The 144179-nt window shown below is 39.6% G+C and overlaps 3 protein-coding genes and 1 long non-coding RNA gene across 5 annotated transcripts in view; 1 reads left to right on the top strand and 3 right to left on the bottom strand.

Moving 5' to 3' along the window:
* Positions 1 to 44437, bottom strand: part of PKIB (cAMP-dependent protein kinase inhibitor beta) — a 55087-nt gene extending 10650 nt beyond the window's left edge. Inside the window, exon 1 of the mRNA XM_032185032.1 lies at positions 44357 to 44437. The gene's annotated coding sequence lies outside the window, so the exon portion shown is untranslated. The remainder of the gene's footprint in view (positions 1 to 44356) is intronic.
* A 22946-nt stretch (positions 44438 to 67383) lies between these two features.
* SERINC1 (serine incorporator 1) lies at positions 67384 to 83804 on the top strand. The gene is made up of 10 exons (XM_032184181.1): positions 67384 to 67530; positions 72539 to 72700; positions 73488 to 73681; positions 76536 to 76615; positions 76793 to 76930; positions 78748 to 78917; positions 79045 to 79135; positions 80152 to 80293; positions 80430 to 80660; positions 82203 to 83804. Exons 1-10 carry the CDS (start codon positions 67492 to 67494, stop codon positions 82339 to 82341), a joined length of 1386 nt encoding a protein of 461 aa, XP_032040072.1. The 5' UTR covers positions 67384 to 67491; the 3' UTR covers positions 82342 to 83804.
* A 1307-nt stretch (positions 83805 to 85111) lies between these two features.
* HSF2 (heat shock transcription factor 2) lies at positions 85112 to 99539 on the bottom strand. 2 transcript variants are annotated; one of them, XM_032183941.1, is made up of 13 exons: positions 99378 to 99539; positions 96521 to 96629; positions 96175 to 96302; positions 95301 to 95425; positions 92951 to 93026; positions 91731 to 91792; positions 91537 to 91621; positions 90560 to 90726; positions 89170 to 89439; positions 88502 to 88607; positions 86934 to 86987; positions 86234 to 86318; positions 85112 to 85835 (listed from the first exon to the last, which is right to left on the bottom strand). In XM_032183941.1, exons 1-13 carry the CDS (start codon positions 99522 to 99524, stop codon positions 85546 to 85548), a joined length of 1704 nt encoding a protein of 567 aa, XP_032039832.1. In that variant the 5' UTR covers positions 99525 to 99539; the 3' UTR covers positions 85112 to 85545. The 2 variants fall into 2 exon arrangements, with proteins under 2 accessions (XP_032039832.1, XP_032039833.1); XM_032183942.1 differs by lacking the exon at positions 86934 to 86987.
* Positions 99540 to 102510: 2971 nt separating this feature from the next.
* LOC116487240 lies at positions 102511 to 123490 on the bottom strand. The gene is made up of 6 exons (XR_004253059.1): positions 123305 to 123490; positions 120043 to 121130; positions 119518 to 119617; positions 113056 to 113184; positions 104061 to 104132; positions 102511 to 103034 (listed from the first exon to the last, which is right to left on the bottom strand). It is a non-coding gene; the product is annotated as an uncharacterized LOC116487240 (long non-coding RNA).
* Between the last annotated feature and the right edge of the window lie 20689 nt (positions 123491 to 144179).

The raw sequence follows: 144179 nt of genomic DNA, 5'->3' as shown, positions 1-144179 counted from the left end.
ATCCAGATGTTATTTTCAAAACTTGTTATCACTTAGTCTCAAAACAGTCAGGTTGAGATAGCAGGATCACACCATCCCTTCATTTCCTGCATTGGTCCTCTCAGAAGAAGCACTGAGTCAAAATCCAAGATCTTGCTTGCTATCTTGCTCCTGCTGTTCAGGTGCTCATCAGTTTGGGGTGCAGAATCTGAAAGGCTGGCCAAAACTGTAAGATAATGACAGGAGCTGACAATTTTTGCCCCTTGGTGACGTACAATTTCTAGATATATCTTGTCTGTGCTTTCATTAGAAATGGTTCAAGATGGGCAATTAACTTTGTTAAATATTAAGGACTACCACAATGATCTTCTGTCCAAATACAAAATATATTTTTTCTTAACTTCTGCTTTCTCTTGTACACAGTACCTGGATTTTCTGATCACTTCCACATAGCTTATGTTATAGGAAAGAGCAGAGAAAAAAGCTATGTAATGTATTAGTCATAATGCTTTTGTACTTATGGAGAACGTGCAGATGCTATGGTGAAGTTCACCTTCTGCAAACCTACACAGGGTAGAACAGGTTTATTGTGAGCTTTTAGACACTGAGTACACAGTGCTCTGATGTACAGAAAAACACATTACAAGAATAATAATAGCACTAAGTAATGGTACAAATTTCCCGTTGTGAAAGAAAATAAGGAAGAGGAGAAAGGGTCATGATACCGACAACCTAATCAGAAGTTATTTGCAGTAAGTAATAAATGAAGTGACATTAGCTGAAGGCAGTCAATACCAGGCAAGAGAGCAAGTCACTTTCCAAATGTCTCTGAGTGACCAAAAGCAATGACAGACACAAGTTATAGTCAAAAATACAGTTCAACAAGGAAAAAAGGCTGATGCATCAGCTATGCTGGGGAAAAAAAAAAAAAAAAGAAAAAAAAAAAAAAAGAAAAAAGAAAAGTCAAATGCATCCCCTACTATGAAATAAGAAATGAAGCTTGAAGCTCAGTGTGGGGAAGGGGAACAACCTTATTCCTCCTCTTATATTTTGGCCATTCATCCTCACAGTCTTCATTACCCATTGCAAAATGTATACATATCCCCTGTCATACACATATACTTTCTGATCTCTGCCACAGAGCCTCATATCCTTCCTGAAGATTTACACCTGGCCTGAAATCCTAGAGAAGTTTGTCCACCCACAGGCACATACTTTAGAAGTAAGTTAGGAATTACTTAGACATCAGATTTAACTACCTAAGTTTCCAGAGGCCCTGGTAACTAAGATTGCAGTTATGTTGTATTTTTCATGATTTTTCATATTGCCACAGGAACACAAGGAAGTGAGTATCTTTACTGTACCTCCTAGTCTTGTTACTATGGTCACATGTGCACCACACCTTTCCTCTGTCCTCTCCCATCAGCTTGTTCCTCAGACTTTGAACTACGAATTCTTTGAGGGAGAACCAAAGGAGCTTTTCCCTCTGCCTCCATAGCCATTACCCCAGAATCCCAGGAACATTTCCTGAAGCACACACAAATGAATAGCTGTGGAAGCCAGCATATGCATACATCAGTACTGCATTCTTTATGTGAATCAGGGAGTGATTTGGTCTCCGCTTGCTCTCTCTGTGGAAGAAAATTACTCCGACAAATCCACTTGAAGAGGCTCAGGCAGCAAACGACTTATGGTATGCTGTGGTCTGCCCGCATAATGCCCTCTGGTAAGGCAAGTAGTGCAGTGCAATATAAAAAGAACAGAGAGAAGATGAATTTATAATTCAGCAGATTATAGGATATATGGGAACAGGACAATCTTATGCACTAAACCAACACACATATATACCCAAATTTGGTTACTGAAGAAGGCCCAAGTCCCCTTCTGATCTTACAGGCACGAATGAGGAACGTTTCCAACTAGACCAGAGTGAATCAAGGGTAGTGATATTCACAGGGAGGTTGGTAGCAACACAGATCCTTGTGCAAGTGCTTACAAAAAGGAATAGTAAGGAATAGTCTCTTTCCTTGTGAAGAAAGAGAAGTTGACTTGTAGGAACATGTGGGCACAAATTGCTGAAAGACAGGAGCACAAGCATGGCAGAGAAGTAAGAGACTATAGGTGTGCTTGTACATCAGGAGAAAGAATGACTAACTGAGGTCTATCTGAGGTAAAGAAATTACCTGGCAAAAAGAGACAAGAAAGGGTAATTCTGAAAAATGACTGAGGAAGAGGGATGAAATCATGTAATGAGGAGTTTATTTGGATGGCAGGTAGGATGTAGGCAGGGAGGAAGAGAGGCATGGTAAAGCCTGGGGAGAAACCAGCCTTATTGGAGGATATATACATCCAGCAGAGACTATGGATTAGCAGCAAATTAGGTAGCAGTAAAACAGGCATGTATGTGCTTAAAAGTTTGTGTGTACAATTACCACAATAGGCCCACATACAGAAAACCTGAAGAGTCTGCACATGAGAGTTTAACACACTACTTTAACATGCCATAAGCTATGTCTTCTTAACTGAAGATTCAGTATTTGCAATGACCCCTGATGTTGTGGGGACTCCTCAAAACAAGTAGCTACAATGCGAGCTTCTGCACACCAGCTCCCTACCAGGGCAAAAAGTCCCTGTCTGCTTCACATTCAGACTTCCCCAGGACTCTCGGAGGCAGAAGTGGGTTTGGTGAAAGAGCTACCTTGCTGTCATGAAACTCAGTGCTTCTCTCCAGCTAGGTAGTAGGTGGTAACAGCCTACAGCAAGACACCTGGTTAAAAGGCTTTGAAGTCCCTAAGCATTCAAAACATGGGTCTATTTCACTGAAAAAGCAAGGAAAGCTCTCAGAAGCATTTTACTGTTTCGTTTATGCCAATGACAGATGACTTTTGTTTTATTATCTTTGTCATGGCTAGGTAACATTCCATAATTATACTGAAAAACATAATCATATCTTATTTGTATGATTCTTCCTCCTTCAAACTTACAAGCTATATCTTTTAGCTTTTTGATAAACAACAAAGATTTGAAGTACTGATTTGATTGGTTTATGAGCACTTTTAAAAGATCAGTGTAAGGCTACATTTTGTCCTTGTTTACTGTCATGAAACTCAGGCAAATTCCAATAAACAGATAGGTATACATTGTGTAAAAGATGTAGGCAGTGCTCATATGGGCAATGCTAGACCCAACCTCAGATGGGTCTGAATCACACCTGGAGAACTCTGTGTCCTACATGTGGGCTTCTTCCCTGTTCAGGTTCAGTAGCACCTCACTGACATGGAAATTCTTGTGTTTAGCCAGTTTTGCACCGCACACCTTCATACTTCCTTGCCTGAACACAGGAGAGCATCATTTTCTTGTGATGCTGTGGTTCTGTTGGACACTTTGAAAGAGCTGAAGTGTAACCAAATCCAAGCACCCACTCTTCTCTGACTGAAGTAAAACTTGCCTATTTCAATTTTTCATTTCTGTATTCTGGCTTCATTGTGCCAAGCACACAGAAAGAGAAGTCACTATTTCGATACCAAGAATTACTCACAGCAGTCTGTTTAAGGAAGGAAAAAATAAAATATATACATATATATATATATATAAAGGAAAGAAAATAAAAATAAATAAATAAATAAAAAAGAAAATCCTGAAGAGAAATTAACCATTTCATTGCTAATTACTCATACGGGTCTGAATACTACATTTAAAGCAAAGTCAGCTTAACCTTCAGCTCTTAATTGGGCAATCAAAGTACTGCTAAAGTACCAGAAGCTAATTTTATTTTCTTTACAGCTGCAACAAAGCCTGCTTGTCGTTGTCATTAGGGTATTTCTAAATCTAGCATTTTTCAAGTTTTTATTATTTGTCTAGTTTCTTTAAGAACCAAATCAAAGGCAAAGCTGTTGACAACTTCAAATAATTCACTAGTGCTTATTGTTGGTGCTAGCACCTATTCCACTGTGTTCACAAAGAGCAAATATCAGTCTGATAGCTGCTCAGATGTTTGAGTGAAGTGTTGGGGTGATGGCTACAAGACTAGGTTCTCAGGGTTTCTACTGACTCAAGTTCTTTGCTTTCACCATGAAGCTCCGCATAACTATTTTCCCCCATAATTTATTCTTACTCTCGCTTCAGTTACTTCTTCTACCCACAAATGGCCTGGGTTACCTGAAATATTCTATTTCACTCACAAATGCTGCTGGAAATCCAAACCAGAATAATTCTTTTAGCTTTCTTTAGTGGACAGGATTTTGGAAAGCAAAATGTTTTTGCTCAACTTCATAAATGTTTATTTAGGTAGTGAAATATTTTTTTATTAACTCAGTTCAAGGGTAGTAAAAGGTCCTTGATGTTGCAAATATAAGTGAGCTATTGTAGGATAATTCTATAAAGCCATCCTAGCTTGAAGGAGAGCTGTTATATCCAAAAGATTTTGCAAAGACATTTTCCTAATTAATAAAATATATTTTCTGTCCCTGTAAACTTTTTCGCAACCACATCCTTAGGCCAACACAGGTGCTGGAAAGCTCTACCAAATCACTTTGGTTCAGCCTGCCTTCGGAGGAAGATCACAGAATCACCTCCAAGATCACCAAGTCCAACCTGTGACCTAACACTAACAAGTCCTCCACTAAACCATATCACAAAGCTCTACATCTAAATGTCTTTTAAAGACCTCCAGGGATGGTGACTCAATCACTTCCCCGGGCAGCCCATTCCAATGCCTAACAACCCTTTCAGTAAAGAAGTTCTTCCTAATATCCAACCTAAACCTACTCTGGCGCAACTTTAGCCCCTTCCCCCTTGTCCTGTCACCAGGCACATGGGAGAATAGACCTCGTTACAGCTTCCTTTAAGGTACCTATAGAGAGCAACGAGCTCTCGCCTGAGCCTCCTTTTCTCCAGACTAAACAAGCCCAGCTCCCTCAGCTGCTCCTCATAAGACTTGTTCTCCAGACCCCTCACCAGCTTCGTTGCCCTCCTCTGGACTCACTTGAGCACCTCGATGTCCTTCTTGTAGTGAGGGGCCCAAAACTGAACACAGTACTTGAGGTGCAGCCTCACCAGAGCTGAGTACAGGGGGACAATCACTTCCCTAGCCCTGCTGGCCACACTGTTTCTTATGCAAGCCAGGATGCTGTTGGCCTTCTTGGCTACCTGAGCACACTGCTGGCTCATATTCAGCTGACTATCCACCAATACTCCCAGGCCCTTCTCCGCCAGGCAGCTCTCCAATCACTCATCTCCCAACCTGTAGTGTTGCTTGGGGTTGTTGTGCCACAGGTGCAGGACCTGGCACTTGGCCTTGTTGAACTTCATACAGCTGGCCTCAGCCCATCGGTCCAGCCTATGCAGATCCTCCTGCAGAGCCTTCCTACCCTCAAGCAGATCGACACACGCACCTAACTTGGTGTCATCTGCAAACTTACTGAGGCTGCACTCGATGCCCTCATCCAGATCATCGATAAAGATATTAAAGAGGACCGGCCCCAGTACCAAGCCCTGGGGAACGCCACTAGTGACCGGCGTCCAACTGGATTTGACTCCATTCACCACAACTCTTTGGGCCTGGCTATCCAGCCAGTTTTTAACCCATGAACCAATACATGTTGCTGTGCTTTTCACAGGAATCTGATGACTTCTAAGGAAGCCCCAGAAGAAAGAAACTGCTTGATATGTGAATTCTAATACAGAGAGAACAGAGCTCACCCTGGGCTGCAAGTGACCCTGGTGCACTGAAGCACCCCTTAATGAGTTATTGAAGTCTCTTACTGCTGTGCTTGACATCTCAGTGACTTTAACATTCACCAAAAAAAAAAAAAAAAAAAAAAAAAAATCAATAGGACATAAGTTTGCAGTTTGAGAGTTTGTGTTGAACTGCTTTTCTTCACCCTCTTCTAAAATTGTATTTTAAATCTGGATCATCAGTTCCACTTCTTTCCCCTGCTCTGTATGTTGCATTCAATCTCTATTTATGACTTAGCACATATTTTACTTCATATATAATATTTCTTCAATATCAAATGAATAATTTATCATTTTAATTTCACTTTTTGACACACATCATGTTTATTCTAATATAATTCTAATCAGTCATGTATCCTCTACAGCATACCTGTTCAGTCTTGGTAGCAATCCTGTTTACTTATTTTAGTGAAATTTCTGATAGAAAAAATCTGCCTCATTCTATGGTAACTCACCAAGAAAATAGACTGAGATTTGAGAAATGTGTCTGCCTTTAGCCTTATAATTAAGTTAAACAATGACCCTGATTCATGAGACTTCCTAATTTTATTTACAGAATATTTTAATGTGCTGATAAAAAAAAAAAAAATCAATTATAATTCACTGAAATATATACCCTGATAGTATAAATTTACATTTTGATCCTGCAGTTAGTTATGCACGTGCTTAACTTTATCTAACTGGAAGTCTTCTGCTCTTTTCATTCAAATTTGACAGTACAAAAAGGGGAATGAACTAGGAATATGCTCCGTAACCTTCAGGAATGGATCACAGGGTCGGATTTGTCCATCTCAGACTGGGAGACAGCAGTCTTCTCCAGTGGATCAGACACCTAAACATTATCTAAACCTCCACAGAAAGGCTAGTATGGTGGCACAGATAATTGAGAACATCTTGTCCCTAAATTTTCTGGGAACGAGCCAGGTACAGCCTGCTCCCATTGAACAACACTGCTGAAATTGAATTTCAAATAAATGAAGAAAATACCCCTGAACCAACAATCTCTTGAGGACTAAAGGTGGAAACAAGTAAGGTATACGATTAGCCACAGTACACACTAAAACATTTTTCTTTGCAATTTATTTGAGATTAATTTTTTGCTCAGGTGAAGGGTTTTATCTGCAGCACTCTACTTGCTCCTACCTCCCTATATTTAGATGACTCTTTTTTTTTTTTTTTTTTTTTCCTTTGCATTTTTCCTGAAAGGATATGACTGATCACAGCGATTTATAAACTCCCTGACTTTCATGCTATTTCAGAGTGTCTCTTTTCCATTAGAGAATAGGCCTAATAGGTGAAATTCATACTAGTTATAAGGCTAAACAAGTCAGTGGAATTACACCTGGGATTCATTTGGTTTAATTTCTTTAGCCTTTCAATATACTTCCATTTTATGAAAGCATGAATCATCTCTATTACCCTCCAATGCCCTTGCTCTAGGACATTAAACAGCCTTACTATCTTAGAGCTTCGCAGTCATAGAGTAGCTCAAGAAAATAGACATATTTCAATCAAACTTCCAGTAAAATATACTAAGGAGAAGGTTTTATGGTCTGCCTGAGCTTATTCAGTAATTGAGGAGAATTATTGTCCCTTAAAAAAAAAAAAAAAAAAAAAAAAAAAAAAAAAAAAAAAGTAAACTCTTAAAACCAGATCTCTACCTCCAAAGATTATTGCCTGTTGTTCAGGAACAAACACCAAACAGCCATTTCTACGGTATGTACTGAGCCAGTCAGATAATTTCCACATGGTTGAATTAATGTGTTTTAAATTAATTCAATTAAAATTACCTATAATTAAGACAGGTGGCTTTCAAAGAGTCATTTCCATTTTGGTAAATGATCCTTCAGTAAACATGCCCTTCCACCAAAACACCTGGATAAAATGCTTTAAATAAGAACCAAGAAAAACAAAACAAAACAAAACCCACCTATTTTTATATCCCAAATGATAACAAGGCTATGCAAACAACCAGTACAAATGGGACGTCTTAAAAGATGAGAGGGGAGAAAGTAAAAAAAAAAAAAAAAAAAGTGCTTTTATAAATGACATGAATCAAACGTGGCTAGATCCTTCAGCTATTTTTAGCTGGAACATAACCGAGAACAGAACTTTTGTTTAACTTTCTTAATGTACGTGGGCCACTGATGCATAAGGGAAAGTCTTGCTCTTATCTGTCATACAAATAACTTTAGTTTGCAGGCCTGCATACCTATTTATCTGGATCTTTTGGTTATAAAAATTTAACAGTCAGCTTTTTCCCTTGTTTTTATTGTTATCAATTTAACATTTTTTGTCTGCTGTATTCTGAGTGAGAGATGGGCTTAATTTTGACATATCGGACCAGAGCTTTTCTCCCACAAGCCATAGCAAAATTAACAAGCAAGGCCAGTCTGAGCAAGTGTTTCACTCTTCAGAGCAGAATTGGGTGGGATTTCCTACTGAGATGGAGGCAGCTCACCACAGACACTGCGCTTGCCGTTTGACTCGCTAGCTGAAGGTGCTCTGATGCTACAGAATGACTGCCTGAAAGAAACACTTTCAAGGTGGCTACAGATTGCTTGTCTGTGCTGACATTTAGTAGCCTTAACATTTTATGTTAAACTGGAATTACCACCCTTGTGAGCTACTTGGAAGCTTTTGCATCCTCCACACAGCTGGCTGAAGTGCATACCTGTGTAACGTGTTGTGTGAGATCGGGAACTGCTGAATGCTCTCAAACAAAATTTTCCCATCTGCTAAGCTAATGACATCTTCTAAAATTTCTATGAGCTCTGAACATTTCCTTTTTTAGCTTTGCAAGCATGATCATATTACAGCCTGACACCCAACAGTATAAACTAATCTTTTTTTTTCTTTTTTTTTTTTTCTTTTTTTTTTTTTTAATGCAAATCCCTCAGAAGAGGATTGTTCCCCATTTTGTCTTATTAAGCAGACAGGGAAAGAGGAAAACAGATAGGCACAATCACCAAGCAAAACTTCTGTTTCTAGACAGATTGAAACCAACACAAAGGCACTTTTGGAAGACACGTTCTACAAAGATGCATCTTTCCCAGAAACACACAGACCTAATTGCATTGCCTCACAGGAACTCCAAGGGAGTTTTGTTTGCAGAAGTATGGAGTTGAGCTTTTCAAAACAACCCCCTAGAAATTATAACTGTGTTAGTATAACTGGTGTTCTGTTTAACGTTGTTCTAGCACTCCAAACATTTACTTCTTGTTTTACATACTTCTGCATTTACTTTGTGTTAAGACCTTATCTGAGAAGTCAAAAATATGAAGGATGCTTGCCTTGTTTTCCCATTGAACATACATCCTTAGAGATGGTGGATTTTGTTTTTCTAGATTCCAGTCAGCACTGGAGATGAGTAGAAACCTACACTTCCCTCCTGGAGTCCTATGTGAATCTGGGTAGAGAACTGTAGATGGTGGCATTTCAGGCAACTGGCTTTTCCCCACTTGTTCTTGAAGAGGCTACAAAAGGCTACAGGGGCCATGGGAGACATTTTTCTCTGAGCTTCTTTGCCACATTTTATGTCTCAGTTTAGAATAAGCAGTTGCAAAGTTTATTTTATTCATGAGTTTGAGTTTTTCCTCAAACCTTCCCCCTGTCCCCTTTTAAGAAATAATTCTGTATTTTATTGGATGCAGACAAAGAGTCATGACCCTTCCACAGATCTGCATGCTGCACTTATTCTGAAATCACAGGTCACATTCTGTTCCTTATAGCGTCGACCAAACCAGTACAGATTTGTTCAACACAACAAAGGTTTAGGAGAGAGTTGATAGAAATCTCTTCAAATATCCCTCCAAGAAGTCTTGTTCATTCATTCATACTGAGGAAAAAAATAAAATAAAATGGATTTGTTGTAACACCCATCCCAAACTGTAAAGAGTCCATCAAATTCATGAAGACTGTGTGGAGACCCAATAGGCCAGGTCCAAGCCCACACATTGCTTTGTGTTCAGAGCTGTTCATGGCCAGTGCTCCCTCTGTCACAGAGAGCTCCAAAAGCCTTGCAGTGATACAAGTGTCTCTACAGGACAGGCCTGACAGCCTCCATCTGGAGGGCCACATGGGCAGTGGCTCTCCCCCATTTCACTTCATGAAACACTCTTCCTCTCTGAAGGAGGAAGAACTGCTTCCACAGAAAAATTGTGGGTACCGTACTTCTGTACTGCTCAGCCAAGAACTCTGTAAGGCACTGACAGGCATGGCCAAAGAACAAAATCTGAATATAAATCTAGAAGTGATTTATTTATTTTATTTTATTTATTTATTTATTTATTTTTAATCTAACCACATTCATATACTAAAGAAGATTCTTACTCTGCTGTTTCAATGGAGGGGATAGAAAGACTAAAAAGACCTTCTTGATCACATGTATGTAAAACCCAGCAAACAGAAGAACATCAGAAAGGCTAGGAAATTTTAAATAAAAGGGTTCTTTTCTGCTTGTTTATTTTGTTCAAAGTGATAAGGAGACAAGCACAACTCATTAGGAATGCTAGACACTTATGAAACCTCATAAAATATTATTAAAAAAAAAAAAAAGCTTACAAGAGGTAGAGAACACAATGGTAGAATACAGCAGATGAGAGCATAACTACTCACAGGACAGCAAGAAGGGATATTGAGTATCAGAGAAACAACTAGAACATTATCTCAATTTCTGACTTTCAACTGACTGCAGCAGAATGCCAAGGGAAAGCTGAATTATGGCCAAGAGGGAAAGAAAACTTGAACACCATTCAAATATATAACAACACATCCACATACAGGAATGTGTGCCTTACAGGTAGACTTCTGGGCTTCAGCATTTCCATTTAGGTCACTTCTGGTACAAAAATAAGCTTTCTACACTCAGTCCTTAATAACAGGGTCTTAGAATGAATTCTCCATCCTCCATTAAAAGAGGCAAACTCTCCTCACTTGCTGTGCTGCTACATTCACTTCAAAGGTAGTAATTACTGCCTAGATGCTAGTTAAGGAAACAAGCTGTGTCTATTCAACAGCATTCTGCTATCAGAAGTGATAACTCAGAAGCTGTCAATAGGCAGTCACGACAACACTGTAGCATAAAAATTGCTTTCACATTTATGAGATAAATAATACTTTCCCACCCAATTGGCATCAAATGTCTACAACAACAGATATTCCAGCATCTACACATTGAGTTTCACAGCAGCCAAGAAAGCTACCTGGAAATAACCACATTGCTTAAGTTTGTATTAGCTGTCAGCTGATTTGCATGGTCAAATGGTCAGCATGGAAGAGGGTTACCTCAAGATCAGTCTGTTGGCTGATCTTGCCCAATTGTGTTCTCCAAAATGCAAAGTACCTTAAAGTTCATGGTTCATGTATGCCTTCAGTCCCACGGCACGGTCCTTCTGGAACAGGGAGTAGGTATGAGCTAAAAAGAGGAGAGAGCCATCGGTAGAGCTGTATGCAGTCACTGCGAGGGACATTCAGGAAGGCAACAGTAGCTCTGGCTCCCACCACCCCTTTGAAAATAACCTGCCATCTCACAGCTACCGGAGAAGCAAATTGCCAATGGAAAAAACTCGCTGCTTTTAAAACTCAGGAGGGCTGAAACAACTTGATGTTGTACAAATAAAAAAGCTCTTGTGTGCAGAGTGTGTCAGCAGGGAAAAACAAGAAAAGGAACACTGAGGAAAAACAAACTTCTCAATCAAGGAAATGACTCAACCATTTGTACAACGGCAAGAGAGTCTCCACCTGACATTTTTCAAGGGTCAAATACACACAAGTGGAAGGGGTGATGGGATTTTATTAACCACTGGATAGGTTTCTTCTGACACAGAGGACCCAAGCTGAGTAAAACTCTACTGCTGTAAATCCAGAGCAATGCCACAGGAGTTAAGCTCCTCTGGATGTACACCAGGGCAACTGAGATCAGGATCATCCCACAAACTGTGCATATCAGCCAATTATTTAGTTAATAAAGTGAAAAGAGCTTGTTTATAATGGGATATTTTAGTGGATATCTGTGGTACCATAATCAGTTAGCAGAAATAGAAATAAATTTGCATAGATATATACTCCTTTTGTGCACTGTCATCTCTATTTTGAATGTTTAATCTAGACATAAAAAGAAGAGAAAAAATGAAACTATATGTTTAAACAGTTATTTTAAATTAGCCTTCAAATCACTTATGTATTTATTTTAGCATACCATAAAACCACATTAAGTCTACATTGATCTACCCAAGAATTCAGCACTTCCCAATATAATGTTCTCTTCCTTATGTTCTCTCTGAGATGACCATTCTTCCCTCTGGACTTTCAGATTAAGTGGCATTACTTCATGGAACTCTGCACAAACCCAGCACAAAACCCTGACTGCAGGTACTAGTCATAAAAAATTACTCTCCAGGAAGTTACTAGAATAGTAATTCAAAGATCAGCATTTTGAAGTAGATAGGAGTTTGTTATGGAGAGAATATTGTATTTCAAAATGCTGCAAAATCAATTGTACCACTTCTCCACCACCACCTCAATGTCTTTGCAAGAGGAATTGATACAATAAAAAAGAATACATTTACAAGACAAATTGCAGTCTTCCCTGTAGCTTTTAGCACTCTGTTAAATTAGTTTTCTTCTTGTGCTTGTCAATTATGCCTACGTTATTGGTTTTGCTTAATTAACATAATCCAGAAAACTTCAGCAACATAACTATTCTTGGACACTGGTTATGAGATATGCTTCATTTATTTTACTAGTATAGTTGTAAAACAGCAGGAATGGGGGTCTACCTAAGATCCAGAATCTGAAAGGACTAGCATCAGTCAAGGGAAACAGTAAATGGCATGTATGACAGTCACACCTACCTGTGCTGCAGGAGCAGAAAAGTACATGGTTGCCATCATGCTGATACACATACATAGCCCAGCTCTGGAAATGTAATAGCTAGAGCTCTGTTAGTCCCCCTTTCAACCTATTTTCTTTCCTTATACCTTCCCTTACCACCTCCTTCAGTAAATCGTGCCTGGTGTCATTAGGGAACCACAGAACTGCAAATGTTTTCTCAGGGTAAAACATTCTCCCATTCCAAATTTGTTGTTTACCTAAAGCCTGAAAATCATGTTTTTAACTCAGTTGCTATATTACTGGACAAACAGTTGGTACAGTCAGTGTTCTGAACCACATCCTCAGCCTGAAACACTTTCTTTGCACACATGCCCTTTCAAATTTGACATTTCATGTGTTGATTTTAGCTGCTTTATAGTTACCTAAGTGCTGAGGAGAGGAAGAAAACAACATGCACACATAAAAGGTCTGTTGATGGCTTCTCTCTTTTCTATTTTAAAGTTCAAAAGCATACATATAATACATCTTTTCAGCTCTACAGGGTTTTCACTAGCTAAAGGATAAATTTTTTCTGAGCTGTTACTGCAGTTGCTGAAACTGTGACTCAGCAACCAGTCTCACACTTAGAAGTTTGGCAAATGGCTTGATGCCAGATAAACTATTATCCATCTAACAGCTTCCTCATAAATAGCAGGATGCTCTAATGCAAGCTTGCATTCTACCTGTATAAGGACAGATTTTATTTGCTGTAAATCCAGGTAAACTTCACTGGTCTTGCAATGCTGAAAGCATTCAGAATCTCCCAAGCAACATGATGTTTGGGCTGTGGAAAGTCTATTCTGACATACCATCACTAATTAAGGAAGAATTTTACAATTCTTGTTTCAAGAAACTTATTTTCCAAATAATACTGCTGAGACTTTTCCTTGCTGGCTTTTTCCATAGTAAGAAGTTGTACTTAGTCATTTTTTAAACAGATGAAGAAAGTTCTCAACTTAAGTTGCTCAAGCTCAGTTAAGTCTGTACTACTATATGCCAACCAAGCTATCTTGTACAAAGTCTGTAAAGAAATTAAAATTAGACTATGAGATACATAATTGATGTCCAGAATGCTCCTATTTTTATAGATGAAATGCTTACCAATGCATATAAAGACCTTTTTCAGGTTATCTGTAATTAGCATTTATTTTGTATTATTAGGTATGGATACTGCTGTTGATGTACAGCTCCTACACCAGTGTCTGAAGACAGAATCACAGAAATCACAGAATTTTCTAGGTTGGAAGAGACCTCAAGGTCATCGAGTCCAACCTCCAACCTAACGCTAACAGCCCTCCACTAAACCATATCCCTAAGCTCTACATCTAAGCGTCTTTTGAAGACTTCCAGGGATGGTGACTCCACCACTTCCCTGGGCAGCCTGTTCCAATGCCTCACAACCCTTTCGGTAAAGAAGTTCTTCCTAACATCTAACCTAAAACTCCCCTGGCTCAACTTAAGCCCATTCCCCCTCGTCCTGTCACCAGGCACGTGGGAGAACAGGCCAACCCCCACCTCGCTACAGCCTCCCTTGAGGTACCTAAAAAGAGCGATAAGGTCGCCCCTGAGCCTCCTCTTCTCCAGGCTGAACAAGCCCAGCTCCCTCAGCCGCTCCTCGTAGGACTTGTTCTCCAGGCCCCTCACCAGCTTTGTCGCCCTTCTCTGCACCCGCTCAAGCACCTCGATGTCCTTCTTGTAGCGAGGGGCCCAAAACTGAACACAGTACTCAAGGTGCGGCCTCACCAGAGCTGAGTACAGGGGGACGATCACCTCCCTAGCCCTGCTGGTCACGCTGTTCCTGATACAAGCCAGGATGCCGTTGGCCTTCTTGGCCACCTGAGCACACTGCTGGCTCATATCCAGCCGACAATCCACCATCACTCCCAGGTCCTTCTCTGCCTGGCAGCTTTCCAACCATTCCTCTCCCAGCCTGTAGCTCTGCTTGGGGTTATTGCGCCCCTGGTGTCATCTGCGAACTTACTGAGGGTGCACTCAATGCCCTCGTCCAGATCATCGATGAAGATATTAAAGAGGAATATATTAAAGATATTATATAAATAATATTAAAGATAAAGATATTATATAAAGATATTATATAAAGATATTAAAGACATGTCATCCAAATTCTTTTTCCTCCAAATGCCATTCCAATGGCTATTAAGGTAAGGTGACTAAAGATGAAAATAAATCCCTCTAAATTTGTCTGGATATGGAACTGTTCAGGCTCATACTACAGCTGATGAAAAAAAATCCAGCCAAACAAAAGAAACAGCTTTTCTCTAAAGTGAATAAAGATGGGTGTAAAGCTCACTGTTAGCCATAAGCAAAAGCTTTTTGTGGACTGTCACTATGAAGGTCCAGTACTGTCCCTGGCCCATCTTGCCTCATTTCTTGTTCCACAGACCACAATTCTTTGCAACATCTGGGACTGGATTCTTCCTCCTTCTTCAGCAAAGAGCATGTGTACACATTAGATGGGTGCCACAATACTTGAGGTACCCGTCCTGCAAGGTAGAAAGAAACCAAACCATGTAAGTAGATGCTGAAGCATCTACAAAGACTTGATGCTTCAGAAAACCACTTCAATCTACAAAGCTCATACATGAAAGGAAAGGCACCTGGAACTAAACAACTGATAATAGCTGGGAGAAGGGCATGCCTAGGGATTCTACCCATTGCAAGGAAGTTGGGTTGCCAGGAAATACCTCCATCTACTCACCAGCAACTTCATCAGATGAAGAAATAATCACCTCTGCAATGACTCCTTCAAATCACCAAGCAGAGCTCTGTCCTGTTGAAAAGGTGCCCAGACGAGGAGACCTAGGGTTCTGAAGGAAAACTGGCTTCATCTTCTGTTTCCTAGGTGAATGCTTTGCTCACTAGGGAAAAAAATAAGCTGAGCAACAGCACTTTCCACTGTGCAGAAGATAATGGAGGTATTCTACATTAAATTATGTCTTTTTGAAGTCAACTAAGTTTTGCCGCCATCTTCACACTTTAACATCTAATGCAATGCTTCTTTTAAGGGAAAAAAATAAATATGTCACAGAACCTGGGGTCAGGGCTCTCATTAGTCAGGCTACCACTTGAAACACAGAGGGAAAATATTATGCTTGAAGCCTAAAGACTGCTTCTGTAATTTATGCAGTGACTGATTCTTATACAAGAAGAGCAAGCCCTTGGTGTCAGTGCAAGGTTCACAATCCCCAAATTTCCAACAGAGTCCTTTAATGACTGTGCTCATTTTGTCCCCACAAATCATGGATTCTTACATGTCTTCTTTTCCAATTATCTCTCAAATGGATGGGGAAAAAAGCGTTCACAGAAATGAGCTGTTAGTAAAACCAAAACAAAATTAAAGTAAAACCACTGTGTGTTTATTTAAGTAAGACTTGACACTAAAAGCATTGACCATGCTCCAAGGAACTGCTGAGTATTTCTCTGAAAGAGTATTTGCTTTGCATTGCCAATATTATATTGGCAAAGTAGGAAAAAGAAAAAAGTATTAAAAAAGTATATAAACAGAAAGCACTAAGAGGACCACGTCCTCTCAGTCACATCCCAAGTTAATCACTGAATTTGAACTCAGCAACTGCTAGGAAAACAGTGGTGACAAGATGTCAAGGCACGTATAACTAGATGATACAAAGCAACTTTCAATAGACAAACTCATGAACCTACCTCCCTGTCTACTTGAGGCCCTATGTTTTCTGGGAGAGACTCTTTGCTCTCCTTACTGTCAGCCAGTCTAGCAAATTTCAGTTTCAGAAGTAACATTTGGGGGGAAAAGATGCATTATCAAAGATTCAAGAATGTCCCAAAGTGTCTATTATATACTTCATCATAATTTTAGAAGCACTGCGTGTCATTTATCAACATTAGAAATCTGACTTTTGAGTCCTTTCATTTTAGGAAAGAAAATAAATTCTGCAATTTTCTTAACTATATTTCACATTTATTATCAAGTCATTATTTCAGGCTATTCCTGGGTACATTTTAGATGATGTCTTCATCTCTTCCCATTCTGTATGGATTCTAACTTTGCTGCTGAAAAAAAACCATGAGCTTTCTGAGCTTTTCCCAAAGTCTGCTGACGGGAGGAAAGAATTAACATAATTAGGAAAAACACAAGCTAGTTCAACTTCATCCTGTCTAGTCTTATAAACTAATTCTGCATATGAAAATGAATTATGGTCACCACTTCCGGGACAACTCAAAAGCCTAATTAAAGAAAAGCAAGGTATCCTACATGACTTTGCTGAACATTTTACAGGTAGATGGAGTGAACAAGACAAGAAGAAAGGGCAGGGGTCAGGGGGAAGGTGGAAGAAAATTCTGGTAGTTTCTCAGACATCATGGTCTGCTTATGCTTGTTTCTGAATATCAAACAAACAAATTTTGGGATATCCTAAAATGTCAGTCTCCTGGGGAAGAAAAAGGAGCAATCATTTCAAACCAAAGAGTTTCCTGTTTGGTCAACCACTTACATGTCCTGGTTAAACACCTCTTTTATGGAGACAAGGTAGGGTTTTTCTCAAAGAAAAAGTCTGTCAACATCTCAAAAACAGCACAACTTTTATCATGCCTAGGCTCAGCTGGAGGAGATCAGCAATGATATTTTGCATTAGTGGTAGACCTCTAAGAGTGGCATAGGACATGCAGCCAGGAGGAGATATCTGGGACAGAGCCAGAAGCATAGGATAAAGCATGGCTGAAAACTTGGTGATATATAGTAACAGAAAAACTGTTGAGGTTGGAAGAGACCTCAGGTCATCTGCTTCAATCTTCTGCTCAGAGCAGGGTCAACTATTCAGAGCAGTTTGTTCAGGGATTTGTACAGTCATGTTTTGAATATGTCCCAGAATGGAGACACCTTTCCAAGGATGGAGACTCCACAACCTTTCCGGGCTATCTGTGCCAGGGCTTAACTGCCCACATGGTGAAAAGTTTTTCCTTACCTCCAGTCAGAATCTGCCCAGTTCTAGTTTATAACTGTGGTTTCTTATCCTCCCTGCTGTGCAACTCTGTAAAGAGCCTGGTTCCATCTTCTCAGTAATCGTTTGTACGTATAGGAAGGCCAGTCTGAGATCCCCCTAAAGTCTTCTACAGGTTGTTCCTGCCCCAGACTTTCAGCTTCTCTCCATAGGGTAAATGTTCCTCAACTTGATGGTCTCCTGCTCCAGTTTATCAACATCCTGCTTGTAAAGTAAGGACAAAGCTGGACACATTCTTTCCAGACATAGTCTAACAAGTGCAGCCTGGTATTTCATTACACCTTCCTTGCCACCAGCATGCTCTGCTGAGTATGTTTATCTCCTTGTAGCCAACACACAAAGCAGGATTAGGATGTTCACAGTCACAAAGAGTTTTCAGGTTGAACTGCTCACCGCCACAGGTGTGCAAAAGCCAGGGAGCTATCAACTGAAGCAGCGTGACTTTGCATTCTAAGAGGCTCTGTCTTCCCAAAACTGGGCATAGCACCAGATTTTCTGTTAGGCAGAGCATTTGATACTCCAAATCAGGCATCAAAAATCAGCTTTGTTCTTCTGAATGGGGCTGGCACCGAGACTAGTTTCCAGATGGTTTTCTGTTTTGTGTTTCTATTGCATAGAGGAACACAGCAAAATCAGAGGAAAAAGCCTTTTCCAGAGAGAAGCAAGAAATCAGGGAAACTGAAGTAAAAATGTGAGGGCTAAGGCAATAATTAGTAAATTAAGTCACTTCCTGTGTCGCTTTTTTCTCAAGTAAGGAAACAGCTGTGGAAGCTCTCACTTCATGCCAAACAAATCAGTGCTTGACTCTCCGATCTGTAGTAGCCTTGGCTGGCATTTTCCAGTCTCATTTATACAGTTATATGCAAACCAGCCAATTACCATGCTTATTATATCTTTATTGACAAAAATGGTCTTTGAAAGGACAGATGCTCTTGTTTACCATCCCCTTAGATTTCAGACTCCATACCAGTGTTTGTACTCTATGCTACACCAAGTCTGCCTTCTTTTGCTCTTTATCTGCTTTTGATATTTAATTTTTCAAACAGCTTGATGCCTGTATTAGGGACTGGTTTGAGTGTTTCCATCTTTGAATGTGTTTCTTACAGCTCACTGATCTCAAATTCATTGATGAATATCATTAAAACTCAATGGGAGAGATCAGTTTAAGAATTTGACCCCTGTACTAATTCTGGCTTCTAACAGAAGCTGAGTATGGCTGAAGGGCACACACCTAATAATACAGTAGCGACAGAACAAAGCTGAGTTAAAGGACTGCTGACATCACTCACCTTTAGCTATTTAACTATATTCCATCTATTTATTGTATTAGAGACCACTTTCTACTTGGCAAAAGACAACTCAAACACAATAAGGGATAATGTCAAATCAATGAACTGAACTGCAGTGCAATATCAAATCAAATGCCATTTTTACTCCAAAGTTGTAGCACTATTCTTCACTGTACCACATAGCTCCAATCCACCAAGGCACTCAGTGAAATGATTAATTCTTGTAGTTGGATGCTTAAAACCACATACTTAAGCCGTACAGCTGGGGCCATAATTGCTTATTTGATCATGTTTTCTAATTTTATCTTTCAAAATAGCAATCACAGGCTTAAGAGAGACCACTAGAGACAAGAGGTCCAAATATTCACCTTTCTACTCTTTTCTCTAAAAAATCCTGACTACTTTTGACTTCTACAGACATTGGAGAGAGATGAAGTTACTTAACAACAGTAGCAGTTAAGTTATTAAAAGCAAGGATCGAGCCTTACTAAAACTGCAGGAATTTTCAAGCTTTCATCAGAAAAGTTTCTGGCATTATTAAACTCTAGGAAAATGTTTTCTATCAGTGGACCTTTCCCTGACATCTGAACTCCTGTACCAAGCTGGTACGCTGACAGACATGCAGTCATGGCTTACAGCCCAAACCCTCTGAGGAGACCACAAGGGCAATGAAATCCCAAGTCATGAAAAACAGGATTCACCTTGCAGCTCATCCCATCCTGCCTATGGGCAACCACGGGAGACCGAGCCCAGAGCTCCTTGCAGCTACCGAGAAGCAGAGTGGGGTAGAGGAATTGGGGCAGAAAGGCATGGTACTGTCTGATGCCACGGCTTCTTCACCCTATGCCTCTTGACCACAAAGCCATGTCATGGTTTCCTCACTTCTTACCATCCTGCCTCTTTTCCTTCCATCTTACTGATGCAGAATTCAAGCTAATAAGCTATTATTCTTCAAGTGAACTATAAATGGCTTGAAGCAGAAGTCCAGGATCTACAGGCTGTGGAATCCAAAAGATCAAGCCAGAAGACAAGCACTGTGCAGGCAGAAGGCCAATTGCAGGGTTAGGGGCACAAATTAAAAGTTTATGAACAAGAGTAACATTACTGCTGGCTGAACTGTGAAAAGGCAAATCTGTGGCTGCAGTGCTAGCGCCTATGAAATACAAAGTGTTAGCAAGAAACATTTTGAAGAGCAAGGTAATTTAATTTTAATCACCGGTCAGAGATTTGGGGAAGGCTTGAGAAGGGGGAGTTTTGGGCTTTCCATGTCCGCAGTGCAACCATGGAGATGCTAACATGGAAGTAAACACTTTTATTGACAGGACCTAGCACAGGGTGGACATAAGTAGAGCCACATAGATGTCACCAGAGCACCTCTGGGGCAGATCTGGTAGCCTGAGACACAGAGAAAGACACAGACTCAAAAGGGGCTGGAGGAATGTCAGTCGAAATGAAAGTCTTGTCTTTCCTCTTAGGCTGGTGGAGCTGATCCTGCCTGTCTGTCACACAGAAAGGGAGAGGGGACAGCAATCTCCTCCAGACACCGGTATGTAATCTTGGTGACTCACAGTCAGCAAAGTCACACAGACAGACCTCAGTCTGAGTGAGGCTGTAGACTATTTCCGCACAGGTTATCATACTGTGCACAGGATTTTTTTAAGTGCAATTATAGTCTCTGACATCCTATCTAAAAAGAGTTATCACCATAGTAACACCGAAATCAGACGGCTTGGCACACCTGATACCAATCAATCTTGAAAACATCTTTTTAAAGAAACAGGCTCCTGGAAAACTGCAGATAGAGGGTTCTTTTCTCTACCAAGAAGATGCCCTCTTATAACAAAAATGGAAACTGTACATTATAATCTTCTCATTCCTTCATTCAATCCTAATACTTATTTATCAGTTTAAAAAATGAGTATAATATAAAAAGGGCAGAAGGGCAGTGGTTCTGTACTGAAAAGAGTGACAAACAATGAAGTACAGCTGGCATGTAAATGGTATGTTGCACTTTGTCCCTTGAACATTAACTGTGACTTCTGAGAATATAATTTTTGCTGAAATAAAACATGAACATTCCCACTGTAATGCCTCTTCAGCTTTCCAGGATTCCAGCTTTCCCCTCAAGTGTTAAAAAAGCAGAAATTTTGTCAGCTCTTCCTTTTTTCTTTCACAGCTTGCAATTTACTTCGGTTGATTGGAGTTGCATTCCTCTGCATGGGTAAAAAATCCTGAAGCAAAGCATGTTTAAGGAAATGATTTTTGCAGTCAGTTTGCAGAGCAGGCTGCTGGGCACCACAGCTTCCTGAAGTGCCTTTTGCCATGGGCCCTCCGGACACATCCAGCATCCAATGCACCGATGAAGCTGCTGATGTTTGTGTGGTTTTGTTTGTTATTGGTTTGTTTTTATCTCTGCCCTAGCAGCCTGCTGCTGTGCCTGTTTCCACAGCCTGCTGCCTTTCATTATTCTAGCAAAGCCACTGCTAAAGGCAGATGGAAATAATTCCAGCATATAACCCATGCACAAAGTTCAACCAGCCTCAGCAAGTTAGCCCTGCTATTTCTTATTTGATCCTATCCCAATTATCACTGCATTTTGAAAGCCTACCACTTCTTAATTTTCCTTCAAAAAGACTTTCTGTTCAGATGGTTTCCATCTTTGTCACCTTCCATTCATCTATATTTTATTTTTCAAGTAAGTCACTGCTGTAATCACTTGCTGTGACAGTGCCTCTCTTTTATTAGGCATGATTTCAGAACAGAAGAGCCATTGAATTTGCCAATGCCATTGATTGACAATAGCTGGATATCTATCTACCGTAATGCTAGTAACAAATTTGCTTAGAAATTCTTCCTCCTACATTCATCCTGGAGATGAGTGTAAGAACATCATGAGTAGACAACGTATCAGCCTAAGGAGGTAAGGAGACATCCTTTACTAAGCCTGCTGAAGCCTGTCCCCCCTTTGCCATTCTCTCAGTGCTGACCCACCAGAACAGATAATGTGCACACGAAGTATTTGAGCTCCTCTGGGTGACTGTGCACTGAAATAGATTTGAAAAATGCTTCCACAACTCATTCCCAGAGAGACAATCGTATCCAGGACTGATTAACTTCCTAAATCATTAGATGACCACTTAGAAAAAAAAATTGCTCTTTTCACTTTTAAGAATGTTATCAAGATTTTTATAATAAATAAAGTAGCTTAGTACTTAGGACAAATATATATAAGGCAGATATTAAGATAAGCACCTCTTTATATCACTTTGCACATATCACAACTGAAATGTGAAACCATAAAAAGGTATTTGTTTTGCCTAGATAGGAAAAAATTTCAGTTGCCTCCAGTTTTAGCACACTGTTGGCCTCTTTCCTACAGGTGTGCTCCAAATCCAAAACAAGGAACAGAGATAGAACTAAGCTGCTGGCTGTTTTGAAGCTAGAAAAATAAAGGGAATTACTGATATGTAAACATTTGCAGCAGAATGTTAACACACATCATTAAAGTTAAAGTGCCAATTTGGTGAAAAGCAATCATCTTTGTAGTTCACTTGTACAAATGAAGTTCTGCAGTAATTCCCCCAAGATGTTGCCATGCAATACCTGAAAGCTGTATGAGGTATTTGTGCTATCTGCAGCACTTCAGAAACCAGCATAGGTGGTCATGAAGCTCTATTATGCAGAAGGAAGCTGGGCTACACATCTGCTCTCATAGAGCATGGATGTTAAATTTATTCAGCTGCACTTCTGACTCGTCTTGTGGCATGATGCATTATTCTTCATCAGAACAATGGATCCCAACAGGTAGAAACGTTTGTTCTGAAATCAAAATTAAGAAGCCACTAACAGTTAACTGAGTTTCAAGCTATGGCATGGCCCGAATACAGTTTTCAAACTGCACTGGAATCAACTGCAGAAGAGAAGCGCTGATTTTGGTGAGGATCAAAGACCATAATTTGATTAGATCAGTTACCTTTTGTAAAGATAAGTGGCAAGGGAAATTCAGGAAAGTGCAAATGAGTTGTTACAGCAAGTGATAAAGCTGCATATAGCCTCCTGGGCTTTATCAGCTTATTGGAAAAAACTAAAACCCCATCCTTCCCAAATCCTTAGTTTAAAGGCAACAATGTAATCTATACAGTGAAACACAAAGAAAAAGTCTACCCTCGACCTTAAAGAGTTTAGCTGTAAATAACCATTTACCATGCATTTCAGCCTGGGAGGACTTCCTGCTCCAGCACCAAGGAAAAAAACAGTTAGGGAACAGGATACCACATTATATGTTGATTCATTTGTTTCCCATATTCACTTATAAATCAGGGATCACCACAAAGAAAGGTGAAGGTCAAAACACCTCATGAATATTTCCATGACCTTCTCTAGCAGATCATTTTATGTTTTTGCTGACTTCAAGATCACAAACTCCACTCCTATGCAGCTGACTCAGGAACACTGTAGAAGTCAACAGTACTGTAGTTTTGCAATGCATGCTAAACTGATACTTTCTGATAAGGCTGTCTTTCTTTAATACTGTCCTTATGCATATGAGCTTCAAATATCAAATATCACACTGTGGACATGACTTGCACCTTTTATTTATTTATTTATTATTTTTTCCCAGTGCTGTCTTAGAAATACAATCTTTATGTAAGTACTTCTACTCTGTGACTTTTTTATCCCCTGATGTTCTGAAGAATAAATAACTATAATAAATTGCTTGCTAAAGATTCATTTGTACAAGAACAGACATCAAACTACTATCTGATAGCATATTTTCCTTTTGTACTAGTGTAAAACTGCAGTGAAATGATATTGGCTTGATAAACATTTGGCCCATAAAAAGCAAACAAAACTAGAACTGTGGAACAAACAAAGTCAGTCAGTTCCCCTTTCATTTTCAGAATTGCCTCCCTGGCACCTATGTCAAAGACTCTATTCTCCTAGCCCAGTTTTAATTTCTGAGCCTCAGTACTATCCCCTAGAAGCAGTTGCTCACTTTTTTCCCCTCCGCTTTCTGTGCCTCAGAGAAGAGCAAAAAGCAAAGACAGAGCTTGGCTTCTCTGACAGGATTTGCCTTCATCCTGTGATAGATGATGCTGATGTTGTACTGGGATTTGGTTGCTGTTTGGTTTTTTTTGTTTGTTTTTTTTTTCCTTGACTTAAACTTGAAAAACATCAAAAACAACAACATCCCTCTAAAGCATTGAGGAAGAAGGGCACCAGCTCAGCCCACTGCTGTAACTCAGCCTGAAGCTGTCTGAATAGCCTCAAGAACATTTGAGGACAGAGACATGCCTCCTAACAGAGGATTTATGGTTTTCATTTACCCGGGATTTAGAAGGAGCAACCACTACTTACTTACCAACTGTGAAATGTCAGAGGAATTGCTGCTACCAGCCAGAGCCCACATTCCTCTTCTCCAGCCATACCACTGAAGGGCTGCAGCAATATTAGAGTGTGACAGCCACCAGTCCCTGACAAAAGGAGCAGACAACCAGGAGCAGCACAGATGTGACCTGCCAGCCCATGCAAGGCTCCCTCTGGCAGCTGGGACTTGCATCTTGGGCACATGTGTGTGCCCCCCACTCGCATTCCCAGGACAGCTAAAAGCAGCACTGTGCAGAGCTCTGGAGCCAGCTGGCAGGTGTAACGAGAGGTATGTCCAGGCCACCTGGTTAGCCCTCCCCAAAGTACGGGGGCATCCCTTTTTTTTGTATCGTTCTTTAGATCTTTGGTGTGCATGGTTTAGGACTCCTTCTCCACTCCCACCCCCTTCACTTCTGTCTTTTCACAAATAATTTGACCTGTTCAGAGTAAAATGGAACTTTCGGGGGATTTGAATGTGCTAAATGACAAATACTTGGAGCGTAGCTTTGAGGACCCAGATGTCTGATTCACGCATCATGGAAAGTCATGACAAATGTCACTGCACTCTCCAGACACTAACCTGCCACTGTTTTCCTGAGATAGCCTGGCCTTTCACAGTCATTCTCAAGATAAAATGTAAAAGGTTACTGACATGGCAACAAAAGAAGACATGTCATATTATAGCTGCTCTTATGATTTTAGAGCATGCTCTGTTTTCAGAATGAATCAGAACCAAACTAGGCCAGCGAAAGCATCTCCACTCCTAACTCCGGCTTCTTTTGGAACCAGGGGTGAAAGAAACTCCGAACACTTACCTCTCACATGCATCCACTCCTTGTCCAGACTGTAGACTGGAGAAAAGTAACCCAGAGGAGACATGTCTGTCCCATCATACATGAAAAGAGCTAGCTGATAGACAACAGGTTAATGAAGTGCTTGTTAGAGAGGCCCCCACAGTTCAGCCCTCGACATAACTACCATTTGGCTCATTATGCCTTCGGGTTAGTTTGCATCCTTATTAGGAGCCAGCCTCCAAAGTGCTGGTCTCTGCCAAAAGGCATTTTATGCCAGCTAAGGAAGGCCACAGGCTTGCTGGCCAGGTAAAGCCCTGCAGCAGGCGAGGGACCAACACTTCAGCCTAGGGACAGAGCTTTCGCAGGCTTCCTGCCTGCTCACATGACAGCAAGCGCAGCATCTCTTCAGCCGCAAGAGAGGACAACTTGTTCTTTCCTCTAAAATATGTAAATATGGTGTGGATTCAGTCTGTGCATTGCTTTTACAGAGCATCTTTAACATGCAGGCAGAGCAGTTTTAGAGATTCCACCATCCTTTTTGTGAGAAGTTGCTACATGGTCTCTCCAATGCAAAAAAATCCTTTATCACAGTTCCCACCTGACCCAGTATAGTTATGCTGATCTGGATGTCAGTGTTGCAAGCTTCAGTGGTGTACCTACATAGTCCCTGGAGGCTTTGAAGAAAAAAAAAAAAAAAAAAAAGAGGCTTCTATATTAAAGAAATAAAGATATGAAGTTAACATGGGTTGAGTACCAGATCCAACTTACACTGAAGTCTGAAGGCAGAGACTTTCCAGGATCTCAGAGTCAGGACAGGACTCAAAGAGAGGGCTGTTGTATAGGCTTGTACCAGCATCAGAGAGTTCTGCCTTTAGGACATCTCTGAATCTTAAGAAGAAGCACAACTACTTATTTCTCCTCATTCAGCCTATGCTGAACATGAAGGATATTGGCAGGCCTGATTTGCACACTGTAAACCCACATTTTAGAAGTTTATCTTTCAAAAACGTATGCAGCTTATCAATTTCCACATTTTTACCATTTCCAGACAGAAATATGCAGGCTTTACATCAGAACAGATAAAAGAGGTTAATTCAATTTCTGATCTCATGTTGCAAACTATTAAGCTACACAATTTGTGTCATGAGCATTATCTACAGTGAAATAAGGGGAAAAAATATATTTCATGAGTTCTGCTTTTATCAAGTCTTAACAAAGATGTCTACAGCTGATAGGTAGGTTAATCTTATGCTTAAGCCACATCCACTTACAGTTGTGGCTCCTTCCTCTACCAGTTACTTGCGTAACCAAAGAGCACTCTACTGCTTCAAAGCAAATTTCACAGCTGCCGAGAGAAAAAAACCTTTTTAATACCTTGTGTTACTACTACTTACTCATAAGTATTTCAGACTCTTGAGATATTTAAAATCTGTTTGCAGTATTCAGGAATGAGCACTCTGAAAAAGGTTGTTTTCAGAAACAGAAAACTAATTTTCAAAAACAAGTCACTCTACAGCAAGAGGCCTCAGTAAGCATCCTTCCTTTAAAAACTCCGACTGTAAGCACTTACTGAATTACTGACTGCAGACCTGCTGAGTTATCTGCACTTCTCATGTGGGGGCTCTACAAACATAGTCTGAATGACACAATGTAAAAATCATCTACTCTAGTCAGGCTTGATTTTAATGATGTAAGTTTAGAATATTTTGTTAAACATACATTTTCTTCTCGTCTTCAAATGCAACATTAAGGAGCTATACGCTCCTGCTCAATAAGATCTTAGGAATCATCAGGATCATTTTGGTTTCTTCCAGAGCTGTGATGAATTCCTATGTTACTTAACTCCTTTGGGATGTCTGAATGCACACCTTCTGAAATCAAAAGAGCAGCTAGATGATCTGAAGGGTGGTCGCTGTGCATAACAGCCCACCTCACCTCAGTACTTCTTTGTGTGCTGAGAGGCAATGCTCCTGCCTCCAAAACTGCTTACCCTGTTAAGTACCAGCCATGTACCTGCATACCTGGAGTAGATAAGAAAGCAGTGGTGATAGCTGGGCGAGTGACAAGGAAATAATTATAACAGCTGGCAGATGGCATCGAGGAGGTAGCAGTGCCATGAAAAGGAATATGAATCTGGCAGCAGTGAGGCTTGGCTTTGAAAAGACAGGCTATCGTTCTCAATCTCTTGATCCTTGGCCAGGATCTGTCAGAAACCAACACTGCAAATTCCCACACCTCCACAGATGCATGGTTTGGTTTCCATTGCACATGATCTTAGCATTTCAGATATCCACAGGAACGATAAGCAACAAATCTTGATTGTTTCCAGGACCAAACATGCTTGATGTCATGCAGGTGTCACTATGGAGCCACGTCTGGATGTCTGAGGCAAATCTATCCTGGACCTGAAAACCGGATTCAATCTAAAGAGATGATTGAGGGGTCCAGGAGGTAATTAATAATGTTGAGAAGGTCAAGAGAAAGAGAGCAAAAATCTATCAACAGCTACTAAACACAAAGATACTGCATCTGGCTCAAGTAAGCATGAGCTGCTGAGCACTGGACAAATGGAGAATATACAGAGGGAAGTACTGTTGTGTGCTGATAATCTTTTTCCAATCCATTTGTTTTTGACGTCTGTCAGAGGCAAGACACTGTACACTACATAGCCTTTTAATCTGATCCAGTACAACTGTTCTCATACTCTGCAGGAAAACATGAAAATTAAAAAACAAACAAACAAAAACAACTTACAAATGAAATCCCCATTGTGTCACTTCAAATAGAAAACTTCCCTCCCCTTCCACACCGGAGACATCCAAATTATTCAGTCAACATTAATTTAGGTAAATCCATTTCTTTCTGGACACCCAAGTACTGGCATGGCACAGCACAGCACACAGAGGTTTCTAGTTTGGTGTTGGCAAGGCTGGTGCTGTGGCAAGGCAAAACATCACATTTTTAATGAAGAAAAGATCACCAAAAATATTTTCAATTTTGATTTCCACCCCCAGAAGCTGGTATACAAGACCTTCCCCAACCAGCCTTACAGCAGTCCCCTCCAGATGGGAAGTCCTTTCTGTGGCAAGGAAAAGTCAAATGGGTCTGCTGATTTTGGAGAGGCATAAAGGAGAATCTGGAAGTGGAAAATTACAAGGGTATTTTTGGCTAATAAGGCATTTTGTTTTCAAATGAAAATGGGAAAAGACCCCAATAACTGTTCATTCAGTTTAGTTTCAGATTTCAAAGAAACTGAGAGAATGAGAAAGAGCTCTAAAGACTGAAAAAGCTCAATAAGAAAAGGACATTAAGATTATCAATTTTGTCTTCCTACTGAAGTTGTGTGACCCCTCCACTTGTGCTGAACTCTACTCAAATGTTAAAATGGAAGTTTTGCAGCATACAGAGAGATGAACACACAGATTTTTCCATTTTGATCATCCCTGAAACCCTGCCACTCTCCGCTGGTGGCTGCAGAGGCAGCCCTGCAGTGCTGCAGATTGCCCTTCTGAAAGGGCAGCAACTGGAGAAATCAATTCCTAAAGCAGTGCTCTTTCAAGCAAGGTGATACTGAGGAAATTTAAAAGTCAAATGCCTCAAAGAAATAACACCTGCTCTCCTGTCTACAGAGACATCCCTGACACTGGGCAGTCAGGACACGACAATTTATGTGCTGCATCTGCATAAATAAAGCTATCAGCATAGATGTGAGTGCCGAAGTCAGCAGTTCCAAAACTAAATCCCGCTTTAAAAAAACATGATTAGAAGGAAAAGGATGACAGAAGCCCAGAGCCACCTTAGCCACAGCTTGTGTGGTTGCTTATCAACGTTCAGCTGAAGCAACCTGCTGCCCCACTAGGGCTTGCCAAAGGCTGAATGAATGGCTTTTAGAGGTGAGGTGCAAGGAGCCCCAGGGAAATACCATAAATCACATCCAATCCCTAAGGAGGCAGAGAAGAACAACAGAAGAAGGTTTTCTTCATGTTTTGTTCTTGCAATATGCAGACCACACAAAGCTGCAGCTCAAGGTGTTCCCTGAGGGTTAGGGCTGTGCTTCTTAGCTCTCCTCTGAACAACAGCATCTCTGCAAAGAGCACAAGAAATAAAGCAGAAATCATTAAATCCCAGTCCTACCTTCTGCATACCCCATCCACAGAACAGATTGCTTTGCAATCCCCCAGCAAGAACTCTTGCTGCTGTCAGTAGGAGAATTCAATTTTACCCATCATGAAAACACAGTATTTGTATTTTCAAGTAGCGATAACAACAACAACAAAAGCATAGCTGATGTTAGCAGCAGGAGATGACAAGCCTAAAGAGAAGCAAGTGTGTTTGAAAGCTACCATTCTGTGTCCAGAATGACCACTGCATGCACCATACTGCCTCACCTCAGACAGGCAGATTTTCCCTCCCCAGTTTCATGCCACTTTACCAGTGCTCATCCTCCTCCCTTTCTCCCACCAATGCTGGTCTGCACAAAACTTGACTATGTTTATTAGCATGAGGGTCTCTGTCATGCTGGCTCTAGGACCATGTCTGCCAGCATTTCTTTTATCGGAGCAGGCTGACTGACAGCACATTATTCTGCATCAGGTATCACCAAGATCAAACCTCAGATAAAACAAGGGAAGGAAGCCTTGGCACAATGTATATCAAAGGATATCACATTGATTATAACTAAAGGTCACCTCTGGATTCAGTGTGCTATGAAACCAAACCTCAGGCATCTTAATGGTATTCTTGCTTTTCCATCCTCTGTGTATATGGTTTATGTATGACAGGAGACTAGTTATTCAGCTTTTAGCAGCCTGTAAGTGAACATAATTCTGACTTTAATTCACTAGCTTATTATTCCTGGTCCATCTCTCAACTATGCACAACAACAGAAAGAATATATTCAATATATTCATAATATATTCATATATTCATGTTTATGCACAGTCCACTTTGCCCTTAATAGGGCACTTATAGCACACATGATTTAAGAAGACATCTCATAAGTCAGCACTAGTGAGGCATCCAGCTGCAGCCCCAGCACCACCACACTGCAGAAGAGAGGGGCCTGCTGGGAGGCCACGGAGTGATTTAAGGAGCTGCAGCACACAGTGTGTGATGGGAGGCTGGGGGAAGTAGCACCATTCAGCCTGGAGATGACAAGACCAAGGTGGGATTGCCATGGCAGCTCTCCACCACCTCCATGGGCCTACTAAAAAGAGATCCAGGCTCTTCTCAGAGTTGGTCAGTCACAACAAGGAAACTTGCTTTGGGCAGAGGAAGAAAAGATTTATAGTGAGAGTGGCCAAGTCCTGGAGATGGAGCTCAAATCTTCTGTGGAAGATCTGTCCTTAGGAGATTTTCAGGGCTCAAACAGGAATCCCTGAGGAACCTGTCCTCACTTTAATGCTAGCTGCAATGGGTAGGATAGATCTCACAGAAATGATGGAGCATGGCCCAGTCCTCAAGAGTCTGTGTATTCAGCCAACTTCATTTTGGGGTTATTTGAGGTGAAAAATATTCATGCATAGCAATGCAGGCATACCCATAAACTTTTTCACAAATAACGATTTTCCATTATCATCTGCTTGGCACAACTGAATCCCGAGGACATAACTCATTTGCCTCATTAAAGAAAACAAACTTCTTTGCCTTTCAAGAAACTTTCCTGGTGACACTGCTGTCTACTCTGCATTTTGAAGGCTTTGTCTTACAACTCAAAGTAATGTTTATTATCAGGATTATTATACATTAGAGGACAACTTGAAATTTTGCAGTGAGCATGCACGTCTTCCTGTATTCTGCTTTACACAATCTCAGGCCTGCACAAGCATTGCCAATGTTCTTCCTTGAGACTAAACACATACTGATGGCCTCTCTTTTCCTTCTCCGTCATTTAAAAACAGAAAAAAAAAATTGTTTTGAGGCAAACAGGTAAATGCAAAAGATCTGGCTGTGCCGTCCTCCAGGTATAGTGGTGGAGCCAGTGAGGATAAGCTGGAGATCTATGAGGAAATGTAGTCCTACTTCACAGCTCCCCCAGCTGAATGTTGACCTCCAGGTGGGAGGGCTGCTTCCTATGCAGTATGCCTCATAACCACCAGAGGGGCCCCACTGCCAAACCACAGCGTGGGGCCATCTGTGAGGTGCTACAGCCTAAATCCTGAGAAGCTCTTTTCATCTGTTTTGTTGCTAGTGGTTTGTGGTGGTGGTTTTTTAAAGCCTGAGCTACCCATGAATATAAAGTCCTGTACAATTCCTCCATGATCTGAAAAGGCATTGCTGGTTCAAGGCAAAGACTCATAACAAATCTCTGACTCCCCAGATCCAGTAAAACAACAAGTTAGCAGATGGGAAAAGGCAGGTACATCTTTTAACTAAAAATCACCTTTCCTACAGATTTCCATGTTTGATTATGGATTTATTTCCTGCTCATGCAGACCCAGTCTTCAATACATATTTCATTACATTTCCTGTCCAAAAAAAAAAGGTACATTTTAACACCAGAGTTTTTCTTGAGCTATGGAGAAGAAAATAAGGTAATGTTTGCTACCAAAACTGAAGCCTACTTCAGAAGTACAATTACAGTGCAAGAAAAAGAAAATCAGTACAATTTCAGCCAGCCTTCTTTAATAAACCTTGTTAAACTCAAGCTTCAGCACCAGACCCGGCATGAAGTTGTTAAAGATGGAGCGATCTTTCTGTGGGAAATTTATAACCAGAGGAAACATCCTAGCCTCGGCATTTTTATAGCACCAATCCATTTTTAAATGGAGGACAAAGAGATCCAAGATATCAAAAGTGTCTTCTACCTTGAAGGAGGAAAATAATCTGAATCAGGACACCTGCCACCTACATGTTTACAACTGGGTGCAACTGCTGTTGCCACCACACCTTCGTTTTGTCAGTCAGTGGAGGAGGAAAGCATTTACAAGGTCTTGCTGGATTCAACCTACCCACCCTGGCTATAAAACAAGCAGTTACTGCTGCTCCTGTTTCAGTGCTCGTTTTTGCTGTTTGTCCTTCTCAGAGGAGTGTGTTGACAGAATAAACACGAGGAAAACAAACCATCTACAAGAGTGATGCGGACAGTACACATAACTCTCCTCAGAGGGGGCAACATTCTACACTCGGGGCAGCTGAAGGCCTTGGCCTGCTCTGACCCTGCACCTGCACCAGGCCACGGTGCCCCCAGCAGCCAGTGGCAGAGGTGTCCCCAGGGCTCCCCAGACAGGAACGGTGCCAGGACCTTGTGCAAAGCCACCACAGCACTAAAGCAGGCATCCACCCACGCTTCACTGTGACGAGCAGTCAGCTTCATAGGCCTCAGAGAACCAGCCAAGGTTTCGGGGGAGTTTGGTTCCTGCAAAACGCTCCCACCACATTACACAAGGCCAACATTTCCTCACTTCTCTGCTCTACATAATTGATGGCTGTTGTCACTGTACACAGAAAGCCACAAGGCCACACAGCATAAAGCAAATGTTCCTCACGCCTTTTCTGTGCTTTGCACACCTCGTTTTCCAAGTCACCAGCTGGCCAGTCGCCCCAGCTCTGCATCCTACTCCTACGTGCTCTGCCCCCAGCTGCTTTCCTTTAAGTGAATGTCCCACAGACTCAGTGCCCCAAATGAGAAGTGCAGGAAAATTATGTGCTATTTTCATGCAATTTATGACCAAATATTTTTGTTCCTCTAATTTAAAAAATGAGGGAACAATTTCCTCTAGAAAGTAACTGTGACAGAATTCATTCCCCCAACAACCTGCTATTTTGTTTAGTTTAAACATTAAAATAGAAACCTCAATAAGTGTTTCGTGGCCATTTAGCACAGTTAAGCTCTACTTTTGTATAGAGCAGTACCATTTCAGATGCCACAGTTCACCGACAAATACTAAGCACCATGTTCATGCAGGCTGGAGCTCCAGTTCCAGAGTTGTTACTGGAAATGCCTCTTTCTCCTGAGTCTCAGCTTTTCCACTGAAACATAATTAACAATATAACACATCACTGCAGCTCTTCTGCACTTCCATTTGCAAACAAACTGGTGCTAATCTCCATCAGAACCCAACATTGCTTGTCTCCTCAGCTTCCCTCCCTCCCTAAATTCAGAGACATAAATATACAAGAAAATGTGTGAAGACACTTTCTGAAGAAATGGAAAATGGAAAAGGGTTGTCTGCTATGTTCCTCACTCAAAAAAGCCTATGTGCCTTTTAGACATTGCAGTCCATATGCTTATTTTCTTAACAAGTTTTGAAACTCACACACACTGACACCAGACGTAGCCATGCCTTAATATTCCTTACTCAGCTTAAGGGTTTTTGTTTCTTTGTTTGTTTTGTTTTTGTTTTTTTCCCTCCCTACAGAATTTGCTTCTCTGAACAATCCCAGAACAACTCCAACTGATCACAACTTAGGTGCTTGCTGTGCTATCTGCTGGAACTGTGCAAGTGCAGATCCCAAAACATCGAGCTGTTTTTAGCTCCCACACCACTACCTTAGGCTTAGCATCTGCCCCCTCATCACATCCCATTTAGTGATCATCCATCTATCCTCATGTTTCTGAACATGAGGATACATGCCCTACACTCTCTATTGCAAGATCAAACCTTAAAAAGGTCTCCAACAAAGAGCATGTGTCTCCATCTGCTCCTATCAAGGCCTCTGACGAAAAATATAGGACAGGACAACACGAATACCAGAAAAATCAGCACTAGGTCTTACTCTGCACATTTATTATTTTTTTCAGCTGTCTAGATTGGCCCATTTTCTGATGGAGCAGCTCAGAATGGCATGGAGAGGAGCAGAGCCAGATGCACCTGCCAGCTCAGCTTCTGTGTGGTTTGGAATTGTTGCCTTGGAATTTGAACCCCTCTTCTACACTGTGAAATGTGGTTCAAATACAAAGTCACGGCCTTATCAACCTGCTTACAAGCTTCTCATCAAGAGATTGGGTGTCTTGCACCTCGGCAACACAATTCTTCCTCTCACAAGGACAATGTGATTAAATATCTTTCCCCTGTGTTCATCCCTCTTTTAACAACACTTGTACCTTCTAATTCAGCATCAGACCTATTACATTGAACACTTGCCTGAGCTTTCCACAAGCTCTGGAAAGCACCAAGTATATTGGCATTTATTTGCTATTAGGCAAGAGTTTTTTTGACCTCACAGCTCCTGGTAAGACACCTGAACAAATAAGATAAGTTTAATTTCAAATGGTAATTACACTTTATCTTTACTGGGCTCTCCTTGTCTTCTAAGCCTAAATTGCTGGGCTGCCTCACTCATCACAGACACAACAGATCAGCTGCCATTTATACATACACTTTGACTCACATCAGATGGTAGCTAAACCTGTCAGCCCCACTTTCCTTCTTTTAAGAAATACTGCCACTGGAAAGCCTTAACAAGAAAACTGAGATTGCAGGAAATGTCCTTCACTACAGAGACTACAGTACCAGCTGTTAGCTCTGTTCTCCAGTTTTCAACCAGGTGTAGTGCAGGAAAAAATGCATTCATTCCTACCCTGACAGAGGCAGGTCTGCAGAAAAGCCTGGACTCAAAGTTCTGTCTTTTTGGTGGCTTTAATCAAATACAACCAAAACCAAATCAGAGGATGGAGAGGGGGTGGGGAGAGTACCTGCATGGTCCAAAATCAGAATTTACTTTTTCTAATATATATATATGCTTTGATTCAGCTCTAATCTTACATACTTTCTAAGTTCTAGGCAAGAAAATTATATATATATTTTTAAAGTACTGAAATAAGGAAGAGATACAAAATTAAAGAATGACCATTTCATAATGAGTGCTTAGGAAACTTTCACAGCAAAATACTTAAAGCAAGAGCTGAGTAAACAATTATGTTTTGGAAGTTCCCTTTTTTTTTTAAAAAAAAAAAAAAGTACATCTCTGCATCACATCTTTCACTTTTTTTTTTCCAGAATATAAACTTGCATTTAATTTTAAGCAATAGAACTTAAAAGTTATATGTTTTTATACAAGTTTAAAGAACAAGCAACTTTCCATATCATTATGGTGCAAAGTTTTAATTTATATTGTTTGGATGTGAAAAGAGGTAAATATCACTTCATGTGAAGTTGCAAAATAGGTCAGCTGGGTACATTCATTCAGCTTCCTTCTACACTCTGTAGATGCTTTACCAATTACTAATTCTTTCTAAAGAAGTCTCCAAATGAGTTTGTTCCTTCTTTGCATGACATAATTTAACTCTCTACAAAGGCCGGCTTATTAACCAGTCACTTAATTAACACAGTGACTATACAGCTGAAGGTTGTATTATTTCCATTAAAATAGATGAGTTTCTATAATAGCATTCAATTTCCATGGCAAGATGCATGAATTGTTACAGTTCAATCAAAACAAGCAATTGTCTCTACTTAAATATGATTACAGCAAGTAAGCTTCCATTTGGCATTATTTTTTTATAACCAGTAAAGCTTAATTAATTAGTATTTATTTATTTTTCTTTCAAAACTTGGTAGAACAGAAACAATACACTGGCTCTATTGGTAAATCTGTTTAAGAAAAACATCATCTCGTTTATTCTATTTTAAGTGCTACTTCCAGCTAGCTTTAAGTAATGACAGTCCGGAAGGAGCAAAGGTACACAAAAGTGAGATAATCCATTAATAAAAAGAACTGCATGGAGAGCAAGTATACTCTCTTCAAGCTATCACAGATAAAACTACCAAATTCAGAACAGCAAAAGCTACTGTCATCCTCTCATCATCCTCTTCCTCATAAAGGCATCAAACCCTGGCTCTGTGCTATGAGACTTCCATATTCAAGTGGAGAGTTTACAACTACATCAATAAAAGGACTATCCATTAATAATCAGGAGAGATTTTTCTTCAATTCAATTCCTTTCACAATTCTAGCTGTTCCAGCAAACAAATGAAAGTTCAAGGGGAAAGAAAAAAAAAATATTGCTCATGCACTCATCTTCTTAAGCTTTTTTTAAGCTCTCCACTGTAAACAGCAAGCACCATTAGTGACAATTTCTGAGTAATGATGGGGAAAAGTGAGGAGGTGGTTGAAAGCACCGCTGGCTTGTTAATGCAAACAACCTTATACTACTCAGGGAACATATGTGCAATCACTGTTTATGAAGCAACTTTGACAACACTGAAAGGAGCTTTTTGCTTTATGTTTGTTTAAGTGAGACTATGTCTGTTTTAGAAACAATTGCTTTTATTTTGCCATGTGCACACGTGCATGTGTTAAACAGAAGCAAGACACAGTCTTAATAACAGCCTAGCGAGTGGCTGTCTTCTCTGGAGACTTCATTATCATGAGATTTCACTGCACTCCAGCTCCTCTGAGAAGACACTTAAAGAGAACACAAGGATGGTGGTGTAGAATTTCTAATATTTGAGGTTTCCAAGAAGAAAAACAGGAAATATATTTCAAAGGACCTAACCCCACTGAGGGACCTTTTTCTTCAAAGCCTCAAAATCACGCCATTACAAGTGATGCCGTCTTCTAAGAAAGCAATAGGATTAGTGTTTCATTTCTGATTGCAGACCATAAGTATCACATGCTAACACTTAAGCAAAACATGTTTACAGAAATTCCTGCCTATTCATAATACCACATTGTGCCTTGGAGAAAGCTTCTCTTAGGTCAACAAAGGCAGCAGCTAACTGAATTAGACTTGAAGCCTGAAACAGAGCACGTGCAGCACACTTACAAATGATTTTACATAAATGAATTTAGCCATATTAAATATATTGATAATGTAATCTCTTAAAGACAGGGACTGTGAAACTCTATGCTGTTTAAGTGCCTATTTGTTATTTATTATTAAAGGTACTTGTCACTGGCTTTCTTCTAGTCTGGGAAATTAGGGTTCCTGTTCCCCATTACATTATTTTTCATGCACAGATGGTAATATAAACTTAACAGCAACTTCTCAAAGGCTCAGCTTTGAACTTCAGATGATGGGATACCTGACAGCTGTGCCTGGCTGGGCACTTGGTATGTCCCCGTCCCAACAGGCAGCAGGCTCAGTGCTGAAGCCAGGCAGGGGCTACTCTGGGCTGTGTGGGACTGGGGGTAGAAACCCTGAGAACTGTGCCAGTGGCCTTCCCTGGCAGCCTGTCCCATGGGGAGAAAGTTTCTCCCTGAATCCGCTCTGAGTCTCCCTGGGTTCAGCCAAGGCCCTTTGTCTCCCCAGCTACTTCTTATACACCACCTCTCCCAGGCTGGGCCAGTCCCTGTCCCTCAGCATCTCCTCACAGGGCAGCTGCTACGGCCCTAACCCATCATGCTCTTGATGTCCTATGAGCTCTAGGTACTCTTGTTTCTCCCCCAGGGGGAAGTGCATCCTTTTTAATCACATTGACAGCCCTGGTGAACTGGGCTACAGAACCATGATTCCTTGCTTCAGGGGTGGAGCTGTGTTCCTGCATGCAAGCAAGGCTCTGCTACAGGCAGGACTGCAGGCAAATCACTGTGCCTGTCCTGTCATCTCATCATCCAACTACAGTTTTTCTCTGTAAGAGCATCCCATTTGCTCTGGAAAAGTGGCAACAGAAACACAGAGCTCTATTCTGCTCCTCAATGCCAGAACGCTTTCCCTTTTTTCCAAGGACAGTATATAAAGCCAATCCTCCAGATTTTTATTCATTCAGCAGCGGAAAAGCTCCAGCACTCCCACTATACCCTAGATTTAAATTTAAATGAAGTGCCATATGATTGCCCAACATCTTGTCACACCATCTGCCAAATCTAACAGTGCTATTCAAAACTGCCTAAGCCCTGAGAAATATAGATATACTTCAGGTATTGGGCATCTCTTTGTATGGTACCATGGGGGAAACTCTAGTTACATTTCAAATACTGTCTTCAGAACTGCTTGTCCACTCAGAGACAGAACTTCTAGACACCATCTTCCCAACTTCTGTTCCCTTTATCATTCATATCTAACCAAACCATGTCCACAACAGACAGAAGAGATCAAGTTCTCCACATAAAAATACATGTACCTACACAGCAAATCTTGCCAACACTATTTAATGGACACTCTCTTAATTAAAGACTCTAACATCTAACTTTATAGTTAGTAATTACATATGAACAAAGCATACCACATATTGCCCAAGAATTATAGCTATTTTTGGTGAGGAAGAAGGAGGACATATATACTCACCTTAACAATAATCTCCTTAGCATCACACAGTGGTATGTGACAGAGCACTTTCATTAATCTGTACGAAATATGTACCAGCTGCCAATACTTCTGATTCTGTCTAAGAAAATACCTTGTAATGAAGACTTCGTACTTATCAATGGGTGAGGTTTTTAGCTAGAGAATACAAATAGCACAGGACTCAAAGCTAGGCAAAACAGAATTGAAAGGAGATGTCAAGTCTGAGTAGAAAGGAATATATTACCCAGACAGAATACAGAGTTGCATGAGGTTTATTAATGCTTGTCTAGTATCTCAGTCACCAAATGATGGTATAGACATCATGAAATACACTTTAGGTATTTTCTATAGCATATATGAAAATACTGATATCAACAGAGCTTCTAAGACAACACCAAGAGGTTTCAGGATATGTTATGTCATGGTGAAGATTTACAAGCTTTAATGCAATAAAGTCCTGAAACTATAAATAATCAGTACTACTAGGGTTCTGGACATACACACTGGAATTTCCTCCTTCCTTTTCCTTATTTTAAGTTTTTGTGTTTTCTTTGTCTTTTAAGACTTATCACACAAGTACTGCTAAATGTTTTGTATTTAGAACTGCCTCAAAGTAATGGGGAAGGTATCCTCCAAGTTGTCTTGCTCCATTAAGAATTATAATGATAAAGACCAAACACAGAGATCTGAAGGCATTTGTTTTTGTCTTATAAAAATGGTTTGCGTGCTACAGTGACATTCACTTCTATACTTATTTCTGTTGACCTACTAGCCTCTTTTCACAGAAACAGAGGTGCCTAATGGCAATCCCATCCAATACCAACAGTAGGGATCTGGGGTTCAAATGGAGGAAGCTGCCTCTACCTAAGAGGTGCTGAATTTAACGTGTCTTCCAAGGACATTTCAACAACTCTGTAGTGGCGTTACTGAACACAGTTTCAGGTTGCTCAGGGGCCAAGCTTGTGATTTCTCAATGTTGTAAACCAGTTCTAAAGGTTCATAAAAAGGCTCATAAAAGGTGGCCTATTTGCCCACTAAGGCTAGAAATTAGCTGATGTTATTCATTCCCCTGTCCTACATCAGTGTGTTTAGATCTGCAGACATAAACATGGGCTACAAACCCACTTCACCTTCCTCTTTCGGATGCATTACGTGGACAGGAAGGGAAAAGCAAAGAGAGAGGAAGACAGCATGTTGCTAATTTTACATACACAGCAAATACTGCTTAATCTGGATTACAGAAGGAAAAAATAAAAAAGAAAAAAATGCTTTCTGATCAGTTATTGCTTCCCTGGGATCCTCCTAAGGAGAGCACAGCAAAATTGTAGATTTTTAATTAAGAGCTGCATCCTTGCAGCACAGTCTAGTACAGGATTGCCATTATCTTTCAAATCAGCAAGGAAAGATTTCTGCTATGTATCAAAGAAAGCACATGCAGGAGAGCTTCTACTGCAGATATTCAGCAATAATGGTGTTGTGGCAAGTTAGCTGCAACACCTCCTGTCCAAACACCCTAGCCTGGGTACATCTGACACAGCTCCACATTCAAAGATTGCTCAAGGTACACATCTTCCCACATGCAACAGAAATACAACCAATTTAGCAGAACCATCACCTCCCCTCACTGACACGGGGGGATTTTTTTTAGGCTGAAGTCAGCTGAGCTGCTTTGGCTGCAGCTGACCAAGCTAAAAGGCTGCTCTGAGCCCAGCTGCTGGCTTTCACACCACAACCCACTTTCCTGGCCTCCAAACCCAGGCCAATGCCCTCAGGATGTTTCCCTTTCTCTGCAGGATGTCACTGCCCTTCCTTCCTAGACCTGCCAACATAACCCCAGGTGTTTCCACACCCCAACAGATCTGCCAAAGAGATTCAGGTTAAGCACTTTCACTGGCAAGGTTTTTTAAGATCCTCCAGATCCAGTTTAACTGAAACAGACCGGGTAACACCTACATATGCTGCTACATCCTGTGCTTCTGAGAGAGCAGCAACTTCTGGTGATGGGTGGGTGTGAGAAGCAGCTGTGGGAGAAGCCTCTTCAACCAAATGGGACAAGACCAGAATAGAGTGGTTGTGCCTGGCCTTGCCTCAGGAGGTGAGCAGGCTGTGCCATGTGGCTTGGCCAGGCAAGAGCCAGGAGATCCTGATCCTTGAAAAGGGTTTAGATAAGGCTATTTGTCTCTGTGCAAGTATGAGAAGATGGGGTAGGGCAAGATGTTGCACCAGCATACGTTCTTGCTCCCATAGAAAAAGGTATTTTTATGTGCCTCCTTCCTCCTAAGCTGGTAGAATAGAGTTAAATTTAATCACTATATGAACATGATGCTCTGTACCAAGTGTGGAATGCAGATTTTAATAATATTTAAATGATTTCTGAAATATGTAAAGGAGAGCTTGGTGCACCTGCATTGAATGCAGATGAATATTTGACAAAAAATTAACACCACTAAGTTCTCTACACAGTTGATTTACTTTATGTATGTTCATGCACAGGCAGTAAGTCCAGGTGATATGATTTTTACAATAGGAGAAGACTAACAAATCAACTATATCAAAACTTTCTAAAAAAGCACCCAAAAGAATTTTCTAGAGAGGTAACAAAAGAGAGACAAAAGGCAAGTATTGTGATGGTATTGATGTTGGAAAGGCAATAAAGGAGAAAATGGACAATTGTGCAGAAATATAGCTCTTAACTATAGTTATATATCAGAACATAAGTCCCTGCTAGATAAACTTATGATGCATTTTAATAATTATCCTGTTATCCTTCTCTTGTCATGACACACACATTGTTATGACACCATGCTATGAAGAGAAAGCAGAACAGAAAGTTTGGGTTCAGCTGTAAGCAGAAGAAACAGCAGTGACGGAAGGAAACAAATTACAACCTAATCAAAAACTTGTAAGCAATTCAGAGAAACTGACTGGAAGAAAGTACATTTTATTGTGACCACAGCAATCAAGTGTTTGCACTGGGGCAAGATAAGAAAAGAAAATTACTGCACAGTCAGCTATCGACCTGCATTGAGAAGTATTAAATTATGGGTTAGGAAAGCAACAGGTCAGTTTATAAAGTCAAGGAACAACAGCAGCACTTACATATATCTCATTACCAGAAACATCTCAGGATAAGAGTTTATTTTGAACCAACTATGGAGGAGAAAAGGCATGATCAAAACCTCCTAGAGACTGTGCACTCCCAAGGAGCAGAGAAATTGAAAACTATAATCACCAACCTTGTGAGTAGCAAAAGCTAGGATGTTCAGCATCCTATGGAGTACCCACATGAATTTTCTAATGTCTAATAAGCTGAATGCTTGCTACTGCTCTCCCCTCAGTAGGGGCATCAACATCATCTCTCTTATCTCCCTGGTCACCAGCAGTCTTGAGGTTTGTAAGAATGTCATCACTTTGAAATCTCTACTCCTCTATTTATATTGGTTGAAATTTATCCCCAGGGGTAAAAAAAAGTTTCTGGTGGACAATGAGAGGAGCTATCAGTTGGACAGCATTATTATTTCAGCTTCATCTCTGTAGGAAACCAGGTCAAAAAATATACTCAAGACAGAAGGGAAGAAATAACATAGAGAAACCTCAAATTGAGAAAACTCTAGAATTATCAAGTCTAGTATACAATATATTATTTTATGTATGAAAAGCCAGATTTTATAGTTTTTCACAAATAGATCAGTATTCCTGACTTCTGAGAATTTCTGCTAAGCAATACTCTTAAGTTGCAATGAAAATCTGAATGATCTCCATATCCATAAAAAAAAATAATGCCAGAATATTCATTCATTCTAAAGCAGATATTTGACTATTCAAATACTTCTATCAGAAAAGATCACTTTCACTTATTTTTGTAATTTTCTCCTTTCAGTGCTGGTAGTTAGTCTTGGAGCAAAACAAACCCATGGGTCTGAGAGGCCAGCCTGGATGTCAAACAGTGGAATAAATCAGGCCATCAGCAAGCTTTGAGAATCCCAGACTTCTGAATGACAAATTCAGCTTTGGGATATGGCTAGACTTGTTGTCTTCCTGGCACGTTTGATACTCACGTGTGCTGCCTTGTTCTCCAGAAGGCGATGACTTCATTACATATCTTCTGAAGAAAATTCACTGCCTGAGATTACTCAAATATGAGTTGAATCAACATGACACAGTAGCAAGTGTCAAATCAAAAACACTACATCAATAATTCATGCTGCTGTAAGCTATTGCTCAATTCTAAATCCTCAATTGTTTAACTGCTCACAAAACTGTTTGAGAACAAGGAAGATGCTAGGAAGACATTGCAGTGAATGAAGGCTCTTTGGTGCTCAAGATATGGAGAGAGCACAGAAATTTCCCTCACTGCTCCCCCAAAGACTCACTTTTCCCCAAAAGAGAGGTCAGCAAGGTCCTGGAGCATCTTCACCAGAAGGAGAAATCAATAAAGTCCAGGAAAAGGCCTGGCAGGAGTTTAGAGAGTGTACAGTTACCCAGGAGAACTATCTTTAGCTTATGAAGTAAAGTACACATATGATTCCTCACAGACTGATCCCAGGTTTTAGAAACAAAAGAACAGAGGTACATTCTGAATGATGCACTAAAAACATTCATCGTTATACTATCAATAAACCTTATTTGAACAGAATAGATCAATAAATGGACACAAAGCAACAATTTTGCTCTTCCAGACATTAACAATATACTAAGAGATTTTCTACTTCATGATTTGCATTAATATTTTTACATTTGTCATGATTTTTAACTCCATGGATATTTTCATAGCATTCCCAAGCATGTTTTGTTGCTTTGCTTAAATTTGTTACTGTCTTGACATAGTCTGACAGGTCTCTATTCCAACAGGACTTATTTCAAAACACCTATGGAACCAAACTTTCTAATGGTGAAGTGATTGCTTTTAGAAGTTATTTGGATATCCCTAGTGACATTCCAATTTATTTTACCTCCATATAAGCATTTTTTATCAACCACAATGTAACATTTCACAAACATCGTAACAGAGACATTTATCATTTCAAAGGGAATATTGGCAATTGAAGCTAAAAACAAAAACAAAACCCAAAACACCGGATCATCATCATCCTTATGACTTCTTCAGTGAGGAAAGGTAAACAAAGAGTCATGGCCTTTATTTCAGATGTTTTCAGGTCTCTGTTCTGATGTGTTTTTTTGTTGTTTTTTTTTTTTTTTGCTAGGCACAAAAGGTGGTTAAGTTACAATGGGTAAGTCAACTCACCCTATATATTTTCACATTCACAATTCCTCCCTATGCTGCCAAAAAAGTCAGCTCAGATTTTCTTGTAAAAGTTTCACTACTTTCAAAAACTCAACCATTTAAGAATCTGGTATACCTGTACCAACCAAACAGCATGTAGGGTACATCAGCACTTTGGGTATTGCTGCAGGAATATATTTCTACTTCTTCCTTCCCTAAAAGCCCTTGCCTGCTCTTCAGAGCCCACAAAAGACTTTTTAATAGATGGAGAAGAGCATCCACAGGAACTGAATTAAGAAAAATTGCCTTACTGGCAACACTGTTGCAAACAGAAAGAAAAACTCTTGTCTTGTGAGTGGTCAAAATCCTGTCCCTGTAAGGACTTTGTTACAATTACAGAAAGATGAAAGTCAAGGATGTATTTTAACTAATTTTCCAGGACTGTCTTTTGCATCAACAAATTAAAAGCCACGTTACTTCGTTCTCTTGCCCGTGCGACTTTGAGCATGAAGCACAGACCTGACTTGTCAGAAATGTACTTTAACATCAGTGAGCAGTGCGGCTATGTGAATAACGCCGCTTATTCCCACTCGCTACTTTCCCGTGGCCTTAGCGCTGCTTAACTCTGCCGCCCGAACAGAGTACGAGAGAGGAGGAAGAAGAAAAGCGGCCGGAGCACCCCTGCTTGCCTGCCTGCCCCGGGAGCCCCTCAACTCAGCTCCCCCCCGACGAGACGCAGCCCAGCGATGCCTCCTCTTCACAGCCTCTCCAGGCGCTCCCGGAGCATTACCACTCCAATAAACACCACTAAACACCAAAAAGCCGGCCCCCAGCATCCCCCAGTAACCTCCAGCGTCCCCCAGTAGTCCCCAGTAGCCCCCGGTCTCCCCGCGCTGCCCCTGATGGCGGCGGGAGGGGACGGCACCTACCTGGAGCCGGCCGCCGTCTGTCTGCCGTTCTGTCGTTCCTCTGCCTTCCTCCTCCCTTTTCCCTTTTCTTTCTTTCCCTTTTTTTTTTTTTTTTTTTTTTTTTTTTTTTTTTTTTGGCTTCGCCAGCAGAGGAGCTTGGGCCGCCCTCCCGCTCTTGCCCGAGGCGAGCAGCCGGCGGCTGCCAACTTGAGCTACTGCTGCTGCCGCCGCCGAGAAGTTGGTGGCGACCGCGGGCGGCCCTCGGTGGCCGCGGTAAAGTGACGGGGCTCGTGGTGGCCGCGGTCCCCCCGCGCCCGGCCCCACCGCTCCTGTCCCGGGCCGGTCCCGGGCCCCGCCGTGGCGCGGCGCTGGAAACACTCGGGTTAAGGGGAGGCTCCGCCGCAGCCGAGGCCACCGGGAAAATGTTTCGTGCACACAGGCTCTGAAGGCTTTTAAAATAACCTCGACATCTTAGGAACTGATTTTGACATAGTTTGTACATTGTACCAAAGGGCTCTGGACTATTCGTCTGAAAATCCTTTTTTCATTTTTTATTTTGAAATCTCATTACAGCCGATACAGATTTATCTGAGCCTTAATCCTGTCATCTACCTAGATCCAGTCATAGCAAAATGATGAGGGAACCCCAGTAGTCCCAAAGTCCCAAGTGGACAACACCCCAGAGTTATTTTCCATTCATACCCATTTCTCAGAACTGCACAGATTCAGCTAAGAATGGGTATCACACCTGTTTGTTTTTTCTTTTTCGGTGGATACCCTACAAAGTAGGTCAAGCTTTTCATCATAATTATCTACAATAATAAATAAAGACAGCAGAAAGTTTAGAATTCTATTTATCTCAAAACTAAAATTGGCATTCCTGAACCTAATTCTTGCAACTTCCCTACTTGTATTTTTCTGGTGTGAGTTAGCACACTTGGGGTCCATTGTCACAACTCTTTACGCCTTATTATTATAGTAATTCAATTTACAGAGGAAACTTTAAACACCTAATAACTCAGTGCATGGCTTAGAATTGGTTGTTCATCTTGCATTTTTGTTAGACCTTTCTAAATCCCTCTTAAAGAGCTCTAGTTTAGAGTCATGCCTCTACACTCCAAAATATTTTTCCTTATAACATACTACACATAATCTTTAATGATTAGTCCCTTTGTCATTTATTTTATTATTTGGGCATTTGGTTTGATTTCTCAAAACAAAACAAAACAAAAATCACCCTCATGACTACTATTTTTAGTTAAATGACTAAACTAAATGTCAGATATTTTTAATTTTCTGGATTATAGGAAAGATTTATTCAGATAAGGGGAAACTGCAGTTACTTGCCCATGAGGGCAGTATTTATATGATCGATTTGCACTCAGGAGCTCAATTTTTTGCTGCAGGAACTGGAATTCAGGGTGCTGTTAACCTGTGGTACATCATTTACTTGAGGATGCATGAGGAAAGAAGAATACATCCAACTGTTGTACACACCCCCGTTACAGATATTAGTGCCAAAATGCTGTACTAATGGATTTAGCTTGCTAATATTAATGTGAACCTGTGTACTGCTTCAGACTGATGCAGTGGTAGAACTTACTTCTGAGGTAGTCCAAGATGCTGCTCACCTTTCCCTTTGCAGCCAGTGTCTGCTGCATACAGGCTGGATTTGGCATGTGTTGTTTGGCCTAGGGCCCTTCAGACACCTGATCAGGCCCAGACTCACTACAGATGCAAGTTAAGTGCGATGGTTACTATAGGTAAGAAGTTCTTCTTAAGGGATGTGCATGTTCCTACTGCAGTACTGAGAGAAGAAACCTTTCTGCAAAGGAGCAAATCAGTTGCCTCAGTGATATTCAGTCGTGGAAAGCTGTTTTCAAGGCAGCTGAGATTGACTGCTGTGGGCATGCCTTGACATGGAGCAGTCCACTTAGAGCCACAACAGGGATTCTTTTCCCTTTCTTCATTATAAACTGCTATTTCTTTCATTTAGTTTCATTTTCTTCCTCTTTATAGCAAAATCAATGTCACTTGAAAAACAGATTTTATATCTGAAAGCCTTGCTAAGAGACTTGTGATGTAACTCTGTGCAGTCTCTATATTTTTAGACATCTGGAAGATTAGGAAAAAATCCTAGTGTACTTTAATAATATTCATTCCAAGCCTTTCTTTATAATGTTGGATATTTTTGATAGAATGCAATAAAAAATTAAATCTCAATGAAGCTTCTAATGAAATTGTGAGGATCCAGTGAAGAAAATATTGTAGATTAATATTTTTGAATTCTAGTTGAGAAATTTATGAAGATTATGTTTTACTGTAGTGCCTAGAAGCAGGGGAATTAATTCAGTGTTCCACATCCTTGCTTGTCCTGTGATCCTAATGTTTTCCACCTGACAGCTACAATTTCTGAAATGAACAGGATATCAATAAAGTCAAAATGAGACAAAAGCAAAACACAGGACTGTTACAGCCTCGGGGCTGCGTATCACTCTGACCGCCTTAATTTTAGTGCAAAAATTACTAAGGATACATCTATCTGAGGAAGCAAGGGAGGGTACGGTTTTACAGCATGGTTGTAAAAAAGGGCTGTCTCCCTTCACCCATCTTCAGTGAGCCAGCACAGGAGTTTGAACTGGTGGATGAATATGCCCATCACCTGCAGGCAGACCCTAAAACTCCCTTGTTCCAGGCACAGTGTCTCTGCTACAGTGGACATAGGCAGGAGAGGACAGGTACAGCAGCAGGAGAGCAGAGGGGCTGCGGGACCACTGTCCTGCTCCTCAGCTTTCTCATGAAGCAAACCTCTTGCAAAGTGCCCTTCCTGGAGCTGTGGGTAGAGCTGCGCTCAGCTGGGATTTCACGGGAGCTGAGCAGCCATGGTTGTGGTTGCATCAATATATCAGAGGCTCAGGAGGTCTTTTAAGCTGCAGGCAGAGTCTTGCTTCAGTAAAGGCTTCTGAAATCTCTTTTTTTTCTAGAGATTTGGTTTTAGAAAACTGACATTTTGCCCTTATATGAAGCATCATCTTAAGAGATTCAGAATAAATGAATATTCATTGTAAAAAAAAAATAGAAAAAATATTCTTGGAGGACTATAAATAAACTGGCAGGGTTAGAAGGAGTAAAAGGCATTATGTGAAGCTAAAAATCATTTTTCAAAAAGTGGAAGTTGTGTGCAAACAAGGGAGCTTAAACCCAGACAGATTAGGCTTAAAACTATAAACAAAGATTTTGAAGAACATCTAGCTAAAGACAGGTATTAAAATTACTAATAAAACCTTTTCTCAGGCCATAAGAACTTTGAGGCTGTAAGAGCTTTGTACAGGTGGTAGATAATCAAGGAACAGAAAGATCACAAAGGTCATGGCAGAAGTGCTAACTAAAATCTTAGTTGCAGTGTTCACTACCAAGGAGTTTGTAGAGGTCCACACACACTCTTTCTTTACAAAAATCAGGACTGAGGAATTATCTCGCATCGAATTGTTGGAAGAAAATAAATAAATAAAATAAATAATGAAATTAACTGGCCTAAGTTCTGCCCACCCAGAAGATCCTATAGAGGTCAGATATTGAATAGCTTGTCAACTAACCAAAGTGTAAACTTACCATTCAAACAGTTTTAGCAGTCAGACAACTAGAAGGTACCATATCTTGAAAAGGGCTCCAAGAGGGTATTTGTAGTTGAGGTGATCCATTTAAAAATATTATATTGGATATCTTAGATTTGTTGGCATGCAAGTAAATCTGAATTAGTGGAGAAGCATTGACCTGCCTTTTGTGGAGGGAAGCCTCACAATCTGCAAATGCTTCACGTTTCTTCTTATGTAAACAATCCAGTGATCTTGGTGTCTTTTAAATATTATTAATACTTACGTCAAGGTCTTTTACGTAAGACCTATGAAAACCTTTATAAAGAAACTCAAGTATCTTGAGATTTAAAAGAATTAATAACTACGTAAAAATATATTAAAAAAATATTAAAGGATGTCAAGGGGTATTAAAGAAAATGCTCCAGATGCAACTTCTGCCCCAACACAGGAAAAGAGGCAGTAAATGAAATCCTCAAAAAGTGTGTTTGAAACAAGTAAAAGGAAGAACTCTTTCCACATAGCACATTATTAAATGACATTTTACCACATAGTCAGAGAATGATGTAGAGGGGAAAAAAACAAAAACAAAAACAAACAAACAAAAAACAGGTAATAAAGTGTAAATTATGGAAGAAATAGCCATAAGGTACAAATAAACATACACACACATACACAAAATATATGTTTTCCATTCTTTATAAGTATGAGGCCTCTAATAAAAGTCCAAAAGCAACAAGTCTTATGATAGGCTTCAGAAAAAGAAAAGAAAGTTCAAGAGCATCATCAGTGTCACAGCTTTATGGCCTAAAATTTGCTTGCTTGCCTGGGGAAAGCACAGACTCTGAGCACATTCAGGAATATTCTTGGGGAGGATGTTATTTTGAAAAGACGTTTCAGTATGAATACTGAATTTTTATTTATTATGTACCAACATTTTCATTACAATACTGACAGAATGAGCACCGTGTGGAGCCCCTTCTAGTTTGCATAGCACAATTATTCAAAGTGGTAACATTTTCTTCTTGTAACCATCGTATACCCATGTTGATCAAAAAGAGGGCACTGCCTCCAACATATTTGCCTTCAGCAACTGGCCTCTGTTCAGTACAAATCAAGAGTTAACTCCACATAAGTTTAAAGGAGGTGAAGCAAAAATCAGGCTTCTGATTCCTGATGTTACATGTATGTATCCATATACATGCAAACTTCCAAACACACACGTTCTGTCTTCTGTGATATAACATCAGGCTTTACATCTTGCAATGACTTAAAGCAGGACTGACAACTATATATGTGCTTTGAATTAAAGCATCCTGAGAGGAAGGGAGGAGACTACATTGCCTGTATTCAGAAATGTCTGCTCAGAGAATCTGCAGCCGAAATGTGTGTATCAAAATGACAAAGCCAGGGTTTGAACAGAGATGCTGCTTTTTCAGCCTGAAGTTGGCCCTGACAAGTTGCATGTGAGACGTGCCCCGCAGATACCCAGCTCTTGCCTACCCTTCCTCATCTCCAGGCTCCCACATGCATGCATAAAAGGATTAGATCATTTAAATAGCCTGGTTACAAAATTGTATCGAAACATAGATACTGATGCAAACTGTACAGCCTGTTGGCACTTTATGAATCATGCCAGGCCTAGAATGAGTCCACATTAATTCCAAATGTGCTGCATTTCCATTTCCAAACTAGTCCTCTTTTGATATTCATATTGCAAGTTGACTTCATTGAGATTATTTTCTTTCTTCTTGTAATTTTCCTTTGCATCTATTAATGCTCTTGCCAAGTCTCTATATACATTGCTAATTTCCAAAGCTTCTCTCCCCCTGTTCTGTGTTTGATCTTCAGTTCTTCCAAAGGCATGTAAACAATAGCAATCGGAAGTCAAGACAAAGAAAGGGGCATTTCATAAACCAGACATCAAAGCCAAATTCTTATTAGAAACAGAACAAAAAGAATTGGGAAAGGGTCTGTTTGCAGTGTAAAGTTGCTTTTCTGAGTCCCAAATATACTTACAGTTGTCTTGTGTCATACTATTTTGATCATCCTCACTTCTTTCCCGGGAAAAGCACCCACAAACCCTTGATGCCTGTTCCTGCTTTCTAATGGAACATGAGCTGTTCCCATGTGTTACCTTCATGGAGAACACAGACTCGTGTGTAGCCTCACCAGCAGCACATGCACAAGGCAGCCGTCTTCTCTCAAATAAACCTAGAAGAAGGAAGAGGAGTCAACCTGGTGATATTGCCTCTGAGGCGTGCACCCGCTGTAATGGCTGCTGTGGTGAATAACTGTACTCAGATGATACATTTGGGAGTGGTTATAAAACACTTGTCATTAAGAGTTTGCATTTATTGAGTCAGAGATGATGCTGATGAATTTGGTACCCATGGGGATCAACTGGCAAAATATGTACAACCCTGCAAGCTTCCTTTTGATCCTTGCTACCAAAAATCACAAAAAACACTTTGAACAAACATAGTGGTTCATAAATCCCTGGCATAGCCTGATGGGTGAAAAGTTCATTAAAAGTCACATTCAATTAACAAATGACTGTCATCACCAGATGTGTATGTCCTGAGGTACAGTGTAATATATGTCAGCCACAGCCAAAATGACAAGATAAATGGTGATTAATGCTTAGCTGACTGTTTTACAAAGCATCACTCTAAGCAAAGGAATAACTCTGAAATAAAGAGCCTAACCCTCAGAACTTAAGCTAACTGGGGTGAAAATATGAAATATGGGAAAAAAAGATGAGGTCTATTAAAATACAGAGAATTGGAATATGTTTACAGTCATTCTCCAGGCTACATTTCCATGTTTCACACAGCTGGGGAGAAAGCATCTCCTTTTCAGATCATTAAATAGAAAAACTTTCCGTTCAGATAATCCACAGCAACAGAGCTCCAAATCCATCCCCAAAAGACAATGAAAGCAAGCTAGAGACTCAAAAAGGACTTTTTGGGCTTCTGAAAAGAAGCAACACTGTAATGTACAGCTCAGAAAAGCCTAACTGCTGCTGTTCATGAGCCTTTCTAGAGTTTTGTGGGATGTCTTGCAAGTCTAATGCAATATTACCACAATGCATAATTTTATCTGCTCTACTCAGAGAACCTAGGGCTTTTGTTGATATAAAACATTTAGCAAGTTAGCTCAGTTGAAAGATTTACACAGTTCCTGATTTCTGGGTTATCAGATTTTGGACCAAACACTCCTTCAATACACCAACTCCTTTTAAATTTATCTTTCTATTTGTTTTTCCTCACTCTGTTGGAAAGGTACAAGGCGGCTGGAAGACATCTACTTGTATGGCTGTCTGCAAGGTGTTTCTTTGTGACTGCTTGGTTCACTTCCAGATTTGCTAACACTGGATGCTACAGTAATGTCACGCGATGCATGAATTCTTGGGCTGAGCATTTTCACTTTTTCTAAGCTAGCTGTCCTCCACACTATAGCAGTTAGACAATATGATTGTGTGGGATGAGGATATCAAGAACGTATATTTCCAGTCACAGTTAGAAATGTTGGGAAATTGTCCTACCAGGAACAATCTTCTCAGATGTTGAGGGTAGACTGTAATTACTGAGGAAAGGTGCTGAAAAGAAAAAGAAATTAGAGAAGGAAAAAAAAAAAAAAAAAGTTTAAACACATAGAATCCAGTTTTCTCACTTCAAAAGGGACAGGTTCACAACATCCTGCTAGTCCCCTTTCAGGTTTCCCTCTTCCAAGGGTGTTTAACCTGTCTCTCAAACCTGGCCATGCAACATGACTGTCACAAAGCACATGTTGCTCAGCTTGCAGAAATGCAAGTAGCAGTGAGACATCCCTTCTGCCTACACTTATGTGAACACAAGGTGCAACATATGCAATCTGACAGCAAGTACAGTCAACCAAAGCTCCTGACATCAGGTTAACTTCGTCAGCACTAAGGACCACTTCTGTAACAGTATGTGGTGAGTTGGTTGCCATAAATAAGGCTAAAAGAGCTACAGCGCCTGATTCTCTTCTGTATGCGTAAGATAACACATTCATTCATTCCCTGATAAATAAAATGACGCATATGGGCTGCAGTGATGTCTCTGTCAGGTTTTACTTCTCATGTGATTTATAAAGTATGACACTTCTGTAACCATTTCACAACATGGTTCTCCGCTCTTTTATTTTTTAATTTTTTAAGCAAAGCAAGTAATACATGCAAAGCAAGTAATATGTTATCTTTCAACTACAAATTCCCAGTGCTATGGAACACAGATTTTTTTCAAAGTGCCAATCCCATCTAAATAACCAGCCACATTAAGGCATCCAGCTTCCCTTTGCTAGGTTCATCCTCTAATTTTTGTTAACTAAGGAGCACTTTTCAGCAAGTATTTCATGAAGGAGCTGAGATTACAAAAACGTATAAAACAGCTCCTAAATGGCTACAACAGCTGGAAGAGCAAAAAAAGCCCCAAGACACGTTAATGAGGAATGAAGCAGAAGTCAGCAGAGACAAAAGATAAGAGAAACAGCATCATTGTACAGAATTATCTGCATGTCATCACAAGGTGATCAGAGAACTAAAATCAGAACAAGCATGCAAGCACATGACTATCTATTAATTTGGCATTAGTTGTTTTAATTTGGAATCTGAGTAATCTGGACTAAAATGTTTCAAATAAAGATGACATGATGCAACTGATTTGGAGTCAAAATTTCAGAGAATAGAATGGGCTTGAATTTGAGTTCCCATCTGAGATGTAGAGGTCATTAAGTCAGGGGTGATGTAAGCAGTACAGCTGTGTCTTTCTTGGGGGTACCCATTTCATGGCTGGCTCAGAGAATTCTCCAGGGAGAGGGCAAATGAAAAGCAGCAAAAAACTGTTCTGAAGAGGGGTGAAAGGATATTTTGTCTTAAAAAAAGGCAGAGAGAAGACATTTTATGAAAGACCTTCTCAGAATGAATCAGTTGTTTGGAGTGTGTCAAGTTAGTTTTACAAAACAGGCTGTTCCTGTGTACTCACCATTCAGAAACCTACAGTGAATCAGTGAACTAATTTCTTTCGGGAAGTTTCTCAATAGTGACTTGCCAACATTACTGGAGAATTAATCTTTATAATTCAGCTGTCAAGCAGTGTGACCGATCACCTATAGTCTTATTCTTGCTGCTTCATTACATGGTTTCAGCTTTAAGCAGACTTTTTCCCCTGAAAAAAAAAAAAATCCTTACCCAATCGTAAAATTAATCTCAAATTTAAGCAGCCTCAAAGATCAAAGATCTTAACTTTGTGTTTTTTAGTTTCAGTCACATAATTATAGTTATCTGAAAAAACTAGGAAAGCAAATGTTTTGTTCTCTGGGAAACTTGGGAGGAAGGATCATAATTAGGGCACAGATGATGAATTAGAAGATACAGGGTGACCCTCTTATGTAACCTTGTGCAAGACTCTCTGGGCTTCTGTAGAAAGGGAATATTAATAATTCAGCAAATCATTAAGAGAAAGGATAATCACTGTGGACTGGAGGTCCAAAACATTGTACCAGGTAATGAGACAATAGAAGAAGAGAATAAGAATGGACATAACAGTTTTGTTATCTTCTGAGGCAAGCAGTTTGAACAAAAATTTAGCTGCCAGAAAGATTGTCAGTGAAAGAACAGGAAAAGAGATAAGCTTTTAGGAAGCAGAACTGAAATACTTTTCCCCTGATGGTAATTAAAATATGGAATGTCCTACCAAAGCTACCAAGACAATTCCAATAAAAATCACATTCAAATAAAAGTTGGATGTGGTCACATGGTACCAATTAGAAAGCATATCTTCATACAGAACCAATGGATGGGTCTATCTCCAATTTACTCATACATCATGTGGCATCAGGATGTCACAGCAGCACCTTTGTTTGAAGTCTTCCCATTATCATGAGACCAGTTACAACGACTCACACAAAAGTCTGATGACTACAGAAATGGTACATGTGGTCTTTCCATAAATCAAACTTAATATGAAGTTCCTGCCATGACAGTCTAGCATTATAGAGCTTGCATACATTTCAAATCATCACTAAGACACAGACTGAGGCTTTTTTCCACTTTCATAATCCCTGAAATATGTTTCCCCTAATCGTCCAGTAGAAAATGGGACAGTTCACAATATGCAAACAGATGGTCTTCTAAATCAATAAAAATATTTGAAATAAAAATATATTTATATAAAAATATAGTCGGTCAGTGTGTACCAACTGAATATAAAACTAGAGTGCAACTGCTTGGGTGGGCAAGTCTGGGTTCATCCTGCTGCTCTCCCCTTTCATTCTCCATCATTGGGATTATGATATATATACAGCAAGGAGCTCATCTACCTCCTGAAACACATCTCAGTGCTATCCTGAAGCTTTTAGTCCTATTGACAAGATATCAAAGTTTAAGGCCCTTTCTCCTGAGACTGTCGAGTGAGAAAAATAGCAGTGGGTTAACTATCATCCTCTCACTGACTACGCAGGGAAGCTCAGGGAACCAGAAGTTAATGAGGCACATCATTTAAGAAAGTATTAAGAAAGCTTTTGTGTGGCCTTCACTTTGCCACATTGCAAGAGATAGATGAGGGTACTTCTTGGCCTCTGATTTAGCCCAGATAATGGGCACCGGACAGTGACCTTTAACAGACCCCCAGCACCATTCAGTCCAGCACCACATTGATTTCTCTCAGTTACCATCCACATTGCCCTGAAACTGCCCTGAAACCACCCAGCTCTTTCACTTGCCCTTTCAACTTCCAGCACTTGACATGTTGTCAGAGATGTTACAACCTGGGAAAAAAATAAAATTTCATTTTATTATTTTTCTTGAAACACCAGATCTGGAACCTGCCTCTGTTGTTGTATAGCCTGGAGCTGTCTTTTCTTATCTGTGTACCAGTTGGGTGGGCAAGAATGACATCTCTGTCTCCAAGCTCTGATTCGTTACTAAGTGCTGGCAGGAAATCTCATCGCCTTTTTTATGAGACATGTCATGTCCACCTAAAACAGCTTTGCTACATGGACATAGGCAAATGCTATTTGCAACTTGGTCACTTTTTGCCAAATCACTTTGCTCCAAAACAAAGCAGGTTGGGGGGTATTCTAGAAGTGGTGGGAGGCTACTGAAAAGCATAGTGCCAATCCCTCCAGCAGACAACACAACACAGTTCTGACTGTCCTAGCTTCAAGCCCTAGAGTTGAAATAGGGGTTATCCTTGTTCAGCATTGAAAGGTTTCTATCAGAGTAGGTGTGAAACACTGGCTGCTCAAGACAAACTGTGCAAAAAGTAAGATGAGAGTGCAAGGAAGAGCTGGCAAAGGCCATCCTGACCGTGCTGCTGACTAAGACAGGTTCTGGACAGCCAGAGGAGCTCACTTGCCCCAGGCCAGGGCTCTGATGGATGAGAGATGGAGGGAGGTCAGGAAGTATTTCCTTTAGATGAACACTTTTCCTGTACAGTTGCCACACATTGCCAATGGCACATATTGTCATTGAAGACACGTTTTGTAGGATGAATTTGAGTTACCATGACATACAAGATACAAAATACAAGATATAAAATATAAGATAAATACTTTTTAGTCATAAAGGATATCCATAGTAAATAATTGTATTTACACAAAATATAGGAGCAGATCAAGCAAATTTGTCGTAATAACATTCTGCAAAAGCCTGAGAAAACTAAGAAAAAAAAGCTAGACTGGACAATATTTACTCGAGATGAAACAGCAAAAATCCATTTGCACTAGTACTAAACAAGGACAAAAAAGTTTGTGTCAGAAGACTAATAAAAATTACCACAATTCTTCTTCCTGCCTTAGGTTACAATAAACCTATCTGCAACAAGAAGAAATCGGGGAGCTACTAGTAATGAATAAGCAGGACTGCCACATTATTCTTAGTAGCAGACTAGATAGACACACTCTAAACTCTTGCATAGTTAAACAAATATCCCTCTTCTTCAGATGTCAGAGTTTTTAAGTACAGGAATTGGATCCTCTAGGGGACATGTTGAATACACAGCAGACTATGTAAACTTTTCCTGACACCATTGTCATTGTATGATATTTGACCAGTGTTCCTCTTTTAACCTAAACACCTCAAGGAGAAAAAGAATCATATGAGAAATAAATATAGACAAAATGACAGTCCAAAGTCAAAACTTAAAACAGTTAAAAAAAAAAAAAAAAAAAAAGAGTAAAAAAGTGGGGGGAAAGAAAGGTGTTAGCACTCCAAAAGAACAGAGTCTTTGTTGCTAAAATAATAAGCTGTATCTCTGAGGCCATGTAGATTAGCCAGAATATTATCCAATAGACCTCTGCAACTCAGGAGTCAACAATTACAGCTTATTTGTATTGAAGAAAATACCTGAAATGCAGTTGCATTTAATATCTCAAACTCTTATCTTTCTTGATAATGTCTTCTGGGTCAATGCTTGAACATCAGAGATAGTTATAGGTCACAATTTAGTACCTGCAGCATTCTTATGTGCCCTTGTGAGCTTGCCAGTTGGAGCAGTGAAAGAGGGACATGCCATGGAGATCCAGATTTTGCAGCAGCTGTCACATTATCTGCCAGCTCCACCCTATGATCATCTGGTCTTTGGCAGTCTCCAAACCAAAAAAGTTCTGCTCTGGTCCCTCGACAGTGCTTAAACATCTTGAAATAAGTTGTAAGGCTGTTGAAAGAGAGTCTCTGTTAAACGAAGATTAGGAAATATAAACAAATAAGGAAAAATACTAAGATTCCTTTATTTTTCGTGATAACAAATTTCCCCATGCAGTATAGCGAACCAGATGTATGAAAGAAAACCTTGCTATGCTTGGTTAATTTCATATGCATAAAGAGGAAATAAATGGTGAAAATATTCCAAAGCAGTCTTAGAAATAGTAATGCTTCTGAATGTTGCCTCCAGCCTGTGGCTTTTCCACCATTATTAGAAAGCAACTATTCTAATACCATTATGCCAGTGTGAACAGCATGAATGATGAGACTCAGACTTAGCAGTGAAAAAGCACTGTCTTTCAAACCAGCCTGTTAAGCCAAAGAAGAAAAATCACAGAAGGATGTAAATTTTTTTTTTCTTCTCACTATATTAAATCAGTTTAACTTTTGATTCTACAAGATAAGTTGTCCATGAAAACGGAAGGGAAGGGAAGGGAAGGGAAGGGAAGGGAAGGGAAGGGAAGGGAAGGGAAGGGAAGGGAAGGGAAGGGAAGGGAAGGGAAGGGAAGGGAAGGGAAGGGAAGGGAAGGGAAAGGAAGGGAAGGGAAGAAAAAGACACTGACTCTAGTCTTTCTCTCAAGATTTTTTTGAAAAAAGGGACCTAAAACTAGGCATGATTTCTGGGTGGAGCCACGTGGTCTGCTAGCTGGAGGTCCAGAAAGTCAGGAAGTTCAGATGGGATTGCAGAGGATTTATGTACATATAAATTTAGGCTTTTATCTCTGGAAATTATTTTTTTTCTCTCTCTGTAAAAATGAGTTCCATATGAAGTCAAAGGATTATGAAAATAAACACCAGTTTGCTTTCTTGAATGCGTTGATCAGTATACATGGTGCCTTTTACTGTTGGGTTATATTTACACATAGGCAATTTGTACAACTCCAAAAAATAGCAGCAAACCATTATGGCTTTCCAGGAGATCATTCTGAGAGCTCAACAGACTGAGAGAGCAGTTCTGTTTAGAACACAGACAGAAATCTTTCCTACTAACAGTTTTGTTTAGGGGATAGGTCTACTTGCATCTAGGGGAGAATGCTTACATGCACAAAAGTTGACTGGAAGAGTTCTGCTGTCTCTTATACTCTCACACTCTCTTATACAAGTTGTTACCGATGCAGAGCCCATGTTGTCATCCAACCTTTCCTCGTATTCAGTACTTCAGGACTTTATCCAAGCCTAGCCCTGCCAAGCACACAAGTGCTTCTGGCTGGCCCCTGTTCCCAGCAGCCTCCCAGAGCTCTGCAGTGGAGGCCTCTCACCATAACTCATCACACTGCAGAAATTATGTTCCTTCCTCAAAAATCTTCTATAACCTAAACAAATTATGTATTTCTGCATTGCCCCCTACATTGTACCGAGACAATTTAAAAAAAAAAAAAAGGGGGGGAGGGAGGAGGGGCAATAAGGGTTAATTTTGGACAGAAAAGGACAATTTTGTAAGTTTGATTTTCTTCATAAAAGGAGCTATTGATGTGGAAATTGTTATTCTATTTTTATATAAAATTATTATGTTTCACGAGGAAGATATCTTTTATCATTAAAAAGAGAAAAATGTAGATACTTTTTATCCCTTAGTGTATAATTCTATACTTAGCTAAGAATATCAGAAAGGCTGCTTTAGGTCAGAGTAAGTCTCCTTGCCTAGCATTATGTGCCTGACAGACAGGAGCAAATACTTCAGGAAAGAGTGTAAGTGAAGGACGAGCAGGTGGTGATGGCTTTGCCATCCTAGTTGTAGCAATTACCATTTTAAGGATTTCCTGAATACAGGCTGCAACTGGACAATTATGTTTAATAGCCCTTGATGGATCTTGCTAGCAGCTATTAATCGAAAAGGGAGCCTCTTTTGTCATTTCATGACTGATTAGTTTCTTTGAAAGCTCTTCCTGAGAACCTTGTGTAAGGCTTTTTAAAAATCCAGGTACACTGTACAAGCCAAATCACCCTTATTCATATGCTCACTAACTTTTCTAAAGAGTACTATTAGGTTTGTGAAGCATGTGTTCCCCATAGGCTGAGCTGTGCAGGTGTCCCTGGAGCCTTTGGAAAAATTGGTATCACATTGGTTGTCCTCTGTCTTCTGGGAGAATTGCCAGAACCACTTAAATAATACTTAGGGGTTCAGCAAATTCGTCATTTAATTTGTTTAAAATAGCCAGTGAACAACATCTGATCCCAAAAATGTTATTAATTTATTCGAAATTAGCCATACTGCTTGAGATATTAGTCCTAAAAGCAAAACGATCCTCAGCTGTTCCTTTCTTGTTACTGCAACAGGTAAGTGTTTCTATGGAGCAAATATTAAAATCCTACAGTTTCATCTCATAATTATATTTTCAGGTTAGAGTATTGCCACTCATGACTGGCAAACTTTATGTTTAGCAAGAACACATAATTGAGGGAAATATCTCTTCATTGCCTTTGAAAATGAAGAGAAGGTCAATGATAGACAACTAGTAACAACTGGTGTATATCAGCATAGCTCCAGTAAAATCCCTGCAGATACAGAACAACCATTGATGATGATGATGATGATAATAATAATAATAATAACCACAGAATCACAGATTTGTCTAGGTTGAAAGAGACCTCAAGATCATCGAGTCCAACCTCTGACCTAACACTAACCAGTCCTCCGCTAAACCATAGCATTAAGTTCAACATCTAAACATCTTTTAAATACCTCCAGGGATGGTGACTCCACCACTATCCTGGGCAGCCCATTCCAATGCCTAACAACCCTCTCAGTAAAGAATTTCTTCCTAATATCCAACCTAAAACACCCCTGGTGCAACTTTAGCCCGTTCCCCCTCGTCCTGTCACCAGGCACGTGGGAGAATAGACCAACCCCCACCTCCCTATAGCATCCTTTAATGTACTTATGAAGAGCGATAAGGTGGCCCCTGAGCCTCCTTTTCTCCAGCCTGAACAAACCCAGCTCCCTCAGCCTCTCCTCGTAGGACTTGTTCTCCAGACCCCTCACCAGCTTCGTCGCCCTTCTCTGGACTCTTTCAAGCACCTCGGTGTCCTTCTTGTAGTGAGGGGCCCAAAACTGAACACAGTACTCAAGGTGCAGCCTCACCAGAGCCTAGTACAGGGGGACAATCACTTCCCTAGCCCTGCTGGCCACACTGTTTCTTATGCAAGCCAGGATGCTGTTGGCCTTCTTGGCCACCTGGGCACACTGCTGACTCATATTCAGCTGACTATCCACCAATACTCCCAGGTCCTTCTCTGCCAGGCAGCTCTCTAACCACTCATCTCCCAGCCCATAGTTCTGCTTGGGGTTATTGCGCCCCAGGTGCAGGACCTGGCACTTGGCCTTGTTGAACTTCATGCAGTTGACCTCAGCCCATCGGTGCAGCCTGTCCAGATCCTCCTGCAGAGCCTTCCTACCCTCAAGCATCGACACACGCACCTAACTTGGTGTCATCTAATAATGTGAGAAACACTCTGTAGCCAATAACTCAGGCTCAGGCGAGGATCTCAGTGAAGTAGTAATTTATTTGCAATTGCAATGGCAGGCATCCCACAAGCAGGAGTGCACCTACTAGTCACACAGTACTGTTTATATACTTTATTTCTCGATGACAGGGACCCTCCCCTGTTTCCCCATTGACTGGGAAATCCAGGTTCACAACCTATCTGATGCTTCACAGACAATACATGACCTTCAGTTGCTGGCCTGTTAAATTTCTAATTTCTTTTGACTTTTTTACAGTTTCAAGTGGTAATGTTTCTTCACTTATCTGACTTGACTTGACACCATGATTTTCACCTGATTGTTCTAAGGAGTTTGGTTGTCTGCATTTTACAAGGTCTCCTGCTAAGTTTTCTTATCACTTCAAGCATATCTCAATACCACATTCCTTACCTTTAAACAATGTAACTCTGCAAAAACAACATTTTTATTCTCATAATAATAATAATAATAATATCTGAAAAAGTTTCAGCTTTCTGTAACAGTTTGGCTTTTTATATTTAAGTATGTATTTTATGGGTTACTGAAAAAAAATTACTGAAATAATTGACTGCTCCAGATACTGCTGTCCAGAAAAGAGATTAAGCAGATGTTGCCTAGACCACTATCCTCCTCTAGCCTAGGCCTTAACTATGAGGTATAAAAGTCTGAGGCCATTTAGAATTAAATTGTCTCATTTAAGTCTTGCCTATTAATCCTGAGCTAAAAATATCCAAATTTCTTGACTTATTTTTAGATGAGACAGTAGTTACTTGTATTTTTCAAAAGAGATGCAATTAACAAATGTTACTGCTTGAATAATTATATGTGCTGCTTACTATATATAGAAAAATAATCACCTTTTTAATTAAGATTGGGACACATATGTCCATTAAATTCAATGGAGACAGGTGACCCTGTGCCAGTTAAGGTTTTGGCCCAGATGTAGATTTCACTCACAATTTGAGAGGTATTTATAAAAAAAAAAAGGAAAAGAATTTGCCTCCAAATTAGCCATTACTAACAGAAGTAAGTAAAAACCAAATGGATGTGTGCATATAATGTGGAAATAAAAAGTGAGGTGCCAAGAAATTCATCTGAAGTGCTGGTATGGCAGATCATTTCAAGTAATATCTTAATGCAAAAAGGTACATATGTGTACGTGTATTTGTGTATGTGTATATGTACATCAATGTGCAACATGCAGATATGTAAATGAACACATACATATATATATGCACATCTACATGGAAAATGAAAAACAACAAAAACTGCATGTATCCACACCTATTAGGATAATTTATACACACACACATAGGTGGTGACAGCACAGCTTTAAGATCTTTGCTAAGATCATTTTATTAAATCTGCTCAGAGTAAAAGCTGAGGAAACTTTCTAAAGAAAAAAAAAAAGTTTCTCAGTGAAATCTCAGTGAAGAGAAGCATGTTACCATCCACTCCCAAGTTACTCCTCAGTTACTCAAGTATCCTGGAGACATCTACTGTTCTCCCAGTTGGCTGTAAGGTGTTTGAAGAGAACCATCAATTCTGGTACTTCACACACAGCTGCACAACAGAGGATGTACCAGTTCCTCAGCACTGTCACTACGGCTGGTGGTTGCTCACTTTCACTAAAAATCATAGACACTCAGTGTTATGGAGCATGGAGGAGCTGGTTTGGTTCCTAACTGAAAGGTCATATTTACTTTCCTGAGCGTAGGGGAAGGAGGAGGACTTGGGCAGAGTACCACTCACTGGCTGAGCACTTCCCAGCAGGGAGAGTGGACAGCATTATGGGGCAGATACAACCTGATGCTGGGGATTTGATGGGGGCAGAACAGTCTGATGCTCCACCAAAGGAGAAGCCATTGTTGCTACTCTGTGAGATATATTTCAAATAAAGCTTCCTGCTGACAGCATCTATTTGCCAAAAACAGCATCTCTTGTGATACATGAAAGATGTGTGTGGGAGCTTTCAGAGCATTTGCTCTCTCTGTTCCTGTTACGATGTTGATTAGTGTTTGTTCATAGGCAGGGAGCAGGGTACCAGAGAAACTGCAGCCTGCCAGCGTGGATTCAGGCAAGCCTAGATCCACTTCGTGCTGCAAGCTGCCTCCAGTGGATTCAGTGAGACCATGTCTCCAGTCACAGAGGCTTGAGAGCAGGGCCAGCCAAGTGTGATGCCCCTTATGTGTCCTTACATCCTCTCAGATAGTTGTTGGAGTTCTCTAGTAGACATGATAGGGTGATTTTGGACAACAGAAATGGATCCTGGTCTTCTAAAATCTCACTGACTGACAAAAAAATAATGGGAAAAAAATCATTGATGAATTCCAGAGATTTCTTTAAAATTTTCCCCGAGATGAATAATACAAACACAAAGCTTCCCACCTTTGGACCACCAAGAAAGATGGGAATAGACTAAGTTGTCAATATTGGGTTTTAAGGAAATTGTTGTCGTCACACAAAGGCACAATGCTAGCAGCAGTGTACAAGATGCCCATTATTTAAAAACATTGGATCGTATAAATTGAAGGTGTTTTATTACAAATGTTTCTGTCTTTTCCTGTTAAGAAGATAAAGCATTATGTCGAGATGTGGAACTGTCTTGTTATTTTACTTTTGGAGATATTTTTTTCCAAGCAGACAATAGCAGTGACAGAGGTAGAAATTAGCTTTATTCCCTCACTTACAATGCCTGTGATGAGGCTTAGCAGGAATGTTAATAACAGCCCTGACCCAACCTTCATTTTACCTTCTGTTGCCAAGAATGGAATGACAGCAGTTGTCACAATCTGATGATTTTTTGCTCTGTTCTTTGCTTCATGGCAGTTAAAAGTCTTTTTTTAATATATTTTTTTATTTTTATTTTTTACAGTACTGTAAAAAACATTTCAAATTATTCAATGTTTTCTAAAGATTGATTAAATCAATACATATTTATTTAAAAATTATGTTGCTTATCTGCTCAGCACTATATTTTTGAAGATGACAATGTAATTTTATAAAAATATATAGTAATGCTCCACCATTTGAATCCACTACATCATTTAATTTTACCAAAATAAAAGGGGCTTGTTAGAACAACAACAACAAAAGTCATAAGAAGGAAACCAAGAGAAATATTTATTTTGTAGTCCTAGCTGTTTCTTGGAATTAGAATTAGATTTACATCTATTCAAATCCTTAAAAATCATGGCCTCTGAACTCCATTTCACTTCAGATCTCTTTCATATCAGTCTCTGTACAGTCCACCAGAAACAAGAGTTTTATGTTTTTGGATTATGTAAATTCTTTTGTGCTCGAAGTGTCTCTGACAACAGAGATATAAGCCTTTATATCATAATCTGTTATCACAGAAATTATTGTGATATTAAATTTGATTTAAAGGATTGAGGGAAGAAAAAAAAAAAAAAGGATTTTTATAGATTTCACTTAAATATAGCTTAAAAAGAATGGCACGTAGCGGTGTACACAGATTTATTGTAGGAATAGATGCCTGTAGACTATTTTTCTGTTAACTGTTGAGACAAAAACACCCCCCACCCTTCCATTGCCGATTGCCGTGCACAGCCGTGAGCCGTTTCCACTCTTGTGTTACGCTGCCCTCTAGGGGATGCTCGCCGCACGGGTGTTGCCGTGCCGTAGAACAAAAGGCTGCCCCGTTTTCCTCCTTCAGTTGTGGTCAGAAGGCTTTTTTTTTTTTTTTTTTTCCTTCTGGAGGTCTTGTTCTCTATACTCCCTTGGCAAAGAACAGGGGAGCAGAGGGGCAGATGCTGTCTGGATGCTGGATGCACTCACCACGTTCAGCATCACAAAGCTGTCTGACCTGTCCTAGATTACACTTGTGCTATTATGCACCCGGGGTCCCTAGATCTCCAGCGCCTTTAACATAAAATTATGTATTTGGGAAAGTCTTGCCTAAAATACGCCTCTTTAGTGTATCTTCTGTATAGCCTGCCCTTCCTGTCAGCAGTCTGAGGACAAGAACTAAGCAGACAAAATGGTAACCAACACTTTCCTCCACAGGTTAAAGTGTGTGTCGTCATGGTTGTGATCCCCTCCATAAAGAAGCTCTGAACCCTTTACATAGCTGGTGCTCGCTGAAAGGGTAGATGGAAGTTACTTATCCAGACCATGGGATAGATTGGTGGTCTCTAGTTTGGAAAAGACAAACTCATTTTCCAATATGCATCTGATAGAAACACAGTTTCTAGCAATAAGCTCCCTAACAGAAATGAGAAAAGAGAAAAAAAGTGAAAAGCTACCTTGGTCCTGTTATTTTCTAAACATTTTCAGACAACTACTCAAATAATGGACATCTATGGTTCTCATATGTATACAAGCTCAAGAAGTTCACAGGGAAACAGCAGATCACTTTTGGAAAGCAATCTGAGGCAGATTTCTGTGTGTGAAGGGGTTCTATCCCTCTTCAAACTGAATAAAACTCAAGCACTGCAATGAGTTTTATAAAGTAACTCAATAAAGTGGCTCAAATCTAGCAAAGCTACAAGAGGGTTTTCTAGTGGCAGGTGGACTGACAACAACTAGTTAAAAGAAACTCCAGTACAAAGGAAAGCATTTACCACCATTGCTGAAGGTAAACAAAGTCCTAAGTATTTCCATAGCAGAATATGAACAGCCAAAGCGGAACTTCAAATTCCTGAAGAATAATTTTGAGAAACTGTATCGACACAACCAACATCTCAGAGTATAATTAATAGATGGCAGGCAAGCTGTATTTCACTTGAAAGTGAAATAAAATTTCAGCAGATAAATTCCTGTAGCAGATCTTCTCTCACGTAATTTCTTGGAAAATATGTGATGGAGGAGGAGGACTTGGTTCAGTGAAGTGTACGTAATGCTTCAGTATCTTTCCACAGCAGATACTACAAATAAGACAGCAGAAATTATTACCTAATCAGAGAACAATGATGCGATTTAATGTGTTGAAATAAAAGAGATCAGGTTGCTCTGGGTAGAAACAGTCTGTCTTGGCTATCAGAGGTTTTTGTAATGAGAAAGAGTAGACTATGAAGATCACAAGAATACTGAAGCAGTAAATAAAACACATTAATTATTGATTCTGTGTTAGGCTTACATGGCAAGGACTTGGTAGCAGAGGTTCTGCAGGGGTGGCCTCTATGAACAGAGTCCAGAAGCTGCCCCATATCAGATCACAGCCGTCTCCAAAGGGACCTGCTGCTGGCCAGAGCTGAGCCAATAAGTGATGTTATTTGTCCCACTGTGAAAGCAGATTTAAGAAAGGGGGGGAAAAAAAATAAACAACTGCTGCGCAACAGCAGGTGGGAGTGAGGAGTGAGAACCAGCCCTGCAGACCCCAAGATCAGTGCAGCAGGAGGTGCTCCAGGTACCAGAGCAGAAGTTCCCCTGCGGCCTGTGGAGAGGCCCCTGGTGGAGCAGGCTGTCCGACTGCAGCCCATGAGGGAGGATATAGAAGAGGGTGGATGGCAGGAGGTTGATTTTAGCTTGCTTTTAGTTTCTCACTGCTCTAGTCTGCTAGTGATAGGCAATAAATTATAGTCATCTCCCTTTGCTGAGACTGGTTCATGACAGTAACTGATGAGTGATCTTCCTGTCCTTATCTCAACCCTTGAGCCTTTTTTCATTGTATTTTCTCCCCCTGTTCTGTTAAGGAAAGAAAGTAAATGAGCAATTGCGGAGCTGAGCTGCCCATTGTTGTGAAACCGTTATAGACACACATTTGGAGACTCCAGAAAAAAAAAAAAATTAAACCTTCCTGAAGGAAAGGGAGGAAAGTACTACCATTCTGAGAGGTTAAAAAGGAACTCAATTCATTAGATGAAGCTAGCCACAGTGTTGTCTGTAAGGTGATGTTGGGCCTGCAGGATCTTCTGTCTACTGCGGTAGTACTATGTAGAAGATGAACAAAGCACACTTTACTGGCTCAAAATTGCACACAAACAAAAGTGATCATTAAGGATTACTGTTGTGGCTTTACAGGCCTAGCTGAACAGGCTTTATTTTTATTCCCCATCCCTACCCTTCCGCTGCCCCCCTAGGAGCAGATGTACGGAGGGTATAGCACCTACCTCACCTATAGGACCCAGGCTTGGGCTCTAGTACGAGAAAAAGCAGTGCTTACTGCCTTTGTCTCCCCGTATCTTTTCTCTTCCTTGTTGCACACTACAATTTCACTTCCATTACGCTACTTATTTCAGATAAAGGTCCCATTATATAACAATATATCAATTATATAACAATATATCATCCCATCTAGAAAGATTGTAGGGAAGATGGTTCAGGCCTCACATACACATCAGAGATTATCTGCACCCAAATTCTTGTGTTTGTGCAGGACTAAGAGATATTTAATTGTAATAGGCTAAAGAGAGCCTGGTGGCCACTGGCAAGTAGTCTTCAGTGAAGGAGCAGATGTATCCTAGCTAACAGTCCATTCTGTCCCCCACCATCGAGCGTCTCAATTTAGCAAAATTTTACTCTAGATAAATTTCAAAACCTCTTTTAACTGATTGCTTAGGACAGGAAGGTTGGATTTTATTTCAGTTCAGCATTCAGTGTCCACTAATTCTATGTGCTTACCTTTCAAATTAATAGGTATAACCACTATGTTAATTATTCCCATTCCTTTTTTTTTTATTGCTGGACAACAATCACAATTACCATCAGATCACAAAAGTTCCTTTGCAGTTTTTTCTTTTCACGTTTTATTTTGAAAATACAGCTATCTTTAAAATCAATTATAGATGATAGATTCAGCAATATTCATAAATAACATCAGGCTCAGCATGAAAGACCAGGCTGAGCAGTAGCTCAGCATGAAGCACCTGCCTTGAAGGTAAACGTGTGAGCAGCACAAAAACATTCCTCATAAATCCTTTTCCTTAATCTGTAAGATGAAGCCATGTGTTGTCTACTGCCATAGTATGAGATGAACTGCCATACTGCTTAATTTTAAAATTATTTTTGTTACTTATTAAATAACAGCTTTTCAATATCAAAACACATGGGACAAAGGAGGTGGTCATGTTTTTTTTTTTTTTTTTTTTTTTCAGGCCAAAACATATCTTTCATGTTGCCTAATTATTGAAGCGTGCATTTTCTATTCCTTGATCATCCCATTACTGTATAAACCCTTTTTGTTTTGGGGCTGTGAAGCATTATTGTAGGAAACCACTTTTGGTTTTGGGACTGCACCAGCAGCGGGCGGCGAAGACGCCACCACCGCCGGCCCCGCCCCGCCCCCGGACGTGACGCCGCCGCCGCCATCCCAGGAGCCGGAAGCTTCGGGCGAGCCGTAAACAGCCCCCGCCGGATCGCGCGGCGGCGCCGCGTCCATCTTGTGCAGCCCCTCCCGGCGCGGCGCGGCGCGGCCATGGGCAGCGTGCTGGGGCTCTGCTCCGTCGCCAGCTGGGTAAGGCGGCCCCCGGGCGCTCCCCTCCCCTCCCCTCGCAGGGCGTCGCCCCGCCGGGCGCCTCCGAGGCTGCGTTAGCGGGTGGGAGGCGTCCAGCCCCCCCCTCCCCCGGTCCCTAACGGCCGTACCGGCTGTCTGCACGGGTCGGGTCGGTGCTGGGCTCGGGGGAGCAGCGCGGCCGCGGCGCCCCGCTGCCGGTTCAGGGCCGCTCCTGCCTTGCGGCTTTGTCCGGGCAGCTCCGCCCTCTGTGGCAGCTTTGTCTCGCCGGTGTCTTTCTAAAGCTAGGCCTTGTGTGAATAACTCACAGTCACGCGGGTGGTGAATCCTCAGATATTTGGGATGAAAATGTCAGCGGGACTGTGGAAGCCTGCATTTCCATGCCTAAAATATCGCGTTCGTCGTGCTTAGATAAAATGAAGTTATATCCATTTAAACAGGAGCTCATACAGCCTTTTATAAGGCTGTATAGCCTTTTAGTAGGCAATTATAGTCTACTAAAGCTAGATTCAAGCTCCTATCTCAACAGTATAATACACCAATAGATAAAACTTCATTTTTTCCTAGTAGAATGATATTATTGAGAGTGATGATAACATAACTCCTTAATCTGCTGTGCAAAATTAATAGAAGGACCATAGAGACACTGAGTATGAAGTAAGCTTCCAGGCTGATAGGCGTGTAAATAAGCTACCAGAGTGCTGATGATATCCTGCTAAAGAGATCCTGTCAGTGTTCGTTTTGCTTTAATCAACGTTTTAAACACCACTTAATGGATTAAGCTACTTAGGGTTTAATTGCTAGCTGAATATAGATACCTTAACATCTTTAATTGTTGTCAAATACTGGGTGACAGTATAGCTAGTTGTAATGAAAATACTCGAGTTAATGCATGCTGCATTTTCAGGTGCATAAACAGCCTTTCTGGTGACTGACTGGTGTTTGCAGCGCATGATGAATCCCTGTGTACTTGCTTCTGCTTTTGAGTGTTGTTTTCTCTAGAGACAACTAACTGCTTTCAAGTGCTGCTAATGGTCTTTTAAGTAAAATGACTTCTGTAGTCATGTAATCTCGGCTAAATCTGATTTTCTGTGGGTAACTCCCATCCCTTCCTTTAAAGTGTCTAGGCAAAACATTTTTTTTTCTGATGGCTTTGAAGTGTTGACTTTCATTCCACAGTTAAAACCACAGCTAATCAGCACTTAGAGCCTATGCAGCATAGGAGTCGAAAGTGGATGTGGCCCCTAAGGATGTGTCTGTGTAAATAACTCATGGCTCTGAAAGAGGAACCAGCTGTGAGGGGGGAGTGTGTGGGGGAGCCAGATGTGGGGTTTGTGCTGGGGCAGGCTGTGCCATGGCCGGGATCACTGCTCCTCGTCTCTCTAGGAAGGTGGTGCTGCTGGCATTGCTTTGTGGGGCTGTGCTTTGTGTCACACAGAGCTGTGCTGAGTAACCTCGGCATCCAACCTCGTGCCTTTATTTCTTCTCGATTTTTTTTTTTATTTTTGTGTGTGTGGTGGTACTTCTGGTTATGACTGCACTCTGCTGGACTGTGCTGATCTGGCAGTCTTTAAGAGCAAAGAAGAGCCTGTGAGAGACAGGGGATGGGGCGAAGCCTTAAAGAGCATTGTCATCTCTCCGAAAGGTTTCTGATTCCAGTGGCCTGGATCAGTCAGTCAGTCCTGATGGTTTTACTGGGGCTTGCTTGTATTGCAGTGCTCTCTGAAACAGCTTGTCTGCTGCTTCTAGTGCTTTAATACTCTCTGTCAAAACAAACATCTTGATTGAATTGGTTGCTTTAAGCATATGGGTAGGGATGATGTAGCTAAGACCTAACTAGGCCCAGTAGGGGCTTAGTGTTTGTGCAGACATTGAATGCAGTGCATAATCATTTAGACTTTATCCCAGTAAGAAGATTACATTTGATATCAAAAGCTTATTTGGTGCACATCAGTAGTAGTAACGATTGACTTTCAGTAGACTTATGGGGTTTTCTTTCTCCTGTGTCCTGCAACATTATCTTGTGTGATCCTCCTGTAATTTCCTAGAAAAGGAAGTGATGAGTTTGGCAAGCATGAATTAGCTTGTCTGTCCGGCTGGCTGCTCCTGGAATAGGTGTGTTCTTATTGTGCATCCGTGAACACCACTGAACTGCTTCTTTTCTAAAAAATGTGCAGGAACATATGTTGCTCAGTAGGTTCAAGAGTTGCTGGATGGCAATGGATTTTTGTTATTGTTGCCCTAGCTTCCTTATGAAAATGAGCTAAAAGCTAATTGCAGAGTAGCTCTTTGTCTGCATCTGTGACTAAGCTGAATTTCACCTGAAGTTGAACCTGAGTTGATTTTAAGCTTTGATGTGTGTAATAGTAGCTTGCTGTTTGTGCTGTGGAGTTTTCTGTAGGACCAGAGCTCTGATTTTGGGAGGAAAGAAATTGACGGAGACTGTCCTTATCTCCTATGAACTGCATTCCATGGGCAGGTTCCTTTTTGTTCCCCCTTCTATTTGAAGGCTACTACTCATTAGCAGTGGTTTTGATGATAGTATAATAATATTATTTGATAGTATAATATTGTTTTATAGGAGTGGTGTATATTTATCTTGCTGGAAGAAAGGGACTGTAATGTGGCTTCCCATAGGAGCCAGCTTGTATGAATAGTATCAGTAGGTATCTCTTGCTCAGAGATGTGCATGGTCACAGCCTGTAAGAATGAGCTGTCTGGGGCCACGTGTTTTAAGAGCTGATGTTGCTCAGACTTGTAAAATCAAGCGAGGCACGTTGCTTCAGTTAGGGCACGTGTTTCCCAAAGATCACGCAGTGATCTTTCTTTCAGCTCCTGTGACCCTCTAGAAACATCCAGGTTAGGTGCAATCATCTGTGTTCCTTTTGATACACTCGGAAGGAAGCTGCCTCGATTACCTGGGCACTTAACAAGCAATTAAACACTGGGATAACCCAGAGGAGTTATTTTTATGCCCAAGAGTCCTTGCTCCAACTTCTCCGCAGCAGATAAACCTAGGCTCTGAACCTAGGCTTGTATCCTGCTCTGCTGAATTCAACCTTTTTTCAGCAATATCTTTAAAAATATGAATACCAACAGAATTAGTTCTATAAATTAATGTTTTGAGCAGAAAATAGGAATATCCTTCAGTAGAGAGGTTATTTATTCAGAAGAAGGAAATACCATAAATACATTAGCACTCTAAAAAGTCCTGATGCAGGACTGGGTCATATTTGCCACACATTTCCTGCTTACTAAGCACAAACACCCCTAATGTAGCTGCTGGTAATCAGCATCTTCCTACACTTTGTGTTGCAATGTTATTGAATAGAGGAGGAGGAGGAGGTCAAAAAGAGTGCACTGGAATAGTTACACTGAAAATCTGCTTAAATTCGCTTATTTTTTTAGCAAAGTGATTTTAATTGTGATGTTTGTTAATTTAAAAATGATTGTGTACCATAGTGGAGTGAAAATTCCCGGCTCTTGTGTCCTTAAGAAAGAGCACAGGGAGGAATATAAGGCCATCATTTAAAAGCCCCGGGCTGTGGGTGCAGCATGCGGGTCTGGTTGAACCTGTCAGAAGAGAAGATGGGTCCCTTTTCCCCAGGGCCTCTCAGGAGCATCCTGACAGTCTTCCTGCTGGCCCCGGGGCCTTGCTGGTGGTGCCAGGCTGCCGGTGCCCTGTTTGCCGAGTGACTCAACTTGTAGGAACTCTGGCAGATGCCTGCACCCTGGATGGTTGACTCGCACTGGTCATGAGGCCCTGTTGCTATTCCTGTTCTCCCGTGTTTGGGTGGCTTTTATTGCCAGACAGAGGTGTACCTGAGCTTGTGCTGGGAGAGCAGCGAGGTTTGCAGCAGTGTGGGGGCTGTGTGGGTTGCAGGTTCTCTTGTAGTTCATTCACATGGAGCAGCAGTCCCTTAATAGACCTGGTGGCAACTGTAGCAGGGGATGCATTTGATTCTCACATTGGTAGATTTTACTGAAACTGGATAATACGTGGTCTCCAAAACCTTAGCTATTAACCAGTCAATGGAATTTCCCATTTTTTTTCCTAAAATTTATTTGTAAACAATAAAAAAATGCATTTTGATTGAATCTTCCCTCTTCTGGCTTATGTGTAGTTGTGGGCACTTGCATTTCTTTTGCTCCCTCAGTTGTCATGCAGCAAGTGACAGAGAATTGGGAAGGGGTGAGGTACAGGTGCTTTCAGTGAATCTGCTCCCTTCTTCCCACAGCTTTCTGATAAAGAAAAGATTTCACTGAATGCAAGTTACTTTTGTCCTCAGTTGACCCTCCTAGTACCTACAACTGTAGAACATTCCTATCCAGATCTTGCTGTTGATAATTGGTTGAGCTGATAATGCATGCTTTGCTTTATTTGTGCTCTTTGTAACTGTACCGTTGCCAGCTAACAGAGATTTACATGATACCTAAGTGTGAGTGGCTGTTAAAAACACAATAAATTACAGCCTTGGCTTTAGGCTGTTTTACCTGCTGTCTGTGATGCATGACTCTGCCCCAGCAGGGACTGCAGCCCAGCTCCAGTAGGTGCTGAAGGCACACCTAGTCTTGCACTCAGACTCTTTTTTTCTGTGGGATATGTTTCATCTCTGCAGCTGTGGATGGGAGGATGTAGTCGATAAACAAAAGTAATCCTTGAATCTTAATTAGATGAAATAAAATATAAAAACCAGAACAAACAAGCCAGAAACAAGTCTTCCATTCCTTTGAATGGATAAGTGATTACTTTTGATGAGGCAGTAACTGTACTGTACAGTGGTACATTAGGAACCACTGCCAAGGCTGTTAGGAGGCTCTGTAACGTGTTGCAGCCACTCAGTCTACGCTGGAGATGAGATGCATAGCATGAGTCATTTTCCATCTAACTTCTGGGGATCCACACAGCCTGACTGTGACCAAGGAATGCAAAGTTTTCTTAAAAAAAAAAAAAACAAAACAAAACAAAAAAAAACAAAAAACATGTTTTTACCTTCTGTGTCTCTGTCAGATACCATGTTTGTGTGGAAGTGCCCCGTGTCTGCTGTGCCGATGCTGCCCCAGTGGAAACAACTCCACCATCACAAGGCTGATTTATGCGTTCTTCTTACTCATCGGCGTGAGCGTTGCCTGCGTGATGTTAATACCAGGAATGGAAGAGCAGCTGAAAAAGGTCGGGTTACTTCTTTGCTAATGTGTTTGGTAGAACAAATGTCACAGATAATTGTAAATGATATCCTGAAAGCATGGGTTTAATTTGGGAATACCACATTTTGCTGCCACCTGTGCTTCACAATCATTATTACTTTGATTATAGATCATGTAAATGATGAACTCTTGGGAGCGTCACTGCATAGATGAAAAGCACTATTTAGAAATAAAATTGTATCTTTTCTTTAATAACTTGAATAAGAAAGAAAAGTCTTTCCTCAAACAGGAAATTGTAATTAATATTTGTAGAGGTTTAAATTGTTGATTATTGAGATGCTTGTGTTTTTGGCACTTAATTGATTTTCTTTGATGTTAATAAGAGTATAAAAGAGTAAAAGAACCACAGACTAACATTGTCTTCTAGTTTTCATTGTGCTGTAATAGTAAAAATTTTAAGTCTGCAAATGTGTAGCAAATATATTTTTCACTAAGGACAGTAGGATATTTTTCACACAGGGAAGTTGGAAGTGCTTAGACGATTTTTACAGTTTTAGTTATACAAAGTTATATCTACTTTTGATAGCAACTTCTGTTAGGCAAGCTTTTGTTCTTCCTTTTAGTTCTTAATTCAGTGCATTTAATATTCTGGTTTAGACTTTAACTATACAACCCTGCAATATCACTTTCTGCAAAGTTTGTAGTTGTGTGAAGTTACAATATTAATGAAATGTATATTAACAAAATGATAATGTATATTTACTCACAGGATACCTTTTACAGATCACTGATGTATCTTGTGTTTATCACAGATTCCTGGATTTTGTGATGGAGGAATTGGAACAGCCATTCCTGGTGTGCACGGCCATGTGAATTGTGATGTGTTAGTTGGTTACAAAGCAGTGTACCGTGTGTGCTTTGGTATGGCCATGTTCTTTCTTCTCTTCTCCTTACTGATGATCAAAGTGAAGAGCAGCAATGACCCAAGAGCAGCTGTGCACAATGGGTAAGATACAGAAATGAGAAGTGAGGTTGGTGGTTGTGTGTGTGATGCAGCTACTGTGAAAACTAAGTCTGCAGTAAAGCATGCTGTTCCACAAACAAAGAATTCTGGAAAGTGAGAGGAGTATTGTTGCAGTAGAGGGCAATCAAAGTTAGAGTTCTTAGAACAGGTTAATTTTTGTAAAAGAAAATGATACACATGGTGTTGAGGCTCTGAAAACTAACTATGACAGGTGGTAATCTGTCCAGATGTTTCCCAAAATTAGTTTCTGCTTTTCTTTTGTCAAAGAAAACAAAATTTAAAAATGAAAAATGGCAACAGGTTTCATTCTACTGAGGTTTTTTTTTTTTCATAAGTAGTAAGTTTAAAAATCCTCATTTGTCCTCTAGGAGTTGCATTCTGTCGAACTTTGATGTTTATTGAGCTTCTCGATATATGTAGATATGTAACATCTCGTATGAAGATAATAGTGGAATTTCAGCTTGCAGGTTGACTCAAGTGATACTCTTTTTCCAAGGTCAACTACTGTAGTGTAACTTCTTAAATCTGTAGAGGGAAAGAAAATAATTAGGACTGAACATAATATTGCTTTAGTTCTTTTCTTTGTTTAGATCTGAAGAAAAAAATCTGGATATGGTATTGTTAATATGCATTAGCAATAGGGACTCAGTTCAGCTTCTTTTTTTCTCCGCTTACTTTGTTCATGAGAGTATCCTCTAAATATTTCCAGTACTACCATAGGTAACTGTCTGAAAACGTACTTGTTAAAAGCAAAAAGGAAATGGATCAAGTATGTTCTGTTATAAACGCTTTAAGTTGTTGAGTGTGTGAGGTGTTTTTTAACAATAAAAACATTTTACGTGGTATGAAATCTTCTTACCAAAGACCACTTCTCAAGTGTTTGGGATCTTCTTGTAACACTTACCTGGAGCTTCAGTGCAAATTTCAGTACTTGGTATACAACCTACAGCAATTTACTCTTAGCCAATCTAGTGTCAAGAGTAGGATAAAAGGAAAAATGATACTCTTTGACAGCTACCAGTAAAATATTTAATGATGTTAACTTCTAATACCTCTGTAACAGGTAGTTGCTTCAATAATATGCTTTACAGGTAGCCTTATGAAACAGTGGGTTTTGATTTTGAAATCGTACGTATCTTCAGTAATAGTTTGTAACGTAATCTTTGTGTCAGTCATTTGAAATATTCAGAATATTAAGGTTTCCCATGCATTACATACTTCTTCACACTTGTAAGTCAAACGCGGTTGATTTGATCCAGTGTCAGTGTTCACTTCCTTTGTATTTGTAACAGCAGGCTTCTTATCTCAGGGTAGCAAAAATAATAGGGGGGAAAAAAACAGTTAAAATAGTTATAATGTATTCAGAGGATTATTGCTAACTTGTACAGAATACATGGCAGCTGTAGGTGTTATTTCAGAGAAGTTGTCTTTTCAGCTGTCATGCAAGCTGTATGTGGATAAAGCATTAAAATCCTTTTAAAAGATCTGGAATTAGAGAATAATTACACAAAATTGAAACGGTTCTTATTTCTATACCTGATAATGACATTTGCTTAAAAAACCACATGTGGTTTCAATAACTAGTTTTTGTGGGTAGTGGTTTGGGGTTAGGGTTTTGGTGGTGTTTTTTTTGGTGGGTTTTGGGGGTAATTTTTTAAATTTATTATACAATATTTTTCCAATGTTAATTCAACTTTAATATTGGGTTTGATCAGTTTATATCACAGTGAATTCATTTTTCCCATATTCCGTACTTCTTTCATCTTACATAGTTCTTTTCCACGCAATTGAAATTCTCTCAAGAGATCTTATCCGAAGATGTCTAATCTCATCTTTGGGCTGTTCTGATCGGGGATGGTGACTGAAGTATGGAAAAAGATGGGAAGGGTTAGAAAACTTGAAGACCATGCAGCTGTTTGACATTGTGAGGGTGTGGTACATGTCTTTGTGCTATATTGAGTTTTGAAGTACATGTAGTTGGTATTGTGCCCATATTAGGAGCTGTGTCATTCTGATCAGGAAGTCTTTACCATCTTATAGTTATGTTGGGGGTAATTTTTCAATTTGAAGTTCCCTATGCAGGGTATTTGAACAGTCTTCATTTGGTATGTGTATGGCGAATCATTGGAAAATACTAAAAGACTTCCCTGTCTCATATGAAAGAGACAACTGAACTGTTTATCCAGGAGCACATGTGTTTTATTGGAAAAAGTGCAATGCTGCTGGTTTTGAACAAGGGCTTTCAATTTACTTGTTTGCTTTCTGTCAAGGATAAATCCTTTGTTTTTGTTGCTGTGATAAATCCTTATCAGGTGTCAGCCTAAAGTCTAAAGTTATATGGGAAAAATCAAGGTTTTTATACATCTGTGTAAGAATCGATTTGAGACTGGTAGGGAATTCGAGCATAAGCTTTTTCTCATTGTAGGCACCAACCAAATCCATCTCCCTTTTTAGTTTTAATATTAACAAGTAAAGGCTTTTCTATTTTTTTCTTTTGTGCCTATGACTTAGGTATACATGGAGTTCAATAACCTCATTACTCTAGCTAAAAAACTTTGGGGATAAAAAAAAAAAGCTCACAACTATGTACCATCCTGGCTTTGTACATCAGGGAGATATTTATGGGAAATAAGTATTGAACACTATGAGTCTAGCATGGTTTAAGCATCGTTTTCTGGAGGGGGGAAAAAGATTTTTATCTTGAAATATCTGAGTTAAGGAATGAATTAAAAAAACAAGCCTGCTATGAATACATTTTGTGTTGTCTGAGTCTTTGTGAAGCAAATCATATTTCAGTAGTTGCCTGACTTCCTTTTTTTTTTTTTTTTCCTTTTAGATTCTGGTTCTTTAAATTTGCAACAGCACTTGCTATTAGTGTTGGAGCCTTCTTCATCCCAGAGGGACCTTTTACTACTGGTAAGAGAATATTGCCTTCTACTGGATCACGGTGGATCGTGCTGGTTTTAAAAGTAAATTAAGTGTGTGCTGATAGCTTTTTTTTTCCAGTAGCTGCATAACTATAGACCTTTTCTGTGTTTGAGACAGGGCAGTAAATTATAAATGGCTCTAAACTGGTTTTATTTCTCTTTATAGTGTGGTTTTATGTAGGTATGGCTGGAGCATTCTGCTTTATTCTTATTCAGCTGGTATTGCTTATTGACTTTGCCCACTCCTGGAATGAATCTTGGGTTGAAAAAATGGAGGAAGGAAACTCAAGATGCTGGTATGCAGGTATTGTATTACAACTGAAAAATAAATTAATTTCACTGTAAACTATGTTGAATACATCATTCACCACAATAGCGTATTTTACAAGAGTGTGGAAGGTCTACTTTGAGCATAAATACCATTTTTTCAGAAGGTATAGTTCAGCTCAGTTGTCAAGCTGTCCTTTTGGTACCAAGTTAAAAATGGAGAGAGAGGGTGGAGGGTAGGGAGTGGGAGAAGAGCATCTATGGCTGACTAATAAGATCTAATCTCTAGACACGTGGCATCAATTTATGATAGCAGAGAAGTGGCTATTGCTGTGTGTGTGTTTCTTCCACCCAGTCATAGGCTTTGTTACCCCTTAGCACCAATTAAAAATAAACTAGTCTACTACTGTTCATATTAGGCGTAAGTTCAGTATGTTTGTCTGTCATTCCTCTAAGATACTGTGGTGGTTTCAACTTGATGGCCAGCTAAACTCCACCACAACCACTTTTTCATTCAATTTCCTCAAAGGAACGGGGAGATCATTTGCCAATTACTGTCATGGACAAAACAGACTCAGCTTGGGGAGATGAATAGAATTTCTTGCCTATCACTGCCTATCACAGACAAGAGCAGTGAGAACTAAAAGCACCTTTGCCTCTTCTGTGTCCTCCTCCCAAGCAGCGCAGGAGAATGAGGGCTGCAGTCAGTCCCTAACACTTTGTCTCTGCCGCTCCTTCATGGTCACTCTCTGCCCCTGCTGCCCATGGGGTCCCTCCGACAGGATGCTGTCCTTCCCCACCTGCGCCTGCTGGAGCTTTCCACAGGCAGCAGCTCTTCGAGAACTGCTCCAACACTGCTCAGTACCATGGGGTCCATCTCCCACGAGCAAACTGCTCCAGCGTGGGTCCCCCACGGGTGGGTGGCAGCTCCCCCCAGATGCCCTGCTCCTGCGTGGGCTCCTCTCCATGGGCTGCAGCTCTGGCCTGGGGCCTGCTCCTGTGGGGGCTCTCTATGGGCTGCAGCCTCCTCCAGGCCACATCCACCTGCTCCACGTGGGCTCCTTCATGGGCTGCAGGGGGACAGCCTGCTCCACCAGGGGCCTCTCCTGCAGTTGTGCAGCAGTTTTTTTTTTCCCCCCTTTTCTTCAATCTCCTCTCCCAGAGGCCCACCCAGTGTTGCTCCATGGCTCAGCTGTGGCCAGCAGCAGGTCTCTTTTGAAGCTGTCTCTGCTCTGACATAGGGCAATTTCTGGACTGCGCACAGAGGCCACCCCTGCAGCCCCCCCGATACCAAAATCTTACTATGTAAACCCAGTGTGGGCATACACTGAGTGAACAATTGAGATAGTGAAGGAAAGTACAAGTCATTTCACTGGAGAAGTATGTTAATTTTTAATAAAGCAGTTTCAGGTGTGATGATTTAGTCCTTTCCAAAGAAAGCTCAACCTGTCCTTGTGCAGTGGCTGCTTTGGTTTATTCTTTCTTATTCTTAATAAGATGGAATTTGGAAATAGGTTTTGTATTTCTTTCTATTTGAGTAGTAGTTCTTCATTTTGTTTTTTTAAAGCCTTTATCCAAAGTATATGTAGTAGAACTATATTCCTTCATTCTTTGTGGTCTTGTTTGCTCTTAGAGCACTGGGAAATGAAATACGGCTTTGGGCCTCACTTTTTTTTTTTTTTTTTAACATCTATTTCATTTCAGGAATCTTATATCATTTACATTTCAGAGCCCAGAGCTGCTCTCCAATTCTGTCTTTGTATAAAATACTCAAAACATGATCATCATTCAATATTATTTCAGTTTTACTAGTTTATTATTAATCATTTCAACTCTTTTTGTTTCTCTTCACAGCTCTGCTGTCAGCTACGGCTGTCAATTATCTGCTGTCACTAGTAGCTATTGTCTTGTTTTATGTTTATTACACTCATCCAGAAGGCTGTTCTGAAAACAAGACATTCATCAGTGTTAATATGTTGCTGTGTATCGGTGCTTCTGTAATGTCAATTCTGCCAAAGATTCAGGTATGGCTTTAATTCTGTTCTCTCTTATTTTTCTGTATTATTTTTTCAGTATTAGAAACCTATTATGCAATCATGTGTGAGACCTTTTAATTGCTTAACTTTGCTGTTTCGTGACTACTTCATACAGGAATCTCAGCCAAGGTCTGGTTTGCTGCAGTCTTCTGTGATCACAATTTATACCATGTATTTGACTTGGTCAGCCATGACCAATGAACCAGGTAAGTGTAGCAGCAGTACATGGCTTTTCGGGTGCCAGGTTAGCAGTAAACTGTATTTTCACCTATTTGCGAAGCAGTATTGGAATGAGGTGTTATAATGTATGCAAGTTAGAGGCAGGCATAGTTTGTGGTTTCTCCCACAGCCCCAACTTTCTGTAATAAAACTGAAAAAACAGTTCTTCCAAAGATCATGTTTTTGACTTGCTCTTATGTTTATTGTATAGAAGAATTTCTGCATGCTTTTGGCAAGGTTGCAGTAGGCTAAATTGGGTACAAGGCTCATCTCAGTACTAAGTTTGAAACTTCTTGCCTGGTGACAGAGATTCTACTGATTGTATTTTTTCCTAATGGAAGATTTCTTATCTTGTCTGAAAACAACTGAACATCTCTGTAAAAATAAATAAATCAGTAATTCTATTGATGTATATAAACCCCCAAATACTGATTTTGGGGCTTTTAATTGCCTCTGGCATTGAAATGGCCCTTTAATCTTAATTGCGGACAATATCTTACGCTGTGTAACAACGTTGGCGTGAGTCAGTGTAACTCCTGAAGTATTACAGGGAAATAAGATCATCTGATACTTTCTGCTGTTTCTTCCATATTATCTGTGGATGCTGAGAGCTGTAGCATTCTCTTCTAACTCTTTGAGATGATTCTGATACCCAATCTATAGACTATGTAGTTGTCAAACTTGGTTTCTAGCAGTGGAATTTCTTACATTTAATATGCAGAGCACCTTTACTTTGTTGAATCTAATTATGAGATGCAACAGTAAAGCACTTGATACATAGAGCAGATAAAAGATTTAAAACTTGTACAAGAGTTTTATGTAACATACTGTTATTTGTCTGCTTTAGAGATTCTATAGGCTACAATTACATGTGGAGCTTTTATCATCCAGGACTTTGGTCACAAAGTTTCTTTGTATTACTCTGCATTCACTGTAGAAATAAAACAAGAACAGAACAAATATTTAAACGTGTATGTAAGTTCTGAAGTAATTTCCTTCACAGATAGGCGCTGTAACCCAAGTTTGCTGAGCATCATTGGTTACAATACCACCACCATTCCAACCCAAGGTCAAGTAGTGCAGTGGTGGGATGCACAAGGAATTGTAGGACTGATTTTGTTTTTGCTGTGTGTCCTCTATTCAAGGTAAGTTTGCTTTAAAAAAAAAAAAAAAAATCCTATTAGCTTGTATTACTACTTTAGCTTGTATAATTTCTGTTTATTAGATACTAAATTGTATTCACTTGGGTAACAGTATTGCATCCTTTCCTGTCAAATACAGCATCCGAACATCCAATAACAGCCAAGTTAACAAGCTGATGCTGACCAGCGATGAATCAACTCTGATTGAGGATGGAATGCCCAGGAATGATGGCTCCCTTGATGATGGAGAGGATGTGCACCGAGCCATAGATAATGAAAGGGATGGAGTTACTTACAGTTACTCCTTCTTTCATTTCATGCTTTTCCTCGCTTCACTGTATATCATGATGACACTTACCAACTGGTACAGGTATCTACACTTGATAATACAGTATGCTAATACTCTGCATACAAGAAGCTACATTTAGCTGATCAGTGGCTCACAACTGGTGTGCTGTGAGGAATGTGGGCTCTGACTGGGACTTCTTGAGAGAAGTTTGCTGTTTGATCCATATTAAATTAATTGTATTTAAAAATTGCAGTAGTCAACCTCTCTCACAAGCACCAATTGTCTTTTCTAAAGCAATTCTCATGATTCACTGGACTGCTGAAATATGTCCTGTTGAAGTGAACAGGATTAAGTCTTATAACAGCTAAAAATAACAAGGACAGACCAGGCGTTTACTGGCAGAGCTAGAAAAAAGAGGTAGGACATGGTAATTGCCAGCAGGTTGAGGGAGGTGTTCCTTCCCACCTAGTCAGCACTGGTGAAACCATGCTTGGAATGTTGGGTCCATCTCTGGTCTCCCCAGTACAAGAGAGACCTGGATGTAACGGATAGAGTCCTACAAAGATGATGAAGGTACTGGAGCATCTCCTGTGAGGAGAGGCTGAGAGAGTTGGGACTGTTCATCTTGGAGAACAGACTCAGGTGGAACTTCATCTATGTGTATAAATACCTCAAGGGAGGGTGCAAAGAGGACAGTCAGACTCTTCCACTGGTGTCTGGTGACAGGACAAAAGGCAATGGACACAAACTGGAACACAAGAGCCTGTCTGAACATCAGTAATGCTTTTTTCGCTGTGAGGGTTACCAGGGACACTAGCACAGACTGCCCAAGAAAGGTTGTGAAGTGTCCCTCCTTGGTGATATACAAAAGCCACCTTGATATGGTACTGAGCAACCTGCTCTAGATGTCTCTGCTTGAGGAGGGAGGTTGGAGCATATGACCTCCAGAGGTCCTTTCTAACATCATCTGTTCTAAGGTGGGCTCTGTAGTGGAAGCAAACTAAGTTGCCTGCTTGCTGAAACATACACCCAATAAAAGTACTCCTAGATGTGAATTCAGTGTGTTATTTGGGTAGTCTTTCTGCTATGTACACTTGCTAATACACAAACAGATGTGTAACAGCTTGAGCAGATGTTACTCAGAATTCAAAACAAAAATTAAAGGTCTCTAATAATTTGTTAATGAACTCTTTGTACCAAAGTAACAGAACTATAAAGGTTTTCTTTTAGAGTAACTCTTAATATAGTTATGTTCTGGATTTGATTTGTGGCCCTTCTTGGGCCAATATTATAAGAATATTATTAAGTCTCAGGGGTTGTCTTTGCACAAGGTAAATTGCATTACTAGTATATGTAAATACTGTCCAATTCCTCTTGCCACAGATTTGCATAATAATTATTTCTGCTTCTTGTCAGATTCTCTTATTAAGTACATTCTGAGCATCTGTTGCTTTCCAATCTCCTATGACATCAACTTACAAATGGCATTTTCATACAGATTGGTGTGAACTGCCTGGAAGAAGGGTAGAAGAGGTGTTATTTGAAAATGTTGAAGAGTAGCTTACTATACTACTATGTCATATTAAAACAGAAAAGCAAACTTCTATTTTCTTTCTTTCACAGTCCGGATTCTTCTTATGAGACAATGACCAGCAAATGGCCGTCTGTCTGGGTGAAGATATCTTCCAGCTGGATCGGCATCGTGTTGTACGTGTGGACTCTGGTTGCTCCGCTGGTTCTCACAAATCGTGACTTTGACTAAGCAAGCATTGCATTAGCTTCATCGTGTCTTCGAAACAAACAGTATTCCAGGTTATAGTGTAGCTGTAAATATGTGTGCACACGTACTATCCATGTAGTATATCCCGCTTTATTCTGCATGATCACTTCGAATCGTGTATTTTCGTCATTTCACCAAATGACTTTTTCTAACTGAGCTTAGTGACAATTGCTACGATGATGGTTTTCTTAGGATTGCCCTAGTTCTAGTGTGTTGGAAGCATTAGATAGATCAAAGCCTTGGGGAAGTAGGTCTTTTTCCCCACTCCTCAATTGCGTTAAATAGTTTTAGAGAAAAAATGTGCAAGTGTTAATTAGATAAACAAAACTATTAGATCAGGCTTTGCAAGAAAAGGGGGGGGGCTGCCTTTGATAATCCGCGTTGCCTTGAATCCAAAGTAAGTCTTGAGTAAGAATTGTTAGACTCAAAATTGCAGGTTAGAGCTTATGGGACACGTTGCATCATGTTGGCAATAAAAGCCTGACCTTTTCTTGTAAAGGCAGCAGTACCTTTAGCACAAATATGAATTGGGGAAACTTGCACCTGAAGGTTGTGGAGAGGCTAATATCTTCCTGGGAATGATTGGATCCATTGCAGACATAAGGATGGACAGACTGGGGGAAGGAAACATCCTGGTAGCAGATGCTCAGATGCATGTTTTTAAGGCACCTGTTTACAATATGCATCTACACATTTTTAAAAAGTAGTTTAAACTGAATAGCTGTGCTGTAATTTATTGCTGTTGTGTGTGCCATCTTCTTTCTTGGCTAAGTTACAATCAGAGGGTTTGCAGGGAGTCGAATGATGAAAACTGTAGGCCCTTCAGAGGAATTTCTGTGGTATAGTGATTAAAATAGAAGCAGAGGAAAAGGAGCACTGCAATGACAGTAACTAGCGGAGGCTTGCATTAAATGAGACTTCGACAGAAGTGTTTCTTAATACATTTGGGGCTCTAAATTTTGATCTCTTCTAATGTATTGTGTTTTTTTTTGTTTTGCTGTCCATTGCTGGAGATGGACTTGAGCCTACAAAGTAGTTCTAGACAAAAGGTAAAACATTAGATGTTTGATTAAAATACTATTATTGTGCAGTTATGAAATCTTAAATGCTTTTGTGCTTGCTGCTTTGTAATTGAAGTACGTAAGCTGCATTATTTATATATTTCTGTTACTTGCTACAAGCTGAGATTTGAGCAGTCTGATTGGGGGTTACCCTAAAGCCTTTAGCAGATGTCACAATTACCTGTTACTGTGGTGTTTATACAGTTACTTCCTGTTGCTAATTCTTCTCTAAGCTTTTATTTTAAATTTACTCCCAGACACTGACACTTATTGCAGAAATGACATGTCAGTCAAGTTTGAGATGGTAATGAAAGGATTAGTAAGGCTTGTAGTAATTTGGAATATGTGGTTACCTTATTAATAAATTTGGATGAAACTGTGTAATGACTTCTCATGTCTCATTGCTGAACATGTGGATGGTATACGGTTTTGCATTATATTCTAATCTTATGTTCTGTGCACACTTTAAAATATTTACTTCTCTGACAAGAGTACACCTCTGACAGTTCCTGGCCTTTTAAATCATGTGTAGGTCTGTGTGAACTTTTCCCAGTTCTCTCTGCCCCTTGTAGTCATCTCTCATGTGTAAATCTTGTTAGTGTTTTAGCTGCATGTCCTACTTCATCATGAAGTAGGGAATGAAACATAATTTGAGCTGCTTCTTATTTTTTTAATATACTTTTTTTTTAAGCTTTAGCATTCACATTCAGGTGTTTCACCTATCTTAATAGCGTAGTTCCTGAGTCCTATAACAAGTAACTGGTCCTTCCCTGAAAGGGGAAGGTGCATAGTCTGCTATTTGTGGAAGTGGCTAGACAATACCTTTAAAATCAAACAAAAACCCCACTGTCAACAGTCACTTGTAATACGCTTACACTATTGTAGAAGATATTTCTCAGACATGTAAGAGGAAAATTAGTACTAAATTCCAGTTCCTCTACCTACAGGGCCATCCTACCCTGAAGTTTCTTACAAAGCACTGTAGCTACAGCTTTGAGGACAAAGCTCTATGCTAAGTCACAGATCTGTTGCTTGTCACCTACCACAGCCATCTAACTCCTCTGCTATTCAGCTGTTATAATGCCAATGTAATAACTTCACTTGAATGAGCACAGAAGCCTGACTGACAGTAAACACACACACCTTTGGAGTAAGGGTAGAACTTTTCCACTAAAAGGAAGTAGTGGACTCTGCAGCAGCTATCAGAAAGAAAAAGTAAAATTATTTTGTGTACTGCTGAAAGAAATTAATTTGCTGTATTAGCCACTTTTTTTTTTTTTTTTACTACTGTTGGGGTTTTATATATAAACCTCAAAACTTGCGGATGAAATTACTTTCCAAAAAATATGCATAGGAAGACAAATTTTGAATAAGGCATTAAATACCAAGTCTGTTGAATTAATATTCATTTGGCACATGGAATAAGAGACCAACTCTTCCCAAGTATCACACTTAAGTAACATTTATTTTGTCAGAGTAGATGGTCCAAGTTAAAAGTACTCATGCAGTCAAGGGGCCTGGTGGCTGTAAAGAACTTTTCCCCAGTTTGTGCTATGTATAAGCACTTCCACTGAAGTGAAAGTAAGGCAGAACCAAGATTTAGCAAGGTACAGGCACTTTGTTCCCAGTTCAAGCAGGGAAAAAAAAAAGCCTACATCAGGTCCTGGTTCCCCCCCACCCCAAAAAAGCTTCATGTTTATTAAACAAAATGTTGTAAAAAACAGAAAAAAAAAAACAAGATACAGAAAGTCAGTGCTCCCTAACCATACACTACTATTTTACGTTATCATATGTAAGACCAGAAGTGGAAGAAACCATAAATCAAAGCTTATTCTTAACAAGTGTTCAGTTACCTTGGATATTGAGAGATATGTGTAGTATACCAAGTGTTTGACAGCAGTATAGTAACAGTCTGACTTGGTATTGCCAATGGTGCCTAATAGTACACTGTGTACACAGTACTACACAGCGTAGTTAAACAATTGCTTGAAGGAAGATAGGAAAGATATTTTGAATTCCACATTATCTGGTTACATAAAACAGTGATTTACAAAAAACTCATATACCAAACAATATTCTAAATAAATAGTTCATCTTCATGACTATATACAGAGTCCCCACTGCATTAGTTATCCAAGAACGGCATGTCTGTGTCCATGGGTGCTGGGGCAAGTTCACATAAATAGAACAGTGTGGCTTCACTTGCTTCTGCCTCTGTCAGCGGCTCCAGCCGCACCAGCTTGCTCTGAGTTGGTTCGGGATCCAGGCTGCTCTCCAGGAGCTCGTCCACTTCCAGCGGTTTGTCCACAGAGGAAGGAGTTTCGGTGGTGGAGCTCCCACTCTCAACATTGGAACCTGGGTTCCCATCAAGGAATGCAAGCAGTGGAAATGCAGTATACTGTATGAGTTGCTTATCTAAAGGAAAAAATTCCCAAAACATTATCAGTTCACATGCCATCCTACACGTAGAAAGACAAAGAGAAAAAGCAACAAAAAAAACAACACCCCATGTAACTTATTTTAAAAATGATTAATAATGAAAAGTTCTATGTGCTTGTTTTGAATTATTAGAGTTACTACATTCATTACATCCCTACATAAAGTTATTTATCCAGATTCTCCTGCAGAACATCAGATTCTCTATGGCTGGTATAGTGCCAAAAACTTAAAAAGCAAATATAATAAATATTTTGTTTTGGTTATTTGCTTATCAGCATCATACAAACCTAGACAAGCAAATAATTGAGACAGTTTTTAGAACAATGCTTGCTCAACTCTTAAAACATTTCAACAAAACACTTATTACAACTAACCTGATTTGGGCTTAAAAACTTGCGTTTCCTGTGAAGCAGCTGGACCAGCATTATTCTTTGTAGTTTCTATTCCCTTTGTCTCCATCTGGAAAACAAAATAAAATCTAAAATACATACTCCTCAAAGCTTCTTTCAATGCAACGGCAATGATGTTAGAACTTAGCTGACCAACCATTTAAAAAAATATTTGTGAAGGGATGCACTGGTATTAGTTACTCACGCTAACGGATCATGGCTGAGAAAATGTGAAATGGAAACACGGATTTATTCAAGCAAAACCAAAAACTAATGCTTACAAACAGGACAAACTCAAAGAGCTAGTATGTTGCTCTACTGCTTATTCTAATGTTTCCTTGCCCACCAGACAGCACAGACGGAAACATTTTGACAAAGTATGTTTGTAAGTACTAAAACTTGGGACAGAAGATACAAAAATCTTTACAAAAGAGGCTGGTAACAAAAGTTCTGGTTTCACAGTTTCAAATGACATTATACGTTGCTAATTAGAGTGTTTTCCCCCTTCCTATTTAAAGCCTAACAGGATGAATTCAACTGCAGCCTTCCTATACTCATGGAAGACTTGAAAGCAAGAGCATGAAAAAAGTGCTATTATACCAGTAAAGAAAACAGGACAGGATGAAAAAAGTTTGAATCTCTCACTACTGTGTGTACATTGAGCAATGATGGGTTTGAAACTTACTTTGGCATTAGTGATATGATCTGTGGGATTCATCTGCACGGAGCTTGTAAAAAGCTGAATAAGACAAAACACATCAAGCTTTAAGTATCTCGATGTTCCTATTAAGAATACAAGAACGTCACATCTGCATGTGTGAGAATAATCCCTGCAGTGTTTTTGCCCTCAGTAATCCCTGCAGTGTTTTTGCCCTCAGTTAGGATTAGAGTTTATTTACAGATAGTTACCACTTCTGCAAAGAAAATTTTCGGAGCATATTTTGGAATCGCATGAACTTCACTCACAAAGGAAACAACTGTAAGCATGTCTAACTCAGAGTAACATGGTTCACTGCAGTCTGAGAATCACCAATTCATTATTACTTTGCTCCATGGAGAATTGTGTGTACAATAAGGAGGAACATACCCTGAAGAAGTTTTCAAGTGACACTGAACTGGAAGGAGTCAACAATATATAGGGAGCAGAGCTGTTAAGAGGGATCTTAGCAAGCTGGGGAAGAGGCCCAAAAAGTACTCCATTGAGTTCAACAAACAAATGTATCTAGGACACAACCACTTCATGCACCAGCCTAGGTTAGTGACCGAACGGACAGGGAACAGCTCCTTGGAAACGGACCTGGGAGACAACACCCCATGTAAACCAGCAGTATGATTGTGCTGCAGGGAGCGATTGGTTTTAAGCTTCCCAGTATGAGAATTCTCAAACTACACAGAGTCCAAAGGGCCACAGATGGTTAGGGGGCATGAGACATAAAATGGGCTGAGAAAACATGGCTTATCTTGTCTGTAGAGGGCAGACAAGGGCACTAACTGCACCCTTCCACTACTGGTAAAGAGGTGATGCAGGGAAGACAAACTCCACAGAGGTGGATAGAGGACAAGATGCAAGAATGACATGCTGTAGTAGGGAGAATTTGGACTGACAGAAGGAAGTTCTTCACAGAGAGCAAAGCACTGAAGCAGGCACTCAGGGAGGCCATGGAAACTCCCTTTGGAGACTGCAGAATTTGAGTGGACAAGGCCCAAGCAACATGATCTAACTTTCAAGTTGGCCCTTGAGTGAGGAGGTTGGACTAGATGGCCTGCATAGACCCCTTCCAACCTAGATCATTCTGATAGATGTGAACCTGAAGAGAAATTGAGAACATACACATAACTCCCAAGAAATAACTTGAAACATCAGAAAACCTAAAATAAATGCCAAGAGCCTTTTTAACCCAAGTTCATTGAGATGACAACAGATTCCGTGCTAGGCCATTTCAAAGCAAAAGTATTAATCTAGTTGGTGTCTGAGTTCATGTAGCAACAAATAAAAACATTATTTCACTAAAAGCCATTCTTTGATCAAAAATTTACATCACTGTCATCACCACAGCATGCACTTGGGCAGTGGTGTAGTACAGTTATACCAGTGCCCCAGAAACACATATTCACAAATATTTATAACTGTCCTTTTTGAAAGGAAGAGCAAAATACAATCTTGAGCATTTTAAACAGTAACAGTCCACACAAATATTTTCTTGAGTGTATTACCAAAATGCTAGAAATATTGAAATAAACAGAGAAAATTACATCAACCAGTAGATCTGGATCTATGCTGAACTGTCGTCCTGATAACATGGCCTGGAAGTCCTCTAAACTGCAGTCAATACTGTCAAGATAATCCAGAAGTTCAACTCTAGAAGAAAAAACCAGTATTGTATTACTGTATCCACTAACAGAAGAAAGAAAAAAAAAAACACATAAGTTTTATACAGATGTACTACGTCATCTAAAAATCTTTACCAGCACTATTTTGACTTTTTCATTAACTTAACTTCTCGAAAAGACTGACAACTTTCAACCCTACTTTTTAGAGAAGAAGCCAAGTAAAGCAGACAGGTGCTCCAAAAGAGAAATCACATCTCTTGACTATGATTATCATCAGCAGAGACAGAACTCCTGCCTCTTACTAGTCCTAATGAAGTCCAATCTGCCTGCAAGAATCCTGCATATAGATCTTGACAGCATCATCAGTTTAAACAGCGTTATTTACAACATTACACTGTCAGATTATGTACTCCAATTCACTCCCTTCATGATGAAAATCAGAGGGGGTCCCATGGTAAAATACCTAAAATGGAAGGATCTTTACAGACTAGAACATTACCAGCATAATATATATGCCTTAATACAACATTACCAGTTCAGTCCTTTGAATTTCAATCAGTTCTAATATGTAAAAACATCAGGCTACTCACTTTCCAAGAAGATTTATATTCTGTGAAATTACTCCACTCTCATTGAGTATGGAATCCATCATTGAGACTGGATCTTCTGCAGTTAAAGTTGACTGGCTGTTCAGCTGTACAGCACTTGACATGAGCGGACTTGTACTGTCACTGACAGGGCTGAGGGGATCATTAGCTGGGACAGCAACTGATTCTGTGCTTTTATCCCCTTGAATTACAGGAGCGTATTCTTCCTCATTATCATCTTCCACAATTACTATATCAGGAGAATGACTGCAGCTGTAAAACAAGGCAAATGAATTAAGGTATTCCATACACAAATTGGTACACTATTCCATACACCTAGTTACTTTTTTAATGAAGTTCAGCTAGTAGACACTGTTCTGCTAGACCACATTAGCAACTATAACAAACATAGAAAAACAGTGGTGTTTTTGCGTTAGAACAAGAAAAGCTTTCATATAAATGTGAAGTAGCTATGAAGGAGGCCAAAGCATATGAGGCTGCCAAACAAGACAGACTATGTGTACTTTCCATCTTTCTGGTGGGACAAAATTCAACTCTGGATTAGTCGTAACATGAAGGATCTCAGTCAACTGTGTTACAGTTAATTAAGCTTGCTTTGTACACCAGAAAGGCAACCAAAACCACCAGGAAAAAAAGTCTTAAATAACTGGCTTTCCTCTGTATGCTGGTGGTTTTCTTAACCCTTAAGTAGTTGTACTGTCTTACCTTCATTAAACTTTTCTATCAGAGAATGCATTTCCAGACATCAGTTCAACAAACATAACAGTACTAGCATAAACGACATAGTTCAAGCATAAACTACGAATCTCTAAATTGTATTCCTTGGGGCATAATACAGGTCCTATCAATACCATGCAAATGAGGAACTACTTCTATAATGCTAAGTACAGAAAGAAGAAATGTAGTCTCAAACCACTTTGGACTGAAAAAAAAAAAAAAACACCAAAAAAAAAAAACCACCAAAATTCCCCAGCATAGTTATGTTCAAAGACCACATCAACACTTGATAAACAGCACATGCAAGTTAATCTCCACAAAAAAAATAAATTTAAAAAGAAGGGATGCCATTCCTGTCTGTATTCACAACCAGAAGTAAGAAGACATCAATTATTCTGTCTTTCGACAAGTAGCACACTTAACAAAGCACAATAATACAGATTACTTCTCACTAGTTTCTATCTTCAATATATTAAAACTCTGACAGGCAGTTAACTGGTTGGAATTCAGAGGAAACCTAGTGCGAATTCACAGATGATGCTCCTATACATGGAGTTTTCTTACCGCTTTAAACAGTATCTAAGACATCTGAATTATTTCATAATACACAGCATTGACAGCCAAATACCTATACAGAATTCTAGAGACCTCTTACTTGGAAGAATCTGAAGTGCTGTCTTCATTTGCCTCTGGTGTAACAGGAGGATTTTCATCAACCATGGTATTGTCCTCATCCGCCACATCCTCAGTAACATCATAAATAATGATGTCATCTGAAATTTGGTCCCTTTGTTTTAACCCTTCAGTTCTGTTGAGAGGTACCTGAGAATTATTTTAAAAAGAGTCAGGGGACAAAAGGACAATTAGCTTCAGCATTCTGTTCAGTTATCACTGCATCTTACAATGTTGCAATTTAAAACAGTAGAAGAATTTCCCAACACATTGGAGATTACAAGGGGTTTGTATGGATCCAAGTTTAACAGAAAAAAGACATGAATAAATAAATGAACAAACTGGAGAAGAGCTGCTACAGCAAACAAGTGCTTGGCAAGTAATACAGGCATAGAAATAAAAATATACTAGCAAAAGCAACAAAAAAGATACAAAGACAGGACTACATGAGAAGTACAAACACTAAAAAAAGTGACTACTAGCCTTGACCTGCCATTTAAGTAGTACTTGCTAGAGCACTCATTCTGATGATTTCTCCATCCACAATTATTTGTGCAGGAGAAAGTAACTTTCAGAGCTGTGACACATTCAAGCAGCACAGGGTGGATTCTTGTCCCTGCATGGGGCCCTCAGCTCCAGGAGACAACAGCAGAACATACACATGCTTAAAGGCACTATTGTAAAAAGCACACTGCTTTCAGTAGTATCACATGTAGCCGTATTTAATACACAGGTAAGTGGTTTACATATGTTCATACTGAAAAATGAATGGTAGTTATAAACTCACTTGGCTTCTGAAGGATACACATGGTATACTGCTTCCAGAAGCTGAAAGCTCTCAGTACAGTTATGTTTCTACCCCCAATATGACATGTTACTTGATCTGTCTGCTCCTCCTGCTCTCCTTCCTTCACCAGAACAAATTGCACGCATAAAAAAAGACAAACAAAAAGAACTTACATGATGGTTACTGTCAGCTGGTTCTTTCACAATTTGCTGAAATACATTTGACTTTGTAGGTCCGTTAGTGTTCAGAAGAAGAGGCCTAAATCACAGTAAAGGAAGAAAGCCATCTCAGAACTAATTCTTCCATTTTATTCAACAAAACATGTCAGCACACTTACTGGATAGCAAGTTTTCAAGGCCATATTTACCTCTTGCGCTTTAGGCTCACTAGTTGGTTATTCTGCACCAAGGTAACAATAAATTGCACAATCTATGAGGAAAATAATACTATCATTAGTCAATCTACCCTGTAATTGCTTTTCTCTGACCACCAACATACCTCATAGCATAAGACTTTGTTAACCAAATCTATACCAAAATAGCACATCACTTATTTTGTGTGTAGTGTTTTCTATACAAAACTGTTCAAAAGAATTATAAATCAAGGTAGATCAGAAAACATGGCTGGTAATATCTAAAAAGAGAGTTAATCACTTGTTTGAGAAAGGCTTTTTTTCCACATATCAAGTAATCATTTTTTACACATCACTCAGAATATATTAAAAAATCCAGTAACTCAGACTATCAGAAGAATTCTAATTCTAATGACAGAAGGCACGTAAGGGTGTTGACTATATATATAACCTGTATCTATAAATACTGGGCCTGATGAAACGCTTTTTTGACAGATTTAAAAAAAAAAAAGATACACACAGTTGACAGTATTCATCAGCTGCTTTTCCCTTTGAAATCTCAGCCTATTTTCACGTATGTTTTAAATTTAAGGACTAAATGAAAGTCTCTGGCTTGAACAAACTGAAAAAAAGATCAGCAAAAGTCTCTGCTATAAGGCTGCTTATAGTATTACTATTTCTGATACATAAACAAAATAAGAATCTGTAAACTCTTTGCATTTACATTGGTTTTGGCAGATAATAAATCTAAAAAACTGCTAAGCTAAGCTAACATATTAGCAGTGCATTGCATTCAATAACCTATTTTTCCAATAACATTAGAAATACACAGTTAGTATTAAGTGGAATTAATCTCCAACACTGAACTTCATAATTCTTGTCGTAAGATACAGTTTTTCCAGAGATCTGTCAGTACAGTCTATTAGTCATCTGATTCCTGAAGAAATCAAAAACCAATGGACCATTTTAAGGGCATCTTAATGAATGATTTACGATGTTACTGGAATTCTTTCTTTGAAAATGTTTACAAGAGTTTTGGCCTTAACTTTTGCTTTTGGGGTGAAATATACTGAATGTTTGTTTCATAAAGGTTTGCTCACCATGCACCACCCAGTTGTTCTTTTATTAAGAAGTTATTTCCCATGCTATGATAAAAGAGTGACGGCAAAGAAAGGTAACATGACAGGGTATCCTAGCTTAGTAGCTCTCATACTGATGTTTGAACTAAGTCTTACCTTCCTAATAACTTGCTGTTGTTGCAAGTGTTTTGCTCTCAGTTCTGCAACTTCTCTCCAAAGAGATTCATTCTCTCTGTTTGAAAAGGATAATTTAAAAATCAAAATTTAAAAAATCAAATGTTTGAAATATTCACAGGAATATTTTTTGTTAAAGATTAGTTAGTTTCATTAAACCTCTTTGAAATGTGTTTTTAGGTTTCAGTGAAAAAAAATCACAAAGTCAACAAACTTCACAAATAACTAACTACAAAATGGAGAACCAAACACAACGAATAGCTTGAAGAGAACTTCCAGCCTCCTTAAAACATATTTCTTCCCAGAGAAATACTTATTACACACACATTCAGCATTTCAAAATTTACTATTTTGTTTCCTTTGTTTACTTTCTCTTCACTTTCATAAATAAATAAATAAATAAAAATTAAACAAACATACCACTAGTTTCTGGCAGCAGCAAAGGACTAAACAGCTAAGTAATATCCCTTGGGAACAGCCCTTTCACCAGTAAATACTGCGTTTTCTCATCAAGCCTGCATGCCCCTCCTCACAGACCTCTTGCTAGATGCAAGACATCTATCAGAAACTACATCCACCTTGAAAGCACCTTTGTAGAACGAGCCTTACAAGCAGCTGTAGGTTATAACAGTTGCCTTTATTAGCTTCAGTAAAGGGGCACATATTAGGTGCTGAAAAATAGGAGCACAGCAGAGCTGGCAGCTTTCAGGGAACACTGCCATTTCACAAACCTTGGTTGTTGCAGTTCTCACAAGAGTCCAGAACAGAGATACTATAAGAAGTGCTGTAAAGTGACCCTTGCCATCGTATCCATGAACCTTATTGTTTCCAACAGCATAAAGCATATTAATCAGTAGATAAAGAACACCAAAAGCTTCAGTGGATAAGACAACATACCACCCTCCTCTGTTTCGTTGTTTAGTTTTCAACACAGATGAATGCCAAAACGGGAAGAAAATCTCTCCATTGGTGTTTCATGTTTTTAGGAAACCTTAAGCTTATTTTTCACAAACAGCTGCTGATAGGCAGTATGATGAAGATTAGCAGCAGTCTGAGGATTAATGTCTAACACACAATTTAAAGGCACAGTTTCATCACAAATTTAGTAACTGCAGTCAGGGATTCTGAACTTTCTCAACCTTTCCACCAGCTTTATGAACATGTTTTTGTAGGACCAGGTCTTCTGATTTAGCTTGTTTCTACTTAAATCATTTTAAACTCGTGGAACAAGATGGGTATCAAACACCGACCCCTCTGTCTTCTTATCTCTACAAACTGTCAGGTTGTTAGCAACCAAATGTCATTTTAACCAGTCAGCCCTGCTCTGAGCAGGGCTTTGAACCTTATGGCCTCCTGAGCTGCCTTCCAACCTGAATTCATCTATGATTCAAAAGGATGAATGTGAGCATTTTAATTTAGACTGACCAGTTTCTAATAAAGACCCTTCCTGGCCAAAATGTTCGCATTTGAATACTCTATCACACAAGTACTTAGAACTGAAAACACCAACTGAATGACACTATGTCATTCTCAAAACTTGAACATACTGCTCACCTCTGCTGCAGAGACGAGCAGTCATTTATTTTGTTAATTCAGAGTCCTGAGGAAGAGTTACCATGGAGGTGCTCTGACTTACAGTGCAAGAGCTTATCCCTGTATTATCCTGTCTGCATCTACACACTCATACATTTGTGACACACATCTCTCATATTGTTGAGAATAATAACTACACAAGATATACTGTTCTAAAAATATTTATATTTTGATTTTTGATTCTATATCTTTGTGGCTGAGGTAACTAATGAATATCCAAATTAGATTTCTAATCAGATTTTTATAAGTATTAATTGTTCTGCAATTTCAGCAGTGAGGGAATGAAGACAATACAAGGAAAATAAAAAAGTAATGAGCAAAAACATTAATTATAGTATGAAGGTATCACAAGCAATTTGCACAAACCAAACTCTGCCTCAGACTAAACACAGTAACTATTTCATACTTGAAGTCACTCATTCTCAGCATACTCTACTCTAAGAACTTACTTAATATTCAGCCTTGGCACCATTATGGAACTAAAATTAAACATAGTGTTTAATTGCCTACTACTAGACAGTTCTTCAAGCACCAACTTTGCTTATTACTTTAAGTCATATCAAAACATTCCATTTTAAATGCAATTCTTTTACTGAAATTTCTCTTCCCAAAGCAATAGTTACAGTTGGACACTCAGAAATCCTTAAAACTGTGTCTCACACTTAAGTCAGATTTGTTCTCCAATATCTATTGTCAGAATTACTCAATTTCAGAGCTGAGTTGCTGATGGGACATTTACCTTTTCAGAGCAGACAATCGAGATTCAATAGTCTCTTGTTTAATTTGCACCTTTTGAGCACTACTTATTATTTTGGAGAGATCCTCCTGGCGTATCTTGTTTTCTTCAGGTCTTGAAGAAGAAACCTTTAAAAGATGAGAATCCAGAAGCAACACTTTACTTATTTTTATTATTTTATTTTGTAGATCAAGTATATTTTGTCTAGTGTTGATACTATGAGTTAGTAATAAAACAAACATCAAATACTATAATACAGAAACTCCTTACAACAGACACCATATTAGTTTTAGTTATCACATTTGTATTCATTCAGATTTTTCAGGCATTGTACCCAGTGCTCTGTATCATAACTGCTTCAAACTAACCCACGCTAAAAAGTGTCTCCCACCACAGTTTAATGTGTATTTGTTTCATAACAATGTTCTTATTCACTCTATTTAGAATAACAACAGAGCAAATTTCAGAAATATGTGTGTTTTTATGTTTTTCCTCCTCCTTGGTGGAAACTTTACTACTTGCGGTAGCTGCGCTCTGAAACAAGCTACATAAACAGACTGTTTAGTGACGGTACAGTCTAAGCACGTGTTGCACTCCTAGTAGATGTTTGCTAAATGTTCTATTTACACACCTAATTTTTGCTGCCTGTCAAACTACGACAGGGAAATACTTAGAGGAGCCTAGTCAAATAGTCAAAACCCCCAAATGCCTTTAAATAGATCTTATGTGTATGAATGAGAGCAGCACAGTTTATTTACTTCTCCAGACTCCACCACGCTCATTTGTACTCACAATCTTGCAATTAAACATAACATATAATTTGCTATTCATTTATACTTACTGGTATAGCTTTTTTACATATTGAGTTTTCACTAACCTTCCTTTTAATGTGTTCCAACAAGTCCTCCCGACCCTGCTTAAAATACGGGTGCTGAAACTCTACTGGACCATCTCGCTCCAGTTTGACAATCCCCGAATCAACATGGACAACTTTACGGAAACCATCTTTAATAAAAAAAAAAAAAAGAAAAAAAAAATCTCTCAAAGCCCACGTTAAGGAAAACAAACTATATTGCTCCGACTGTCCTTTTATCAGTTTTAAGAATGCGACAGCAACCTAGTAGCAGAGAACGCAGCAGAAATGCTCAAAGGAAATACTCTATAACTAAACACATGCAGGATCGTGAACTATGCCAGAAACCAAAAAAAACCCAAGAACTTACACATGTTTAACTGTCTGACAAAGCTTGCCATGTTGTTGTGCTTGAAGTATTTGGGAAGAATCTCTTTTGCGAATCTCTGTTCATCCAACACCAAGAAACTCTGGCCATTCTAAAACGAGAGAGACATTAAGCTTCTTAAAGACTATTGTAGAAAACACTCTGGGCTTTTAGAATTAATCACCGCATAGGAATGCTTCCTTTGTGCATGCAGCACAAAACTGATCTGCTTGCCTACAGTTTTCCACAACAAAAGTGTACAAACCCTGCAGCTGCAAAGCAACAGAGAATTCCTAATTTACATTGCTATCCATATCTAAAGGGAAACATTTCTATTGTTACTCTTCACTTCCTCAAGAGAAATGAATTAACGACCAGTTTACCAACAAGTATCAGTGCCACTACAGCAGAATACTGTCGATGTTGTATGTAGCTTCACAGTCTTGGGAAGGAACAAAGCAAAGAGATTGTGCAAGGTAAAAAACAAAAAAGCCACCGCAACACAACAAAACACAGCTTAAGTCCCTTCCGCTTCTCATCATAAAAGCATGACTAGTTTGGTAAGACCTGTAGAGAAGGTGAAACTGTGAAAAGCTGAGGGTGTCCACTGGATTTCAGTTACCAAACAGCACTCAAGACAATACCTCTCTCCCTGTGATGCCAACTGTGAGGGAGGACTGATCTTTTCCCCACTGAACTGGTCCTCAAATTTCATCCACGGACTGAGATTAAAATAGAAAGAAGGCTCTGCTCTTTGTTCTTCAATGATATTGCTCCATTAACTAAAGGACAAGTAATTGGCAGGATGCAAATCAGCTGCTTCAAAATGGTACAGGTTTCTCTGTGGTCTACCCACAGTACTCTCACTTTGCACCTACGGAGAAGCCTACCATCTTTGACAAATGCCATCACTGATACTCCATCTGCTCAGAAGCCCTTTAGTTCACAGGGCTCCCCACTTGTTTCTTACCCTCCCCCCCCCGCAATGCCAGCAGCTGTACATTCCCTAACCAGCTTGAAAAACCAGCCACGAGACTATGTGAAGACCTTTGCCTAAGAACTTGTTTCTGACAAGCAAGCAAGGATCACCAGAAGCACGATTTATAAATGGAATGCCATTAGATGTGTTACAAGCACAAATCTGAGAACAGTAGGAAGATGAAAGGTTTCCAACTTCCCAGTAATGTATACCTATCTCCTGCTGAGAATCAGCCAGCATAAAGAAAATGGGAAGCAAAACAGCACGAACAGATGACTTTAGCTAATGCATTAACGTAACTCACCAGCTGAAGGTATTCAACTGGTGCTAGTGACCTGTAACACCAAAAGACAGCTTTCACACAGCACCTGACTTCACTGGTACTTTGAGAATTTTCAGACCTACAGCAGAACAATTTGGGAGATAGTTCTACTAGTCCTTGTTGCCTTGACAATCATCTACACTGATGTAAACAGACGTTAGGTTAAGGCCTGACTTTAACTCAGCGAAGCCTTACTACATAGCTGAATACAGTTTTCAAATCTTATTCTTACTAACAGCAGCATACAACAATCGTCCAAGTATTTAATCTGTTATTCCCTGTATGTGTTTCAATGTCACCCCAGCCTCCACTGAGATAGGTATATGGAGAGACAACATGGTTGTTCTTCAGTGTCTATCCTCCCAGTGTAGAGACATCGACTTGTACAGAAAAAAATGAAATGTTAGAGTTATAGCACTTTTTCTCCACTATTACACCTGACATAGTGTATTTTTAAAACAGGCAAACACTTGCATACCAAGGGCTGCCAATATCCTCTGCCACCCAAGAACTGCTAAATGCTGCTAACACGAACCATGATCAGTAGATCTTCCTTCCACAAATTGCCTTGCAGAATCTCTAACAATTTGGCCTTGATTTTTAATTAAGAAAATAATACAAAGATATCTAGTAGCAGCCTTGGTACATTTACTTAAGATAAATACATAAATACATTTGGGAAATGTCCATAAGGTGGCAAAAATGGCAGGTAAGGTAAGCAGCCCTCAGCATCTCTCTTCCAAAGGAAACAAGCAGATGGAAAGCTGCTGTGGTCCAGGCAGAATCCACGAGTTTCCCTCTCCAAAACGTTCAGGTTGAAGTCACCGGTAACCTGGTATCAGTGCAGCGATGGCAAGCGCAGGCAACCTTTGATGGTTGCCTGAATATTTAAAATAAACCGAGCTGAGAGCAGCCATCTCAGCACCACCCGAAGATGCCAAGGCGGTTTGAGAACAGGCCCTTTTACACACGCCGCTGGGACACCGTTTAAGATAGAGAGAGGCATGACGTTATGGTGCAACAATCCGCGCGGCGCTGCGGGAGAGCCCCCGCCGCCCAGCCCCGCGCCTCCCGCACCGCCCCGCCGGGCTGCAAGGAGGCGGGCGCGTCCTGCTTTACGGTATTTTCAGGCACCCGCGGATTTCGCAGCCTGGCACTTGCCCACAAAGGATCCGAGAGGAAGGCCACCCGGGGCCCGTTTCCCTTTTTATTTATTTATTTATTTATTTTTTACACATTTATTTCTGAGGGACGACCAAGCCCAGCCAGACACGCCCGATGGGCTCACGGCGCACCTTTCCCCCCCCCCATATCCCCAGGGGGGCCCCTCCGCACCCACCGCGGTGCCCCCCGGGGCCAGCCGCGAACAAAGGGGTGGCGGCGTTGTGGGGGGGGCTCCCGCACCGCCATCCCCACGTGGCCGCCGCCTGCGGCCCGGCCTCGCGCCCCCCCCCCGCCGCCTTCCCTTCCAGCCGTTAAACGGCTGCGAGCCCCCCCCCCCTCAGCGCGGGTACCCCCCCCTCCCCTCCCCGAGGCGGGCCCAACGGTCGGCGCCGCACCTGGCTCCAGGTGATGAGCTGGTTGCTGGGCGCCTCGCCCACCAGCGCCCACAGCTTGCTGAGGAAGGCCGGCACGCCCGCGCCGGCCGACGGCGGTTGCTGCTGCTGCTGCTGCTGGGCGGGCTGCTGCGGGTGCTGCTGCTTCATCGTGCTCGGGAGCCGCGGCGCTGCGGCGCGGCGCGGCCGGGGGAGGGGCAGCTGGAGGAGGAGGAGAAGAAGCGGCGCGGTGCAGCCCCGCTGCCGGCCCCGCCCCTCCCGGCCGCCGCCCGCGCATGCGCGCGCCTGCGCGCCGCTTTTATGTAACGGGCCCACGTGCGCCGCCCTCACGTGCCACAACAGCTCCGCCCGCGCGTGCAAGTGGCAGGCGGCGGGAGCCAATGGGGGGCGCGCCTGCTCGCAGGGGGCGGGACCAGGTGCGTTGAGGGGACGGGACACGAGTGTGGTGGGCAACTGCCGCCAGGCCCTGCCATGAACCTCCTCAAGATGGCCACGGCCGCTGGTGCTTGCTCTACTTACTGCTTGCAAGGATAAATAAATAAAAATGCTGATTTTTCAGAGTTTCCAGTTACAATAACTCACAAAACTGTCCTCCTCTCCAAAGCCAGCTGAAGCAGTCACTTCTGGTGTCACCTGGCTGGCACAGGTGCTGAGAACATGCCCTTCTTACCCAATCCTTAGTATTCAGAAGGCTCTGTAGTCTAGTAGAACAGTCAGGAAGTAGCTACTCAGGTGGAAACATGAGTTTACAGAGCATGCTAATTTATATAGATGATCTGAGAAAACACGTAATAAGCATATGCACAACACACCCAAGCTAACTCTCTAGCGAAGATGTCTATCATTCCCTAAGGATACCTCCTTCCAAGTATTTAAACTTCAGATGTACTGACTACATAGCCTCTGAAAAGAGATTGATTTAAATCAAAAACATAGTTGAAGGAAAATAGCCTAGTGAATAGCAAAAATGCAGTAAAATTCATTTCCTTCCAAACTCCAACCATTTTGATAAAAAATATTTGCAGTGAAGTCTGATTAAGCAGCTCCTCTACAGCACTAAAGCGACTATCTTTATAACAAATTGTCAGTCACTGACAGTGTTACTGGTGTTTCAGTTTGTTAAGTACCATCATAAAACAGCAAATCAAATCTGAAAAGTCTCAATAAAAAAAAAAACACACAACAAAACAAGGTCAACCTGATCTGCTTCAATCTGTAGTGGGAACAGCACAATGTAATAGAAAAGAAAAACACCTTAAGAACTTTTAGCTTAATAGTTCACAGGAAGATGAATTTAAGTATTTTGTATTCAAGCTACATATCAACTAACTTCTTTCTCATAGCATTAGCTGGTTACAATAACCTTTAACAAGCTAATTCACTCATGTTCACTATGTCATGACTGAAAGAAATCAGAACTACTGAGTTTATTCCAAATACCGATCCTGAGAAACTAAAAATAAATGCCTTAAAACCTATTAAAAACATTTGTAATAATTGTCAGAGCAATTTTTTCATCCTAACATGTATGCAAATTCCTACTAGTTTCCATTTATGTAGCTAGAAATGCCAGATAAGCAGAGCAAATATAATTATGATTTAATCTGGACACAGTTTTGTTCTCCATCTTATGTTTTCTGTTTACATCATCATCTTGGTGACAAAGACTTTTATATAATTTGGTTCCTAACCTCTCATGGTTGAGGGAAGTCAAACTTTTCCTGTTGGACCTCAGTTTAGGGGAAAAAAATAAAGAGGAATTTTCTTCTGAGGCCTTAAGGCATAAGAACTCAAAGTTATTAATTTAATACTTAACATACTGCTCAAGTAACCCTTCAATTAGTTTATTGTCTTAGAAGGTCTGAACAAGGTAATTTCTTACCTATGTTCATGAAACTTCCTGTTACCTTACGAGTCAGTGACTGTAGATCTCTCCAGCTTTACCCATAGCTATTTTACTTCCCAGTATCTTCATAAGCAGTGCTATCAATCTTCTTTTTCCACCTTGAAGTAAAATTTTCCTCCATTCATCTTGCAGAAATACGGTAATTATCCATTCTGAGACAGCTCAAGCTAATTAAATCTTCCACAATACTATTCCCACCTTCGCTTCACCAGAAGAAGCATTTGAACACTTCAAAACTCTACAGGTATTGTGAAAATTTGGGAGTTCTGAAAAAAAATTCCTCCCATTATCCTTTAATTCTTCCCATATCCCTCAGGTATCAGCAGACAGGATATTTTGCTATTCCTCCCCAGCCTCATGTCCCCTCCCTAGGGCCCAAAGTCCTATGGAGGACTTAGAACTTCCATGTTCCAACCTAAGACCTTGTGCTTTGGGGACTGAGAGTGCACTGCCAACAGGGACAGTTGCACAGACACCTCTCTTACATCTTTCACAGAAGCTATGTAAGTAGCAGCATTGCAAATCTGGGCAGGAAGCCAACAGAACAAAGCTAGGCATCTATTCATATCATTACCTATTTACTTTGACATCACATATGCTTAGAATCACACCACCACTGATCTCTCCCACTTGTGGCAGAGCAGCACGCTAGCCACATAGTAGTCCCATTCTCCCTTATATGAGCTTAGGCCACAGACAGCCCTGTTTTGATGTGGTTTAAGGTAAGTTATTTGAAATTGACTCTGTGCTATAGCTTACTTACAGATATTCTTACAAAGAGAGGTCACAAGGAACAGCCCTCATGTAACAATGCTTTTCTATTATGAACTTCATCTATCTCCTCTTAATTCTGTTCTTTCACCGCAGTGGAATACACAGCAAGGGTCAACAGCCAAGCTTTTCTCACAGGCTGTTGCTATGGCTCTTTTGAGTCTGAAGTGCAGTCTTTATAAATTCCTGTTATGTCAGACTCCAAGTAAAGCCTAAGTCAACTCCCCAGGGGATACCAGCCTACGGATTTTCCTTAAGACAAACAGCATGATGCAAAACAAGCAACTGAAAATGACAAGGGAGTCAAAGGTAAGGTGACAGATTTCAAGGTAGTGCTCTCTTCTTTTTGTGACCATTATTTATCCTGACTGCAGTACAAAGCATTTGAAGGTTGTTGCTATGATAAGGTAATAGAGACAGACGCAGTGGTCCTGTAACTCTCAGGCATACTATGACACGTTTCAGATCCACTTATCTTTATTGATTTGCCTATATTGATCACTGTGAAGGCAAAAGACAAAGCAGTCACTGAGCTTGCACATATGTTGCCCCTGGAACAAATACGTAAGGGCACAAGTTAACTGTCCTGGAATGCCCGTAGTATCAAATGCTGCGCGTAGCACTTCACAGCCAAATTTGATCCAAGCCTTCCCCCTTAAAAAAAGGAAAAAGTATATTATGCCATTTAATTAACTAAAGAGTGTTCTCCTGGGAGTCCAAACACTGCACATATTAGCATCTCCTTAAAAGTGTCCCCAAAAGGCCTAGCTTTGAGTTAATCCTCCTTGAACTTGGGGCAGCTTTTGAAATTTGTCTTCATAATGCAACTGGTTAGAGTAGACAAGGTAGACAAAATTTCAGAGAGCTTCTGAAGCAGTTATTCTTCTAAAATGAATATCCTCTGTTTCATGCTGTCCATCTGATTCAAGTAGTGTTTATTTTTTTTGAATAACCAACCAATTCATTTTCCTTCTCCACAAAATCTGCAAGAAAAGCAGATGGCACCGTCAGCACACAGGGTACCTTGTGGTCAATGACAAAATAAAGAATGGTAGTAAGTTTTAAAATTATGATACCTAAGTATGAAATCTATTTCCATTCACGATTGATGGCTTTTTTTAAAAAAAAAAAAGGAAATTTCATACTCCCATTCATATTTATTACTAACCCTTCAAGGTATCTTGCTATGAAAATGGCACAGGAATTATATCTTTTTTTTATTTATTTGCTTGGCACAGGAATTATATCGCCTTTTTTTTTTTATTTGCTTAGGTATAAGGAATACTTGTTTCAGGCCTTTCCCAATTAGACACGAACTTCTAAACTCTATGATAATGTTCAATGCACCTTAAAAGACTATTTTGATTTTATTACAAGGAAATGTTGCACACTGGGAAAAGACGTTTTAAACAAGCTAAGACAGCAACCAATTAAATGCAATCAGTTTCTTTAAAAAACAACATCCAGTCTTAAAATGCTTGACGCCATTAAAGAAAGTTTGAAAATGAGACCAAAAATATGAACCTAAAGCCAGTTCTTAAGCCATTGTAAGAACAAGTTCCAATATCAGGCCAGATTATCAGATCTTCAGGGCTTTCTGCAAAATTCATCTTTATTGAAGCTTTTGGAAGCTTTCAAAGAACATCCCTTCCATTTGGTTTTTCCTCTTACCAAAAGCACAAAGTGAATAGAAACTCTTCACGAAGTATCAACAAGCAATTTTAACCACATATTTGACATGTAAAAATATGTGTTCTAATTAAGTTATAAAATTAAATTTATTCTCAGGAATAAGTGATATTAAATTAGTCCACCTCTTAAAGGTCATTCAGAGATGATCTGAACGCACAACACCCACCTGTTCTGTGATTGTGGAGTCTGTTGTTTATCATTCCCACCTCACCCTGCTGATGGCTATCAAACAACCCTCTTCAGCCTGTTTAAACTGAGAACCCCCCCCCAGACTGAAAATATAACAAACCAAACTGGTTAATCTCAGTCTGATTTACCTGAATCTGAACAGGTAGAACAGTAATCTTCTGCATCTGTGTCTAATCCACTGTTTTTCATTGTTCAAATTCCTGTAATTTTAAGGGAAAAAAATTACTTGATGTCCAAGAACACGACCCAAATACTAGTATTGTAAGAGACACTAGAGAAAGTAATGACTTGCTGCAGTTTCCACAGGATTCTACTATGTCCTTTCCAGTTTGGTTAAAACTACAGCTTAAGCAACCACACACCGCTGTTCAAATCAAACTGAAACGCCAGCTATGCTGCAACTGCAGCTGTAATCCTCTTTGTTTAGTTAGTAAAATATAATCAAGTTATTTTGGATTTGCTATCAACGTGTTTTCTTGCTAGGCCGTATATTCTTCTTGCTCCCAAATTGGCTATCATGTTGAGATTATATGTTAAAAAACAGGACAAGGCAGCAACCATTAGTTTTCTATATCTTGCAGATGTAAGAACTAAATACACACAGAGAATCTTGACTTCACAGTTTTGGCAGATGCTGTCTGTGGTTTGCACATTTGGTGCCTTATCCTGAAACTTTAATGGAGTCTCAGCAACACATCACTTCCTCCTATCCCTGCCTCTAGATAGGAGATGCAATCAGGTCTCAGTCACCTACCTTCTTTAGGGACTTTAGAAACAGATTGAGATTTCATTAATTTCCCTATTGATTATTAAGGTTCTCCACTCATTGCTGAGGAACAAATCTCAGGATGTAGTGCTCTGTATTTGTGACAATTTTTTTTTTTTGAAGTACAGATTTTTCATTCATAAAATAAGAAAACAAGCCAGTCACATACACACAGATGACAAGGGCATTCCACTTGCAAGTTTACTAGTTATATTACTAAAGAGGCCCATAAACATAGTCATCTTCCCCCATACCTCTAGGGAAACAAAACAAAACACAAACATTTCTCCATGTTCCTCTTCAGAAACAGCTGTTTTCTAGTTCTCTTGAGCTAGGTGCTGCTCCTTCAAAAATATATGAAGATTACACTGAACCACCTCAGGACACAGAAGACTGTAGGTCAGATTAGGTCTGATAGGCATTTTGTCCTCTCTATCCCTTCAACAGTGCCATGGTATTCAGTCCCTTCCACCATCTCCAGTGTACCATCTCCTACAGTATGCTGTGATAACTACTAGATCAAGACAAACTGGAATACAAAATATAAACGATCAATTCCTTAAATTCCTTAAACACCTTGGGGAAGGGAATAAATTTTTAACCTGTATCAGTTCTGTAACACAGTTCAGATAATTCAGATGCAAAAGCAGTTTCATTATCCCAACCAAGAGAAAGGTCCAGGAGTGAAAGTGAGCAGCTAAGGAAGCATGAGGTAAGGCAAATTATACCTTGTCAGACTACAAAAAAAAGCTAGACTTATTTTTCCCCCCCTCTTAGTTTATGCTTTAAGTCATAATATGAAGGCTAGGTTAAGTGATTTTCCAGGTGCTTAATATTTTTCTGATCAATGAAGATAAGCATGAAAACACTGTGTGTCAACAAGAGACAGAGGTGTTAGAAACAACATAGGCTTAGGTTAGAAGAAATCTCTTAATGTAAATAAGTAACAGGCAGAAGTTCAGTTTCTTACTAGATGTTCAGTTTCTTCTTTCTTACTAGAAGTTCAGTTTCTTACTATTATGTCTGATGACACACTCTATATTGGATGTATATATTCTAGAAAAAGAATGTAAACCTGATAACACAGGTTTATGCGCGATAACACAATGCATAGGTTCAGGCATGGAGAAAACACTTTGACCATTTTAGACAGATTTTTTCCAACATTAAAAACCAAACAATAATTAATAAAATAACGATAAAACACACAGCAACTCTGCCACACTAGTGTTAGAAAACACCTTAAGTTGCAGAAAACATTAAGACTACTTTCTATAGCATACACCTTTGCCCAATCTTAAAATGCCACTGGTGTGCTGCCTTACTCAATGTCTTACATGCCTATCTGGTGAAGAGAGGCATGCCTCTCCTCTGAGCATTTCCAGTGAAGTTGAATCTGTTTTGAGGCCAGAAAAGGAGATTAGTTTAAGAGATTCACCCAATTCCATAAATCAACTCTTCAGAGAGCATTTACCCTCCAAGATTTTCTATTCTTTTAGCTTGCTAACTTCCCTTAACTCTCCAAAAGCTTGGTTTGTCAAGATACACTTTCTTAGTTAATGAGCCTGTACATTTTTATTGCAGTTTGTTTTATTCTCACCCTGACCTCATAACTTGATTATACAGACCAATTTCTTTTTACAACTATTCAGTGCAGTACTCCAAATCCTGCTAGCTTCAGAAATCTTCTGAAACAGTTGAAAACCTCCTGGCTACTTTTGTAAAAGCTGTAGGTTTAAAAGGACAATAAGAATGTTGTAAAGCTAGGACTAAATCCTGCTTCTTGTATGCATTTCTATTGACGCCTGTAGGAGTTAGCATGCAAGTAAAATGAAAACATTGTTTGTGTAATAGTTTTAACACTACGCAATGCTTAAAACCAAACCAAAACACAAATGCTCTCAAATGCAGCCAAGGTAACCAGCAATGAAATAGAGAAATGCTTTTTTTTTTTTCCCCTGTGCCTACAGATGTAAAATTGCAAGAGGTCAAGTCTATTGATATTTTGTTTTCAATTTATCAAAGCTTGCTGTTAGATCTGTGGATTTTCTCCAGGAAAAGGAAAAAGTTAATCTAACCTGACACTTAATAGCTGTTTATAACTATAACTAAACCAAGTTGTCATAGCTTGAAATTCAAGAGAAAAATCACACTCCCTTGTATTGTGTACACTGTCTCTAGGTGACCACTAAGTGCAGAGCTCTCCTTTCAAACATTCAAAGGCAAGAAAGGCCACAAAAAATAAAAATCAGACATACAGGCTCTAGCTGCAGTTTGTACAGAAGGACTAGTTCTGCAAAGTCTTTTTTAACCTCATTGTGACAAGAGGTGTTCTACTTATCTACTGGACAGCAGTACCAAAACCAGCATCTCGTGTAGAAACATCAGGATTGAACACATGAATGCAGTTTATGTATATGCTGTATACATCTTCACTGAACTGTAAGGATCCCCAGGCCTCAATGGAGCAGGTCAAACATGACCCAGAAGATCCTCCCCACCCCTGTTCCATATTGTGAAACCCATTTTAATAATCTATGGGTGGAGTTGTGCTCCACTCTAAACATTCTGTGAAAGCATTGAAGAGCATAAGGAGATTTTTTTTTTAAATCAAAAGGATAATCTCTACCTCCCTCAGGGAAAGATCTGTTTCATTGTGACACATCTGGAAGTACCTAGATCAGGTATAGCAAAGATCAGGAACTGTCTTAAACAGAAAAGTCCAAGTAAAACTTAGAAAAGTTGACAAGGGATGAAACAAGAAGCTGACCATAGGTTCAATGGGAAAAAAAAAACACAAAACAACAAACAAATACAAGGACAAATATGAGGTCCCTGGTAAAGACATGTTCTGTTACATTAAAAAAAATAATTCCAATATGAAACACTACAGAACAGCCCTGAACCAGAGAGAGAGCTGGTCAAATGGCTGCAATCCCATAGTAGTTTGGTTTTGGAAACAAAGCTGGCAGAAAGTGGACCTGTCCCATCAGCTCCTTCAAGGCAAGAGTTCTCAAGAGCTTTTACAGCAGATTTGGCACAGTCTGCTAAAATGTTCTGTAGGTGGGCACCACGATCATCTACCAAATAAACACTACCCCTTCACAGAAGTGGAACAATTTCACTTATTATACATCTGATCTTCCTGACTGGACCAGCCACCTACCTTCTTCCAGACTCAGGGGGACTGTAGACTAATTATCCTCCTCCTGTGTCAGGTGCTATAAGCTCTGGCATTTAGGGGAAGGTGCTCATTTACTGTTTTTGCATAGGAAGCGTACAAAATGCTCACACAAAGAACCAGCCTGAGAAATTCCCATGAACTTTTTTTAAAACACTATCAGCCAACAGTCAGCTCAGTTCTCCGAGAAAATATTGCTTTCACAGTCTGTGTAGAGAAAAAACAAAGGACAACGAGACTCTCCCTTCTCTGAGAAATGAGGCAGTACTGCAGAAAGGCTGCTGTCACCTCAGTAATGCACTAGTCCACATCCTACCCCTAAGTTGCTAAATCAGTTACCCTACCAGTTTAACCTTCCAGATTTAGTGACTGATAGTGGTAGAACTCCAGCTTGTGACTCATGGTCACTAACAGGACAGCTGGAGAGGTTAAAGACATATGACACAGGCATTTTGAGTCACCCTGCTCCCTATAGCATAGAACTGGTGGGATTTTAATTAGACCCTAATCTTTTAAATGGCTATTTGAGATAACTCACATAAGCTTGGCAGTGCTGTGTTTATTGACTACCATGAAGGTTTGAAGAAAAGGCTGCATTACAGAGGAAAGGTGTATAAAAGGGAGTAAGACACATGTTTTTACAAAAAAAAAAAAAATAGTGGATTAACCAATCTTCAATATGGATATGCCAGAATGACATGTTATTCACAGATATTTAAGACTTACTTTCCTGAGCATTCTACCAAAGAAGATCTAAACCCATATACAGTACTCATTTGAGCATGGAAGGGTTCTGACTAACACCTGCTGTGGTGATCCAGATCCATTTAGAAGCAGCGTTGGTACTGCCTATTTCTTCTTTCTTGATGGCATCTAAGTTTGTGCTAGTGATAAGGTAGTTTCTGCTTATCCTTCAGCAGGTGTTGATGAGAACAAAATACCCATTTACAAGTTTAAGGCTGTCAATACTGACAAATGCAGCACAGAATTCTAACCTCAAAAACTTTTCTACCCTGAGAAGAATACTGACTTAGAAAACACAGATTAACTGCAGAAGTATTGCCACATAGAAGATTATGGGTGTATGCTGGTCTACTATTTAGATAGTAATCTGGAACTGGTAAAGACTACAGAGATATCACTATGAGTCAATGGTTTACACAAGATTTTTTTTAAAAAAATTATATGTATAAGTAAGTGTTGTCTGCCAAGTTAACAACAGTATTATTAAACGAAGCATGCTACATACTGACAACAGAAAAGCTCCTTTTTTAAGAAATAAATTGTTGCTGCATACATGAATGAAGGATCAGTTAGGCACAAGGATCTACACTACAAGCTCCAGAGGTCATCTGTTCTGCACCCCCTCCCCAGCTTTCCTCAAGCAAGGTTGAGCAGGTTGCCCAGGATCATGTCCTGCCAACTTCTGAAGACCTCCAAAGGATGGAGGCTCCACAACCTCTCTGGACAGCCTGTGCCAGTGCTGTGTCACTTGCACAGCAAAGAAGTACTTCCTGATGTTCAGCTGGAACCTCGTGTGTTCCAGTTTGTGCCCGTTGCTTCTTGTCCTGGCACTGGGCACCACTGAAAATAGCATGGCTCTGTCCTCTTTGCACCCTCCCTTGAGGTATTTATAGACATTAATATCAGCCTTGTCCAGGCTGAACAGTCCCAGCTTTCACAGCCTCTTCTCACAGGAGAGGCGCTCCAGGCCCTTCATTATCTTGGTGGCCCTACACTAGACTCTCTCCAGTATGTCCACATCTCTCAAGGACTGGGGGGCCCAGATCTGGACAGAGTCTTCCAGGTGTGGCCTCACCAATGATGGATATAGACAGAACTACAGATACCTCTACATTTGTTAATATTTTTAGATCAGTAACCACCGAGGTAAAGCAAGGAAAGCCTCCGCTGCTTCCTGAACATGAACTGCTTTATTCCATGACCTCCCACAATAATAGCTTCATTTTGGTCCAGGATTATACACAAAGCCACCGACCTCTCAAAATATAGACATAATTCAGCTAGTAAGTTAAAACAGGCATACATCATTTTCTAGGCTCTGTCATTTCACAGTGACTTGTAAAAACAAAACAGAACACAAACTCAGATTCTCCCTAAATTGGAGAGGACTTCTGCACTTCCTGCCCTAATCTCAAAAAATCTTTTGGTATTTTCTCTCCACAAAACATTAGGCATTCCACAGGAGAAAAATTCAGATTTGCTCTTAGAAATGCTTTCAATGTATACGACAAATGCTCACTTTACATTAAAAGCTTCCATTAAGATTTTAGCTAAAAATTGAAAGTTACTTATTTTGGACACAGTGGTGGAATGCACTTGGGCTAAAAACATCACAAAATGTTTGTTTTTTATTGTTAATGACTTAACACATCAGTAGCATAACATCATCATTCTACGTACTCCTGAAAACATTTATAGGCAGATGGACTGCAAGGAATGTGAACGAGGAAAGCCAGCTGATGTTGTAAGGAGGAACGTGTAGTTCTGGCAAACTAAAAATAAAAAGAAAGCATTAACACACCATATGCTGTACAACAGCTAATGGTATTATTTAGAAATGTTCCAATAAAACAAAGCTAAAGATGGCAAAAGTTCAGATCTACTAAAAAAAGGGGACTTTTAGTTTTCATTTTACACAAACCTTAGGATAACATATCTAGCTAACGAGTTTTCCTTGTGACCAAAGTTACTAGCCATGCCAGAAAACAGTTGTAATACCACTGGTAAAACAAATTTTGGCTTGTACACAGACCATGACTTAAAAGACTGACTTGTCTTGCACCACAATCTTAGTATCTTCCTATGCAGTAAGTTCTGTTTTAGCCTCTGTGCATCTGCATAGTAGCGTTAATATGTTCTCTTTCAAGTGGTGTGAGAAAAGCAGCAAACAAAAGGGAGCTCTTCCATGAAGTATTTTCTTGTAAGTGAAATCCTATCACAAAAAGTAATTTCAACTCGGGAAATGCTCAAGTAACTTTGACATTTTGGAAACTACAAATGCCACTCGTAACAGAATAGTGTGTGCACACAGTGAATATTCAACAAAATCTTTTTTTCGTGCTTTCAAACTGAAGATAGCAATCACAACTGGATTATTTCTTAGAATGTGTCAGTTAATAATTTGACCAGCAAGAAGGCTGAAGTGTCTTGGAGGAAGTAAATCTTTCTGGCAAAAGAAAACACTTCAAACTGCCACAGAATGGACAGTAACATAGCACTGGGTGAAGGACTCATCATCTAATGACACCACACCCTTGGGCAAATCTTAACCTGTTCTAATTTTCACTTCCAGTTTACAAAATGGTTGTAGCTTCTCATACCTGCAGCAGAGATGTAAAATCATGTAATTGCTCACAGTCTGAAATTTTCAGGACTAACAGCAGACTTCTCAGTCTCAGCCTTGCTGAAGTGCTCACTCATATTATTAGGGTAACCAACTCCAATTACAGAAGTACATACGTGAAGGTAAGAACTATGTTTTCCAAAGCTTTTCCTTCTGTTTTCTTGGTGTCAAAACAAAGAGTTTAGACTTCTCCTTTGTAGCAAAGTAGCTGAAGCACGGAATAAAAACAGGACACATTTGCTCAACAGCTCTCCCTCTAGCCCAACAGAAAACAGCGAAGGAAATGCAATGGATTTAATCCATATTAAAAAGCTTCAGTAAATCACCATTCTGCAGCTTAGCCTGTGAGGTGACCTGACATCAGCAAAAACATTCTTAAGAGTGTCTTCATTTGTGACTTATATTATGGAAAGGTAAGCTTAAAACAGAAAGGCCTGTGGTTTAGGTTGCTTAAATTTTACCTGACAGGTCTCGAATTCTAATGGACTATTTGGACATTGATTCAAAGCAGCAAATGACGACTGAGTGTCTGCCTTTGTTCCAGAAGGTAAATCCCATGAGCAACTCAAACAGAAGTTTCAGAGTCCACAGAGTATGTTCATTCTGGTACACCCATGTGCTATGTACTATTTAAATTCCATTTTAAAAACATAACTAGCCATGAAACACTTGTTCCTAATGCAACAGAGGAGCTGCACTAAGAATTAGAATTTTCCCTCTAGCCAGAAAAGGTGCTGAAATAGAAAGAACATTTCCAGCTCAGACCAACACTGAACCCAAGCTATTACTCCTTTTACACATGGCAGAACTCCACTTACATTCAACAGCAAAAAGTTGAATGTGTGTCTCTGTGTTTGTACTGGGTTTATGTGGCAATGTTTTGGTAGCAGGGTGGAGGCTGCAGGGGTGGCCTCTGTGAGCAGAACCCAAAAGCTGCCCTATGTCAGACCAGAGCCAGCTCCACCTGATGATCAGAGCCAGCTTCAGGGTGGATGGTAGGGCAAATACATTTTTAGTTAGCTTTAAATATCAGTGCTCTAGTCTGCTAGCAATAGGCAATAAATTATATTCATCTCCCTTACGTTGGTTTCGTTTAGCCTATGACAGTAATTGGTGAGTGACCTCCCTGTCCTTATCTCAACCTTTGAGCTTCCTTCTCCCCCCCCACAAAAAATTCTTACCCCTTCCTTCTGAGGAGGGAAGTTACAGTCACTAAGGGTGCTGAGCCACCTACCACCTCACTTCTCAACTACTAAACTTGCCAAGTGAAAGGAACACCCTGAGAAGCATCAGGTCCATAAGGAAGAAGTCTCCATAGAAAGAAAAGGGATTCCTTTTCTCATCTTTATTCCCCTCAAAAAGGGGCACTGTTTCCCAGCCCTCTCATTTATCTCTTTTTCCTAGAAGCTCTACTTATTTTCTTATTTCAAGAGCAGAGTAGGCCACACAAGGAAGGGCATGTATGCTTTTTCAAGGCTTCATATCCCTGTTTTACCACATTCAAACATGCTAACCCTTCCCAACACATACTCCTATCCACGTTTTTTAGTTCAAAAACAGCTACTACAAACTAGTTATGACCATGAGATAGAACATGCTGAGCCAACTGCCATGAACCAGAACAACTTCAGTCACGAGAGAAAGCAAACAGGTAAAAGTGAAGGATATTAGTTTGATTTGCTTGCAGCAAAGGTGTCTTGTGACAGACACCAACAATACTCAATTCCCACAGATCAGTTTTCCTTGCTTAAGACAGATCTAAGAGTTTTGGTACTGTTTTCCCCATAAAGTTGGGCCCACTGTTCTTACTCTTTAGCCATCCTCTCCCACATCTGAAATGTGTCTGCTCAAAGTCTTCAGTGATCTCCTTCAAGGTCCCTGCCTCCAGCTTCACGTTTGTTTCTGCTTCCTGTCCCATCACAGTGATTATTCCAAAGCCTGGAAAAAAAACATAACATGAAGCAACTCCGCAACTTGTTCAACATTATTTGATTTATTACACAAGAAATATCCAAGTTATTTTCGGTTATTCAAATAATGTGAGGAAGAGACTGCTACAGGCACAATCAGGGAAATGAGGTTATGTAATGGCAATAAATAATAAGCTCTAACATGCCCTTGCCTCTACATTGCTAACATGACAGCATAATGGATGGATCTGTAGTTTGCTTGCTCTCATTGTAAATATTACACAGTACATGAGGATTTTGTACTTCAGTCATTGATAAAAACTTGTTGGTCAACATCAAAAATGATTAGCATTAATAAGGACTAAGAATAGGCCTTCAAATACTATATTTTCAGATTCAGAAATTCAATACACGTGATTTATGAGAATTCCAATTCAAAAGAAAATATTTTTTTTGACTTTTGATCATAATCCCTACAATTAAATCAATTTTTGTCCTGAACTGTTTAGCAATTGTTTGGGAATATTTGCATGCGAACTATCAATAGCTTGAGCAGAAGACAATAGCTTAATTTCTGTTACTGAAAAGAATGTGGTCCTCTGATGACTAGAGCTATGAGGCCACCAAGGTATTTTTCTACTCTTATATCAAGACACTATTTTTCTACAGCCCCTCACAAACTCCTTTCATCAGCCTTTCACTGAAAGCTCCAAACCTCATTTTCATCAATACATTTTAATTGTGCTATGAGTTTTCAATAAGTAAAACTATACAAATTAATCCAGAAAACAGATCTAACACTTTAAAATTCAGTAAACAACCGAATGATTCCAGGTAGAAATCCCAAGAATATCAAAATCAAGTTTTCTTTTAAGTACATTCTATCCTTGATTGCTAAATTATTGCCCCATGCACCTATTACATAAAAGATTAAACCCAATTTATGCAGCATTCTTCCTCAGTATGTCAGGTAAAGCATTAAATAGTAGCATTAAATACTTAATGTAACTCCGTATTTCAGGAAGTGAATATTCTCCAAAGAACTCTAAAAAAAAAAAAGCCAACTGCACCATCTCTATGTGTTAACATTACTGTGCTAATAGTGTAGCGTGACTACTATTTTTCTAATACTTAGAAGTTTTGTCTTGAGAAATGCCATTTCAATGCTAAATGATAAATGAGTCATAAAATAGCCCAGGTCAGAATGGACCTTGAATAATCATTTAGACCAACTTTTCAGGCTAAACAGGAACTTAGATGGTATTATCCAGAACCCTGTCCAGTCCTGTCTTGAAAGCCTCTGGTGACAGGGATTTTATCACATCCCTGGGGAAGTCACTCCTCTGATTAATTGCTCTCACTGTAAAAAATAGAAATAAAAATTGTTTTTTGAGATATTAATTTGAATGCTTAGAAAATAAACAGACTTCTTAGGACCATCAATTTAAAGTGACTATGTAGGTAGTAACAGTTACTGTCAAACAAGACAATTTGAGAATGCCATGAAAAACATTTTTTTCAGTTTATTTGATCCAAAAAAATACAACAGAACATGACAAATACGATCCATGTAATCAATTATTATTATTATTTTTAAATGTTAAGAATACCTCAAAACTGCAACTCCGTACTATGCACAACAGGACAAGAGCACTCTTACGGTGAAGTCCTAGAAGTTATTACAGACTTGTCAGCTGCATACATTCCTTGCTGTTTGCATGTAAGATTGATATCTCACATTGGTAATACGAAAAACAAACACACTAGGAGTTTCATTATCTACAGCAGTATTGTTTTAAGACTATAACAAGTGGTGATGATTACCAAGGTAAAAACTAGTGAGAATGAGAGCTCAAGGGAAAATGAAAAGTCTAAACGCATCGAGAGAGTTCCCTTGGGAAGTGCTGAGCAGTACTGACTAATTAACTACTGTGCTCATTATCATGCTACATAACATCTTACCTAAGCTATGATTTCAAGGATAGACTGATTGCAGCTCCAGCCAAAACAGTATGCGCTGAACTACACCAGTTGCTCTAGAGAAGAACTATGAGTAAAAGTTAATGGTTTACCCTGGCTCACTGCAAGTAGCTCTTGAGCATACTGCTGACTGCAACCTCTCCTAGGCTATCTGGAAGCCAGAATAGATCACTGAAAGCATCTACAATGCCAGCTTTTCTCACAAGTCAGGCAACAAAGCATTACAAGGAGTGACATAAATATTAATATTCAAAAATGCAATAAATGTCAGGTTTAGAAGAACCACAGCTACTTGTAGCAGCTTAATTTTTCTACTGATCAATTTTCTACTAAAATTGATATTTTAGCTTACCAAGATCTGCCTTTACTTTCTGATGGTAAAAAAAAACACAACACCATTGAACTACAGCCCATGCACACAAGAAGAGATCAGCACCTACCCAAAGCTATGTATTATAACAAAGAATAATAGCAACCTCCCTTTCCTTTGAGTGCAAGGATTTTCACAGCAGAACTCCTAATTTTGTTATCTTCTTCCCTTTCTTGGTACACATACCTAGACTTCATTAGAGAGGATATGTTATTTGCTTGCACTGGTATAATTTAAAGTTTATAGCTATCATACCCATTTCATTTTCTTTATTTTTCCTCTTTGATACCCATTTTGCCCAAACCCAAACAGTTAGTTCAGGTCCAAACTAAAAATAAAACATCAGATGTTTAAAGATTTTTTTTTTTTTTTTTAAAAAAAAGCATATTCCGGTACTGGTGAACAACATCCTCTTTATTAGAAGTGAAAACAGGAGTAGCAATAGTTTTTCGCTCCCACAGAGACCTTATAGCAGCCTTTCAGTGCCTAAAGGAGGCCTACAGGAAAGCTGGGGAGGGACTCTGTCAGTGGGGTGTAGTGATAGGACAAGGGGGAATGGCTTTAAACTAAAAGAGGGGAGATTAGATTAGATATTAGGAAGAAATAGTGAGGCACGGGCACAGGTTTCCCAGAGAAACTGTGGATGCCCCATCCCTGGAAGTATTCAAGCCCAGGCTGGATAGGGCTTTGGGTAACCTGGTCTGGTGGCAGGGGGTCTGGAACTGGATGGTCTTTAAGGTCCCTTCCAACCCAATTCTGTGATTCTATGATCCTTCCTACATCTCCTTTCACAATCAAGACCAGTAACATGCTAGAGTTATTGTCAGTAATTATAGAACAAAAATCTCACAAATTATAGAACAAAATCTCAGAACCATGATGTGGCACCAACTGTGTTAAATTCTTCTTTCATAAGATTAAAGATGTTCTAGCTTTCAAAAACAAGAATTAACTTGAAAATGTTATGAAGAAGAAGAGTATTAGTACTGATGTCCATTGAAGATAAGAATAATCTACCAAGTCTGACCAAAATCTATTTTTGATGTGCCATAAGAAGTGATACATAAGTAATACAGAAAAACAATTTGAAGGCCACAGCTAAAGGAATTTGAAATACTTTCCCCAATCTTCTATTAGTCACATTAGTAACTTCAGTAATGTTGAAAGCATACAAAAATTTGACTATTTCTTCAGACAAATCATTAGAAGACTTGGGTAATGCTTGTGTCTTTTATTAGAAAACAGTAAGAGCACAAAGCTTGGGAGAATTTAAACATTTTGGGACACTATGGCTATATTTTCCGTTCTTAAAATAAGCAGCATTTTTCTCAGTCATTTCTCACTAATTAGATCACAGTCAATATAAAAATCAAGTTATGTACTAGAAAGCCATTAGCCGTTACACTGCCAGCACAAAACTTTCTATTGCTAATGGAACAGATGTACTGTAGGGAATAGCAGTATAAAAACCATCATGGCAAACAAGTCCTGCTGGCTTCAACTTGATCATTTTAGCTGCCTAGACAGATGTCATACTGATACAAGATGCACACACTCATTTATGAGAAGAGGAAGGACATTAAGGGTATAAGCAAGGAATACATATAAGAATTGATGTTCTTATTCATTTAAAACAGAATATTTCTTATAGAAACATACAGTACACAACTGCAAGCTGATACCAATGTCAAAGAAGCTGGACATAATCACACGTCTTCCACGTCAAAGAAGTTGGACATAATCACACCCATTTTAAATTAGTTTTCCTTTAGCATTGCTCAGCAGCTCCAGCTAGTCACTGCCTCAGACCTGTTGATGCCTCATTTGTTTCTGTTCAGTATCAAGAACTTCCTTCCAAAGCTTTTTTTCCCCCTGACAGCTTAAAGGAAATATTTCAGTAGCTCTTAAAACAACCTAACATTGACAGAAAAGGAAAGTGTTTTGTAAATAATACCAAGGTCCTCAAAATGATAATTTAAAACTTCACTTCCATGAAGAAAAATATATTTTCCTCAAAACAGAAAAGATCTAGAGAGATCACTGAAAGCTAAGGGATCATTATTTTGACACATCCTAGCTCTGTACCAGTTAAGCTGCTCTTAGTTACACATCTCAAGCAGGAAATACATCCTGCATAAAATAGCCATCATGAACAAGTTTCTAGTATCCCTCACTTAGTAAATGAAGGGCAACAATAAAGGTGATCCCATGAAGCATTCTGCTGCTTGTGAACACCAGTAAGTTAAAGCAAAGCAAAACAAGTGTAACAAGTATACTGATAAATTATACATGCTTATACATAAAGCATGAGTGACCTTTAGGCTCCCAGAGTTATTAATCTGGGTCTCATTTATTAAAACATCCACCAAAGCGATGATGAAACATAGCAGAGGTATTCCAAAGTGAGAGTCCCCATTTCAATGCAGTCAAATTAAATTTGGTTTCCAAATTTACTTAATGAAAAGATCACATTGATTAAAGCAGACTTCATCACATCTTGAATATAAAAAAACCATAGAACTGAAAAAAGTGCAAATGACAAGCCAGAGGAAGGGAACTGCAAACAGTACACAGAATAACACATTGGTCAGCTTTGATGACAGTTGCCATGTTGTTGCAGCCTTATACCACAATGACTGCGAGTCTGGCAATGTTCCTATAGAGATGTAATACCTTTTATTAGACTAACTGATAGAGCTGGAAAAAAGACATGATGTGCATCTAGGCACATAAGCTCTTGAGGTCACTGTGTGACCTAAAGCTTGCCTGGCACCTTATCCCATTATAAGATAGTCTAATAAAAGAAGATTACCTCCCTTCACAGACCTTGTCTAATACATATTATACCACGTGCAGTCTCTGGAAAGAGACGATAGTGAAGATCAGGGTGCTGGTTTAGTAAATCACGTACAGTGAACACTTTTCATCATAATAATCCAATCTCTCAAAACAGTTGCAGTGCTCCCTCAAAATATTACAAGCAGCAGCAAAGCTATGCCAAACAAACAAGAAGTCCTCTCATATAGTGCAAGAATACTTTCAGGGAGTTACCTAGATCTAAGAAACAGCATACTACCTGCTTGTTTAAAGTCTGCAATGCAATGCTAAGGAAAAGGGTGGCAGGAAGAAATTCAATCCATGAGAACAGGGAAAACAAAACAAACTAAAATTATCACAGTAGTATTCATTAAAAGAGGTTCCTGTATTACAAGAACTGTGTTTTGCTTAGAGACAAAGAGCCAACGTAAATGAATTAGCAGTCCATTCTGAGAAGATGGAAAGAGATGATACTTCACTTGGAGAAACAGATTACACAAGTTCAGGGTAGTCATCTTGTCAGCACCCTGAGTTAACTTAGCTTTAAAGGTCATCTCTTTGAGGAATTACTCAAATGCCCTGAACATCTGTGAGGTACCAAAAAAAAAAAAAAAAAAAAAAACAACAACCCAAAACATTGTTTCCTTGGCTGTCACTACCAAGACCTCTCTCAGAAAAGCCTCAAGTCATACTAGAACATGTTAGGCATTTTAAGTTTCCCGGGTTTCTTTTACATTAAAGGGTTTAAGCGTCTGCTTAGGTCACATTCTTATAATACAAGTGCACATCAGACAATTTTCCAACAAGCATTAGACACTCTGGGCATGCTACATTGCAGCCATCTAAAAACACGAAGTCTAAGATACTTGCTCCAGATTTGGAATGCAAAGCATATCTAAACGGGAAATTTATCTTGTCCTAGAAAAAAGTGACTAGATTTAATAAATCCAACTTTCAGAGTAGCATTCCTCAGCTTAGCAGATAGATTATTTCTTCAATTGTCTACCCTGCCAGAGCGATGTTTCCAGGAAATAGAAGAGCATGGCAAACTACAAAACTCTCCCAGCTGGACACTAGTATAGCAGATACATGACCATAAGTAATATACAGAGAACACTTTACCATGAGAGAGACTGGCACAGGTTGCCCAGAGGGGCTGTGGAGTCTCCTTCTCTGGAGATATTCAAAACCCACCTGGATGCCATCCTGTGCAATGTGCTTTAGGTGACCCTGCTCAGTATGGGGGTGTGGATTACATGATCTTCAGAGGTCCCTTCCAACCCAATTTGTGATTCTGTGAACACAGAGGCAATTATTACTAATTCGGTGAGTACTGGGATCCCAAAGACATCGTTTGGGAATGTCAACACTTTAAAGTTCAACACTTTAAAAAATGACAATGCTTTATGTAACATGGATGCAGTGGAACAACATAGGAGATGCAATATGTAGGCAGTTCCTACCACATTTTATTATCAGATAAATCCAACCCCTTGGAGCAGGACCCTGAAGCAATGGACAGATGTATGGTTTAATTACAGAACAATTTTTCATAATCAAAAGAAAAACTGGAATTTACCAACTGTACCTAAACAAGCAAAGATATTGACTGCTAGAGATGGTGGTACAGGAAACAAAACAAGAAACCTCCTACCACAAACTGAGAGGAAAAAAAGACAGTGTTTTGATAAATACCAGCTTTAGAAGGATTCAGCACACCTATTTAATGATTCAAGTGCAGAGTCCATTACGTCCCATCTTCCTTGCACTGGATGAAGAACTGCCAATACCTTGTCAATCTTCTATGGATCAAGGTTACATTTCCTATACAAGGTAAAGGCACCTAAAACAAAACAGAATACTGAATAAAAGTAGTGAGAATTAGAAAGAAAAAACGTCTGCTTAAGTCCTTTCACTTAGCATCCTCCTCACATTCTCAAAAGGTTCATGAAAAGGAGGGAAGCATATGTAGGAAAAAGAAAATGAGGTTGAACAACCAGAACAATCCCACACACTTCTAAAACATTAATAGGGACACGTCCTAAATTCCAAAATGAGAATGTTGTTTATACAACTCTTTAGACACAGATGCTATATTTGCAAGAATTGTCAGTATTTCAGGATCATGTGCAACTGTGTCTTTTGAGGCAGTACAATGTGTGCTTTTTTAGTTAAAAATGTCAAAAGACTTATGATATTGTATTAACCTGTTCTTGTACTACATTGCAAATACTTAGGAACACAGAAGCTGCGAGACAATGTTTGCAACCAGAATAACTTAACAGTAACAGTACTAAATGGTGCTCTCAATCAATAAATACTAATAGATGCTGTCAGTCTTAGTCTGTTCTATGAACTTATACAAAGAGTGTAGGCAGCTTAAGAAATGGAAGATTTATCTTTTAAACTTAATCACTAATGAAACCAGGAGTCATGATGAATGTACTTTAAGAGCAAATCATGTCAGTAAAACCTACCAGTCAAGGCTTCTGTATGAACTTCAGTACAGAAAATCTTGACTTTAATTCAGTTACAAACCTTCACAGATACATTTACTGCAATGGGTATTAAAAAACAAACAAACAAACGTTATGTGTTTAAGTGCATTCTTACAGCAGAATATTTATTTCAAGAAAGATAACTCAACCAAAGAGTGAGTGTCAACCCAGATCTCTTCCCTGCACAGCTGGGACACCCTGGGAGGCAGTGCAGGGGCAGGAAAATAGACATCAATTCAGCTCACCTGCCTGCTTCTCATTAACAGCAACTGCTGCAGGTCAGTGTGCTCTCAGGCACTCGTACCGCCACTAGGAGGAGCCAAGCAGGTTAGGTTAGGAGACAAGGCTTTAGCAGCAGGTTAAGAGACAAAGCTTAAACTGATCTTCGTTACAAACGTAAGAGGAAAGTTAACTCTGGTCCCTGACGGTAATTTAGGGGAGACACTGTTATTCAAGAAAAGAAAAATAAATAAAGGAAAACCATCAAAAAAAAACAACAAACAACAACAAAAACAACAATTCACACATGAAAGAGAAAGAGGAAGTGAAGGAAAAAAAGATTCCGATAGATGTCAATACAAAAAGGACATTGTAGGCAAGTTCACCATGTTCTCTTTAAAGAGAAGATTCACATTTATCCAGTGTATCTGTTATGGATCATAATGTTCAATACTTGTCATATTAGCTGCGTATTTACATGTTGCACTGAGACTACCACACCACCACATCAGACAAGAGCCTGTAAACACCACTAATTCGTAACAGACATCTTATTTAAAAGACACATTGAGGAACACAAATACATTTCAGTTATAGAATAAGCCACAAAAATAACATTTTAGAAGCTTAAAATATTTTAATGACTTTCAGGATTTCACAACCCTAGCATTTTAGTAATGAATGACAAATTGTTTTTCACAACTTTTTTGGAATTGAAATGTCTGGTTTCACTTGATTTAATTGAACATTTGATATTATTCAAACCTACACAATATTTTTGCCATCAGTGCTGTGGTTTCTGGAATCTGACTAACTCTACAGAAGCATTCAGTGAAGTGTTCTTTGGTCAGAAAAGACTCCATCACGGGAAAAGAAGGAACAGGGAAGGATTTAACTCCTTTCCCCCAACTAGCATACAAAATCCTATAAACAAAAATAAGAAAGGAAGTCAATAATTAAAGAACAAGGGCTAAAGTTAGCCAGCCTGACTTGCTAGTTCATTGGAAATCCTGAAAATTACCAAATAAAAGCCACACAGTCAAACTGTATAAATCAAGATCCTCTCCTCACTCTGTCTCTGAGACATCCAAATAACACCTGTCAGTATGATTCTTTATGATTCTTTTTTTTCCCTAAATAAAAGAAAAAAGTCTCAAACCACAATGTCTAAAACATGAAAAAAAAGCCTCATGAGCAGCCAGCAAGCTCCTTAGAGTATAAGCAGCGAGTCCTCTGTGTGAAGTCTTGCTCAGTGAGCCCTAAATTCAATATTATCCTGAAATAATAATGCATACACCCAATGTAATGCATTAACAAAACAATGATAAATCACCATGATATCTATTTATTGATATATTTGTCACAATCCCACCAGGCATGGATTAATAAACTGCTCTTGGCCACAGCTGTCAGCTGATCACTTAACAGCCTGACCATAAGGCTGTAAGTCACAGGCTTCAAATAAATAAGACTCCTGCATGAGTCCTGCATTCCCAAATGGACCCTCGGCCAAGGCTCCCCATTCTATCACACACCCATTTTCCTTGGCAAGGATTCTTACAAGGAACTTCTCTGCCACTTTCTACTCTTCCTCCATCCCCTTTCCTTTGCCAAAATTCCTCCCCCAATCTCCTCTTCCTCTTACCTACTCACCTGTGCTACAGTCAAGGTGTGCTGCTCCTGACTCAAAGGTGGGTGGTGGACTAAAAGGATGCTGGAGACCTGGCCAGGGGGCTTGCCATGACCACCCAACTGAGTACTGCCTGCAACAATGCCTAAGAAGCTGAATTATTTCCTGGGGAGCTACAAGTAAACTGTACTGCTCTCCTCCACCAGGACCCCCTGTTTTATACGATTTGAAGGACCTCATCCCTTTCCAGGTGACCTCGGAGTGAAAACATGCGTTAAGAAGACTTCATGAAGGCAGAGGACCATTACACATCAGCTGTGATCCACGAATGCCAGCAAAACTGACAAGCCATAACAGCTGTCCATATTACTGGTCAAACGGGGCATTCGTAGCTAAACTGGCATCTCACCCAAAGCTGAGCAGCGGCTCCACCTCTCTACAGAGGCTGACAGAAGACTTGTTTCTGTATCAGATTTATACAGCGATACACAGAAGAACAGTAGTCATTTCTTTCCTTTAATACTCTTTTAAGAGCAGAGTAAGCTCACGGAGAGCTGGCAGCACACGCCCTGCCTCAGGGGGGGTTCTGTGAGGCTGTGCCAGGCACACGGGGCCCCAGCGGGTGCGCTGTTACCTGAAGGCAGCCGTTACCCGCACCGCACCGCGGTACCCTCGCGCAGCCTTCTCCCAAACCGACTCCTCCTTGGCTTGGAAACACACGCTCCGGCTCCGGTTCCGGCCCCTCGGGGGCACACACACCCGTCCCCGAAGCCCGGCTGCCTGCACGACCCTCACCGGGGACCCACCAAGGGCAGGGCGCCGCCATCCCCGCCCCGCACTCGTGGAGGGAGGTGGAATGGGGGGGGCGTGGCAGACATCTTGGGCTGGGGCGGAAATGCCCGTCACCGGCCTCCTCCCGCATGCTCGAGCGAAGGTCTTGCCCTTAACCAAGATGGTGGGGGGGGGGGGGGGAAGGGATCTGCCAGAGCGTCCATGAGTGGTTATTAGGCCTTCGCTGCGTGCCCCCAGCTGAGTGCAATTGCTCAAATATCCTCAGCATCCCATTTCTTTAAAGAAGTCCTTAGTGTTTTGCTCCCACTGGCCCTTTATTTTAAATTGATACCGTACTCTTCCTATGTGTCTCTTGTGATCATGGCCTCACCGCCTTACTATCCTCTTAGCATATGCTCTGCTTTCTGCCTGTCTGTACACACAACCTGCGTGGCTCATGCCACCCCAGCATCTCAGAGAGTATAAACATCCCTGCATTTGCTCTGGCAAATCATAGAATCATAGAATATCCCAAGTTGGGAGGGACCCACACGGTTCATCGAGTCCAACTCCTGGCACCACACAGGTCAACCGAAAAATTCAGACCATGTGACTAAGTGCACAGTCCAGATGCTTCTTAAACTCTAACAGGCTTGGTGTAGTGACTACTTCCCTGGGGAGATTGTTCCAGTGTGCAACATCCCTCTCAGTGAAGAACCTCTTCCTGATGTCTAGCCTGAACCCCTCCTGCCGCAGCTTGACACCATTCCTGTGGGTCCTATCACTGGTCACTTTCTGACTAACACAGGGAAACCCACTGCAGGACATAGACAGTGCTTCCCCATGCATTTTCAGCTGGAGGCTGCGCCCCAGCCTTGACTGATGAAGGGACACATGAACATGGGGTGACCTGAGGCACGCGAACATGTTGAGGGAGTCCTCAGCCAGCCGGGCACACTGGGAGAAGGTCTCCACTGCTCACCCACCGGGACACACATTGCTGATGGGGCCAGTGAGGCTTCTGATGAGCCTCAGCCTCCGGTGCTCAGGACGCTGTGTATGCTAGGAGAGGTGTGGGGAAGTGCATTGTCTTTCCTTCATCTTGTGCTGTGCCCAGCAGTGGACAAATGGTCTTGGTGCTGTCACCTTTCCGCATCCTGCCATGTGGTGACACTAATAGTCACCTGTTGAGGTTGTGTTTAGAATTAAACGTGGTGAGTGATGGTGTCATAACTTCTGTGCTAAGAAAAGGACTACCCAATCGAGCCAGTGAGAAAACTGTATATTCTGAATGACACCATTTTCATAAATTTAAACATTTATAGATTGCAGAATAAGTCACCTGCATGTAGCAATCAGGACTTAAAATCCTTAAGCTTTATCTAGAAATAGGGATGCACCCCGTTGTCTTTATACGGAGCTGAGCCAGCAGATGTGGTGGTGATGATGGTGATGGTGAAGGAGAGGTTAGAGGTGCGACTGGATGACCTCCATTCTGCTATGAATTAGTTTTCTCAGGATCAGGAACTCAGCTATCACATCCCATATTTGTTTAAGTAATATATATATATGTATTTCCAGGATCCTGCAACAAATACTTAGCTATCAAATGTGTGTTTACCTGCCTCAGCCAGTTCAGAAAAACACTAATGCATGTAGGCAGAAACAGAGGGGTTTGAGTAATACCTGTCTTATGTGACTATGTGAGGCATTCATGTGTCAAAAAAGATACATGGTAGACTTAAGCTACATAGAATCATAGAATCATTAAGGATGGAAGAGCCCTTAAGATCATCTGGTTCAGCTATCACCCTACTACTAATATCATCCACTAGACCATGTCCCTAAGCATCAAGTCCAACCTTTCCTTGAACAACCCCAGGGACAGTGATGCCACCACTTCCCTGGGCAATCCGTTCCATTGCCTGACTACTATTTCTGAGAAAAAATGTCTCCTAATTTCTAACCTAAACCTCCCCTGGCACAACTTGAGTCCATTCCCTCTAGTCCTATCACTAGTTATCTATATGCTTGTAAGTATCTATTAGAAAGAGCAAGGTAACATGGAAAAAGAAAACAACACTGATAGCTGTTGGAGTATGTGTAGAAAAGGAATTTATACCTAATCTAATATGAGGATGTTGGATGAGATTAGAAAAAAATACCAAAAGGGTTTTGATCCTAAAGCAAAAGATGGCATTGCTAGTCAGTCAAGGGAAGTGATTGTCCCGCTCCACTGGTGCAGCCTCACCTCAAGTACTGTGTGCAGTTCTGGGCACCACAGTACAAAAAGGACGTGAAACTGTTGGAGAGTGTCGAGAGGGGGGTGACGAAGACGGTGAAGAGCCTAGAGGGGAAGATGTATGAAGAGTGGCTGAGGTCACTTGATCTGTGCAGCCTGGAGAAGAGGAGGCTGAATCACAGTCATTGCGGTCTGCATGTTCCTCACGAGGTGGAGTGGAGGGGCAGGCACTGACCTATTCTCTTTAGTGATCAGTGATAGGACCCAAGGGAATGGTGTCAAGCTGCAACAGGGGAGGTTCAGGCTGGATATCAGGAAGAGGTTCTTTACCAAGAGGTTGTGCACTGGAACAGGCTCTCCAGTCATGGCACCAGTAGTCATGGCACCAAACCTGTCAGAGTTTAAGAAGTGTTTGGATTGTGCTCTTAGTCCTATGGTATGAATTTTTGGGTAGACCTGTGTGGAGCCAGCGGTTGGACTCGATGATCCTTGTGGGTCCCTTACAACTCGGGATATTCTGTGATTCTATGACTAGAAATAATTGCAGTAAGATACAGACCTTAAAAGAACTGAGTAGGTTCAATATGTCTTTGTAGAAAAATCTCAAAGGTTTATTATATCATGGTAGGTACCTATGGAAAGCTTTGAGTCTCATTTTGTTTGGTTAGGGGTGATCTGACTACCTAATATTAGAAAGATAAATTCTGTGAAGTGGTTTGTCATGATGACTGGATTTAATTTCCCAGTATGGGCTGAAGAGCAAATTATACTGGTAGTGGTGAGACAGTGTTCCTAGTGAAAGCTGAAGTATGAAATTTAACATTTTTTTTTTCATGAAATAGTCTCTGAGCTGAGAAGAATAATATATTTTGTGAAAAAGTTTTTAATAAACAGTTACAACACTATAGAAAAGCTGAATACATGTATAGTAACTAAGAATTTAGTTGGCTAGCATAAAGTATAATTAGAAACTGCCAAGTATTTAAGGTCTTATCTTCAAATGGGTACATTTTGAGAAAGGTAGCAAACTGTTTGGAGAGGAAAATGTAAACCTGTTAGTCATCTGTTAGTGACATTTTTGACAAAATAAGTTTCAAAACTTTTTAAAGAGGGTGAAGAGTTGAAGTACTGTGCTAGAAAGATTAGATAGGCTTGACAATGGAGAAAAGAAATGAGGAAAAATACAATAGCATGAAACAGAAGGTTATGTATTGCGCATCAACTGCAAAACATTTTTGGAAAATTGAAAGTCATTTGTAGGAAATAAAGGACCTAAATATACTAGACAAACACAGGATGACTGGGAGTCACTGGCATGATTTAGGGCAAAAAAAAAGGCAGAGACAATCAGGCTAAGTATTTCTAAGCCTCAGAGAGATCCTGATACTGGTTATTTGTGGGAATGTCCTCAAGAGAAAGAGTTCACTTCACGGAGAGATCTGCTTAGCTGTGTTCCAACTGAGGAATACTAAGATAACAGTTTTAATAGAAATTCATTAATTCTTTTTAAATAGTAAAGCAGCAGCAAATGGTGCTGTTGGTCTGTTCTTTCACTGGAGAGGAAATTTTGTCCATTTTAATTTAACAAAAATTTGGACAATTTTTTTTCGACACTGCCCCCCCCCCTCCCCCCCCATTGTTTTTTTCTTCTTAGGTTTTGTTTGAGGCTGCTTATAAGCAAATACAACATTTTTATTTTGCATTAAAAATCTCATGTTTAATGAAGACATTGGAGTGCAACTTTCTATTCGAAATAAACCTCAAAACCATAGGCTAAAGGGAACTTTCTGAAACTAAAGAGATATGAACCAGGCATTTTCAATTTCATTCTGGATAAGCGTCGTTTTAATGTATGCCTCTAGGTGGTGCTAATGTTATTCCGGTGTTCGAAATCGCAGTTTTTAGAAACGCTTCAGATAGCAGTGAAAACATTTTGTGCACAGCTTTTAAGTAGAGGGAGTCATATTTATTCAACATATTGATAATTTGCAACTTAGAAAAAATCACACAATTTCTGGTAAATGAATCACCCATAAATCTATGTTCAAATAACATTTAAAGGTCTTGTTTGCACCTGCAGAAGCTAATCATTTCAGAAATGGGCTTGACAAAACATCTTTAAGTAAATGCTGAATCAAAGAATTGTGGCATGTTGGATATTAGTTTGCTCACTGTTTGGAGAACTGTCTTACACAACCACTAATCTAATGACTGAGTTTATTTTCAAAAGATACTATGGCTTGCAAGTTTTATTTTACATGTGTCTAGCATATAGTAATTTTCATGTAGGCTCCATAGCACTGGAGTCATAGCTCTGCCTGCCAACAGTTCTCTGGGCCTTTGTGAAAGCAAGCACTTTCGAGCCTTTAACTGATATATATAAATATGAGAAAGAAAACCAACCAAAGCTTTCTACTAATAGAGATGTGTGCACAGTTTGCAGAGAATAGGAACTGACATTATTTGATGCTTATTTTAAAACAATATACGTTCTTTCATAATAAAAGGTTCATCCAGCCATTTTTCCTTTGAACTGTAGTTCAGGATACTTTTTCTTCCTCCTGCCTCATTTGTACAGACTGACTTGGCAGCCTAGGTTGCTCAGCATTCTGATACTCACTAATAGGTTTTGGATATAAAAAATGGAAAACACTTCTGAGTCATTGTTAGTGCCTTTCTTTTTCACATTTTAATTTCCAGTTGAGACAAAGCCCAGAGATAGGTTGTCCTGTAGCTCACCTCAGTGCTTTATTAAATTAGAAGGAAATATATACATAGCAGTGGCTCATGTATGGCATGAGTGGGCTGCATAGCCTGCTGAGATAGGAGGCAGCTGAATGATAAGAATGGGCCTTGAGCTTACCACATCTAGCATCCCAGGAGGCACTTTGTCCTCTGTACTCTGCCTGGTCAAGGGCAGCAGGGACAAGGCTGAGCACCCATTCCCTTCCAGGCATGCATAACAACAGATATTAATTTTGCTCTGGTGGGGCTAAATTTGTTTTTGTTTTTTTGTTTGTTTGTTTTTCTCTTTCTTTGGTTTTTTTTTTTTTTTTTTTTTTTTAATTATTTTCTAAAGTACATTGTCCTAATTTATCCATCAAACATTTGTCATCCCTTAGAAATATCTTTTGGATTAGATGTTGTGCACTGTTGGAGCAACAGTAGGATTTGAGGACAGACAGTGCCTTGCAGAGCCAATTGTTTAATTTGTAAGGCAACACAGACGTGCGATCAGCATGGGTTTCAATGTGGCAAACTAACCACATAGGTAATACAAATTACTTACTGCTTATGGGTAATTAACCTGCTAATTATTCATAAAACATTTTGCTCTGTGGTGGTTTCATAAATTGACAAGAATCACCCAACCTGAAAGAAACCTTTAAAAATTCTTTTTACTGTTGCCTCACTTTATGTCAAGTCACATCATATCCCAGAACAACGTTTTTGTGTATACCATGAGGTAATAGTGAAAAATGAAACTCCTTCCTTCCACATGAATGCCAGCTGTCATTTCACGTAACCAGAGATACCCACCTATACAAGGAATAAAGACTGCAAAGAGATTGTGTCTGGTACCTGTTGCTGATTCAAGTTTTAGATTCCCTATTTTGGTCTTAGTATTCTACAAAGGGTAACCTCCCACATGGGAATGTGTTGGCATGCTCTTGGTACATAATGGAAGCAAAAAAAACAAACAATGGACACTATGATTTTAATCTTCTGAATGATCAAGAAAGCTGTATAGCTATACCAAGAGCTACACCATGTCCCTGGGTACTAGTATCCTGGAGGCTGTTTGGGCAGTTGGGTCCTGTTTTCTTAGGACTTCACATTACAGTGGAGACAGCAGTTTACAGTGGTTCTGGGCTTTCTTGGACTTTTTCTCCCTTACCCTGAGTGAAGGTAGGTTTCTCTGCATTGTAACAATCTTTCTTGTTTCTGCTGGGATATACACAGCTGCAACGAGCCTCCCGATAGATTTTTATGATGAAGGATGCCATAACTCAGCAGACCTTTTCCCTTACTTTCTGAGAATTGCCACCTTTTCTCCTTGACTGATCCTATACAAAACACTCTCTAGTCCAGTTTTCTAGCATTTTAATAGAAAGAAGGAGGAGCCAGCAAAAGGCATGAGGGGATTCAGACCACCTCTAATCATCAAGACCATTCTTCCTCAAGATGTGTGTCATACATCTGTGTCATACCTGATGGGCTTTGAATGATGGAAATGTATTGGCTCCCCTGGCAAAATATTTCAGTGTTTCACTGTGTTGTGACTTTTTTTATTTCTCCTTAATGTCTAACATGAATCTTCTATGTTATGTAAACACTTTGCTACTTGCTATAAACACTGAGAACATCCATAAGCTTATGTCTATAAGCCTGTTCATAAACTCATTTTCTGTAGTTGACTGCTACAGTTGAGTATGGTCTCTCCTCTCCTCTCCTCTCCTCTCCTCTCCTCTCCTCTCCTCTCCTCTCCTCTCCTCTCCTCTCCTCTCCTCTCCTCTCCTCTCCTCTCCTCTCCTCTCCTCTCCTCTCCTCTCCTCTCCTCTCCTCTCCTCTCCTCTCCTCTCCTCTCCTCTCCTCTCCTCTCCTCTCCTCTCCTCTCCTCTCCTCTCCTCTCCTCTCCTCTCTTCATTTCAGCCCACTGAAATTCAGTAAGAGTTCGTTTGAACCCTCCACTTTTGGGCTTATGAAATAGGTGGCATAATTATCTCAGACATGTCACTGCTTGAAAAATAGTTGTTTTTTGAAAAAAAAACAAAAAACAAAAAACAAACAAACAAAAAAAAAAAACAAAAACAAACCATCAAACATTATTTCCCTTAAATCACAGACTGTAAAGATTTTTAGACTCTGGAATAATACATGTACTGTAACTAATAACTAATAACACAAATGCTCATTTCAGAAAGGGTAAATGGACTAAAGGGCAAAGCCTCAAAGCCTCATAAGATTTATTAGTTTATAGTAGACCATTTGTTCATTGTTGGTTTGCTGTCTTTGAAAATGGCTATTGATCTGATGTGTAGGAGTAGGGAAATTCATATAATCCACTTCGCCAGTTGTAAGACAGGCTAAGAACAAACTAAAATAAAGGACAGGCTACATGCAGAAAGGGAGTCAAGAGAACAGTGAGGAAATCAGCTGTGTTACCTGACAACTTACAGAGGTGTTAAGGGTGGGAAAAACAAAGTACCACCATTCTTGTCAAGTCCTAAAAGGTACAAAAGACATAGCAAAAAAACAGCACATGGTTGGCAATCTAAGAAAAGTGATGTGACGAATACTCAGTAGGCAGTGCCCCTTGTCCTCCTTGCCACTGAAGTGACCTAGGCCAGACTACTTGGAGACATGAACGTGTGAGTGTAAGAATCCATGTGAGTGAAATCAGCTCAGTTTAAATCACCATTTTCTATTGTAGTTTCACACTGAGTTATGTGCAGCCTGAATATCGCAAAAAGTACCTAGTTCAAAGCTGTGCTCAGATCCATAGGTAGCCAAGAGATATAAATAAAGGGCAGAAACTAGTATGCACAGTTATTCGTGTGTGAATTTTTCCATCATATGACACAAGCTTTGTAAACAATAGTGTGAATATTTCAGCTATTCTCTGGTTTAGACACAGTTATCTTTGAATCCCACATTGCATAAAGGATGGTGCTGAAGCAGCTCAGGTAGAGAGTAGAAGTACAAAATACAAGTTACGTTCTGAAGACCTAGAGAATCCTAAATCTTTTTACTACACACTTGGTAGGGGATTGCACGCATAATCCTTTCAGTTTCACTGAACTTCTTTGCTTGTATCCTTTTTATCCTATTTATGCTGCAAGGATTGTCCAAAAATATTGTAAACTTCACCATTTAACATGTCAGAAATGGAAGCAGCAGAAACTTAAGCAGCAATTTATTTCTTTCGTAAGTAAGTCTACTGAAGACTCAAGGAATCAAAGGGTAGGGAATGAAGCCATTTGATAGTTTGCAGATGTATACAGCTTCTTCACCCAGGGCAAGTCTGTAGTGCAGGCAGTTCTAGAGATGCTTTGCATTGTGCTGCTAAATGACAGTAAAAGCTTCCTGAAAATAAAGGTGATTATTTTACCACCAGAGACCTGCTTACACAAGTCAGGGTTACAGATTATTAGATTTTTATATAGACTACTTTGAGAACTTTGAAGAAGTTGTTGCTTGTAGCAGCTTGCATTCACAGGGTAAACTAGTTATTTTCTTGAATTACCAGAAAATGATAAAAAAGTCAGAGCAAGGGTCTCACCATTCTTTCCTTTGCACACTGTCTGACACAAAGCAAACACAAAGTAAACAGGAGAGATGGGAAAGCTGAAAACAAATTTCTGCAGAGAAACAATGGTTTGCTTTCTTTTCTATATTCTCCTCCCTCCATCAAATCAAAGACAAAGGTGAAAGTTACCAATTGGGAATAGTTTGGATTATTTCTTGCTAGGTGGATGGCCAATTACTGTGGATGAATTTGTCCATTTTCAGAAATGGAAAACATTTTTGCCTTTTACTGAAATATGGTCTTCATTTGACCTTCTTGAATGCTTTTCACAATGAGCCTTAAAACACAATATAGAGATAAAATACCAAGCATAACCATATTACAGTGCAGTTGTTGACTTCTGTGTTGAATGAATAACCAGCTAAAATTTCCCTTTCTTTGTTTTTGAGAAATTATATTACTTTCACAGCAGGCATGCTATTTTCATGATTTATGACCTATGTAGTGTGTAATGGTGATTCTTATCAGGGTTCAGGAAGTTTTGTGGAACACTGTACAGGGGGATAGGGGTTGCTCATACAGAGTAGGCTATAAGAATAAATGGGATTTATGGTCTGACCTTCTTTTTAGCATAGGTCATAGAACTTCAATCTGTATTTCCTACATCAACACCATTATTTGTGATGGAGTGAAAGTATTGGATAACCTGGGAGTTAATATTTGTACAATGGGGTGAAATTCATTGCATATAATTTTATATATATACAATACACACAGCTACACCTGCCTTAGTCACTCTCCCCTTGTGGAAAATGGAAGGAAATAAACACTTCTAAAGTTCAAGTCATCTAATTTATTTCAGGCATAAGACTTCTGGATGAAAGGAGTCATTCTGAAAAGTGAGTGGAGTTAGCACACTGCCCAGTACTAATTTAGCCTTGAGGTCTACTGCCCATGGCATAATCTAATATGCCTGCCATCTTCTCTCACATAGGAGAGATTGTTGTCAAAGGTGCCTAGTAACATTTTAGATGCCCTATGCCATCTCTGGAGGCATGGCAGGTATGGATTGAATCCTACAGGATGCTATTCTGGAAAGACAGCTGAGGCCAAGTGGGATCCATTAAGGCATCTAAAATGACTAGAAAATAAAATAATCCTTTCATTTTTATTTCAGTTTATTCTGCTTTTGAAAGATTTAATATGTCTACCATCAGTTTCTCTTCTAATTTTGTTCATCTTCCCTAGCCAAGGGTGTTTTCTCTTCCTCTCATTGTTTTTGTTCTGCTTTACACTTGCCTGGTTCTGCATCTTCCCTGAATTATGGCTGAGAGATATACTTTATACCAGAGCTCTTACTGATGTTGGACAGAACAGAAGGATGCCTTTATAAATTTTACAATCTGAAATTCACCTTAGAAGTCTAGTGTGCTGTTTTCCTCTTTCTTTCTCTTTCTCCCTCCCTCCTTTCCTTCCTTCCTTCCTTCCTTCCTTCCTTCCTTCCTTCCTTCCTTCCTTCCTTCCTTCCTTCCTTCCTTCCTTCCTTCCTTCCTTCCTTCCTTCCTTCCTTCTTCTTTTTCTTTCTTTCTTTCTTTCTTTCTTTCTTTCTTTCTTTCTTTCTTTCTTTCTTTCTTTCTTTCTTTCTTTCTTTCTTTCTTTCTTTCTTTCTTTCTTTCTTTCTTTCTTTCTTTTCTCTCTTTCTCTCTTTCTCTCTTTCTCTCTTTCTCTCTTTCTCTTTCTCTCTTTCTCTCTCTCTTTCTCTCTCTCTTTCTCTCTTTCTTTCTCTCTTTCTTTCTTTCTCTCTTTCTTTCTCTCTTTCTTTTTTTCTTTCTTTCTTTCTTTCTTTCTTTCTTTCTTTCTTTCTTTCTTTCTTTCTTTCTTTCTTTCTTTCTTTCTTTCTTTCTTTCTTTCTTTCTTTCTTTCTTTCTTTCTTTCTTTCTTTCTTTCTTTCTTTCTTTCTTTCTGCAAAAGCACAATGTTGTTAATTCATGTTTAGCTTGCAATTCTTTAAAACCTTATAGCCAGTTTCAGCAGGACTTCTACTTAGCCACTGACCTACTATTTTCTTTTTCACAAAAATATTATTTTTGCTGTTTGATCATTTTAATTGCTTTTTGTCATCTAATATGACTGCAATCCCTTCCAGCTTTGTGTTGTTGGTATTTGCAGTAGCTATACTCTATATTCCGTCATTCAGATGGTTAATTTAAAAGCTGGACCTACTGCATCCCTGGAAGACCCTTGTAGAACTTCAGCCATTACATCTTTCTAGTTTCATAGTGTCCCACTAGAAAATATATATGAATGGTTATCTGCTGATGCTTTTCCATTCTATAGACATTTCATCTAGATTATGTTTGGTAAGAACAAGTACGAAACAGAGCCTTTGCTGAAGTCAGTTATTACATTTCCCTGTGTCCTGGTTTTGTCTGCCTGCTGGGTTAAACCACAACACCCTAAAAGGAAATTAGAATGGGTTGAAACAACATGTTCTTAACAAACTCCTGCTCTCCTTTTTTTATAGGTTTTGAATTATAAATGATCTTTTATTTATTTATTTTTTTAATTATTATTATTAATAATATTTTTTGTTCATGAAACAGAACGGAAGTTAAGTTAGCTTCACACTTTAGGCACTATTTTTTATTTTCTAAGCTTCTGATGCCTCCCCATGCCTCCAGAAGTTCTTGGGCATAACTAATATCATACTGCAACAGTCTCCTCTGCTGGCATTTTAGAATAAACTCTGTTAAGGCCAAGCAGATCTGAAAACATCTAACTTACATTAACATTATTTTGAAGCTATCCTCCACCCCTTCCCCCCCCCTCCTTTTTTTTTTTTTTTTTCTTCCTATTTCTTATTCTGGGGATTGTAAGCTTTGCCTTTTCTTGCCTTATCTACCAGATCTTTTTGATCTGTGATGTCTTTGATCTGATACAGACTTCATCAGGAGTCATTCTCGAGCGGTATTGCTAACCTTGACATTTTCTTCTTACAATTTCAAATGAGAAATATTACCTTTACATTCTTCAGTTTTCTGACATTTCCTTTGTTTCTACTGCCTATTTATAAGCTTCTGAGTTAAGAGTCTGTCTTGCTAGAGGTTTACTGTTCAGTGCCCATAACAGAGACTTTAATGAGTCCTTGTTGCTGGGGGTCCTCCACATTTACTTTTGTAGAAAGCAGAAACTCATCTCTTTCAGGCTGTTTACATGCACATGCAAATGAGAATCTGAAGAAGAAATGTTTAGATTTTCAGCTGGTCTTTCTGAGAGAGGATTGGAGAAATTTATTTTACTTCATGAGAGCATCTTGATTATATATGGTGGCTTTAGTCATTCACTGTGCTGGCAGCAGGACAGCAGGGAGCAAATAGCAATAATGAGAGAATGAGATATAAAGGCAGGAAAATCATTTACCAGTTAAAATATATATTTTGAGTATTTATTTGGGTATTGAGAAACACAGACAGAAAAGAAAGACACTTAAAATACCCATCCTGCCCCATTCTCAGTTTCTCCTTCAGTCACTGCTCTCCTCCCCTCTGTTACTGCTTCAGTGAGGCAATAGGCAGTGCAGGAGGCATCTGATGTCAGGACATAGTGGTTTCTCTCTTCTGCTCCTTCCTTCTTATACTTTTCCTACACTCAGACATGGGTCTCCTATGGGCTGCAGTTGCTTCAGTAGTATCTGCTCTGCCATGGAGCACCTTGTCTTTTTCCTTCTCCCCTCCTGACCTGCTCCATGTGCTGTTTCCCCCACTCCCTTCCACATCTTTTGGTTCCCCCATTCTCACTGTGTTCCCTCATTCTTCTCCAGTATTTTCTGCTCTTTTCAAAATACTGTTTTCCTAGAGATGCCACCAGCTTGGCTGATGGGTTCAGCTGTGTCCTGTGGTAGATCCATTGGAACCACCTGAAACTGGCTGAGTCCAGCACAGGCAGCCTCTGGACTTTTCTCACAGAGACTAGTGCTGTGGCCACCCCACTATCTGAACCTTAACACCTACACCCAATATGGTAAATTATACCCTGATGAACCCATCTGACAATGCAACTGTATACAGCTCAGTGAGTTCAACACTGTCCCACATAGTGAAGTGTCTTTTCACAGAAGCTCTTTTCTGCTTTCAGCAACACCCATTTCAGGCAATTGTACCTCTTTGGGTTGAGTTCACGGCATTGTTCTGAAAAATCCTACTACACAGAGTTTTTAGAGAGACTTGGTTTTCCACTCAGTTTTGAAGTATTGTGGTTTTGTTGTTTTCATGGAGGGCATTGTGACCTTCATTGGTTTAGCTCTGTTCATATGCAATAAGCTAGGATCACTTTGCTCAGGAGGAGAAAGGGTGAGAGAGGATGCTTGTGTTGGCCGTAAAGGCACCAGGGCAGTAAATATTAAGAAGGGGGGAAGAAATGTGTAAGATAAGTGTTAAAGTTTGTGGTGAAGCATGTAAGTGTTAATCAGCCACAAATACACTCAGTGAGGAATTGAGAAGGAGGCCTTCAACCGTCAGAGCCTGATGCTCTGCAATAACCTGGTAGTACAAGTAATGCAGACAAAAAGCCACACTGCTTCAGATTGCATTTCTGAAAAGAAAAATATCGCAGAGTGCAATAGCAGATGTTTGGACCCTAGGGGTTCCTTTCCCAGCTTTGTCTTTTACTGTCTTAAAAAGACTAGGAGTTAAAAGAGCATCCCAAATCTCTTTTTGCATAAACTGAAGTTTTCACATTCAATTAATATAAAGACTGTCTGGATAACTCCTTTCCAATACAAGTTTATTTTGTTTTGAATTTTCAGTTCTGTCATCATGCTCTTTTAGGTTTTCTTAATGAGTAGTTGTGGAATTTCTGTGTAGAACTTGTTTTTGTGCAGAAAGTTCCTGATCATGCAAGCTGATGACCTTTGCTTGGTTTGGGCTGTGAAGCCCTGAATGGGATTTCATGTAGTGTTTACAAGATGCAGCTTTTGGTTGCTCAATAAACTGACCATCACATTTCACTGCATATTGGTGTGCCTCTAGCCAATCCTCTGAGGTAGACTGGGCTAAACCTGGCTGTTATAAACCATAGAAACTGCTTTCCTACTCATATTGAGAAGACTGCTTCCAGTGGCAACTTAAATGTGTCAGAAGCAAGAACAAAGTAAACCTAGCTATGTCTTTGAAAGTCATATGTGAAGAGTTAGTATTTTGGCTGCTGTTGTCAGAGCTGAAAGAGTGGAAACAACCTAAAAGTCCTGAAGACTGAGGCATTAGTATACTCACTTAGATCCAGGAAAGCTAAATTATTTCATCCATTTGCCAGATCCTTAGTATAGCTACACAGAGGAAATGGCCAATATTCTGCTAAATTATACTAATTTCTTGCACTATGAGTAGTAGAAGATGCAGAATTATGTTTCAATTTATCCCAAGTTTGACTTGCATTTGTTTAGGTCAATAACAGGAAGAACTTAATGGTTGATAAATTAGGTTTCATATATCCCAGAACCCTAGACCAACAAATTATAATTTCTCAGGTGAATACCTACTGAGTTTTGTTTCGGAGTGTAGACCTCACTCAGAGGAAACCCTCAACATAGAAACAGTGTATTGATGTTAAAATCGTTCTGGTCACTCTTTTATGGTGCATAGCTTTACTTTGTAAGCACTGGCCATAATTTACTTCATCTTAGAGCTACATGGCCTTTTCAAATCCCATTTGTTTAGCTGTCTGCCTCCTTCCAAGCCAAAAGGGCTGCATTTCATTGCTGAATATTTTCCCATTTGAAAAAAAAATAATAAAAAAAAGGGATCATTCACGCTGAGGAACATTGTAAATATAAAAGTACTTTCATGACAGCTAGTTGGCTGTGATGAGAAGCTAAACAAAAACATTTGAATACAAAGTACTCTCAGTGACATAATTTCCTTTCAGTATTTTTTGGAAAGATTTTATGAGGACAAAACTAATTTTTGCGGTCAATTATATGCTTTTATTTTAAGTCTAACTGGATACAGAAGTCATTCTGTCTGATTCTTCCCAGACCTTGGCAAGAACAAGCTTACTGGTTACAAATTTTCAGAGGGGCAAAAAAATCTAGCGAAGTGAAAACAAAATGCTGTACTTATATACTGAGTACAGTGGATTATCAATAAATAAAATAAAGAAACCCTCCTTCTTGGGGCAAAATATGGAAAAACATACTTTGTGTGTGATTCATATTTCTTTGCTCCTGTCTCTTCACTGACTTCAATGGAGTTTAGCAGATCAGTGTGCAATAGTGTGACTCATGGTGTGTCCCACTTTCGTACAAGAAAAAGTTGTAATATACAGATTTCTTCCAACAGTACCTACTGTCTTCCCAGTCTTGCTTCTTTTCCTGACTCCTCTAATTATCCAGTAAGTAACTCATTTTCCTCCTTCCGAAGGTAACAATAACCCATAATAAATTATATCCCTCAAAATAAGATTGACAGCTTCTTTCAGTTTTTCTGGACCTTTGTCAGGGCTATTTGTAGTAAACTTTTCTCTCACAGTAATCTCCAAACAGCATTAAAATTATAATTAACAACAACAAAAATCCACAGTTTCTTTGCAGGATCTCCATAGTTTGGTCTTTCAAGCATCCTTCTAAAAGGGTTTCCAGCCATTTGGTTCTGGTTTCTATACTCCCCCACATGAAGATCACTCTTAACCTGATTCATGGTTGCCACTGTTGGCAAAGATGACCTTTATTTGTGGATTGTCCCTACTGTGAACAGAGAAATTGCACTTTGTCTGATATTTCTCAGCCATGGACAGTTGTGCATGGTGGGGTTAACAGAGCTCTGAGGACAGTGCTTGGTTTGGTTTCATTCTGGCTCACCTGATCCAGTACAAGGTTCAAAACTGAAGAAGCAGTAACAACAACAACAAAACCTACCAACAACAAAAACAACCACCAACAAACCAACAAGTCTATCACCTGGGTTATAGAAGCAGCTCTGAAAAAGCAGGCACACTGTGACTTGTGTTCTTTTTCTGAGCTCTGCTATTTAGATCACTGCCCTTTTAAGAGCTATGTGGGATGAAAATCACATTTAGGACCATTTTTCTGAAGTCTTTTTGCAAGATGCATTACTTTCAGGAGTAAGGGTGTTAAGTAAGAACAATGATGATGATGATAAATGTGGTGAACTAAGAAACAGTGAAGCGTCATTATTAGAGAAATAAAAATAAGATCCCATACCCTCCTAGTGCATTGCTGGGTCCTTTATTGCAAACCCCACAACACAACTCAAACTCTACACCTGGTCAATCTGGTCACTGGAGAGAACAGTTTCATGGGGAGAGGGTTGTCCATGCAATCACTATGTGTGGTGTCAGGGTCTACTTGACTTTTTCTAGTTTATTCAGCTTATTCTATTAGGCTACTGGGGAAACTTTCACTGATTTCTGTGACCAGGTTCTATGTCAGGAGATGTAAATAGCCACAGAAAGAAAATGTTTATGCTTGACCGAATTAAAACTTTACACAATGGGTCATTGAAAAGGCTGAAATATAAAGCTACTTGTATTCTGTTCTTACTCATAAAACTAAAAATGCCAGTCCAGACTCTCAGGACACTGAACAACTATGCAGCAGCAACAGCAGCAGCTGTGTATTAAAGAACATTAGGGAAAGCAGTTAGACAGGGATTTCTTCCTATATTCAGTCTTGTTCCCTGTCACCTTCTGTTCCTTCTTATATAAGGATTGTCTAATCTTCATCCTGAAGTGTTAGTGCTTTTATTAAAGTTTTATGCTGACAGATCTCAAGAGTTATTGGATAAATCAGCAAGACATATGTACAGTTAATTAGAAATGAATGTGATATTACATCAAAAGGCTTCAACTGTTAAGTTTTAAATGGTTATAATTAACTTGCTCTTTGATTTTGAGCTGGATTGACTAAAGAGACAATGAAGGTCAATTTCCGTTCACTTGAAAAAATAATAAAAAAAAAAGAATAGCCATTAATTAAAAAAAACCCCGAACCTTCAATCGTGAATCCTTTCAGTTATGCAGTATTTCCTTGATGTGAAGGCAAGCCAATGAAAATCCTCTTAATTGGCTCTCCTATTATCCTTTATTATAAAAATATAGAGTCCAATTCACTTGATCTGGGAAAGAAATTAGAGAATCAAGTCAATTTTATTAGCTCTGTGCAGAGTTTGATTTGATTTTAAGACTCCCAAGCTAAGGAAGATTTTTGTTTTTTATATAGTGCTTTCTCCAATGAAAATACATAATAAACTTTTAAGGATTTGCCATTACAGTTACTGAAATTAAAAATTGATGATTTTTCAAAACATTACTATTTTATTATTATTTTTTATTTATTAATTTATCTAATTTATCCAAATAAATATATAAAATAGGTTTTTTTTTTTTTTTAATATGTAGATAAAATTTGAACATCTCCAGTGTCAAAAGTCCACCTTACATGCGTAAAATCCAGTTATTTCTTATAGTGGTAATAGGAAGCCTGGCTTTTTGCATTTACCCATCTCTTTTGGATACATTTATTCCCAGAGAAGTAGCCACGTTGGTTTGAGATTTGCTCACTGTTTTGTTTAATCCTAAGGGGATGCCATTAGCTCCTTCCATATCACATGAAAAGGGCACATGCAACCCATAATCACATAATTAGGACAAATACAAACACAATTATCCCTCAACAACGTAGTAGAAGGAAAATACAATGCAAACACTAAAATCCTGACTGAATGCTTATCACAGTTTGTGGTTGGTTTTGGATCTGGCAGAAGTTTGCCTGTGCAACCTTCTCAGTTATTCCTGCTCTCCTAGTAATGCAACAGCCTGAGCAGCTCTGTGGGTGGCAGTGAGAATGAAATCAGCAGCACAGGCTGACTGCCCATGCCATGGATATTTTTAAGACCCTCTCCTCTAAAACAGCACCAGTAAAAGTTTATTCTTTCTGTGACAGGAAACGTCTGCACTCCTGCCGCTACTATCAAAGGTAAAAATAAAGGAAATGGAGCCTATAGTTTGTGGCATATAATGAAATCCAAGTCCCACAGAGCAAATTATGCTGTATATAGTGCCTATCATCTAGGAGGATTATATGATATCACAAGATACTTGGAGAATTCCAGTGCCAACCTTGTGTTTTATTTTCATGAACAGATTTCCCAGGGCTTGAAGGAATTTTTATCTTAGATTTTGGTGTTGTGGGGAGGTGACTGAATGATGCAGTTTATAAGAAAATGCTTGCATAATATTAACAGAAGTATTAACATTTTTGGGTGTAGTCTATACATCATTAAAGTGAAGGTACTACCAAAGAAATGTTTAAGGACCTAGAACAACACTGTGCAGCATTTTAGGATAGCTATTCCACAATACTATTGTGAAGGAAACAAAATTTAGGAATACATAATATCAGTCATCCAAATTTGAATTTTGCCAGGGTACTAGGTTTGATGTCTATGCAGTGAGACATTTTTAAGGGCACTATCAAAAATCGTTTCAGTTCTGTGCCTCATCCTCTAGGCAGCCCTTTGCCTGAAAAGCACATTCTTAGTTTCTCTAGTATGTAAGAAAAGAATGCAATGATTTCACCAATGTTTCCTTTGACTGTCCTATTTCAGTTCTGAGATCTGATAAGAAAAATATCCGAGCTAATATAGCCACTGTTTTTTATAACTACTTTTTTTTTTTTTCCCATTTAATTTTCTCATGTTTAAAAGGTGAGCTCATTGCACCTGCGTTGCAATTACACCTTTATTTGACTGTTTTGTAGCTACAGACTGAGATTTCTGCCGAGATCCTTATTTAGATATCCACTTTGTATCTCAGAACTAAGCAGTGGGAAAACTTGAGCATTCAGTACTATTAATGCTGAACCTGTGGGTTTTCTGGATTCAGACCTGAATCTGAATGAGAGCTCAGTGACGGTGGCCAAGTCTTATAGCATAGCTGTGAGGCTGGAAAGACCTGTTAAATATCAAACCATTCCCATCATTATCATAGCAGTGCACCCTCTGAGGGTGCACTGAATGAGATGAGACTGAAGACTCTCCAGCAGTGGACTTTTTATGGTAGATCTTGAGTAAAGTTTTGATTTTCAGCTGTGTGACATAAGATTTGCTTTGAATCTTACCAAGAATGCCACAAAGCAAGGGTTGTAAAGCTCTCCAACTGGGTAGGCTTGGTGTGCAAGTATGTGAACGAATATCTTGCGTTCATAAGAGGCAAATATATTTGCTTTGGAAATATATAGTGTCATTTCCCTCCCTCCCCCCCATTTTTTTTTTTTTTTAATTTTCTCCAGACAAGGCGACAAGTTTCTTCCTAAGAAAATGCTATGCAGTACTTGGCAGGTGGGAAAGGCCCTTAGGAAATATATCTTCAAATTGTGCTAGCCTGCACATATTTGACTCTACATGTTTTCCTAGGATGGCCAGGACTGGAAGGGGAAGGCTTTAGGCAGTGTATTTGCATGCTTAACAGAGCAATAAATCAGAATATTTGCAAGAGTTTCTAAATCAGCCCCATTCTATTACACCTTTTCTACTTTCTCTCTGGAAATCTCAACTGGAAGCTGGGGTTTTCAAAAGGATAGCAAATAAAATTATATGATGTCAGTAATTTGTTTAACAGGCAAAAGAAATTTTATGGATAAGGATTAACTGTGCTTAACCCTTCATTTAAAATATGCTAGCTACTTAAGGGGGTTTTAACTTTGCACAATTCTCCCCCTTTTTGTATGTAGATGGAAATTTGTACAGCATCCTTTTGAATTCTTCTGTCATGCTATATGTGTGTATGGTGTATATTTATCTATATTAATAACGATAACCATTTTGAAATGTAAATAGCTATGAATGTAAGAATCTGTCATGATCTGTTCATATTTTAGACAAGTTTAAGCTCTTTCACTTATTTTCTCAGTAGTTTAGTATATTTCAAAATATTATATTTTAAAATGTATTGTTTCAATACACCACTTTAAAATCTGAGGTAGTTGAAAATGACAGTGAATTACAGAGAGTACTTTGCAGTCATCTGGTGATCTACATTTTTTAGAAGAAAAAAAATGAAGAAATTTTTTTTAACTTGTACCCATGTTACAAAGAATAATTTGGATTGTGAACTGTGCTGCAGTTTTAAAATCTGATGAATTCTTTAGGATCTGTGCCTCTTGTGTATCTTTTTTTTTTTTTTTTTTTTTTTTTTTTTTGCATTCCTCACTCTGTATTAACTGGACAGTAATTATAACATGCTTTTTTTTTTTTTTTTTTTTTTTTTTTTTTTTTTTCTGGTCTTCTTTCAAGTATATAACACACTGTGTAGCAAAAGCTTTTCAATGTTATTTGTAGAATGAGGAGGTTGGCTATAAAGCTCATTACACAGAGCTTACTTTCTGAAATAAGGGAGTGAACAAGGTAAGGGCTAAACTCTCACTTAAACTCAAATTCTTTAGGCTTAAGCTCATTCCTAAATGATAGAAGTCAAAAAGAGGCAAGCCTTATGTAAACTGAAATGAGTGTTTGCATTGCCTTTTGTATCAGTTTAACTAAATTAAATGCAAAACTTAAATAAAAGCATAAAACTTTCCATGTAGACAACTCTTGGCTGACTATTCTGTTGGCCAAATATGCTAGCAGATATTTACTACTTTTTCTTATTGTTATCCGTAATTTGTTGCATATTGTGTAAATTCAATTTATACTTATATTTCATATAAATAGCTTTTGTGGTCTAGCATGGCATATACAAAGCAATATGCATACTGAAATAGATTATCCATGTGTGGCTAATTGCAAGAGAGTGCGACACATATATATCACTGTGTGCTCTTGTAATTAAAAATATGAACACAATGCATAAGTAACATGATTAAGGACATATTCAACATTAACTTTGATTTTACATCTTTTGTGTTCTTTGTTGTGTCCTCTTAATGTTTTCTAATTGTTGCAGTCTGTTAAATATTTCAAAGACAATTCACTTAGGCAAGTTGTTAATCGTATAGAAAATTATGGAAACAATTTTTACTGGTCTTCTATGTAAGTAAAAGCTTAGCAGCAGTGATATGGGACACAATCTGAGAACATTTTTGCAGGTGTTGCAATTATATACCTGCAAGCCACTCAGGAACTCCATAATTCCAGTCTGGAAGTGATAATTCAATGTTTCTCTGATTGTTTCAATTAATACATTTTACTTGTTCATTTTATTATGTGTCATTCTGGTTCTCTGGATTGGACTTTA

The sequence above is a fragment of the Aythya fuligula genome, chromosome 3 (genome assembly GCF_009819795.1).
Source record: "Aythya fuligula isolate bAytFul2 chromosome 3, bAytFul2.pri, whole genome shotgun sequence".
Classification (NCBI taxonomy): domain Eukaryota; kingdom Metazoa; phylum Chordata; class Aves; order Anseriformes; family Anatidae; genus Aythya; species Aythya fuligula.
Note: the sequence above shows the minus strand (reverse complement) of the source record. Positions and strands in the feature narration are given on the sequence as shown.

Excerpts from the sequence above, each read along its gene's own strand:
- SERINC1 (XM_032184181.1), top strand. The coding sequence starts at position 67,492 with ATGGGCAGCGTGCTGGGGCTCTGCTCCGTCGCCAGCTGG. Across the intron at positions 73,682-76,535 it reads AGAGCAGCTGTGCACAATGG|ATTCTGGTTCTTTAAATTTG; the intron begins GTAAGATACAGA and ends TTTTCCTTTTAG. Across the intron at positions 80,294-80,429 it reads CTGTGTGTCCTCTATTCAAG|CATCCGAACATCCAATAACA; the intron begins GTAAGTTTGCTT and ends TGTCAAATACAG.
- HSF2 (XM_032183941.1), bottom strand. The coding sequence starts at position 99,524 with ATGAAGCAGCAGCACCCGCAGCAGCCCGCCCAGCAGCAGCAGCAGCAG. Across the intron at positions 96,303-96,520 it reads TGTCAGACAGTTAAACATGT|ATGGTTTCCGTAAAGTTGTC; the intron begins GTAAGTTCTTGG and ends TTTTTATTAAAG. Across the intron at positions 86,319-86,933 it reads ATCATATCACTAATGCCAAA|ATGGAGACAAAGGGAATAGA; the intron begins GTAAGTTTCAAA and ends TTTGTTTTCCAG.